This window comes from Pelobates fuscus, chromosome 1, assembly GCF_036172605.1.
Source record: "Pelobates fuscus isolate aPelFus1 chromosome 1, aPelFus1.pri, whole genome shotgun sequence".
NCBI classification, from domain to species: Eukaryota; Metazoa; Chordata; class Amphibia; order Anura; family Pelobatidae; genus Pelobates; species Pelobates fuscus.
In genome coordinates this window covers 476,915,649-477,059,827 of record NC_086317.1, presented here as the reverse complement: position 1 = coordinate 477,059,827, position 144,179 = coordinate 476,915,649, and the positions used below count along the sequence as shown (strand labels likewise).

The 144,179-nt window shown below is 43.2% G+C and overlaps 1 protein-coding gene across 2 annotated transcripts; it reads left to right on the top strand.

The window, feature by feature from the left end:
• The first annotated feature begins 43,265 nt into the window (after positions 1 to 43,265).
• MAP6 (microtubule associated protein 6) lies at positions 43,266 to 92,203 on the top strand. Of its 2 annotated transcripts, none has more exons than XM_063432280.1 (3): positions 43,266 to 44,637; positions 72,239 to 72,452; positions 88,498 to 92,203. In XM_063432280.1, the coding sequence occupies exons 1-3, from the start codon at positions 43,868 to 43,870 to the stop codon at positions 88,696 to 88,698; spliced, it is 1,185 nt and encodes a 394-aa protein (XP_063288350.1). In that variant the 5' UTR covers positions 43,266 to 43,867; the 3' UTR covers positions 88,699 to 92,203. The 2 variants fall into 2 exon arrangements, with proteins under 2 accessions (XP_063288350.1, XP_063288358.1); XM_063432288.1 differs by lacking the exon at positions 43,266 to 44,637 and adding an exon at positions 46,425 to 47,664.
• Positions 92,204 to 144,179: the final 51,976 nt, after the last annotated feature.

Sequence of the window (144,179 nt, the reverse complement as noted above, 5' to 3'; positions counted from 1 at the left end):
AGCGTACCCCAGCAAGCTCTCCTTGCCTGTCCAAGACTGCTTACCTGGGGGATACAATGAGTCCCTTTCTTGCAGTCCATCCCTCGGCCTTGTCCATCACTATAATACAAGCTGCATCCTAACATGAGGACTTTTTTATATAAATTTTTATTAAGAGTCAAAATATACAGGGAGTGCAGAATTATTAGGCAAGTTGTATTTTTGAGGATTAATTTTATTATTGAACAACAACCATGTTCTCAATGAACCCAAAAAACTCATTAATATCAAAGCTGAATATTTTTGGAAGTAGTTTTTAGTTTGTTTTTAGTTTTAGCTATTTTAGGGGGATATCTGTGTGTGCAGGTGACTATTACTGTGCATAATTATTAGGCAACTTAACAAAAAACAAATATATACCCATTTCAATTATTTATTTTTACCAGTGAAACCAATATAACATCTCAACATTCACAAATATACATTTCTGACATTCAAAAACAAAACAAAAACAAATCAGTGACCAATATAGCCACCTTTCTTTGCAAGGACACTCAAAAGCCTGCCATCCATGGATTCTGTCAGTGTTTTAATCTGTTCACCATCAACATTGCGTGCAGCAGCAACCACAGCCTCCCAGACACTGTTCAGAGAGGTGTACTGTTTTCCCTCCTTGTAAATCTCACATTTGATGATGGACCACAGGTTCTCAATGGGGTTCAGATCAGGTGAACAAGGAGGCCATGCCATTATATTTTCTTCTTTTATACCCTTTCTTGCCAGCCACGCTGTGGAGTACTTGGACGCGTGTGATGGAGCATTGTCCTGCATGAAAATCATGTTTTTCTTGAAGGATGCAGACTTCTTCCTGTACCACTGCTTGAAGAAGGTGTCTTCCAGAAACTGGCAGTAGGACTGGGAGTTGAGCTTGACTCCATCCTCAACCCGAAAAGGCCCCACAAGCTCATCTTTGATGATACCAGCCCAAACCAGTACTCCACCTCCACCTTGCTGGCGTCTGAGTCGGACTGGAGCTCTCTGCCCTTTACCAATCCAGCCATGGGCCCATCCATCTGGCCCATCAAGACTCACTCTCATTTCATCAGTCCATAAAACCTTAGAAAAATCAGTCTTGAGATATTTCTTGGCCCAGTCTTGACGTTTCAGCTTGTGTGTCTTGTTCAGTGGTGGTCGTCTTTCAGCCTTTCTTACCTTGGCCATGTCTCTGAGTATTGCACACCTTGTGCTTTTGGGCACTCCAGTGATGTTGCAGCTCTGAAATATGGCCAAATCTTGGCAGCTGCACGCTTGACTTTTCTCAGTTCATGGGCAGTTATTTTGCGCCTTGGTTTCTCCACACGCTTCTTGAGACCCTGTTGACTATTTTGAATGAAACTCTTGATTGTTCGATGATCACGCTTCAGAAGCTTTGCAGTTTTAAGAGTGCTGCATCCCTCTGCAAGATATCTCACTATTTTTGACTTTTCTGAGCCTGTCAAGTCCTTCTTTTGACCCATTTTGCCAAAGGAAAGGAAGTTGCCTAATAATTATGCACACCTGATATAGGGTGTTGATGTCATTAGACCACACCCCTTCTCATTACAGAGATGCACATCACCTAATATGCTTAATTGGTAGTAGGATTTCGAGCCTATACAGCTTGGAGTAAGACAACATGCATAAAGAGGATGATGTGGTCAAAATACTAATTTGCCTAATAATTCTGCACTCCCTATATTACAAAGTATCACAAATCAGGAATCATATGGAGTAACAGTAGGGCAGAGACACAGATTAGTATATGAACAGGCACAAACAGTAACAAGTCCTGAGCCAAAGAATCATAATAATAGAGAATTATAATTAATTAAGAAACAATAAAATAATACAAGGAAATAATTGAAGATGTGGATAATAAACATTGTGAAGCTGGAGATGTTATAGGGAGTTGGAGATGTTATAGGGAGTTGGAGATGTTATGGGAAGCTGTATATGTTATAGGGAGATGGAGATATTATGGGAAGCTGTATATGTTATAGGGAGATGGAGATGTTCTGGGAAGCTGGAGATGTCATGAGGGGATGAAGATGTTATGGGAAGCTGGAGATGTTATGGGAAGCTGGGGCTGTTATAGGGAGATGGAGATGTTATGGGATGCTGGAGATGTTATAGGGAGATGGAGATGTTATGGGAAGCTGGAGATGTCATGGAGATGTTATGGGAAGCTGTATATGTTATGAGAAGCTGTATATGTTATAGGGAGATGGAGATGTTATGGGAAGCTGGAAATGTTATGGGGAGCTGGATATGTTATGGGGAGCTGGAGATGTTATGGGGAGCTGGAGATGTTATGGGGAGCTGGAGATGTTATAGGGAGATGGAGATGTTATAGGGAGTTGGAGATGTCATGGGGGGATGGAGATGTTATAGGAAGCTGGAGCCGTTATAGGGAGATGGAATTGTTATCGGAAGCTGTATATGTTATGGGAAGCTGGAGATGTTATAGGGAGCTAGAGATGTTATGGGAAGCTGGATATGTTATAGGGAGATGGAGATGTTATGGGAAACTGGAGATTTCATGGGAAGCTGGAGATATTATGGGGAGCTGGAGATGTTATGGGGAGCTGGAGATGTTATAGGGAGATGGAGATGTTATAGGGAGTTGGAGATGTCATGGGGGGATGGAGATGTTATAGGAAGCTGGAGCCGTTATAGGGAGGTGGAGATGTTATCGGAAGCTGTATATGTTATGGGAAGCTGGAGATGTTATAGGGAGCTAGAGATGTTATGGGAAGCTGGATATGTTATGGGAAGCTGGCGATGTTATTGGAAATGGAGATGTTATGGGAAGTTAGACATGTTATGGTAAGCTGGAGATATTATGGGGGGATGGAGATGTTATGGGAAGCTGGAGATGTTATGGGAAGCTGGAGATGTTATGGGAAGCTGTATATGTTATAGGGAGATGGAGATGTTATGGGAAGCTGGAGATTTCATGGGAAGCTGGAGATATTATGGGAAGCTGGAGATGTTATGGGGAGCTGGAGATGTTATGGGGAGCTGGAGATGTCATGGGGGGATGGAGATGTTATAGGAAGCTGGAGCCGTTATAGGGAGATGGAGATGTTATCGGAAGCTGTATATGTTATGGGAAGCTGGAGATGTTATAGGGAGCTAGAGATGTTATGGGAAGCTGGATATGTTATGGGAAGCTGGCGATGTTATTGGAAATGGAGATGTTATGGGAAGTTAGACATGTTATGGGAAGCTGGAGATATTATGGGGAGATGGAGATGTTATGGGGGGATGGAGATGTTATGGGAAGCTGGAGATGTTATGGGAAGCTGGAGATGTTATGGGAAGCTGTATATGTTATAGGGAGATAGAGATGTTATGGGAAGCTGGAGATTTCATGGGAAGCTGGAGATATTATGGGGAGATGGAGATGTTATGGGGGATGGAGATGTTATGGGGGATGCAGATGTTATGGGGGGATGGAGATGTTATGGGGATGGAGATGTTATGGGAAGCTGGAGATGTTATGGGAAGCTGGAGATGTTATAGGGAGATGGAGATGTTATGGGAAGCTGGAGATGTTATGGGAAGCTGGAGATGTTATGGGAAGCTGGAGATGTTATGGGAAGCTGGAGATGTTATAGGGAGATGGAGATGTTATGGGAATCTGGAGATGTTATAGGGAGATGGAGATGTAATGGGAAGCTGGAGATGTTATGGGGAGCTGGAGATGTTATAGGGAGATGGAGATGTTATATGGAGATGTTATGGGAATCTGGAGATGTTATAGGGAGATGGAGATGTTATGGGAAGCTGGAGATGTTATGGGGAGCTGGGGATGTTATAGGGAGTTGGAGATGTTATGGGAAGCTGGAGATGTTATTGGAAGATGGAGATGTTATGGGAAGCTGTATATGTTATAGGGAGATGGAGATGTTTTGGGAAGCTGTATATGTTATGGGAAGCTGGAGATGTTATAGGGAGCTAGATATGTTATGGGAAGCTGGAGATGTTATAGGGAGTTGGAGATGTTATGGGGAGATGGAGATGTTATGGGGAGATGGAGATGTTATTGGGAGCTAGAGATGTTATTGGGTGCTGGAGATGTTATGGGGAGCTAGGGATGTTATGGGGTGTCTTGATGATGACAAATCTAACACATTAAAGTTGTCTGTATAATTCTAGAGAAGTGTCATACTCAAAGAAAGTTAGACTCCCTCCATATCATGGAGTATAGATGCACTAGGGCCATCAAAGTGATATCAAACTAGGGACAAGAAATGTGTAATTGAGACTCAACAGTTTTCATGTCTGCTGATACTGATTCCAATTATGAGAACCTTTTTACTGACTTCATATTCAGTTGATATTTGTTTATTTTAACTACATGTTGCTAATCCAGACCAGATTTGGTCCTTGGTGAATAACCTGTAAAGATCAAAAAACCCAATTAATAATTACAAGTGGTTGTCAAAATGTAGTCATTGTGGTTTGATTCTGCAATGAGTTTTGGAGGCAGTACCCAAAAAGATCAACTGTAAACAGTGGCGTACTAAAAATCTGCTTTTCCAAGTACCTATCCCACACAACACACACTGCATCCACTAGACTAGACAAACACAAACTGTATCCACTACACACACTATATGCACTACACAAACACATACTGCATCCACTACACAAACACACTGCATCGGCTACACAAAAAACATACACTACATGTGTGAGTATGTATCTGTGTGTGTGTAGCTGTGTGTCTGTGTATCTTCATGTGTGTCAGTGTGTGTCTGTGTATCTGTCAGTGTGCATCTGTATGTCTATATATCTGCAAGTGTATCAGTGTGTGTATATGTGAGTATGTATGTGCATACATCTCAGCATCTTGCCAACACTCCACACAAATACACCCCTGTATTCAAAACTCAAACACACCTAAGTATTAGAACACCACCATTATATATAAACACACCACTGTATTAAAAAAAAAAAAAAAAAACTACACACAGATGCACGCCTGCATTCAAATTATGTAATAAAATGTAACGTGTTTTCTGGCTATGGTATATATTGTGCATTAAAACAATGTTTTTTCTGGATATTGTACATATTCTGTAATAAAACACAACACGTTTCTGGATATGGTACATATTGGGTATTGTAACAATGTGTTTTCTGGTTATTGTGTGTGTATCCTGTCTTTGTTTTCCTGTACTGTGTTCCAGATAAAAGTTAAGAGCATCCACCTAAGGCTTTTTATTTCCAAACTCAGCTGTTTACATGAAAAGTTCATTCGTGTGTAAAAAGTTATTAATAATTCACCTTTTGTATCTTGCTGGGACAGAAGTATTTTATTCGCAGATAATAACCAATCTCACGTGCAGTCAGCACCAGCTGCCAAGACAATAGCATATACTCAATAGACTGCATGTTATAGTACATAGCTCACAATAGAAATATGTACATGTGCCAATCATCTCCACGTGTGAATAATATGGATCATATATATATCTGATGTTGGTAAAAGAGATGCATTCTCACCTTACATACACTTAATATAGATAAAATGGCTGTATATATGCGGCGTGCTTGCTCGTTTTATCTTTGCATTTTTAATGATGTGTCTGGTGAGGTTATGTATTTGTGAAGCTATTGAACTGTGAAGGTCAAACCAAGGGCATGCTGACTGCAACCATAAGATGGACCTCGGTGCATGTAGGCATGTAGTATATTATGATAACTTTTACAATTCCCACATTACTATAACTACCAACAGCTGGACAGGTAAAGCTTCTCAACCCGGGTTGAAGGCCTGTAATAAAATGCTAAAGAAGGGACCTAGAGCAGCCCCCAAAACATGCATTTCTTAACAGTTTTGCTGCGGTAAAGAAAATTTACATTAAGGGAAGAGTGTGCACACATGCAATAAATTAGTTCCAGATCTTGCATTAGTCCTTTGTGAAATGTGACTACAAAAAAAAAACAATTTGAGTAGATCGTCTTGAAGTAGTTTTTACAGTAAGTATTTTAGTTAGCACGTTTATCGCCCATAAGATTAGTGTAGGACCAGGGCCGCCATCAAGGGGTGACAACCATAATGGTTGTCACGGGCCCGGTGGCCCTGGGGGGCCCGGCCGCCCGGACCCCACATGTAGCGCATGCTAATGGGGCCCATCGGGTGCCCCACTCACTTAGGGCCACCCGATGGGCCCTGTATATTCAGGGGCCCGGTCAGCGCTGCGGCCGTGCAATAGCGCGACCGGGCCCTTTTAAAAAAATATCAGCCGCAAAGTACTGCTGGGAGGAAGTGGCCGTCACAACCGCCGCTGGAGCCACGCCGACTCCCATCAGCCACAGCCGTCCACCTGCAAAAAAAGGTAAGAGAAATTTGCTGTATTTGTTTATGTTAGTATGTATCTATGTCAGAATGTCTGTATGTCAGTATGTCTGTATGTATGTCAGAATGTCTGTGTATGTCAGAATGTCTGTGTGTATGTCAGTATGTCTGTGTTTATGTCAATATGTCTGTGTGTATGTCAGTATGTCTGTATGTATGTCAGAATGTCTATGTGTATGTCAGTGTGTCTGTGTTTATGTCAGTATGTCTGTGTGTATGTCAGAATGTCTGTGCGTATGTCAGAATGTCTGTGTGTATGTCAGTATGTCTGTGTGTATGTCTGTGTGTATGTCAGTATGTCTGTGTTTATGTCAGTATGCCTGTGTTTATGTCAGTATGTCTGTATGTATGTCAGCATGTCTGTGTGTATGTCAGTATGTCTGTATGTATGTCAGAATGTATGTGTGTATGTCAGTATGTCTGTGTGTATGTCAGTATGTCTGTGTTTATGTCAGTATGTCTGTGTGTATGTCAGTATGTCTGTATGCATGTCAGTATGTCTGTGTGTATGTCAGAATGTCTGTGTGTATGTCAGAATGTCTGTATGTATGTCAGTATGTCTGTATGTATGTCAGTATGTATGTCAGAATGTCTGTGTATGCCAGTATGTCTGTGTGTATGTCAGTATGTCTGTATGTCTGTATGCATGTCAGTATGTCTGTGTGTATGTCAGAATGTCTGTGTGTATGTGTATGTCAGTATGTCTGTGTGTATGTCAGTATGTCTGTGTGTATGTCAGTATGTCTGTGTGTATGTCAGAATGTCTGTGTGTATGTCAGAATGTCTGTGTGTATGTCAGTATGTCTGTATGTCTGTATGCATGTCAGAATGTCTGTGTGTATGTCAGAATGTCTGTGTGTATGTCAGTATGTCTGTGTGTATGTCAGTATGTCTGTATGCATGTCAGTATGTCTGTGTGTATGTCAGAATGTCTGTGTGTATGTCAGAATGTCTGTATGTATGTCAGTATGTCTGTATGTATGTCAGAATGTATGTGTGTATGTCAGTATGTATGTGTGTATGTCAGTATGTCTGTGTTTATGTCAGTATGTCTGTGTGTATGTCAGTATGTCTGTATGCATGTCAGTATGTCTGTGTGTATGTCAGAATGTCTGTGTGTATGTCAGAATGTCTGTATGTATGTCAGAATGTCTGTATGTATGTCAGTATGTCTGTATGTATGTCAGTATGTATGTCAGAATGTCTGTGTATGCCAGTATGTCTGTGTGTATGTCAGTATGTCTGTATGTCTGTATGCATGTCAGTATGTCTGTCTGTATGTCAGAATGTCTGTGTGTATGTCAGAATGTCTGTATGTATGTCAGTATGTCTGTATGCATGTCAGTATGTCTGTGTGTATGTCAGAATGTCTGTGTGTATGTCAGAATGTCTGTGTGTATGTCAGAATGTCTGTGTGTATGTCAGAATGTCTGTATGTATGTCAGAATGTATGTGTGTATGTCAGTATGTCTGTGTGTATGTCAGTATGTCTGTGTTTATGTCAGTATGTCTGTGTGTATGTCAGTATGTCTGTATGCATGTCAGTATGTCTGTGTGTATGTCAGAATGTCTGTGTGTATGTCAGAATGTCTGTGTGTATGTCAGAATGTCTGTGTGTATGTCAGAATGTCTGTATGTATGTCAGAATGTATGTGTGTATGTCAGTATGTCTGTGTGTATGTCAGTATGTCTGTGTTTATGTCAGTATGTCTGTGTGTATGTCAGTATGTCTGTATGCATGTCAGTATGTCTGTGTGTATGTCAGAATGTCTGTGTGTATGTCAGTATGTCTGTATGTATGTCAGTATGTATGTCAGAATGTCTGTGTATGCCAGTATGTCTGTGTGTATGTCAGTATGTCTGTATGTCTGTATGCATGTCAGTATGTCTGTCTGTATGTCAGAATGTCTGTATGTCAGAATGTCTGTGTGTATGTCAGAATGTCTGTGTGTATGTCAGTATGTCTGTATGTATGTCAGTATGTCTGTGTGTATGTCAGTATGTCTGTGTGTATGTCAGAATGTCTGTGTGTATGTCAGTATGTCTGTATGTCTGTGTGTATGTCAGTATGTCTGTGTGTATGTCAGTATGTCTGTGTGTATGTCAGTATGTCTGTGTGTATGTCAGTATGTCAGTATGTCTGTGTGTATGTGTGTATGTCTGTGTGTATGTGTGTATGTATGTCTGTGTGTATGTCAGTATGTCTTTATGTATGCCAGTATGAATGAATGTATGTCTGCGTGTATGTATGTAATGTCGGTGTGTGTATGTATGTGTAAGTTCTCATGCATGTGTGTCTGTATGTATGTTAGTATGTGTCTATCTGTCACTATGTATGCCTGTGTGTCTGTATATGTGTGTATGTCTCAGTATGTGTGTGTCAGTACGTATGCCTATATGCGTTGTGATAAAGTGAAGGCAGAGAGGCCTTTTAACCCCAGGGGAAGTACGTATAGTTTGTGTGTTGCACAACACAAAGCTTTGTTTAGTTATGGGCCCCTGGGGTGGAGCATTTGGAGAGAAGGGTGGGCCAATGCTCCACTCCACAGTTTAGTGGTTTTCTTGGGAGACAAAGATCCAGGCCAGGTTTTTTTGGACTGTCTCCAACTCACTGCTCAGCTGCAGATAATCAGCTGTAGCAGTGGGAATAAACCACTCCCTGCTAGGCAGGTACAGGGGGATTGCTGGCTTCCTCCCAGGAAGCAGGTAGGAGAGAGGCTGTTCTCTTCAGTGTGAGAGAGAGTCAAGGAGACTGTGTGCACTGGGAGTGCAGAAAGTGAAGCAGTCAAGGCTGGCTTGGAGCACTGGGAGTGCAGAAAGGGAAGCAGTCAAGGCTGGCTTGGAGCACTGGGAGTGCAGAAAGTGAAGCAGTCAAGGCTGTCTTGGAGCACTGGGAGTGCTGAGAGCAGACAAAGAACTAGGTTGGTGAAACCAATATGGTTTTGTTCCAGTTTAAACCCTGAGAGATAGGGAACCTGAAGTGAGTCAGTGCTCAGACGAGCTAGGTTTTTGTTTAAAGGGGAAACCTGTTATATTTATGTTTTCATTTGCTGCTGTCTCCTGTGTGGACTTACAAATAAAGTGCCTGAATTATATGAAAATACAAGGACTGTGCATGTTTTTGCCCTAGAGGACCGTGCTATCTACTAACAAGGATCACAACGTATATTTCTGTTTCAGTATGTGTGTCTGTTAGTATGTATCTTTGTGTGTGTCTGTGTCCTTTTGTATCAGTGTGTGTTTTTGTGTCTGTGTGTGTATTCCTGTGGGCGGGATTTGGAGGTGGACCCTGTGGGTGGGATTAGAAGCGGGCCCCAGGGGGCCGAGTCCCTGACCTGGTAGGACCCACCAACATCGGACTACTTTGTCAGCATTGTTAGACTTAAACATGATGAGGCCATACAGTGTGACCATATCCCGATGTTCATTTGTTTAAGATAGATTATTTTAAGTATCCTTGTAAGATTTGAAACTGTATTTTTGAGTGTGCTCTATTTGTGTTTTTATTTTATTTAATGGCAAACATGTCTATCAAGTAGGTGGACTTGAGGAGTAGGTTGTCTTATGGTTGACTGTTTTGAGGTCCCGAACAATGCTGGATTCATACTGCCACCCCCTTTGCCTTCATGATCATTATCACACACTTTAATAGCAGAGATTTTATTCCACTCTTCTACTGAACACCAAATCAGTTACATCTATTGCTATCAGGAAACAGGTTTCTTCGCTCCTTGTCTACTCCCATTTTATGGGGTACAAACCTGTCATGTTGTTTTGGAAGCAAAGTTTTTTCTGCACATCTTGCGTGATGTACATTACTGTTTTTTGTTCTGTGTCTTGACATCTATTATGTTTTTATTTATGATTTTTCTTCTATAATATGAAAAGAAATACAGTATAATCGATCAGTTGTCTGTGTTGGTATTTGAAACCGTTACTCATACAAAGCGATCACTCCTACAGCCAAGCACAGTTACGAAAATACGTCAATGATGACATTGAAAATTGGACGCCGAGGAGATGTTCTGGAAGTTTACAGATCACACAACTCAGCATAATTTATCTGTCATAAAGAAAATGTTAATTGTGTCCGATATGGGACATGTAGGCTGTGACAATGATGGAACAATTACAATTGGTTGAAGCATGGGGAGGGTCTCTCCTAATGGAAGTAACGGGGAACTATACAGGTGAGGGAATATATTGGGGGAAGAGGGGATTAACAAAAAAGGAATATAATGGGGTGAGATAATGAAAGCAGAATGATTTAAGCAATATATTGAGAGTAAATGCAGAGGAGATAAATTCACTTTTATTTATCACTGAAGTATTACGACGGCACGTATACATTGTATACTTAACATTATCTGTACACTGTACTAGTTACTGAGCCATCAGAAAATTAGTTCGTCAGTACTTTGCATTGAAATATTGCTATGACTCAGGACAGCAGATAATTAATAAATTTGTCATCTGATTAAAGGATATTATCAGGTCAGGTAGCTGCTATAGATTGCATTACTGAAGCTACAGTGGGAGGAACAAGTATGTGGATATTTTGCAATTAACTTTATTATGGCATAAACTGGTTTTAAAATTGATGTGATCTCCAACAACAACTAATAACAACAACAGACAAATAACACATAAACAATGCAAGTTGGAAAACATAACTGAACCCTTGGATTTAGTAGCTGGTTATTAACCAGCAATAGCCCAGACACGACCATCACAACGTGAGATACTCGAGAATCACCAAATGAACCAGCACCTACTGCAGTCTGTCCTTATATGGTTTGAGAGGACCTACAACAAAAGTGAATTGATGCTTAGATACATGGGATGACTTGCAAGCCTCGCCAACTCACAACTCCCATCTGCACATTATATGACCATGTCTACAAGTGGGGTGTAGGCCACAAAGAAAAATGAGATCCATTGGTTTCAGCTGGTAATCATTCATGCAGATGGATAAAGGATAAGTAAAGGCCAATTAAAGTCCCAGGTCCCAGGTGCACTCTTTCACCACCTCGTGTGTATCTCTCCATCAACCATTCTCCCCGGGCTCCCTTTATGGTGACATTTCTATTCAAACTGACCATTAAACCATCTGTGCCTTCCCTCCCAAAATGACTTATACATTCCTATTATTTATGCTTGGCTTTAACCGTGTGACCCTGCGGATAAGCAATGCATTCATTTATGCAATGTTGGCATTGACGAGGTTAACACAGAAAACCTTGTCCTTAATTTTAATATGATTTAGTGCTGATTCCTTTAACCTAATTTTCTGCAATCACTGCTGAGTCACTGTGAGCAGGCGGGCTGAGCGCTGCTACATCTTTTGAGCTAACTACATAGAGATTTTCTTCGACACAGAATTTTGTGCAACAAAAAAAAGAAAAAAAAAACAAAAAACGAAATCTAAGTAAACTTATGCTAAACAGAAAATAAAATTTTTGGCTATCAGTCAGAATTTTGTCTGGATCTCATTTTAGATTTTTTTAAATCTGGACCAATATTTTAAAAAGCTGAATTATTTAGCTCTACGACAGTGCAAATAGTTCCAAAAAATGTTTTTTCCCTCTTGCCAATGATTCAAATTCTAATGAAGGATTAAGGAGGACTTTCTTAGACCCCAATGCCCAATGTCCCTAACGTTTCTCCTCCGTAAGCGGTGGGATGGGGTCTATAAAATACTGGGGTGGGACCTGTCACTGTCTGTGTGAACTTCTGGGACCATACAACGCTGTACATACCAACTGACCAGTGTACCCACTAAACATTAACGATGATGATCTGCCAGAGGTTTCCCTGTAATGTTTGGACACTATTAGTGTGCGGAGAGAGTTTACATTCTGTTTCCATGGGCCAGCATGTATCACCGCTATAACTTTAACGTTATGTTTATATAACTGTACTGTCTGCCAGGCATCACACACCGGAGATCAAGTAACACGTTATCATAAAACCGGTTTCAGATTGCAAATGTAGCTGTTACCGTAAACGTTCACAATTCAAATACTAATTGGTAATTTTTTTTTGTGAATTTGCAATCGCATTTGTTTTAAATATGTTTATTGGTTTCACATCATATATTCCAATGCAAACTTATTTGTATTCAAGCATGTAATTGCCTGCGCAGAGGCGTAGTTATCAATACACGTGTGAGCATGCGAGCTGTTGCCTACGCAGAGGCATATTAATTAAGTCATTGATTTTACAGCAGGTTAATTCTAATTTGGTCATATGCGTTGTGACTCTTGCTATGCTAGTTTCTTGTATTATGTTCGTGTAGTTATCTTGTGTTGACTGGTGTATGCGGTTGCTTTGCGTTAGTCGGTATGTGCAGTTGTTCTGCGTAATTACATTAAGTTTGCTGGTTTGTATAAGTGTTTTATGTCAGTTAAGTTGTGTACGTGCTTTGTGTTAACTGGTTGTGTAGTTACTTCGTGTTAATCGTTCGGATAATTACCTTGTGTTAGCTGGTTTATGCAGGTGTTTCAAGTTAACTAGTCTGTGTAGTTGCTGTGAGGTGGCTGGTATGTGTAGGTGCTGTACGCTAGCTGGTTTGTGATTGCTTAAGCGTAGTATTATGCAGTAAGTAGGCAATTAAGCAGGCATTATTGAAGCATGAAAAGCTTTTGGCATTATCTACAGACATAAGTAAATGCAAATGTGGACATTAAGTATGTGAACTAAACTGTTAAATTAAGGCTCATTTCAGAGGCCTGGTGCAGACAGGTCATATAGTTTAACATTTTTGCAGCAGCTAGGCAATGACAACTTAGGTATGCCATAAAATGAGTATGCAATCATTTATGAAGACACGGATGCAGTTTATGTGCTTAACTGGCCAGCTAACGTTCCCTGAATTCTTAAAGGGCCTGTATAATGATGCTACCTGTGTAAAAATTAAATGCATGCGTGAAAATAATAAAGTAAAGAAAAATAAATAAATACGAGCTGTAGAACGGCCGGGTGGCCCTGTCGGGCCGTAATGCCGTCTAATTAGGTCAGCTCAATATGTATACTGGAGTCACTTCACTGGAGGAGGCGTTTTATCGCCCAGCATGCGGGGGCCATCCCGCCCGGAATCATCAGCCTCCCGACCTCTCCCACAGACTTCCTAGTGATATGGCTTCTGCTTGCGGTGAGGCAATATATGCATTTGTATGCTGCTCTTCGATGTAGCCTCACCACTAGTCTACACAAGGTATGCACGGTCATGCTGGGCAAGTTACCCACATCCAAGTCCCCCAGACACCCCCAATATGGCGTACCCTCAGTCCGTCCCCCCCCCAAGGCATGCCCCCAAATCAGCAGAAAGCTCCGTCACGCTGTGGGCACTCAGATACCGTAGCAGTCCGGCGGTCTCCCCCCCGTAGAGTCCGCAGGACCCCCATCTCCTGCACCTCCCCAGCTGCATCGGAGCCCCCCTGGAGCTCCAGCTCCGGTATGCCTCACCCGCCTCCGGTCTCATGCTTGGTGCCGGCGCGCGCCCACCCGGTCACCGGTCCGCCGGGGGGCCCGCGCATCTCAGCTCCACAGGGCTCACAAAGGTAGGGGCATGTTCTCCCAGACCACCACCTAATCCAGGGACCGGGGCCGGCTCCATGCCGATCAGTTTGCCACCCGGGGGAGTTCAGTCGCGGGGCTCACCACCTCGGGGGTCGAGGTGTCTCAGCGTGGTACTTTGGCAGTTGTAAGCGTGGCACACCGTGTGGCTGTGTCGGTGTGAGTAGTCCGGCGGCCATTTTAAACCCGCACGGGCAAGTTCCACGCGCCGGGTAATCCTCCAGTTTTTGAAGCTTGGACTCCTGGGCCGGGATCTCCCTCCCGGCCAGGGGGGGGGAGCAGGGCCAGGCCGGGACCCCATCCTTCGTTCTTTTATTGCGTGTTACGGTCGCCGTTTGTCCCAGGCTTCAGGGGTTTTCTCCGCCCGGTTTGGGCTGCCAACATGGCAATTGGCATGTCCCTTTACTCCTGGGCAGGTCCCCACATAGTTATCCATCTTTTCACCAGGTTCTGGTGGGTTCTCTATTTTCATTTATTAATGTTTTAATCAGCTAGTAGCCGGAGCTCGTGTAGATGGCTGCCGCTCGGCTCGGCGGCCCGGCCCCGCCCCCCTGCAATCACATTTGGAGTCAATTTAATATAGTAATTTGGTTATTCATTTAAAGGCCGATGTACCTGTCACAGAAAACACGCCAGTCTGACAGCACCCGATTTATTTGTTAGAATGAAAAGTGTGACTTTTACGCCTGTTTTTTTTTATACATTGGAAACCACAAATTTGTAAATGAATAAAAGAACATTAATTAAAATGAAGCTTAATAAAAAGACAGAAGAGGCAGTGCAAGACATATTTTGGCACAAAGAAGAAAATAAAAGTTATAAAGGCACCAGAAAATCTGTACAGAGAACACAACCTATTTTTATACAAAAGCCTCAAATGTGCTTACTTGCCAGCGTCTAGAAGCCCAGTGTCAGGGAGGGGGCGACGCTGTGACATCATAAAACATCTCCTGCCGGCAAAGATTTCTGGGGTTTTCCTAAAGATATACAGTGTGGCTCCAACTATAACACCTGCTAGAGGGAACTTCTGAAAAGCCCCAAGCCCCCACGGCATCTTGTTGTCTCACGGAGAGATAACCTGGCAGCGGAATAAACCTCAGAAAGTCAAAGGTGCCATCGCCAAGTGCCACTTACCTTCACCTGACTTATCTGGATTCCTATAGAGCCGACACTGACCTGACAGCTCCAACGTTTATGTGATATAACGGTCTAAAAATTTTAAGCTACTCTGCATGGTTTTATTGTTTGACCTTTTTTGTATTTGAAACTGTATTTTTTTGTATTTTAAAACATAAATAAATAAAAGGTCAACCCTGGCATCCAAGTACAACAATGCATTAATTGCATTATTTAAATTTACTTCATCAGATTATCTCCATAGTCTTAAAGGAGGTGGGAAACAAGTGACAAGTAATGATCTGCTGTATGTTTCATAGAACCCCATTATAGAAACCATACTAGTGTACGGCAGAAACATTTGGTTTGTCAATTCTTCTCACCCAAAAATATTGTTTAGGTGATTAAGGTTTCGTTCATAAGACGTTTTGATTGGGAAGAACTTTGTCCATGCGATCGTTTCAGGAAAAACAATTCAGACAAACTAACATGGCACGAATATGCTCCTATCAGTGTACCGCAAAATAAATACATAATGTAAATATATGTGAATTTGATCCAAAGGTCAAGTGATAAGAAGTAACCTGTAGAGGGAGCTGTAAAATAATCTATATTTAAATAGTATATATATTTTAAGAACATAATACATAAATATAGATTTCATTTTCCCTCTATTGGTCACTTCTCAGTTGATGCATGAATTAAATAAACACTTACTAGCTGTCACCAACCCATCAATCATCTTTTTTTGGTGCCCAGGACAGAACCACAAATCACGAAACAAATAAAACTCTTCGTTCATTCGTCATTTTATTTCTTTGTGCTTCGGTCAAATGGCGATTTTAGAGAGTCGGATAACTCACCAATCGCCCAAAATTCAGACAAGTCGCGATTTGTTTGAAACCAAATGCACAAGTCTAAAAGAAACCATTGGCAGCTGTGTTCGTGCACAATCCATCCACAAGCATTATTTCATCCATTGAAAATATTAGTGGGAGCCACATGTTTGTATAAATTGTCGTCATTTTCATGCTCGCAGTGTGCACGGGGTGACTAAACTAGAATATCTTCCAGTGCTCACTAGGTTATGATCACTAATTCAACCACTGAAACAATGAGACCAGGAATTGGCTGTGAGATCTAAGCCTGATCCTGGTTACAGCATATGTACAGCACAGTACCAATGCCATCGTTTGCATTCCTTTTCTAATTCATTTTTACTATTTTACCTGTGTATTATGATCATTACAATCTTCCATATAGCATCAGTGCTTTACAATTATACAGAGGGGATAGCATTTTTATTATTATTTGTAAAATGCCGACTCATTCCGTAGTGCTGTACAATGGGTGGACTAACAAACAAGTGTCTATAACAAGACGAGCTGGACGTGCAGGGACAGAGGGGGTTGATGGCCCTGGTCAAACGAACTTACATTCCTGGCCTAATGTGTTCTATACCCCACCTCCTATAGACTGTAGGCTTGTGTGAGCTGGGTCCTCTTCAACCTCTTATAATATTGTAAAGCGCTACGGAATCTGTTGGCGCTATATAATAATAGAGGGAGTGGGGTAAAGTTACACAAGAGGTGAAGGAGGAATGTGTTTCATGTTTGGGGAATACGGAAAATTTTATCATACTTACCGTAATTTTCTTTTCCTGGCTATTATTCATGGCAGCATCACTTATGGGTAGCTCCGCCCCAATCAGGAACAGGACAGGATAAAATCAATTAATCAGACCAGGCTGGGTATAAAAGGTCCCTCCTCCTTCCATCCCACAGTCTAGTCCTAAAGCAAAAAACAAAAACAAGGGGGGGGTTCGTTGATGCTGCCATGAATAATAGCCAGGAAAAGAAAATTACGGTAAGTATGATAAAATTTTCCGTATTCCTGGCTAATCATGGCAGCATCACTTATGGGTAATACCCAAGCTTCACCATAGGGTGGGAAAAAACAAGACAAACACATTCACCAGATGATGCTGAAATTTTTTTTTTAATCTATATAGATTCAACAGAGGACAGAACACCTCTACCAAAGGACGTAGAGGCAGAAGCCAAATCCAGTTTATAGTGTTTGATGAAAGTGAGAGGAGAAGACCACGTAGCTGCCTTACAGATGTCTTCAGATGGAACCTCTGCCCAGTTAGCCCATGATGTTGCTAAGGCCCTCGTAGAGTGTGATTTGATCCTACTAGGAGGAACCAGGTCTTTTAACTGGTAAGCCTTGACTATGGTATTGGAAATCCAACGTCTCAAGGTGGAGGTAGAGGCTGCCTCCCCTCTCCTGGATCCAATCGGTAGAACAAAAAGCTGTTGAGACCTCAGAAACTGACTAGAAGCTTCTATGTATTTAAGCAGGCACTGCCTGACATCCAATTCATGAAGTTTCACTTCCTCTGGCGTAGAAGGAGAAGGATAAAAGGAAGGAATAACAATTTCCTGTAGGATGTGGAAATTCGAGACGACTTTAGGTAGAAACTCTTGTCTAGGTCTCAAGATCACCCTGTCGTGAAACACTTGAAAGTGATTTTCATCGCAGGAAAATGCATGAATTTCAGACATGCGCTTTGCCGTAGTGACAGCTACCAGAAACAATGTCTTATATGTTAATAAGACCAGACCCAGCTCATCTAATGGAGCAAAGGGTTTTTCAGCCAATGCCTCCAGAACCATAGGTAAATTCCACGGAGGAGAGTAGTTCCTATTTGGAGGCCTTATGCGGATGGTAGCTTTAAAGAATCTGGCAATTAGAGGATCAGATGCCCAGGACTTGTAGCAGAGAGCAGATAAAGCCGAAGCTTGGACTTTAAGAGTGCTAAGACTCAGTCCTTTATCCAGACCTGTATGGAGAAAGTGTAGAATATCAATGTTAGACGGCTGAAGAAAATCCACACTATTTAGTTGAGACCAGGAACGGAATACTTCCCATATCCTATGGTAGCAGGAAGAGGTTGATACCTTTCTGGATTTTAGGAGCGTAGATGCCACAGCTTCAGAGATCCCTTGAGCTAGAAGTCTCTCCTTTTCAAGAGCCATGCCCCCAATTTCAGCTGGCTGGGGTTGGGATGAACTGCTGGTCCCTGAGTCAGGATGTTTGGGCTGAGAGGGAGAGGCCAAGGAGGTTCCAGGCTCATCTTGTTTAGAAGGGGAAACCAAGGTCTGCGAGGCCAGATAGGGATAATGGCAATGACCTTGAGGCCTTCCTTCCATACTTTCCTCAGTAGCCGGTAAATCATAGGTAGTGGAGGGAACGCGTACCCCAGATCGAATTCCCATGGAAGAGACAGGGCATCCTGTCCTACAGCTCGGTGATCTGCATGAAGGGAGTAATACCTCCTCACCTGAGTATTCCGGTATGAAGCCATCAGGTCGATCTGGGGTACACCCCACCTTAGGGTGATTAAGTGAAACAAATCCGGGTGCAGTTTCCATTCTCCTTGGAGAATCCTCGTTCTGCTGAGGTAATCCGCCAAAAGATTCTCTGGTCCTGGAAGATATACCGCTTTTAGGCCTTGTAACCGTAGTTGGGCAAACTTCATTATCGGGGATAATTCCATCAGAAGAGAATAGCTTCGAGTGCCTCCCTGATGATTTATGTAGGATGCCACAGCTCTGTTGTCTGTATGTATCCTTACCCAGGCATGCCTTATAAGAGGACGGAACCCTATTAATGCCTTGAGAACAGCTCTCATTTCTCTTAAGTTTGAGTGAAGTTTTGACTCCTTCCATGACCAAGCTCCTTGAATCCAAGAGTCGTTCAAGTGTGCTCCCCATCCCAGGAGGCTGACGTCTGTAGTTATGGTCATCCAGACCGGCTCTTCCAGGGGAAACCCATGGAGAAGGTGTTCTTCTCTTGTCCACCAGTGTAGTTCTTTTGAAATCCTCGGGAGAGAATGAATCTTCTGATCCCAATTCTCTGAGCTTTTCTTGAACTGTAGGAGGAAGTGTCTTTGAATGGGTCGCATCCTCCATTGGGCCCATTTTACTAGACCAATCGTGGACGTAAGGGACCCTAAGAGGCTCATGAATTCCCTTGCTGTGACAAAGGACTTTTGGCGCATGCTTCTGATCTTTTTTATTATACGATCTTTCCTGTCTGAAGACAGAGATACCAGGCCATTCACTGAGTCTATATTTGCTCCCAGGAATATCATCTTCTGAGAAGGCACCAACGAGCTCTTCTTGGGGTTTATCAGCCAGCCATGATCTTGAAGGCATTTGATGGTCATTTCCGTATGGACCTCTACTATCTGGCTGGAAGGACCTACGATTAAGAAATCGTCTAGATAATGAAAAATCTCGATGTTCTTCGTTCTTATAAAGGCCACCAGAGAGACTAGAATTTTTGTGAACGTTCTGGGAGCCAGGCTTAATCCGAAAGGAAGACCCTTGAACTGGAAATGATTGCCCGATATCCAAAACCTCAGAAACCGGCGATGACTGATGTGAATCGGAATCTGATAGTAGGCGTCCTTGAGATCGATGGAAGTCATCCAGGTCCCTATCTTGATGTTGGGCAGGATCGTGGAAATGGACTCCATCTTGAACGTTCTTGGAACTAAATAAGTGTCCAGAACTTTTAGGTCCAAGATCAGCCGCCACTTCCCTTGAGGTTTAGGGGCCAAGAATATAGTAGAGTAGAGGCCTCTGTAAAGTTCTTCGTAAGGTACTTCCTCTATGACCTGATTCCGCAGTAGTTGTAAGATGATGTAGTTCAGAGCAACTTCTTTTCTTCCTTTTGCCACTCTTGAACGGACAAAGGAGGTTAGAGATGGAAATTCTTTGAATTCTATCTTGTATCCTTCTTTGAGGATAGAAAGAACCCAAGAATCTTGAATACTTCTGGCCCAAACCGGATAAAAGAAGCGAAGTCTGCCTCCTATAACATCTGGCTGGGCCAGCAAACGTTCAGAAGCTTTTATTAGCTGGTCTAGATCCTCTTCCTCTGGCCGGTTTAGATGAAGTTGACTGATAGTTTCTCCAATTAGAGTTCCTGGAGTATTCTCTTCCGGGCCTGTATGCTCTGACGTCTCGAAAGGATCGGTCTCTGAATTTTTTATCCTTCCCGTAGGAAGCCCCATATCTTCTTTTCCCTTGAGGTAGAAAAGCTTTTCGTCCATCTGCTGCTTTATGGATAGCATCTTCCAGTACTTTGCCAAAAAGAAGGTCGCCTTGAAAAGGGAGCGCACATAGAGAGGCCTTAGAGGCGTAATCTGCCCCCCAAGAGTGAAGCCATAATGCTCTCCTGGAGGCTACAGACAGCGCCATACTTTTAGCTACCATTTTGGTGAGATCCAGGGAAGCTTCCGAACAGAATTCTGTGGCCAGTTTAAAATCATTAAGACCTTCCAATAGGCGTTCTCTACGCACTCCCCCAGAGATGTCTTCTTCTAGATTATTCACCCATATCTTAAGAGCTCTGGACAAGGTGGTAAGGGCAATTGCTGGGTGTAAAGCTGATCCCAATGCCAGGTATGCCTTATTCAGGTCGGCGTCTAATCGCTTTTCCATTGGCTCCCTTAAATATGCCATTGAGTCTATAGGAAGAGTCGTTCTTTTTGCCATGTGAATGACCGCTGCGTCAATTTTCGGAATCGACATCCATGGCTTGCAATCCTCAGGAGCATACGGGTATAGTCTAGGAATTTTGTTCTTTAGAGTTACCTTCCTCTCGGGTCTATTCCATTCTTCAGCAATGACTTCCTTGATGGCCGAATGCACTGGAAAAGAGGGTCTGTTAGGCTTCAGATCTTCAAAGTATCTGTCGGACTCCTTCTTCTCCTTGCTCTCTTCAGGGATTCTTAACGTGTCTCTGATAAGACAAACCAGTTTATCTACCGACCTTGAATCCAGTGATTTTGAGTCATATTCATCCTCCTCTTCCTCAGAATAGTCTTCCATCATATCAGACTCTTCTTCAGATTCCACATAATTCTCTACTCTGGGACGTTTAGAGATAGACATCTTATTAGAGGCTTTAAACCCTTCAGCAATAGCTTCCGATATCCATTTCTTTAAGTCCGTCTGAGGGGAACTGTCTTTCGCTGCTTCCGTCAGGCAAGATCTGCACAATTATTCCCTGGAGGAGCCACTTGGTTGCAGTTTGTACATCGGTTAGATTTTTCTCGATATTTTCTGGGAGATAATTCTTGAGATTTTTCTGGGCTGAAATAGAGGCCAATATGAAACATATTATAGGCCTGTAGTGGCACTCTTTTCCCCCCTATTATAGAAGAATATATGTGGCTCACCTATGTCTTCTAGAGCGAGATCTTGAGGCAGAGGGAGAAGCCATCTAGAAAATAAAACACTTATTGCAGAACCAAATTAAAATAAACTGAAAAATTTAAAGATTAAACAAAAAATTTAAAGTAGGATTTTACCTTAAAAACCAGATTCTGGAGGAAAAAGGCAGCTTTCCTTGTTACCAGATGCTCAGGGAAGATACAAGGATCAATTTTGAGCGATTTCAGAATTTTCGTTTTTTTGGCGCGATATACCTTTAAGCGCGCAACTATCCCGCGCATGCGCAGTACCGTCGGCGTCCGTCGGCTGCTTTGCGCATGCGCCAGCAATCCGAACACAGAAGAGCAGGATCGGAGGATACACAGACCCTGCCAGTCAGTCAGAATGAAGGTAAGGACCAACTGACCGAGGAAACAGATAGATGATCCGCTTTTAGAGCAAGAGATATCTTGTTCTCTCCATAAGAATACAAGAAAGAATATACAGGTAAAAGAAAAGAAAACTTACCCTGACCTCAGATCGGGGGGGGGGGGTGGATGTCATAAGGGGAAATTTTTAAGGCAACAGCCGACCCCACATCATAATCTCCTAATATAGATCTCTCCCATATAGTACAGATACTAATCTGTACTAAACTCAGTTAGTCCTGCCCGTGCAGGCTGTTTACTGAGTTCTTCAGATGAAGAGAGGCTGAACTTCATCTGGAGGCCCATGGTACACATGGGAAGGTGGCCCAAAATAAAACATCCTGTGTGTCCTGAAAGGACAGGAAAAAAGACTGTGGGATAGAAGGAGGAGGGACCTTTTATACCCAGCCTGGTCTGATTAATTGATTTTATCCTGTCCTGTTCCTGATTGGGGCGGAGCTACCCATAAGTGATGCTGCCATGAATAATAGCCAGGAAAGTAGGTTACTGGAATAATATATCAAATAAAGCAGGTCACTGGAATTTACAGTAAAGGGCTAGTGTTTGGATGACACCGTTGCAGGAGAGGAAGCAGGGTGGGTTACCAAGGTGCCAGGAGAGAAAGCTAATACCAGTTTAATTGATATGTGTTCTTAATGAAGTCACTATTTAATGACTGAGTTTTCAAGGACTGGAGACTGAATGAGAGTCCAATGGAGCTGTTTTACTACACTAAAAGCAATAACATATTTAATATTTTGTATTCACTGACATAAATGCATCTCCCAGGGAAAATGGATGTAGCTGTTCTCCATCGGTACATTACAGCTGCTGCGGTCACCATGGTAACAGAAACCACGGCAACACTACATCAAGCAGGTAGTTTAACTCTCGCAGCTCCAGAAAGACAGACAATGCAATATTCAAACAATGAAAAGTTTAAGACAGGAGTATTTATAAGTAATTCATTGATTTACCCAGGAAAAATGGGACATTGTTATTGTATTAACATGTTTCCTTGGAATTCAGTACTGTTACAATGTTACAATAACACATTAAATAACTAGTGAAACGTTGTAATATTTTGTTAGAGAATTGATTGTGGGTTGGATGTGACTGACAGCTCATAGGGGATGTTAACGCTGCCTGTAACATGCATTGTTGTTGTGCAGTCAGCATACACTTACCTCCCAGCGTCATGCTGTCTCCCACAAACCTCAGCCAACCTTAACTCTGCCTGTGCTGTGCATATCATGCATCTTGGGAGCAGTGTGGTGCGGTGTATGGGGATGCCGTCCCATGGCCCCAGTGCAATAATCACTGGTACACATACAACTGACATACGCTCACTGACAGTCATGCATTATTGGCAAAAACACTTTCAATTACACGCTCTGATACACATACACTGTCAGTGAGTGTGTGTGTCACTGACTGTATGTCAGACACACAGTCATAAACAATGTCTATGGCTGTTCACTGACAGACAAACACACTCACTGACAGATACACACTCTCAGATATACATACACTGATGTGCACACACTGACAGACACACATACTCACTGACAGACAAACACACACTCTTAATGATAGATACACTGATATACACACACTCTCACTGATTTGACACACACTGACAGACACTCACTTACTGGCAGACAGATACACTCACTTATTTGATACAAACTGACAGACACACACACACACTCACTGGCAGACACATACACTCACACACACACTCACTAACTAACAGACACATGCTCACTGACAGACACACACACTTGCTGACAGACACATACTCATTGATAGACACACTCACTGACAGACACACACACTCTGAGATACACATACACTAGCATACACACACCACCAGATACACACACTCACTGCCAGACACACACTGACATAAACACAATCTCACTGACATATATACATGTTCACTGACAGACACATTCACTGACAGACACACTCACTGAAAGACACACACACGCACTGAGAGACACATTCAGTGAAAGACACTCACTGACTGACACACTCACAGACACACACTCATTTAAATACACACACTCTCAATGACAGACTCACTGACAGACACACACTCACTGATTTGACACTATCACACATACACATTCTCTCACACACACTAACAAATTAATTTTATTTAGCCTTTTTTTTTTTAGGCCCATCCAGCCTCCCTACCTTTGGGAGAGCTAGTGTGGGTTCTCCACCTGGGGACCAGTAGGTCCTGTCCCTGGGGCCTAGTGTGGGTCTGCTTGAATCTTCTTTACATGTTACATAACAGTAGATGGAGGTACAGTTAGTGCAGTAGGTATACAGTGTATGTATATTTTATTTATATAGCACTAACAGGTGTACTCAGCACTTTACAGGTTACATTACAGTAGAGGGAGGTACAGTAAGTACAGTAGATATACAGTGTATGTATATTTTATTTATATAGTACTAACAGGTGTACTCAGCACTTTACAGGTTACATTACAGTAGAGGGAGGTACAGTAAGTGCAGTAGGTATACAGTGTATGTATATTTTATTTATATAGCGCTAACAGGTGCAGTGGCGTACACACAACCCATGGGGCCCCGGTGCGAAAACTGATCCGTGGGCCCCCCCGCGCTTACTCTGCGCGGGCTGGGGCCGCAACACATGGCGGCGGGCACCTGGTCGCAGGGCTGCGAACCGTGCGACCGCGGTATGTACGCCAGTGCATGCATAAACACATACACTTAAAGGACCACTACAGACACCCAGATCAAATCAGCTCAATGAAGTGGTCTGGGTGCCAGGTCTCTAGTTTTAACCCTGCAGCTGAAAACATAGCAGTTTCAGAGAAACTATGTTTCACTGAGGGTTAATCCAGCCTCTAGTGGCTGTCTCATTGACAGCCGCTAGAGGATTTTCTGTGATTCTCACTGTGAAAATCACAGTGAGAAGACGCTGAACGTCCATAGGAAAGCATTGAGTAATGCTTTCCTATGGGCGGTTTGAATGCGCGCGTGGCTCTTGCCACGCATGTGCATTCGGAGCTGAGAGGCGGATCGGGACGGAGAGATCCCCAGCGCCAAGGGAGCCCGGCGCTGGAGAAAGGTAAGTGCTTTAGACACACACACACTCTCATGAACAGACGCACACATTTACTGACAGACACACACTCAGTTGCAGACACACACACTCACTAACACACTCACACACACTCACTAACACTAACGCACTCACTAACACTCGCACTCACTAACACTCGCACTCACTAACACTCACACACACTAACACTAACACACTCACTAACACACTAACACTCACTAACACAATCACTCACACTAACACAATCACTCACACTAACACAATCACTCACACTAACACAATCACTCACACTAACACACTAACACTAACACACTCACTCACACTAACACACTCACTCACACACTCACTCACACTAACACACTCACACACTCACACACTCACTAACACACTCACTCACACTAACACAATCACTCACACTAACACAATCACTCACACTAACACAATCACTCACACTAACACACTAACACTAACACACTCACTAACACACACACACTAACACACTCACTCACACTAACACACTCACTCACACACTCACTCACACTAACACACTCACACACTCACTAACACACTCACTCACACTAACACACTCACTCACACTAACACAATCACTCACACTAACACAATCACTCACACTAACACAATCACTCACACTAACACAATCACTCAAACTAACACACTCACTAACACACTAACACTAACACACTCACTAACACACACACACTAACACTAACACACTCACTAACACACTCACTAACACACTCACTCACACACTCACTCACACACTCACACACACACTCACTCACACACTCACTCACACACTCACTCACACTAACACACACACTAACACACACACTCACACACACACTCACTCACACACTCACTCACACACTCACTCACACTAACACACTCACACGTTTTTTTTTTTTTTAATTTAATTTAATCCCCCCAGCCTCCTTACCTGTGGGAGAGCTGGGGGGATTCCCTGGGGTCCAGTGGTGTTGCTGGCCAGGCTGTCACCCGGCTGGCTGGCGGGCGCGCGAGGGAGCACTGTCCCCTGGGTGCTCCCTCTTCAGCTCCCTCGCGCGCCGCGTACTGATGCCGGAGCCGGAAGATGACGTCATCTTCCGGCTCCGGTTTCAGTGCGGTGCGCGAGGGAGCTGAAGAAGGAGCACTCAGGGGACAGTGCTCCCTCGCGCGCCCGCCAGCCGGGTGACAGCAGGGCCAGCCTCGGGGGGCCCGGAGGTGGCCGGCTCTTGGGCCCCCCAGCAGAAGAGGCTGGCTCTGTGGGTACATACCTGGGTCGCAGGGCGGCCGGGCCCCCTGGTGGGCCGGGCCCGGTCGCAGCCGCGACCCCTGCGACCCCGGTATGTACGCCACTGAACAGGTGTACTCAGCACTTTACAGGTTATATTACTATAGAGGAAGGTACAGTAAGTGCGGTAGGTATACAGTGTATGTATATTATATTTATATAGCGCTAACAGGTGTACTCAGCACTTTACAGGTTACTTTACTGTAGAGGGAGGTACAGTAAGTACAGTAGGTATCCAGTGTAAGTATATTGTATTTATATAGCACTAACAGGTGTACTCAGCACTTTACAGGTTTCATTACAGTAGAGGGAGGTACAGTAAACGCAGTAGGTATACAGTGTATGTATATTTTATTTAAATAGCGCTAACAGGTGTACTCAGCACTTTACAGGTTACATTACAGCAGAGGGAGGTACAGTAAGTGCAATAGGTATACAGTGTATGTATATTTTACTTATATAGCACTAGCAGGTGTACTCAGCACTTTACAGGTTACATTACAGTAGAGGGAGGTACAGTAAGTGCAGTAGGTATACAGTGTATGTATATTTTATTTATATAGCGCTAACAGGTGTACTCAGCACTTTACAGGTTACATTACAGTAGAGGGAAGTACAGTAAGTGCAGTAGGTATACAGTGTATGTATATTACATTTATATAGCGCTAACAGGTGTACTCAACACTTTACAGGTTACATTACATTAGAGGGAGGTACAGTAAGTGCAGTAGGTATACAGTGTATGTATATTTTATTTATATAGCGCTAACAGGTGTACTCAGCACTTTACAGGTTACATTACAGTAGAGGGAGGTACAGTAAGTGCAGTAGGTATACAGTGTATGTATATTTTATTTATATAGCGCTAACAGGTGTACTCAGCACTCTACAGGTTACATTACAGTAGAGGGAGGTACAGTAAGTGCAGTAGGTATACAGTGTATGTATATTTTATTTATATAGTGCGAACAGGTGTACTCAGCACTTACAGGTTACATTACAGAAGAGGGAGGTACAGTAAGTGCAGTAGGTATACCGAGTATGTATATTTTATTAATATAGCGCTAACAGGTGTACTCGGCACTTTAAAGGTTACATTACAGTAGAGGGAGGTACAGTAAGTGCAGTAGGTATACCAAGTATGTATATTTTATTTATATAGCGCTAACAGGTGTACTCAGCACTTTACAGGTTACATTACAGAAGAGGGAGGTACAGTAAGTGCAGTAGGTATACAGTGTATGTATATTTTATATATAGCACTAACAGGTGTACTCAGTACTTTACACGTTACATTATAGTAGAGGGAGGTACAGTAAGTGCAGTAGGTATACAGTGTATGTATATTTTATTTATATAGTGCTGACAGGTGTACTCAGCACTTTACAGGTTACATTATAGTAGAGGGAGGTACAGTAAGTGCAGTAGGTATACAGTGTATGCATATTGTATTTATATAGCGCTAACAGGTGTACTCAGTACTTTACAGGTTACATTAGAGTAGAGGGAGGTACAGTAAGTGCAGTAGGTATACAGTGTATGTATATTTTATTTATATAGCGCTAACAGGTGTACTCAGCACTTTACAGGTTATATTACTATAGAGGAAGGTACAGTAATTGCGGTAGGTATACAGTGTATGTATATTATATTTATATAGCGCTAACAGGTGTACTCAGCACTTTACAGGTTACATTACTGTAGAGGGAGGTACAGTAAGTACAGTAGGTATCCAGTGTAAGTATATTGTATTTATATAGCACTAACAGGTGTACTCAGCACTTTACAGGTTACATTACAGTAGAGGGAGGTACAGTAAACGCAGTAGGTATACAGTGTATGTATATTTTATTTAAATAGCGCTAACAGGTGTACTCAGCACTTTACAGGTTACATTACAGCAGAGGGAGGTACAGTAAGTGCAATAGGTATACAGTGTATGTATATTTTACTTATATAGCACTAGCAGGTGTACTCAGCACTTTACAGGTTACATTACAGTAGAGGGAGGTACAGTAAGTGCAGTAGGTATACAGTGTATGTATATTTTATTTATATAGCGCTAACAGGTGTACTCAGCACTTTACAGGTTACATTACAGTAGAGGGAGGTACAGTAAGTGCAGTAGGTATACAGTGTATGTATATTTTATTTATATAGCGCTAACAGGTGTACTCAGCACTCTACAGGTTACATTACAGTAGAGGGAGGTACAGTAAGTGCAGTAGGTATACAGTGTATGTATATTTTATTTATATAGTGCGAACAGGTGTACTCAGCACTTACAGGTTACATTACAGTAGAGGGAGGTACAGTAAGTGCAGTAGGTATACCGAGTATGTATATTTTATTAATATAGCACTAACAGGTGTACTCGGCACTTTAAAGGTTACATTACAGTAGAGGGAGGTACAGTAAGTGCAGTAGGTATACCGAGTATGTATATTTTATTTATATAGCGCTAACAGGTGTACTCAGCACTTTACAGGTTACATTACAGTAGAGGGAGGTACAGTAAGTGCAGTAGGTATACAGTGTATGTATATTTTATATATAGCACTAACAGGTGTACTCAGCACTTTACACGTTACATTATAGTAGAGGGAGGTACAGTAAGTGCAGTAGGTATACAGTGTATGTATATTTTATTTATATAGTGCTGACAGGTGTACTCAGCACTTTACAGGTTACATTATAGTAGAGGGAGGTACAGTAAGTGCAGTAGGTATACAGTGTATGTATATTTTATTTATATAGCGCTAACAGGTGTACTAAGCACTCTACAGGTTACATTACAGTAGAGGGAGGTACAGTAAGTGCAGTAGGTATAGAGTGTATGTATATTTTATTTATATAGTGCGAACAGGTGTACTCAGCACTTACAGGTTACATTACAGTAGAGGGAGGTACAGTAAGTGCAGTAGGTATACCGAGTATGTATATTTTATTAATATAGCGCTAACAGGTGTACTCGGCACTTTAAAGGTTACATTACAGTAGAGGGAGGTACAGTAAGTGCAGTAGGTATACCGAGTATGTATATTTTATTTATATAGCGCTAACAGGTGTACTCAGCACTTTACAGGTTACATTACAGTAGAGGGAGGTACAGTAAGTGCAGTAGGTATACAGTGTATGTATATTTTATATATAGCACTAACAGGTGTACTCAGCACTTTACACGTTACATTATAGTAGAGGGAGGTACAGTAAGTGCAGTAGGTATACAGTGTATGTATATTTTATTTATATAGCACTAACAGGTGTACTCAGCACTTTACAGGTTACATTACAGTAGAGGGAGATACAGTAAGTGCAGTAGGTATACAGTGTATGTATATTTTATTTATATAGTGCTGACAGGTGTACTCAGCACTTTACAGGTTACATTATAGTAGAGGGAGGTACAGTAAGTGCAGTAGGTATACAGTGTATGCATATTGTATTTATATAGCGCTAACAGGTGTACTCAGTACTTTACAGGTTACATTACAGTAGAGGGAGGTACAGTAAGTGCAGTAGGTATACAGTGTATGTATATTTTATATATAGCACTAACAGGTGTACTCAGCACTCTACACGTTACATTATAGTAGAGGGAGGTACAGTAAGTGCAGTAGGTATACAGTGTATGTATATTTTATTTATATAGTGCTGACAGGTGTACTCAGCACTTTACAGGTTACATTATAGTAGAGGGAGGTACAGTAAGTGCAGTAGGTATACAGTGTATGCATATTGTATTTATATAGCGCTAACAGGTGTACTCAGTACTTTACAGGTTACATTACAGTAGAGGGAGGTACAGCAAGTGCAGTAGGTATACAGTGTATGTATATATTTTGTTATATAGCGCTAACAGGTGTACTCAGCACTTTACAGGTTACATTACAGTAGAGGGAGGTACAGTAAGTGCAGTAGGTATACAGTGTATGTATATTATATTTATATAGCGCTAACAGGTGTACTCAGCACTTTACAGGTTACATTACAGTAGAGGGAGGTATAGTAAGTGCAGTAGGTATACAGTGTATGTATATTATATTTATATAGTGCTGACAGGTGTACTCAGCACTTTACAGGTTACATTACAGTAGAGGGAGGTACAGTAAGAGCAGTAGGTATACAGTGTATGTATATTATATTTATATAGTGCTGACAGGTGTACTCAGCACTTTACAGGTTACATTATAGTAGAGGGAGGTACAGTAAGTGCAGTAGGTATACAGTGTATGCATATTTTATTTATATAGCGCTAACAGGTGTACTCAGCACTTTACAGGTTACATTATAGTAGAGGGAGGTACAGTAAGTGCAGTAGGTATACAGTGTATGTATATTATATTTATATAGTGCTGACAGGTGTACTCAGCACTTTACAGGTTACATTATAGTAGAGGGAGGTACAGTAAGTGCAGTAGGTATACAGTGTATGTATATTTTATTTAAATAGCGCTAACAGGTGTACTCAGCACTTTACAGGTTACATTACAGCAGAGGGAGGTATAGTAAGTGTCGTAGGTATACAGTGTATGTATATTATATTTATATAGTGCTGACAGGTGTACTCAGTACTTTACAGGTTACATTACAGTAGAGGGAGGTACAGTAAGTGCAGTAGGTATACAGTGTATGTATATTTTATTTATATAGCGCTAACAGGTGTACTCAGCACTCTACAGGTTATATTACAGTAGAGGGAGGTACAGTAAGTGCAGTAGGTATACAGTGTATGTATATTTTATTTATATAGTGCGAACAGGTGTACTCAGCACTTACAGGTTACATTACAGTAGAGGGAGGTACAGTAAGTGCAGTAGGTATACCGAGTATGTATATTTTATTAAAGGGACACTATAGTCACCTGAACAACTTCAGCTTAATGAAGCAGTTTTGGTGTATAGAACATGCCCCTGCAGCCTCACTGCTCAATCCTCTGCCATTTAGGAGTTAAATCCCTTTGTTTATGAACCCTAGTCACACCTCCCTGCATGTGACTTGCACAGCCTTCCATAAACACTTCCTGTATAGAGAGCCCTATTTAGGCTTTCTTTATTGCAAGTTCTGTTTAATTAAGATTTTCTTATCCCCTGCTATGTTAATAGCTTGCTAGACCCTACAAGAGCCTCCTGTATGTGATTAAAGTTCAATTTAGAGCTTGAGATACAATTATTTAAGGTAAATTACATCTGTTTGAAAGTGAAACCAGTTTTTTTTTTTCATGCAGGCTCTGTCAATCATAGTCAGGGGAGGTGTGGCTAGGGCTGCGTAAACAGAAACAAAGTGATTTAACTCCTAAATGACAGTGAATAGAGCAGTGAAATTGCAGGGGAATGATCTATACACTAAAACAGCTTTATTTAGCTAAAGTAATTTAGGTGACTATAGTGTTCCTTTAATATAGCACTAACAGGTGTACTCGGCACTTTAAAGGTTACATTACAGTAGAGGGAGGTACAGTAAGTGCAGTAGGTATACCGAGTATGTATATTTTATTTATATAGCGCTAACAGGTGTACTCAGCACTTTACAGGTTACATTACAGTAGAGGGAGGTACAGTAAGTGCAGTAGGTATACAGTGTATGTATATTTTATATATAGCACTAACAGGTGTACTCAGCACTTTACACGTTACATTATAGTAGAGGGAGGTACAGTAAATGCAGTAGGTATACAGTGTATGTATATTTTATTTATATAGCACTAACAGGTGTACTCAGCACTTTACAGGTTACATTACAGTAGAGGGAGATACAGTAAGTGCAGTAGGTATACAGTGTATGTATATTTTATTTATATAGTGCTGACAGGTGTACTCAGCACTTTACAGGTTACATTATAGTAGAGGGAGGTACAGTAAGTGCAGTAGGTATACAGTGTATGCATATTGTATTTATATAGCGCTAACAGGTGTACTCAGTACTTTACAGGTTACATTACAGTAGAGGGAGGTACAGTAAGTGCAGTAGGTATACAGTGTATGTATATTTTATATATAGCACTAACAGGTGTACTCAGCACTCTACACGTTACATTATAGTAGAGGGAGGTACAGTAAGTGCAGTAGGTATACAGTGTATGTATATTTTATTTATATAGTGCTGACAGGTGTACTCAGCACTTTACAGGTTACATTATAGTAGAGGGAGGTACAGTAAGTGCAGTAGGTATACAGTGTATGCATATTGTATTTATATAGCGCTAACAGGTGTACTCAGTACTTTACAGGTTACATTACAGTAGAGGGAGGTACAGCAAGTGCAGTAGGTATACAGTGTATGTATATATTTTGTTATATAGCGCTAACAGGTGTACTCAGCACTTTACAGGTTACATTACAGTAGAGGGAGGTACAGTAAGTGCAGTAGGTATACAGTGTATGTATATTATATTTATATAGCGCTAACAGGTGTACTCAGCACTTTACAGGTTACATTACAGTAGAGGGAGGTATAGTAAGTGCAGTAGGTATACAGTGTATGTATATTATATTTATATAGTGCTGACAGGTGTACTCAGCACTTTACAGGTTACATTACAGTAGAGGGAGGTACAGTAAGAGCAGTAGGTATACAGTGTATGTATATTATATTTATATAGTGCTGACAGGTGTACTCAGCACTTTACAGGTTACATTATAGTAGAGGGAGGTACAGTAAGTGCAGTAGGTATACAGTGTATGCATATTTTATTTATATAGCGCTAACAGGTGTACTCAGCACTTTACAGGTTACATTATAGTAGAGGGAGGTACAGTAAGTGCAGTAGGTATACAGTGTATGTATATTATATTTATATAGTGCTGACAGGTGTACTCAGCACTTTACAGGTTACATTATAGTAGAGGGAGGTACAGTAAGTGCAGTAGGTATACAGTGTATGTATATTTTATTTAAATAGCGCTAACAGGTGTACTCAGCACTTTACAGGTTACATTACAGCAGAGGGAGGTATAGTAAGTGCCGTAGGTATACAGTGTATGTATATTATATTTATATAGTGCTGACAGGTGTACTCAGTACTTTACAGGTTACATTACAGTAGAGGGAGGTACAGTAAGTGCAGTAGGTATACAGTGTATGTATATTTTATTTATATAGCGCTAACAGGTGTACTCAGCACTCTACAGGTTATATTACAGTAGAGGGAGGTACAGTAAGTGCAGTAGGTATACAGTGTATGTATATTTTATTTATATAGTGCGAACAGGTGTACTCAGCACTTACAGGTTACATTACAGTAGAGGGAGGTACAGTAAGTGCAGTAGGTATACCGAGTATGTATATTTTATTAAAGGGACACTATAGTCACCTGAACAACTTCAGCTTAATGAAGCAGTTTTGTTGTATAGAACATGCCCCTGCAGCCTCACTGCTCAATCCTCTGCCATTTAGGAGTTAAATCCCTTTGTTTATGAACCCTAGTCACACCTCCCTGCATGTGACTTGCACAGCCTTCCATAAACACTTCCTGTATAGAGAGCCCTATTTAGGCTTTCTTTATTGCAAGTTCTGTTTAATTAAGATTTTCTTATCCCCTGCTATGTTAATAGCTTGCTAGACCCTACAAGAGCCTCCTGTATGTGATTAAAGTTCAATTTAGAGCTTGAGATACAATTATTTAAGGTAAATTACATCTGTTTGAAAGTGAAACCAGTTTTTTTTTTCATGCAGGCTCTGTCAATCATAGTCAGGGGAGGTGTGGCTAGGGCTGCGTAAACAGAAACAAAGTGATTTAACTCCTAAATGACAGTGAATTGAGCAGTGAAATTGCAGGGGAATGATCTATACACTAAAACAGCTTTATTTAGCTAAAGTAATTTAGGTGACTATAGTGTTCCTTTAATATAGCACTAACAGGTGTACTCGGCACTTTAAAGGTTACATTACAGTAGAGGGAGGTACAGTAAGTGCAGTAGGTATACCGAGTATGTATATTTTATTTATATAGCGCTAACAGGTGTACTCAGCACTTTACAGGTTACATTACAGTAGAGGGAGGTACAGTAAGTGCAGTAGGTATACAGTGTATGTATATTTTATATATAGCACTAACAGGTGTACTCAGCACTTTACACGTTACATTATAGTAGAGGGAGGTACAGTAAGTGCAGTAGGTATACAGTGTATGTATATTTTATTTATATAGCACTAACAGGTGTACTCAGCACTTTACAGGTTACATTACAGTAGAGGGAGATACAGTAAGTGCAGTAGGTATACAGTGTATGTATATTTTATTTATATAGTGCTGACAGGTGTACTCAGCACTTTACAGGTTACATTATAGTAGAGGGAGGTACAGTAAGTGCAGTAGGTATACAGTGTATGCATATTGTATTTATATAGCGCTAACAGGTGTACTCAGTACTTTACAGGTTACATTACAGTAGAGGGAGGTACAGTAAGTGCAGTAGGTATACAGTGTATGTATATTTTATATATAGCACTAACAGGTGTACTCAGCACTCTACACGTTACATTATAGTAGAGGGAGGTACAGTAAGTGCAGTAGGTATACAGTGTATGTATATTTTATTTATATAGTGCTGACAGGTGTACTCAGCACTTTACAGGTTACATTATAGTAGAGGGAGGTACAGTAAGTGCAGTAGGTATACAGTGTATGCATATTGTATTTATATAGCGCTAACAGGTGTACTCAGTACTTTACAGGTTACATTACAGTAGAGGGAGGTACAGCAAGTGCAGTAGGTATACAGTGTATGTATATATTTTGTTATATAGCGCTAACAGGTGTACTCAGCACTTTACAGGTTACATTACAGTAGAGGGAGGTACAGTAAGTGCAGTAGGTATACAGTGTATGTATATTATATTTATATAGCGCTAACAGGTGTACTCAGCACTTTACAGGTTACATTACAGTAGAGGGAGGTATAGTAAGTGCAGTAGGTATACAGTGTATGTATATTATATTTATATAGTGCTGACAGGTGTACTCAGCACTTTACAGGTTACATTACAGTAGAGGGAGGTACAGTAAGAGCAGTAGGTATACAGTGTATGTATATTATATTTATATAGTGCTGACAGGTGTACTCAGCACTTTACAGGTTACATTATAGTAGAGGGAGGTACAGTAAGTGCAGTAGGTATACAGTGTATGCATATTTTATTTATATAGCGCTAACAGGTGTACTCAGCACTTTACAGGTTACATTATAGTAGAGGGAGGTACAGTAAGTGCAGTAGGTATACAGTGTATGTATATTATATTTATATAGTGCTGACAGGTGTACTCAGCACTTTACAGGTTACATTATAGTAGAGGGAGGTACAGTAAGTGCAGTAGGTATACAGTGTATGTATATTTTATTTAAATAGCGCTAACAGGTGTACTCAGCACTTTACAGGTTACATTACAGCAGAGGGAGGTATAGTAAGTGCCGTAGGTATACAGTGTATGTATATTATATTTATATAGCGCTAACAGGTGTACTCAACACTTTACAGGTTACATTACAGTAGAGGGCGGTACAGTAAGTGCAGTAGGTATACAGTGTATGTATATTTTATTTATATAGCGCTAACAGGTGTACTCAGCACTTTACAGGTTACATTACAGTAGAGGGAGGTACAGTAAGTGCAGTAGGTATACAGTGTATGTATATTTTATTTATATAGCGCTAACAGGTGTACTCAGCACTCTACAGGTTACATTACAGTAGAGGGAGGTACAGTAAGTGCAGTAGGTATACAGTGTATGTATATTTTATTTATATAGTGCGAACAGGTGTACTCAGCACTTACGGGTTACATTACAGTAGAGGGAGGTACAGTAAGTGCAGTAGGTATACCGAGTATGTATATTGTATTTATATAGCGCTAACAGGTGTACTCAGTACTTTACAGGTTACATTACAGTAGAGGGAGGTACAGTAAGTGCAGTAGGTATACAGTGTATGTATATTATATTTATATAGCGCTAACAGGTGTACTCAGCACTTTACAGGTTACATTACAGTAGAGGGGGATACAGTAAGTGCAGTAGGTATACAGTGTATGTATATTTTATATATAGCACTAACAGGTGTACTCAGCACTCTACACGTTACATTATAGTAGAGGGAGGTACAGTAAGTGCAGTAGGTATACAGTGTATGTATATTTTATTTATATAGCACTAACAGGTGTACTCAGCACTTTACAGGTTACATTACAGTAGAGGGAGATACAGTAAGTGCAGTAGGTATACAGTGTATGTATATTTTATTTATATAGTGCTGACAGGTGTACTCAGCACTTTACAGGTTACATTATAGTAGAGGGAGGAACAGTAAGTGCAGTAGGTATACAGTGTATGCATATTGTATTTATATAGCGCTAACAGGTGTACTCAGTACTTTACAGGTTACATTACAGTAGAGGGAGGTACAGCAAGTGCAGTAGGTATACAGTGTATGTATATATTTTGTTATATAGCGCTAACAGGTGTACTCAGCACTTTACAGGTTACATTACAGTAGAGGGAGGTACAGTAAGTGCAGTAGGTATACAGTGTATGTATATTATATTTATATAGCGCTAACAGGTGTACTCAGCACTTTACAGGTTACATTACAGTAGAGGGAGGTATAGTAAGTGCAGTAGGTATACAGTGTATGTATATTATATTTATATAGTGCTGACAGGTGTACTCAGTACTTTACAGGTTACATTACAGTAGAGGGAGGTATAGTAAGTGCAGTAGGTATACAGTGTATGTATATTATATTTATATAGCGCTAACAGGTGTACTCAGTACTTTACAGGTTACATTACAGTAGAGGGAGGTACAGTAAGTACAGTAGGCAGTGGCGGACTGGGTCTAAAAATATTCGTTTTGCACCCCTCCCTGTCACAAGTGCCTCATTCCAGGACCCTATTTGGCCTTGACTTGCAGAGAGTCCCAGTAAGGAAGTATCTCCCTAGTAAGTGGATTGATCTCATAAGAGCAGGCATTAGGCTGCTAGAGTAGGACCTGACAAGAATGGGGTACATTGACTTTGTGGCAGGCTTATGCAATATATGATCATATACTGTAACTAAACCCCCATTATTTTTTGCCTAGGTGAGGTGTTTTTAAATAAAACTTACAATCTGTAAGAATTCAAATCATTGTTTAGTGAATAGGCGAGTGCGCTGGATTCTGTATTTTGTGTATTTTGGCCCCAGCAGCACCCTATAATGTATGCATGTTAATGCGAGTGCAGCCCTCTTGGTTTCATCGAAAAATATTGGTTGCCAGGAGGCGAAGGGGGCCCACCCACAACTATATGGCTAAATAACATTTTCTAAAAACATACAAGTGGAAAAAAAATTACCATTAAAATTTTTGTGAAAAAAACTAAATTGTTTAGTTGTTACAGTGTACATATATTGTACTTATTACATATCTTTTAAACATACACTTTCAGCAGAGAGAGTATACAGCTCCCCCAATCTTATTTTATTATTATTATTATTATTATTATTATACGAATCATTATACAGCAGCCCTATCCAGGTATTTAGGAGCCCCCAGCCATATAATTGTATTATTTTTTATGAAAATCTTCAGGTGTTCAGCTGGTGGGCACTGTATGATGATTTGTAGAACCATAATATGTTTATATGGCTGGGGGGGGGGGGGGCCTGGGTGGGGGCACTGTATATGTGGCTGCACATTTTGAGGCTGAGATGTGGCTTGTGGGGACAGCTGAAGTGAGAGAGAGACCTCCACAATTACCCACCTTCCAAACTAAAACTTTGCCGCAGCTTGTGACTGACCTGCACCGGCTGCACGGACCCCCATCATTGCCCTTACAGTAAAGTGTATCTGTGATAGCTGGAATGAAGGAGCAGTGAACACATTGTGTCAGATATTGTCGTTATCTGAGGAATGTAATTGTTTGTGGACCGTTGATATAGTTCCTGTGATTTTCTTTGCTTACCATGGAGTTCTGATTTCAGGAGCATGAGTGCTGGACAGTTACTGACTAGCAGAGACACTAATGTAACTTGCTACTGCCTAAAGGGGGGATTCAATGTGAATAGCTATGTCCCCTAGAATATGAAATTCCCATTGAATTCTCTGTTTAGTGAATGGCCCTTACAGGCAGGGCCGCCATCAGAAATTTTGGGGCCCCTGACAAAGCACAAGGTCTGGGGCCCCCGGGCCCGCCCACGCCCTACCCAGTCCGCTGACAATGATGCGGGACTGAATGTGGTGTGTATAGTGGAAGTGAAATGTGTGTAATGGGTGTAGTGTTTGTGTGTATTAGATACTGTTTGTGCAGTGAATGCAGAGTGTGTGTTTGTGTAGCGGATGCAGTGTGTATACGGAATGCAGAGTGTGTTTGAGTAGTGGATGTAGTGTGTGTACAGTGATGTAGTGGATGTGTTTGTGTGTACTAGATGCATTGTGTTTAGGTGATGCAGTGTCTGTAGTGGATGTAGGGTGTGTATTAGACGCAGTGTCTGTGTATAGTGAATGCAGAGTGTTTCAATGTGTGGTGGATGTAGTGTGTGTACTGTGAATACAGGATGTTTGTGTAGTGGGTGCTGTGTGTATAGTTAATGCAGAGTGTGTGTCAGTGTAGTGAATGTAGTGTGTGTAATAAATGCAGTATGTGTTAGTGTAGTGAATTCAGTGTGTGTTAGTGTGTAATGAATGCAGAGTGTGTGTGTGTTAGTGCAGTGAATGCAGAGTGTGTGCCAAAGTGTAGTGAATGCAGAGTGTGTGTGTTGTACTAGTGAATGCAGAGAGTGTGTTAGTGTGTAGTCAATGCAGTGTGTGTGTCAGTGTAGTGGATGCAGTGTGTGTCAGTGTAGTGGATGCCGTGTGTGTCAGTGTAGTGAATGCAGTGTGTGTCAGTGTAGTGGATGCAGTGTGTGTCAGTGTAGTGAATGCAGTGTGTGTCAGTGTAGTGGATGCAGTGTGTGTCAGCGTAGTGGATGCAGTGTGTATCAGTGTAGTGGATGCAGTGTGTGTCAGTGTAGTGGATGCAGTGTGTGTCAGTGTAGTGGATGCAGTGTGTGTGTCAGTGTAGTGGATGCAGTGTGTGTGTGTCAGTGTAGTGGATGCAGTGTGTGTCAGTGTAGTGAATGCAGTGTGTGTCAGTGTAGTTGATGCAGTGTGTGTCAGTGTAGTGGATGCAGTGTGGGTCAGTGTAGTGGATGCAGTGTGCGTCAGTGTAGTGAATGCAGTGTGCGTCAGTGTAGTGAATGCAGTGTGCGTCAGTGTAGTGAATGCAGTGTGCGTCAGTGTAGTGGATGCAGTGTGTGTCAGTGTAGTGGATGCAGTATGTGTCAGTGTAGTGGATGCAGTGTGTGTCAGTGTAGTGGATGCAGTGTGTGTCAGTGTAGTTGATGCAGTGTGTGTCAGTGTAGTGGATGCAGTGTGGGTCAGTGTAGTGTAAGCAGTGTGGGTCAGTGTAGTGTAAGCAGTGTGGGTCAGTGTAGTGGATGCAGTGTGTGTCAGTGTAGTGGATGCAGTGTGTGTCAGTGTAGTGTAAGCAGTGTGTGTGTGTAAATGTGCAATCTGTGGAGGGGGAGGGGTGGGGAAAGTGGCATTTTTACATTAATTTTATAATTGTATATTAAATTAATTAAATGTTTCTCCCCCCTCCCTGCTTCTTACCTGTGTCCAGGGAGGGGGGAGATTCCATCCTTGGTGGTCCGGTGGCATGAAGGGGCCCCCGGCCCCCAGTTACCGCAGAGGGGGCCCAGCACACAGCTTCTTCACATTCAGCTTATTGCCTCCAATAACTCTCGCGAGACCCGCGGAGCGTTGCCATGGCAACCGGGTCTCGCGAGAGTTAATAGAAGCGAGAAGAGGAGAAGCTGTGTGCTGGGCCCCCTCTGCGGTAACAGGGAGCCGGGGGGCCCGCGGCTGCACACATAGATAGCGATATTCGCTATCTATGTGTGCAGAGAATGAAAGAGGGGCTAGAGCAGTCCGGGCCCCCCAGGGCCGCCGGGCCCGTGACAACCGTCATGGTTGTCACCCCCTGATGGCGGCCCTGCTTACAGGAGTCAAGGTAAATGTTAAATGTAAGGCCGGGGTAGCCAAACTGGAAGTACAGCTGACTTTTTTCAAGTTTGACAATCGATATAAAACTCACATTGAATTCTCAGTCTGAGCTCTCTTCAGGGCTGGCGCTTCCTATAGGCCAACTAGGCAGCCTCCTAGGGCGCTGCTAAAGAGGGGGCGCTGGCCCTGGCTCTCTTCACGTGCTGATCCTGTATGTCAATCATGTTTTGTTAGAATTTAGTGTTTGTTTTTTTACCTATAGTACAGCGCTGCGGAATATGTTGGTGCTATATAAATAATTGCAATTACACATTAACTACTACAGTACTCGTTTACTAAGCTTTAACCCCTACACATTGCACTGCACATTAACCCCTCCTTAACGCATTACACTTTACTACACATTAACCTCTATACTACCACTTAATATTAACTCCTACACTAACCATTAACTCCTACACTGCATACCTACTAAACATTAACCCCTACATTACCGTATCGCTAGCTATTAACCCTCACACTGCACGTCTACTACATTACCTTAACTCTAACCATTAACTCCTACACTGCATACCTACTAAACATTAACCCCTACATGGCTCTATCTCTAGTTATTAACCCTTACACTGCACGTCTACTAAACATTAACCCCTACATTACCCTAACTCTAACCATTAGCTCCTACACTGCATACCTACTAAACATTAACCCCTAAATGGCTCTATCTCTAGCTATTAACCCTTACACTGCACGTCTACTAAACATTAACCCCTACATTACCCTAACTCTAACCATTAGCTCCTACACTGCATACCTACTAAACATTAACCCCTACATTACTCTATCTCTAGCTATTAACCCTTACACTGCACGTCTGCTAAACATTAACCCTTACATTACCCTAACTCTAACCATTAACTCCTACACTGCATACCTACTAAAGATTAACCCCTACATTACCCTATCTCTAACCATTAACTTCTAGACTGCACGTCTACTAAACATTAACCCTTACATTATCCTATCCCTAACCATTAACTCTTACACTGCACGTCTACTAAACATTAACCCCTACATTACCCTAACCCTAACCATTAACTCTTACACTGTACGTCTTCTAAACATTAACCCAAACATTACCCTTTATCTAACCATTAACCCTTACACTGCATGTCTACTAAACGTTAACCCCTACATTACCCTAACCCTAACCATTAACTCCTACACTGCATGTCTACTAAACATTAACCCCTACATTATCCTATCCCTAACCATTAACTCCTACACTGCACGTCTACTAAACATTAACCCCATACATTATCCTATCCCTAACCATTAACTCCTACACTGCATGTCTACTAAACATTAACCCCTACATTATCCTATCCCTAACCATTAACTCCTACACTGCACGTCTACTAAACATTAACCCCATACATTACCCTAACTCTAACCATTAATTCTTACACTGCACGTCTACTAAACATTAACCCCTTCATTATCCCATCCCTAACCATTAACTCCTACACTGCATGTCTACTAAACATTAACCCCTACATTTCCCTAACTCTAACCATTAATTCCTACACTGCACGTCTACTAAACATTAACCCCTACATTACCCTAACTCTAACCATTAACCCTTACACTGCACGTCTACTAAACATTAACCCCCATACATTACCCTAACTCTAACCATTTACTCCTACACTGCATACCTACTAAACATTAACCCCTACATTACCCTAACTCTAACCATTAATTCCTACACTGCATACCTACTAAACATTAACCCCATACATTACCCTAACTCTAACCATTAACTCTGACACTGCACGTCTACTAAACATTAACCCCTACATTACCCTAACTCTAACCATTAACCCTTACACTGCACGTCTACTAAACATTAACCTCATACATTACCCTAACTCTAACCATTAATTCCTACACTGCACGTCTACTAAACATTAACCCCTACATTACCCTAACTCTAACCATTAACCCTTACACTGCACGTCTACTAAACATTAACCCCATACATTACCCTAACTCTAAGCATTAATTCCTACACTGCACGTCTACTAAACATTAACCCCATACATTACCCTAACTCTAACCATTAACCCTTACACTGCACGTCTACTAAACATTAACCCCTACATTACCCTAACTCTAACCATTAACTCCTATTAACACTGTTTTAACACAAGCCGAAACCTAAACGTATCATCTAATATAAACAATACATACGTGCGTAATATGTAATAGTGACAAATAATGCCTCTGAAGAGTTCTGACCATGTTTTTAAACCTTTACAACCCATTTATTATGAATTGTCTAGAACCCCTTGATGGTATTTTCCTACAAAACACGGTTCACGTATGTGTATATATCTCTGGATGTGCATTATATATCAAACATATACATTTTAAACAATGTTTATCTTCATACCATTCCACCCTCTATTTTTGTAGTTTCACAATTGTTATTAATTTAAGAATGTATTTCTTTTTTTTAAATTCTAAAATGATTTTCTTACTTTTGATGGTAAAGAGGGATTATGGCAAGTTACAAAGTAAAAAAGATAAAATAATGTTTTTCTTTATTTATATATACATAAATTATATGATTATGACAATTTTTTTTAAAAATAAGTGACATAATATTATTTATATAAATATATATTTTTTACTATTTTTAAAAAGTAATAGCAATGGAGGCAGCTTTCTGTCCCTCTTACTTCCAAACACTTCTAGTGACAAATAAATATCCCACTTGATTTAAAATATTGCTTATTTTGTGGACGATCACTATGTTACAAGCTATAAAATCAATCAAAAGGGAGGGGGGAAAAAATCAATCCTTGCGTGTAGCTCAGGCTAATAATACTATGTAATGACACCAATTTATGGCATTGTCTGACCTCTCCAGACCACAAAGTGTTAACATCTCCCCACCCCTATTGATTTCTGACGCTGCGTGCTGACGAAAGTAAATGATCAGGCTGCCCTGCCAACAGCATCTCACCCCCCCCCCCTCTCTAGCCCTCCTCATCTCCTCATCATCAGCATCTGTGGATACAGAGCAGAGTGGGTGGGATCACTTCCTGCAGAGATGCTTCCCTGTTGCCTCCTCATTGTGGCTGGCTGCTGTTGACAGGATTGCTAGGGAAACATCAGCTTCACAGAGGAGAGAGAGGGTGTGAAGGGACCGTTCTACGCTCGTCCTCTCCCAGCATCATGGCATAGGCTTGCTGCAAAGTCCCGGCGCTCGCCGCACCAAGGAAAGGTGTCTCAGCCTGCGGGTAATGTGCTGAGGGCTCTCCTTTTTTTTCTTTTTGTTTTGCAGACTCTATCTTTGCAGCACTGGGATCATCATACGACAGTAGTGGAAGCCTTGCAGTTACATTACAGTGAGGGAAGGGGGAGCAGAAGGATAATCACGAAAAGGATCTGCAAAATGACTTCAAAAAACAGTATAGCAGATCCCATGGAATTGTCCTCTGTCTAGTTTTATACCTCGTTTTCTTAATTGGACTTCAATAGAATCCAGCACTTTATTTACTCTGGCATAAGTACAAGTCTTGTTTGTGTTTATCGAGTTTTGGTTGTGTATCGCAGAGGGTGGAAGGGAGGAAGGGTGGGTTGGAGGGGAAGTAAAACTTTCACCTCCTTGTTTATCACAGGAGATCATGGCATGGCCCTGTATTACCAGAGCCTGCTGCATAGCACGCTTCTGGAACCAACTCGATAAGGGTGACATTGCAGTGCCTCTAGTTTTCAGCAAGTACTCAGAGGTTACAGACGGCATTCAACAGCATCAAACATACCTGCAACAACCTCAGGCTCGTCCAAGTTCAACTGCCATTGAAGTACAACTATCATTAGTAGAGGCAGATCATGGGGGACACGCCGGGTCCACCAGAGACTTACCCCAACAGCATGGGCCTTCTCATGTCAAGGAGCAGTCAGGCTCCATAATGCGCCAGGATTATAAACCCTGGAACATCAAACCAGAGCCTAGCTGCAAACCCAAAAGTGAGTACCATCCTTCTGAAACCCCCTTTGAGCAGGAGACTCAATACAAAAAGGATTTCAAACCTTGGCCCATCCCTCGTCGTGGAGACCATCCTTGGATCCATAAACCCTCGCCGGGCCTCACTGCCCCAACAGCCTCCAGTCAGGCCAAGAGGAAGAAGGAACCGGTCGCACAACCAGAGAAACGGCTAGCGGAGCCGGCAAATGTGGAAGACACAGAAAAAATGGTGCAAAAAGTCAAAGCGTCAGTGTCGTTTAGCAAAGAAAAAGATAAAGTATCGAGCGCTAAAGATACCCCAGAAAAGAAGGTGAGAGAGAAGTCTCCCGCTGGAAAGCCTACTGTGGATGGAATGAGACATAGAGATGCATCGGACATATTCAACAGGCAGATTAAAGAAGACTTGGGAACCAGCTCTTCATACAGGTCAGAAAGAAACAAACTAACAATTGACCATATTCTCTAGAATTGTATGATCTGTTTGAAATGTTTATGGCTGGAAAAAAAACCTACAACATAAATATCAAATATTATATAAACAGCGTGTTTAATAACACTTTATTACCCGTGTTTAATTAGTAATACCTCAGAGGCCACACACAGTGCCTAGATTCTGTGGTTATCCTTGATAAAACAAATAAAATACATATTTATCTTATCTGTGTTTACACGGATAAACCCAGGACAGACAGTAGGCCTGCGTGGGGCCTGTCTGGAGTAAACTCCCCGATACAGCTATTAGCATTGGCCAGGCTGAATCCAATGCTGACATAAAACACATCTGACGATATTGTAGAAATGGACAGTTTTCAGGTGTAGTGACATTGATGAATCATGCAGTAAGGATCCCTGTGGTTTTATCTGGTAAACAGATAGCTGTGGTATTGGTAATGTATTCTACTCGCTGGGGAAACTAGGAGTTTGCAACGATCTGAAAACATTATTGGACATAAGTTTCTGCTTTCATTAGCAATTTTTTTATGTATGGGAAAATAAAACCTACTGGATCTTTTTCACCCTCTCCCCCCCCACCCGCCCCATTTATGTCATGGTATTCGATATATGCAACACATGTGCGGTATATGGTGGGGGCAGGTGTGTGAATGCACCATATGTATTTCTGAATTAGTTGTGAAACTTGCAGAGATGCAGCGGGTAGAACTTGCAGGAGTCCACAATTATAACGGGCCTCTGCTCTAGGCCGTGCAGGAAATCTTGCAATATCCCATTACCAGGTCCTCATAATTCCTTGTTTTGACGCTAATAATGATCTTTTGTGTTAGATACTTTGTAACACATTTGTAGGGACACGCTATGTAAATTTCATGTTACGACCAACCTTGGACCTTCATCAGGTCTCCAGGAACAGTATGCACCAGGCATTGACATAAGCTCACATGAAAAGTCTTTGATTGTTGCATGCACTGGTTTAAGTTTCATGATTTGCAGTTTCCCTGTTGTTTCTTTACACCCGATATCTGCTCTTGGAAAAGCTCCTAATCTTGTGAAGTCCTCAGATAGATGTCAGAATGTTGTTGATGCCAGATTAAGAAAGGATTGTTAGTAAATCTATAACTGCCTGAACCAAATCATAATACATAGCACTGAGATGCAAAGCAGATTGCCTGAGACCGTACTGTGTCATTTTCTAATAAAATAATGGATTGTAGCCTAATTTCTCTAAATTGACTATATCCGCGTATTCTGATTGTACAAAATGATATTGAACATTGTACGTGACACACCCACGGGGGGATAAGTGGTTTCAAAATAAATCTCGAATTTACTAACAGACTTTGAAATGAAAAATGACAGCCTAGATTTCTGTTTTTTGTAACCCATTGAGTTATCCCTTATCACTGGTTAAAATGCTTTCTTGTTACCAAGCTGTGATAGCATGCTTCGTAAATCGTAATGATCCTTAGTCCTTTATACGGCAGCTCAGTTACCAGTGATTTGACAGATATAGTGAATACCTAATGCTTTGATGCAGTTTGCAAGATGTGGTGCATCCAGTGAATGAATCAGCTTTTCTAAGAGAAAATGTATATATGTTTTTTTTTTTTTTTTTAATTATGACTATGGCCACTAGGAGTAGAGAAATGTCACTCCCTTGCAGTTAGAGACTAGGCAAGCCATTGGTTCTCTGAGTCGGAGCTTCCTCTGCGTGGATACGGTGGGTTAAACTGAACACCCACCCTTCCCCCTTTGATTTTTATTACATTTTAGGTACTGCATAGTAGTGATCTCTTGCCAGCATTAAATTCTCCTCCCCTAACACACTCCTCTTCTCCTCCTTGGCATCTGGGGATGCAGAGAGCAGGTGGGTGGGGTCCGGTCCTTGCAGAAATGCTTTACATTGCCCTTCAGATGAAGGCTGGATACTGGTGGCCACATTATTAACAGAAATTTGCATTTATATAGAAGATACGAGGCATGGGAAGACAGATGTAATCACACCGAGCATCACATTCTAGCTACTTGTGGAATCCACTGATGCTGCTGGAAAATCGATCACAAGAGAGAATACGATACTCCTTGTGGATGTAAGGAGGCAGCAAACCTCTCTGCTGAAACGAGACTAGCGTTTTTTCAAAGATTGGGAATCAGAGATTTCTGCACTCATTAAGTCTGTCTTACAGAAAGGTGGGTATACCCATTCCTTTCATCCTTCTCAAGAAACCCAGACACAACATTACAGCTGGAGAAAATGGCTTGGCCTTGTGTAACAAGAGCATGTTGTATCGCCCGATTTGGGAATCAGCTAGATAAGAGTGATATTTCTGTCCCTTTGATGTACACAAAATTTTCAGAGGCAACAGATGGGGCACAGATGAGCCAGCAGCAACATGCACATCAGCAGCCACCACGCCCTGGGTCTGCTACCATAGAAACACAACCATCGCTGGTGAACGGATATTATGGAGGCCAGCCAAGGTTGACCAGGGAAGGCTCAGTCATGCAACAGGATTACAAGCGCTGGAAGTACACCCCTGAACCTAGCTGCAAGCCAAAAATTGAGTACCAACCTTCAGAGGCACCGCTGGAAAGAGAGACGCAGTACAAGAAAGATTACAGGTCTTGGCCAATTCCTCGCCAAGGAGACCACCCATGGATCCCAAAGCCCATCCCTGGACCATCAGTTCCAACTCATTCCAGTGAAGATAAAAAGAAGGATGTGACTGGAATCAACTTACCTCCACCTGAGAAGAAGACAAGTAAAGCCGAGCCTACTGACAGCTTAGAGCCAAAAGCAACAAAAGAAAAAGCCTCCGTTGCATTCAATGTGGCCCCCGAAATCCTAATATCTGTTGTAGATGAGAAAAAAGCGACGCAGAAGGATGAAACATTAATGGTCACACAGCATCCCAAGAAAGCTTTAAAGGCTAAGGAGACCGTTAGTTCTCTTCAAAATCAAGTCAATGGAGGAAAACCAGCCGGATCTTCATACAGGTCAGATAAGGGGTTAAATCATGTTAAAAACAAGGATTTGGGGTTATATTTTTAAACAGCAAATTGGAAACTGTATTTCAGGAACATGCTGAGTAGGAGAATCTCTGCATCTTAATTCTTCCTGCAAAAATGTGGAATAGTCAATTCATAAATGTTTGCTCTGCATTCATAATGCACATATGCTTGCTGAAATGTTTTATGTGTGAAGGGTGTGTCTTCTTTTTTATTTTACACACAGTGCAGATTTTTAAAAACATTGGCACTTTTACAATTTATCCTTGGTACATCCCCCCTGGCTGTCAATCAGACAACTGCTCCAGTTACTTCCTGGTTTGGTTAGCTCAGTGAAGATAAACTCAAGAGATCTGCAACTTTTGCAAGCTGTTGCATGTGTTTATGATATATATATATATATATTTGTATTTTGGAATTAGACTGTCCACTTAATTCATCCTCTATTTATCTTTCAGTAAATCAAAACTTTTTTTATATGGAATTTCTCTTTTTGGTGAATGGCTGGAATTATGAGTCGGGGTGGGCAGAACTATTCCAAAATATTAGAGGCGAGGGACTCTTGGGAGGAGTATTGCCGCTACTCTAAACATTTTAAAAACATTTTCCAAGTCTTTCTTTTTCAAATCTTCATTTTGCAAAGCTCTAAAGAAAAATGTCCATAATCCTGAGAATAGTTTGACAACTGGAGAATTTTTCTGTAAATGTGTTAAACCTTGGGTGATTAGACCCCAATCACAGAGTAATGTACCAATATTTCTCAAAATCTTAAAATCAAATATTTAAACATTTTGCAAGTTGGGGAGAAAAAAAAGGCTTAATATTCATTTTTATATGGATTTGCATGTTGGCATCACAAAACAAGGGGAGCTTTTTTAACATTTCAATGCTACAAGAATAATATATTCCTTAAAACTGTAAATGACATTCTACTCATTGATACTGGTATGGTCTTGTGTTTTCTAATCTACGTATTGAAGGAGGAACACCCATCTCTTTATACATGTTTAACCTTTTGGACCAATGGCGGCGTATGCCACTGATGTTGAACCTTTGCCCTAAATGTTTCTGAAGACTTACCAAGCATTGTGGGAAATATAATTTAAAACGCATTAGACTTGCCAAGGTGAACCAAGACTGGTCCATGTCTTCTTTACAATCTGGTCCTTAAAATAACCATATATTAGTCTCCACGTTGTGCAGTACGACAGATTCCATGCCTGTGCACTGGCCCCTGAGCTCAGTACAGTGTCTAAGATTAGTGGGAGTTACAGTCCAGGGCACAGCTGCTGTTTGCAGTTACTGCTTTTAATTTGGCATCCATGGTATGCTGGGAGAGGAGCTGAGGAGACATAGGTGATGAGATACTGTCTCTCTTGGTTCTCTCCAGACATGTCACTTCTGAAACAGGGGGCTAGATTAAGCACAGAAGCTGCAAATAATTGCTGCTGTTTAGGTATAAAACGGTAGATAGCATCAAGTATATACTTCTCTATTATCAAACGATATATTACGTAATGCTGGAACACGTGCTTGGTAAAATAATGTCTGCTTGGGGTTCTGTAGACATTTATCGACCCCTAAGTACAATTCAGTTATCTATGCAACCACTGTAAATACATGTGTGTATTATGTGTCCCTACCTCCACACTTTTTTATCTCTTCCTGATCCCCAGTTGTCTCTTCCTACCCCAGGTCGCCTGCCTCTTTGTTCACTATTTCTATTTGACCTCCCCAGTTATCTTTACCTCCCCCCCTGCTATCCCACTCATCCCCAGTTAACATATAGCTCCAATACCTCTCCAATTACCTCTCCATAGCTGGATGGGTGTAAAGCCAGGGGGGTGAACGTGAACGGCAAGGTAGTTCACATACTGTTCGCAGGTAAGGTATTCTGGCCCTCTAAGTTCCTGATTCCTGGCTTTGTAATATGTTTCGGAGGTTACATTTATGTGTACCGGTGACAGGCTAGTGGCCTCCTGTTTAATTGGCTTTCTGTATGCTAAAAGGATGAATTCAAAACCATTCAAAGACCTTCTTATAAAACAAGATGACCTGGCTGTCTTTATCAGTTTTGTGGATGTTAGAACAAGGAAGAAGAAAACCAAAAGACATGAGGGCCTTTAACGCACCTTGTTCCCGAGTTTAACTGATTCTCCACTCGCTGGAGAACCTGGATCCTATAGGGTGAGGGCCTAGGTTACCTGTGACTCCTTAGACACATGACAAAGCAGGATGATTTACCTGTTGCTCCAGGGATGCAGGGCTGTAAGCTCTACATTTACAATGACTGTCTCCAGAGCAGCAAGATGCTTTATTGACTCAGAGTTTGCCCATGATAATAACAAATTGTTATGCATTCATTCTGTCCCCCTGGCTACAGAGACAACTGATGATGATGGGCCACAATACCAAACAAAGACATAATAAATAACCGTTTTTGTAGAAATGCTACAAACAGGTTCCATAAAGATTAACGTTTCCACTCACCTACCTGTCCTGGATTGGTTACGGCATATTATATTTATCCACACACCCTTGTTGTCCACCTTGTCCACACACATACTCGTGTCTTATGAGTGAATTGAGGACATGTTTGACAAAATACTACCACTCCACAGAGCCAATATTGGTCCCATTGAACTGCCACCCAGAACCATGCTACATGACCAGGGTATTCTGCATGGATGCATGGATGTCCTCTCGCCCTGCATGAGGACATCCAACATCAGTGAAAATGAGGCAATGCTTTCCTATGGGTAAGGGTCTAATGCGCTTGCAGTGCACGCCACGCATGCGCATTAGGTCTCCCTGTCGGATGACGTCGGAGGAGACACGGTGCCAACCTAGCACTGAGGAACATTGGTGCTGGAATCAGGTAAGTAAATAATAGGTTGTTAGCCCTTTATATGCCATGGTGGGTCACAAGGGAGGGGGGTCCAGCAGGCACTTTAGTGTTAGGAATACAGATTTGTAGAATTCCTTTCATTTAAACCATTGTGGTGATTGAAAGGATGAGGTCTAGAAGCCAGGTGTTGTTTTGTGCATCTGAAGTGGTTACATTTTTTTTGCGCCCGCTAAACATGTCTTCAGGTCTCGCACAGTGGAGCTGTCATTATAAATACCGCATTTTAACAAATATCTACCCTCCCCCCATTCAGGTCTCCATTTAATGAGCACGGCAGATAACCAGATTTAATTTATGGCAGAAGCTGTGTGTTTAAACGAGGAGGGGCTTCGAGAACAAAGGACGAGGAGACATAAAGCAGCAGGGAAGGGTGGTAGGCTGATGGAGATACAGTGATGTAGGATCTCAAGCTGTTTGACAGACACCATGTCCTACTGATACCTCCATGGGGCAGGTGTGTCAGGGGGTTTGGTAATGGCGTTTCTGTGTCTGGAGAGAAAGGCTTTGGCTAATCTGAGCGAAGCTGAGAGCCTGCAGCTCCAAGCCTTGCTGAGAAGCCTATTTCCCACCAGAGACTGATGCTGCAGGCATTGCGGCTCTGAGGGACTGCTTGGCCAATCACTCTTCTGTGTTTATAGAGGGTTAGTAAATAATCTCCCAATTGCAGTGAATTGAAATTCATACAAAATATCGTTTAAAATAGCTGTGTTCAGTCGTAACTATAACCTAGCTGGGAATTTTGTAGGAATAGTGACATCAGCTTCTCTTTGTAAGACAACCTCAGGCAGTTTCATTAGCAACCATTCAAGTCGTCTTCAAGAGAGCTGGCACCCCACAACCTAGAGAACTAAGGGGGTCATAGGAATAAATCCTTGCCCTCCTGGATAGTGGATATATCATGGACTCTAACTCTCATCACTCATGATGGTCAAGATTGATGGGAGTTACAGCACCGAGCATCTTGCGTTAAGGTAACCCTTAAGCCCAGGTGCACCCCAACCTTTCATAGTCCCGCTTAAAGAGAAACTGTCACTTACTGTATTTTAGCATAACCTAATAACTATAAATAAGCCAATGAATGTGCTATTTTCTTTTCTTATTCTTCAAAGTTTAGTTTATTTTAAGTTACAAACTCCAGCAAACCTGAGATGCAAAACATAGTCCCTGATATCTGTTTGGTCTCAAGTTCTTATAATTCAAAGTCTAACAGGGAATTTTGCGAGCTGTAGTCATGGAAAAAAGAGAAGGATGATAATTTAACTAGTTTCAAACCTTATAATTGATCTAATAAATTCTTTAAAAACAAAAAACAAACATGATAACGTGCAATCCAACAGAGAACCTGCACGTTTCAGATTGTGTTAGAGACACACACACTAGATATTGCAGTTGTAAGCAGTTTAATGACACATACAAAGTATCTCTGCTCTATATATAGCAAGACCATTCATTAAAATGCAATGAACAGCTAAAATAAAGAGAATGTAGCATGACCACGCAGGATAGATAAATGAGATTGCCCCAATTAAACTAACGTGAGAAATGTCAGATATTCCAAGTGAATTTTAAATTCAAGGCCAAATGTAGCAGGTAGCAAAGCTCTGCAATTTTGGCCTTAAACATGAAAATCACTTGGAATTCCCCAAAAATCTAATGTTAGAGATGAACCTTGCTACGTTACCTCCTGATTAACAGGGAGCAACGTGTCATTGGAAATGTCATTGTAACCACATCACATCCTGTGATAGTATGTCTCCTGGCATCACCTGCACACGGGTACACATGTAGGCCTCTCAACCTCCACGATTTTGTCAGAACAGACCCTATTTTAGGATCCGTCCTCCCAACTTTGTTTCTTGGTGTCCCATTTTTGGGGACACAAGGGAACTGTCCACAGAAAGCGTACCGTAATATCGTGATATGCTAAGGGCTAAGGGCTGAAGCTTCATTCCCTGCATGGTCTGCCCTCAGTGTGCCTGGATAATTGTCAGTAAGTCTGGGTAATTCACACCAGGTTGATCTGCCACAGTTTGCCACTTCACGGGATGCCAATGTGAGGATACGCACATACATCATAGTTAAGAACAGATAACACGTACAACCTTCCTGCATGCGCGTGGTGCTGTGTCTGCTGATCAGTTCCATGTTATCATTGTCTGGCTTGGTAATACCACGGCCGGGCAAACAGCAGATCACTAGATATTGTAGAACATCAGCTGCCTTTTTGCTTTGCGAGCCTTTTGAATTGTAAAGTGTGACGAGACCAATCTCACCACTGTGTTTTGGAGGAGCCTGGTTGCCCGCCTGCTGCCTTTAGACTATGGCCCTATGTTGAAACACTTGATTTTCCCCTGCAAAGACATGAAAGCCGGGTCAATTGGTGCTTGCCCTGTTTGAGCGGTAAAACCCCAGATAGCTATGCCATGGAGCCCATTCGTATAATGATAGACTATGGGAAAGACTTTGGCTCCATGGCAATTGAACTGTATGTGTGTGGTCTGAGCGCCATTCAGTAATAATGTGTGCTCAGACCTAAGCTATCTGGGGATATGTTGCATGTCTGTATTTTATGTAATAAATGTAACCTTGTGTATTTTATTGTATTTTACTGCCATGTGTTCAATGGAGTTTTGCTTCTGTCCTTGGAGATACTTGGATTACTTCCCAATTATCTCAAGGATAGAAGACTCTTTGAACTGGTTTTGGGCAGAAAAGCCATGCTTCATTTGGTCACAAAGGACTACGATCTATCTTTTGAACCACTGGACCAATTTGTATGATTTTGACGTATGTTTGGAGTATGCTGATTCTGAAAATGTAAGTTTTATGTGAATGTGATGCATACTTTTAAAGTTATGAATAATGTGGAAAAACTGTATTTCTCTGCCTGTTATAATTACATTACCCATTGTGTAAGGTAATTGTATCACAGGCAGAGGGGAGGATTTTGTGTGGGATTGTCTGAGCGTATTGTACGTGTTTATTGGTTGTTTTCCAAAACCCTGTGGGTGGTACGAATGTGTAAGAATGTGTTTATAAGAACAATAAACCCACAGCTCTGTCTGTTCACTGCTTGACCCTCAACACGGAGCTTTGTCTCGTTCTTGGGGGGATTTACTGTATGCTGTTCCAGTTTGACTGCTAGGAGTGTAAACCTATTTGTATGGTTTTTCCTATTCGGCTGTTTACAGCTTTCGTATGGTTCCGGTTCGGTGGATTGGTGTCTGCAGTAGCTGTGCCTGTGTCTCTGGAAGGGAAGATCTACTAAACGGCTGTTAACCCCTTTTATGCCTGGGGTGCCGTTACGTAAAGCATTGTGGAATTTGCAGTATCCACAGTTTTGCCAGTTTAGTTATAGACATCCACATTTCTGATTCCCTGTGTTTGGTTTCCCCATTCTGGTATCCTTGATTGTAATTAATTGTAATTAATGCTATTTATCTATTTAGGGGGAATATCTCTCTACCTGGAGGTATTCTCCGTTAAGCCTAGCCAGCTATTAAAGGGAGTAGAAAGGTACATACCTTTCTATTAGATTGTTCTCAAAAGGTGACGAAGAACGAAGAGCATCAGCTGACGCTCTCAGCCAATCACCAGCGCCCAATCCAAGGCTCCTGCAGGGAAGGCTGTGGCTGCATGAGAATACATAGACACCTGGAGGACGGGCTCCATCTGAAGCACTTTGTGGTTAATCTGTTCTTAACCAATTTAACCCCTTAATGGGACATTATAGGCATCTAGACCACTTCATCTCATTGAAGCAGTCTGGGTGCAGTGTCATCCTTAGCCTTGCAGCTGTAAACATTGCAGGGTATACTCCACCTCTAGTCGGTATCTCTCAGACCGCCACAAGAGGTGCTTCCTGCTGTTTCACTGAGTTTAACTTCATGAATAGACGCTGAACATCCTCATACTTTGCATGAAGACTTTCATCATAATGCAAACCCCCATGTAACATATCCCTATACAGTACTCCGACTGAGTATATCCATTGTAATTCTCCCAATTCCCAAAGTGAAGCAGTGATTACAACGCTGGCATGCCCAACCATCATCCATGACTTGATGAAGGGTACAAGGCTGATTTATTATGGCCCAGTGGCCTGCTAATATACAAAGACCCCCAGCATGGGGTCTCCCCCAAAAACATAGTAAAATGCTCCTACAACACACCCAGGAGTCTCTGTGTCTGGGAGATAATTAACAGTGGCGTCTCCAGGATTCATACTTGGGGGGGGGGGGGGCTACATAAGGGGCCAGGGACAAAAGTAGGGGGGCAGTTATAAAAGGTGTATATATGTGTGTGTCCAGTGAAACAGCAGGAAGCACCTCTTGTGGCGGTCTGAGAGATACCCACTAGAGGTGGAGTAAACCAGAGCTTGGTTCGTGTGAACAATCCTATCAAACATCGCTCTCCTGGCTTGTCGGGAATTGAAGCAGGTGTTCGTATGAAGTTACCGGTGTTCGCGAGGTTGAGTGTCCAATTTAGTGTTGCAGACACTCGACGACCAAGTCCCGCTGCCTGCGTTTGGTAGACAAGATGGCCGCCTTTTTCTTATGCACGTGTTGAGTTCGGTTATAGGAACTGCAGCCACACAGAGAGAGCACTTAAGTTAATGGTTTCTTTGAAATACAAAAAGGCAGAGGGGTGGTCAGTGTTCGGTAGATCACAGCTCCTGAACTGAGGAAACATATTTGTGTTCCGGGAATCTTTTGACACGAACAAGGAGGGAACTGTCCTTAGAATAAGAGAAAATGTGAGTTTGTCCTATTATATATGGCCCATAGTCGGTGGGCAGAAGGCCAGCTTCCACACTGCTCCAGGAGTTCGTGGCAAACATCCAGAGTGAGACGCGTTTGTCACACCCCATAAGAAAGCATTGATTCAATGCTTTCCTATGGTGAAGGCCTAATGCATGCACGGCACTCACTGCACATGCAATGACAATGCAGGAGGCTGAGGAGGAGCCAGCATGAGGGACTACGGTGCTGGGATAAGGTAAGTGTTTAAAGGGTTAGTTAATACTTTGAGTGCTGAGGGGGCAAAATAACTCTATAGCATTATGAATAAAGTTTGTTTTCCTGACATATAGTGTTCCTTTAAGGTAAGACGGTAACAATGACCCCCTGGAAATCATAAAAACGTAATTGAAATGAAGTTGTTATGGTGCCGAAGGCTGTGCCATTGTTACACATATGTTGAGACAGTCTACAGAGATTTGTGCTGCAGGGTCAGTGCCATTTGGTGTACTTACCTTTTACAATCTCGGCTTACTGCATACCAATGTTTTCCCTCAGGTTAGGTGTTTTTAATTGTCAGTAATTTGCAGTAGTATCTACACTATCTAATACTATTCATTATTGTAAAATTTCTTGTAAATCATGGGTGTGGTGTCTGCGCCAGTCTCATGTCCTATAAACACCAATCAGCAATAATTGAATGTCTCGTCCTTGACACTAGCTGCAGTCCAATGATATATAAAATCCATCTCTGATTATACACCCATCTATTTATTTATTTATTATTTATTGGTTATCGTTGGATGGTACTGGTTACCGAGTGGGTGGCCACCTTCTCCAATTGCAGTAAGTATTTTGATTCCTAGTTCCCAAGCTTTGCTGCTGTTAATGCTGTTTGTAAAAGAGAGTGTTTGTGTTTCTCTCTGTGTGTGTACATGAACGCATCATTGCAAGGCACACATCTTCTTAATGACATGCACTGATGCACATTCCGGCCCTTTGGGAGTTTGGAATCCATCGGGCTTTCTCAGTCTGTCAGGTATAATTAGCAGTGCTATGACAGATGGTAGACCCCTATTAAACCCTCTGTGTGGGATTATCACCTGGAATCTCTGCACGCGTTGAACACTTCCCTTAGAAACCTCGCTGAGCTGTAGACTGTGGGTAAAGGTGACATTTGATTGCAAGCTCTTAGAACAGGGCCCTTACTACCTCTTACTACCTTTTTTGTTAAATTAACTTATTTGTATGTTTCATATATTCATTGTGCAGAAATTATTAATAATAGTAATATATATATATATATAACCCCCCCTTGTTTCATATATATATATATATAACTATTAGAGAAGTTCTGGAGAACATTTAGATATTGAAAATGGGAAAATGTCCCTATCAGTATACTGAAAAATGCACATATTTTATATATATATTGCAGTACTCTAATTGGTCCGTGTTCATTCCATTTTTAGTTCAACTGAATTGTTTCTAAATTAGGTTTTCGGTACCAGGGCCGGACTGGGGAAAAAATTCGGCCCGGGCATTTTTTATTCACAGCGGCCCACTGAAAAGGGGGCGGGGCACGATAGGGTGTGTTTTGTCATCCCCAATGACAAGCACGCCCCATATCAAAGTGAGCATGTTGGTTCAATGCTCTTCCAGGGCATGAGAAAAGGGCCCTGTATTTGTTCTGCACAGCGCAAGCAAATGTAATAACATGCTTGCACTGTGTTTGCTTGAAACTTGTCTCAGGGGTTTCCATAATTGGGATACTCACTGTATCCCATTTATGGAGACACGATGTGTTTGCTTACATGGAATCTAGTGTGGGCATGTCAGAAATGTAGTGTGTGTAGGTGGTGCAGTGTCTGTGTGTAGGGGATCTAGTGTGTGTGAAGGACTCAGGAGTGCGTATGGGAGATCTAGTGAGTGTGTGTGTGTGAGTGGTGCAGCGTGTTTGGGGGCTGCTGTGTGTGTGAGGGGTGTAGTGTGCATTTGTGAGGAGTATAGTGTGTCGGAAGGTGCTGTGTGTGTGGGAGGGTGCTATGTGTGTGGGGGGGTGCAGTATGTGTGTGGTGTGGTGCAGTATGTGTGTGTGAGGGTGCAGCATGCGTGTGTGTGAGGGTGCTGTGTCTGAGGGCGCTGTGTTTGTGGGAGCTGTGTGTGGGTGCTACGTGTTAGGGTGCTACGTGTTAGGGTGCTACGTGTTAGGGTGCTATGTGTTAGGGTGCTGTGCGAGGGTGATGTGTGTGTGTTAGGGTGCTGTGTGAGGGTTCTGTGTGAGTGAGGGAGCTGTGTGAGTGAGGGTGCTGTATGAGTGAGGGTGCTGTGTGAGTATTAGGGTGCTGTGTGTGTTAGGGTGCTGTGTGAGTTAGGGTTCTGTATGAGTTAGGGTGCTGTGTAAGTGTTAGGGTGCTGTGTGAGTGTTAGGGTGCTGTGTGTGTTAGGGTGCTGTGTGTGTTAGGGTGCTGTGTGAGTGTTAGGGTGCTGTGTGAGTGTTACATAGAAACATAGAAACATAGAATGTGACGGCAGATAAGAACCATTCGGCCCATCTAGTCTGCCCAATACTTTCATTAGTCCCTGGCCTTATCTTATAGTTAGGATAGCCTTATGCCTATCCCACGCATGCTTAAACTCCTTTACTGTGTTAACCTCTACCACTCCAGCTGGAAGGCTATTCCATGCATCCACTACCCTCTCAGTAAAGTAATACTTCCTGGTATTATTTTTAAACCTTTGTCCCTCTAATTTAAGACTATGTCCTCTTGTTGTGGTAGTTTTTCTTCTTTTCAATATAATCTCCTCCTTTACTGTGTTGATTCCCTTTATGTATTTAAATGTTTTTATCAGTACTGAAATTCTGCAGATTCAAACCGCCATATATCGGCCTAAAAATATTCCTATTTTCAGGGGAATTAGTAATACAAATCAAATGTTCTCACCAAAAACAAACATGTCATTGTGAGCTAGCAATGTGTCCAGTTATACAATATGTTAATCTTGGAACGTCTCACTGGTCTCTCAAGACAAGCAATAGTGATATTATTTTCCGTGTCTGTTAGTCCACCCATTGTACAGCGCTACGGAATTTGCTGGCGCTATATAATTAATAAAATAATAAATAATAAGAGAAGAAAATCTCTTCCAATGTTGCAAGATTTGAAGATTGAAACCTCTATATCTGCATGTTTACAACAGCTCAGTGCATGGAGAGCTGGATGCGGTACAGGTGTACACCGGATACATTTAGTATCAGAGGAATCTTCAGACATGAAAGGTGAGCTGCATTCTGTGCAGAAAGTCAAAGTATTGTGCTAAATGTAAAGACACTGTTACTTGATAAGGCCAACGGAAAACACCACCGAGCCTTCACCTGGAACTGATCCAGTCTATAAATATCAAAACCAAACATGTCAGAATAGCAATGATGCATGAGGTACAACATGTACAGAATTCATAATATGATATCACAAAGATTCCAGATATGTCCTCAATCTACTGAGATATAAATAAGACAGCCATGTTTATTACAATGAAACCCAGCACAGTGTTTTTCAAAAGGGGATTTTACAACGGAAAGGAGATTATGGAGCTCATTAATACAGCGAGTTGTGAAGCGTTCAGAGTGGAACTTTTTTTTTTAAATGAAGTTTGTTGTGTTTTTGGCTTCATATTCTGTTGTGTTAAATCATGGGGTCTTTGTCATAACTATAGATTTTCAGGAGCATTGGAAGGCTCAACATTGAGAGCCATTTTGCATTTCTGCACAGGAATAACAATACAAAAGTGATGGATCTCACAGCAAACAAGACTTCAAGGAGAAGCTGGCTGCATCAATAAGACGTGTAACTAATAGTATAGGTAACTTTTATTTCTGCTAACTGCTTATGAGGGAGTTTAAATGGTATTCAATAGATTTTCCATTTTGTCTACCTCTTTGCTAAAAAAAAGGAATATACAAACAAGCGACAGGGCAAAAATTGTGCAAATTTAAAGCACGTGATTAATAATGTTTTATAAAAATATCAACACTATTTACTTCCAAGAAGTGAGAACCACTACATCATAAAGGAACACCACAGTGTTAGAAATAAAAATGTGTATTCCTAATGCTGTAGGACTCTAGTCCCCATTTAGGCGACCGGTCCCCTGTTGCCAGAGTTATTAAGGTGAGTTCACTTAGCTTTTCTCGACGATCTCCTCTGGGAAGCTCATCGAGATCCTTCCCATGGGAAAGCATTAGGACACTAGGGTGCGTGCACTCTATGAGACCAACTGATAGATGGAATAGAGTTTCACTCCACTACTTTGGCCATTGCACCTATAGTGCCTATCAGCGTGACCGCCAATAGAAGCGGGTTAACCCTTCAATGAAAACACTGCTGTTCCTGCAGAATGGGGGGGTTAAAACGAGAAGGTCTCCTAGAAATGATAGATAAGATGGACAGAGGGATTTGGTGCCAAAATAGGGACTGTCCCTCCTAAATAGGGACACTTGGTACATATGGCTCCCTTTCCCATGCACAATGAAAGCTTCCCCAAACAGAGTTGAATTTGTTAACAAATTTAACAAAGAGATACCGTCTTGGTATCTCTTGGTATTGCTCGTTCCAGGGGAGGAAGTTGTATGTGAGCCCATGTTGGTAGCAGAATTGTCTGACATTTTGAACTTAAAAATAAATTTGAAGGATCGACAGCAAAAAACAAATGTGAGGAAGGCTGAACTTGTTGGACGCAAGTCTCTTTTCAGCCGCTGTAACTATGTAACTATGTAAGTAACCGCATGAAGTGGGCAGCAAGGATTTGTAAAATGTAAAGCTCTGAAATCATTTCAGTATACGGCTGAACTCCATCTAAGTGGAAGAGTATTGTTAAGAAAGCAGAGTTCCTTGGCTACAAAGAGAAGGATACATTGGTAATACACCGTTTGTGGGACAGAATATAAGTGAGGTCTAAGGGCCCGTTCTCGTTTACCAAGGACAGGGGGAATGCAGGGAAAAAAATACGAAGAGGGAAGAGAAAATAGAAAAAGAAGAAGGAGAGGACAGATAGGAAAATAAAGAAGGAAGATAACTTAAAAAAAAAGAGTCTGATTGAAAAATGAAGTTAAACTTAAGGGAAGTGTAATTATAATTACTATATGAAATATAGATAAATAACCAATATTACCGATATAACTATCACTGGATCAATACACAGTCAAGCTGCTATTTCCCCATAAGATGAGCTGCATATTTTGGAGCAGGTCGATGAAATAAGAAGTGTTTTTCCACCTGGAGATTCAATTAAAGCAGATACTGGGGTCCACTCTGGGGATTTGTCATACGGGCGGACGGCTGAAGCTAGGGATTGATGATGTGAATTAATGTCCTGATCTCAGAATTTGCGTTACATCTAGCTGCTTTCAATGTATGCTCTTTGATGTGATAATAGTGTATTTAGCAGTCCTATCCCTCAGCATATGTGATGCAAGATGTTTGGGTCTTCACATTCTGTGTAAGAGATCTACAATGAGCAGATGGGCATGGTTGATTGGAAGAAGCTCAGCAAACAGATATAGGTAAGTACACAAGTTGCTAGAGGACCAATTCCAGTTTGCCATAAAGCCATATATTGCCCCACCTGAATTGGCCCCCCAAAATCAATAAGTTTAAGTTTATATGCCTCCAATTGGTCATCCATGTCTTACAGCTTGTCCGCTAGACTATTGTTCCCCATATATGAAGCTCTTTGAGTTAAGTTGGAGAATTGTGTGTCCAACATCCGCTGCTTGTATGGTGAATGGGGCATTCTCCTTATCTTTGTCTACTTCTGGCCTTGCCAACCACAATTCTTGCATGAGAAAAGAGACTTTATGAATCTTGTCAGCCTTTGTTTTGATGACATCCTCAACAAATCAACAGCGATTAAAAAGAGAAAATCAGCTAAATGGGGGTTCATTCAGTCACAACTAGGTCTGTATGGATTAGAGATCGGCAGCGTGTGTCCATCCAGCTCATCAGTCAGGCCATGTCCCCATGATGGGAATTTTGGGGAATTTCATAAACCTAAAATTTGGTCTAACAACCTGGGAAGCAACGTGGATTGTTTGCAAAGTGTTTGCGGATATCAATTATCACCGTTTTTGTTGTTGTAACCTTTCCTGTGCTAATGTTTGATTCTCATACGCAGCTGACTGATATTTACTAGAAGATTCCGCAGTTCTTATTGAGGGTAACAGGAGTTGGTATCTGCTCTGTCAGAAGGATTGGGGACAAGACTCACTGTCAATGGTGCCACGTCTTCCTATTCCCAGCATTAGACAGTCTGACTCCTCACCAATTCCCCAGCCACTCTGAGTACATGGGTAGCACCTGCTCCTGAGCCATTAGTTCTGAATTTAAAGTAGTGACCCCTCCTGGGACAGGATCCACAGCTCTCATATTTACATGTCTATCTATTTCTATCCAATAATTGCTCCTTCACTTTCCTGCTGTGACCATTTCTATCTCCATAAACACTTTTACCGATGAATGCCAGCGTCCGTCGCGTAGACTGGTGTGAGCCATTAGTGTTTGTGGATTATTGTCATAAAGTGTAAATTGTTTTGTATAATATACTGATGGCTCTGGGTCAGAACCTTCAACTCTGAAAGAGTCCATTTAGCAAGGGCGCCTGAGATATCTCACTTGTGAGATCATAAGCTTCTGTACACTCAGTAACTGCCGACACAGAGATAGATCTCACTTATATTCAATAAGATATCACATTCCAAATGCCGGTTTCACCATTTGCAAAGTTCAGGAAGTTTTCTAAACGTTATATGTTACTTTGAGTTGAATTAAATGTTACTTAAAGAATGAAATTATTGAAATCATTCAATATAATAACTAAACGAGCCATGGATTGAATGTAAATGGATGTATTGCGGTATTTCAGAGTACGGGGTCATTTAACTTGGCCTGAGTAGGGACAAGCTGAGATCTCATTACAAGTCACTGAGAGGAATCCTAGCAGCAAGACGACAGTTCCTAGTGGATGATATTCTTGGTGATTACCATAATGCTGAAATTGGCATTCAGCGGATTAGCTTGTAATCCATTTAAATCCATTCCATAGGACTATATTAACCGGGATCAATGTCACAATGAGAAATGTATCAGTTATTAATCCTGCGCTTCCCGACGGCTCTCTGTGGATTACTTTGTAATTCTTCCATAACTATATCAAAGTTACTGAGTAACTAATATAAAAGCACGGATGTGGAATTGATATCGCCTGAGACCTGGGACAGGAAGTTTTATTATTATTATTATTATTATTCTTTTAGTCCTGCTGTGGGCAAGGGCAGGGCTGACTTGGGGGTCGCTGGTGACAGGCAGGAAGTATACCTCCGGCAGCTGTACTGAGATGCCATAACGGAGGCCGGGTGCAGCTCATAATGCTCCTCACACTGCTCAGGACTAACAGCCAAGGTGATTCAGCGTGATGTCATATCCCGCAGGGCAGAGACAGCATAGGATAGGCTGCTGCTGGTTATTTGTGCTGTCTGTGTGTGAGTGTCAGAGAATGTGTAGTTTGTGTGTGTGTGGGTCAGTGTGTGTGTCAATGTGCTCTGTGTTTGTGTATGGGTCAGTATTCAGTGTGTGAGTGTCAGAGAAGGTGTAGTTTGCGTGTGTGTGGGTCAGTGTCAGTGTGCTGCGTGTTTGCAAATGGGTCAGTGTGTCAGTGTTTGTGTGTATAAATGTATCACAACCATATAATCACAAAAACATACACAAGCGCATTCACATCACAATCAGCGAGAGCACACATATGACAAATAGCCAGTGTACACACATCACAAACAGTCACCACACAGAAATCACATACACATCAAATACAGCCATAACACATAACATACAGCCAGTGCACATATCACATTCAACCAGGACATCTGTCATGCAGTTAGCACACACCACACTTGCACCAAGCATCACAAACAGCCAGCACACACTACACACTCACATGACATACAGCCAGCACACACTACACACTCACATGACATACAGCCAGCACGCACTGCACAAACAGGACACACAGCAAGCACACACTATGAAAAAGGGAAGACTCTGGGATGGCAGAGGGTAAAACACTCAGGGTAATTCGCAAAACAAATTTTTGCAAAATAAATCCAAGTGGCAAAACTGAGGCAAAAAAAGTTGTGTTGTGACTCTAGCAGAGTTAGAGAATCTTTCCTCATTAGCTTTTTTTTTACTCCATTTCTCCTTTCAGATTTATTTTGTCAGTATTCCGAGTTCAGCAAATAGCCATGTCCATGTCCATTGGTCTCAGAAGGGGCCCCCCACTTTTTAATTTAATTTATTTCGCATCAGGACAAGTAGATAATCCAAAAAGTCCAAATGTATATGCGAACGGCATGGCCAGTCAATGATCTATCATTATGTGACCACTTAAAAAAATACTGAAATGTTAATGATTAACGGAAAACGTAATGCGTCCTAGCATTGGGCGCTGCACAATGGATGGACTAACAGACACGTAATTGTAACAAGACGAGTTGGACACACAGTAACAGAGGGATTGAGGGCACTGCTCAGTGAGTTTACATGTATGTACGTAGTGGGCATTGGATAGCATTCCTTTCATCCCCCATAAAACCATAATTTACCCCTTCAAATAACGACAGACAACTTCTTGGAGAAAACAGGCCACAGCATTTATTAACACAACCAAATACTGTATAACTCCTTTTAACATATAATGAAATAATAATTATCATAAATTAACATAAACAATTTGCATATAGTCATACAGTAACCAAAGAAACCGTCCTTGCCAATCTAACTTCCCCAAGGCTCTCACCTCCCCCCCTCGGCATAATAAAAACATCTTCCTTTTCAGGGCTCCCCACCCACTCGGTGGGGCCCAACCATAATGCTCCCCACTGGTCGACTTACAACCCAGTGGGGACACGTCCAACCTGGTACCTCCTCCAGGTTCACCATAAGAGACAGGGGGAGGATGAGACCCGGCCATTATCCCCCTTTTTCATCTAATCTACCAAACCATCCCTTATTTGGCAAGGACACACTCCCGCCTCGCTGTGACAACCCCCCGGGCCCAAAGCAGCAAAGGGAGGGTGGGCGGGAAACTTGTTGCTGGCCCGGCTCCTAAGTGGCACTGAGGTCAGTCTAATCTGTCACCACCCACTTCCTCACATCTCACACTCCCACATGTAGCATATAGCCAATCATGCTTTATCCATCCCACACTCATACATGTGCCCCTGTCCGCTAAGCTGCGCACTCTCCCTGGGGCCTTGTTAGAGGGAGTGGGGTATAGTGACACAGTAACAGAGGGATTGAGGGCCCTACTCAGTGAGCTTACATGTTAGAGGGAGTGGGGTATAGTGACACAGTAACAGAGGGTTTGAGGGCCCTGGTCAGTGAGCTTACATGATAGAGGGAGTGGGGTATAGTGACACAGTAACAGAGGGATTGAGGGCCCTGCTCAGTGAGTTTACATGCTAGAGGGAGTGGGGTATAGTGACAGTAACAGAGGGGTTGAGGGTCCTGCTCAGTGAGTTTACATGTTAGAGGGAGTGAAGTATAGTGACACAGTAACAGAGGGATTGAGGCCCCTGCTCAGTGAGTTTACATGTTAGAGGCAGTGGGATATAGTGACACAGTAACAGAGGGATTAAGGGCCTGCTCAGTGAGTTTACATGTTAGAGGGAGTGGGGTATAGTGACACTAACAGAGAGATTGAGGCCCTGCTCAGTGAGTTTACATGTTAGAGGGAGTGGGGTATAGTGACAGTAACAGAGGGATTGAGGCCCTGCTCAGTGAGTTTACATGTTGGAGGGAGTGGGGTATAGTGACAGTAACAGAGGGATTGAGGATCCTGCTCAGCGAGTTTACATGTTAAAGGGAGTGGGGTATAGTGACAGTAACAGAGGGATTGAGGGCCTGCTCAGTGAGTTTACATGTTAGAGGCAGTGGGGTATAGTGACACAGTAACAGAGGGATTGTGGGCCTGCTCAATGAGCTTACATGCTAGAGGGAGTGGGGTACAGTGACACAGTAACAGAGGGATTGAGGCCCTGCTCAGTGAGTTTACATGTTAGAGGGAGTGGGATATAGTGACACAGTAACAGAGGGATAGAGGGCCCTGCTCAGTGACTTTACATGCTAAAGGAAGTGGGGTACAGTGACACAGCAACAGAGGGATTGAGGCCCTGCTCAGTGAGTTTTCATGTTAGAGGGAGTGGGGTATAGTGACACAGTAACAGAGGGATTGATGCCCTGCTCAGTGAGTTTACATGTTAGAGGGAGTGGGGTATAGTGACACATTAACAGAGGGATTGAGGGCCTGCTCAGTGAGTTTACATGTTAGAGGCAGTGGGGTATAGTGACACAGTAACAGAGGGATTGAGGGCCTGATTAATGAGCTTACATGCTAGAGGGAGTGGGGTATAGTGACAAAGTAATAGAGGGATTGAGGGCCTGCTCAATGAGCTTACATGCTAGAGGGAGTGGGGTATAGTGACACAGTAACAGAGGGATTGAGGGCCCTTCTCAGTGAGTTTATATGCTAGAGGGAGTGGGGTATAGTGACAGTAACAGAGGGGTTGAGAGCCCTGCTCAGTGAGCTTACATGTTAGAGGGAGTGGGGTATTGTGACACAGTAACAGAGGGATTGAGGGCCCTGCTCAGTGAGCTTACATGTTAGAGGGAGTGGGGTATAGTGACAGTAACAGAGGGATTGAGGGCCCTGCTCAGTGAGCTTACATGTTAGAGGGAGTGGGGTATAGTGACAGTAACAGAGAGATTGAGGCCCTGCTCAGTGAGTTTACATGTTAGAGGGAGTGGGGTATAGTGACAGTAACAGAGGGATTGAGGCCCTGCTCAGTGAGTTTACATGTTTGAGGGAGTGGGGTATAGTGACAGTAACAGAGGGATTGAGGATCCTGCTCAGCAAGTTTACATGTTAGAGGGAGTGGGGTATAGTGACACAGTAACAGAGGGATTGATTGCCCTGCTCAGTGAGTTTACATGTTAGAGGCAGTGGGGTATAGTGACACAGTAACAGAGGGATTGAGGGCCTGCTCAGTGAGTTTCCATGTTAGAGGGAGTGGGGTATAGTGACACAGTAACAGAGGGATTGAGGGCCCTGCTCAGTGAGTTTCCATGTTAGAGGGAGTGGGGTATAGTGACACCGTAAAAGAGGGATTAAGGGCCCTGCTCAGTGAGTTTACATGTTAGAGGGAGTGGGGTATAGTGACACCGTAAAAGAGGGATTGAGGGCCCTGCTCAGTGAGTTTACATGCTAGAGGGAGTGGGGTACAGTGACACAGTAACAGAGGGATTGGGGGCCCTGCTCAGTGAGGTTACATGTTAGAGGGAGTGGGGTACAGTGACACAGTAACAGAGGGATTGAGGGCCCTGCTCAGTGAGTTTACATGCTAGAGGGAGTGGGGTATAGTGACACAGTAACAGAGGGATTGAGGCCCTGCTCAGTGAGTTTACATGCTAGAGGGAGTGGGGTATAGTGACACAGTAACAGAGGGATTGAGGGCCCTGCTCAGTGAGTTTACATGCTAGAGGGAGTGGGGTATAGTGACACAGTAACAGAGGGATTGAGGGCACTGCTCAATGAGCTTACATGCTAGAGGGAGTGGGGTATAGTGACACAGTAACAGAGGGATTGAGGGCCCTGCTCAGTGAGTTTACATGCTAGAGGGAGTGGGGTATAGTGACACAGTAACAGAGGGATTGAGGGCCCTGCTCAGTGCGTTTACATGTTAGAGGGAGTGGGGTATAGTGACACAGTAACAGAGGGATTGAGGGCCCTGCTCAGTGAGTTTACATGTTAGAGGGAGTTGGGTATAGTGACACAGTAACAGAGTGATTGAGGGCCCTGCTCAGTGAGTTTACATGCTAGAGGGAGTGGAGTATAGTGACACAGTAACAGAGGGATTGAGGGCCCTGCTCAGTGAGTTTACATGTTAGAGGGAGTGGGGTATAGTGACAGTAACAGAGGGGTTGAGAGCCCTGCTCAGTGAGCTTACATGTTAGATGGAGTGGGGTATAGTGACTCAGTAACAGAGGGTTTGAGGGCCCTGGTCAGTGAGCTTACATGATAGAGGGAGTGGGGTATAGTGACACAGTAACAGAGGGATTGAGGGCCCTGCTCAGTGAGTTTACATGCTAGAGGGAGTGGGGTATAGTGACAGTAACAGAGGGGTTGAGGGTCCTGCTCAGTGAGTTTACATGTTAGAGGGAGTGAAGTATAGTGACACAGTAACAGAGGGATTGAGGCCCCTGCTCAGTGAGTTTACATGTTAGAGGCAGTGGGATATAGTGACACAGTAACAGAGGGATTAAGGGCCTGCTCAGTGAGTTTACATGTTAGAGGGAGTGGGGTATAGTGACACTAACAGAGAGATTGAGGCCCTGCTCAGTGAGTTTACATGTTAGAGGGAGTGGGGTATAGTGACAGTAACAGAGGGATTGAGGCCCTGCTCAGTGAGTTTACATGTTGGAGGGAGTGGGGTATAGTGACAGTAACAGAGGGATTGAGGATCCTGCTCAGCGAGTTTACATGTTAAAGGGAGTGGGGTATAGTGACAGTAACAGAGGGATTGAGGGCCTGCTCAGTGAGTTTACATGTTAGAGGCAGTGGGGTATAGTGACACAGTAACAGAGGGATTGTGGGCCTGCTCAATGAGCTTACATGCTAGAGGGAGTGGGGTACAGTGACACAGTAACAGAGGGATTGAGGCCCTGCTCAGTGAGTTTACATGTTAGAGGGAGTGGGATATAGTGACACAGCAACAGAGGGATTGAGGCCCTGCTCAGTGAGTTTTCATGTTAGAGGGAGTGGGGTATAGTGACACAGTAACAGAGGGATTGATGCCCTGCTCAGTGAGTTTACATGTTAGAGGGAGTGGGGTATAGTGACACATTAACAGAGGGATTGAGGGCCTGCTCAGTGAGTTTACATGTTAGAGGCAGTGGGGTATAGTGACACAGTAACAGAGGGATTGAGGGCCCTGCTCAGTGAGTTTACATGCTAGAGGGAGTGGGGTATAGTGACAAAGTAATAGAGGGATTGAGGGCCTGCTCAATGAGCTTACATGCTAGAGGGAGTGGGGTATAGTGACACAGTAACAGAGGGATTGAGGGCCCTTCTCAGTGAGTTTACATGCTAGAGGGAGTGGGGTATAGTGACAGTAACAGAGGGGTTGAGAGCCCTGCTCAGTGAGCTTACATGTTAGAGGGAGTGGGGTATTGTGACACAGTAACAGAGGGATTGAGGGCCCTGCTCAGTGAGCTTACATGTTAGAGGGAGTGGGGTATAGTGACAGTAACAGAGGGATTGAGGGCCCTGCTCAGTGAGCTTACATGTTAGAGGGAGTGGGGTATAGTGACAGTAACAGAGAGATTGAGGCCCTGCTCAGTGAGTTTACATGTTAGAGGGAGTGGGTTATAGTGACAGTAACAGAGGGATTGAGGCCCTGCTCAGTGAGTTTACATGTTTGAGGGAGTGGGGTATAGTGACAGTAACAGAGGGATTGAGGATCCTGCTCAGCAAGTTTACATGTTAGAGGGAGTGGGGTATAGTGACACAGTAACAGAGGGATTGATTGCCCTGCTCAGTGAGTTTACATGTTAGAGGCAGTGGGGTATAGTGACACAGTAACAGAGGGATTGAGGGCCTGCTCAGTGAGTTTCCATGTTAGAGGGAGTGGGGTATAGTGACACATTAACAGAGGGATTGAGGGCCTTCTCAGTGAGTTTACATGTTAGAGGGAGTGGGGTATAGTGACACAGTAACAGAGGGATTGAGGGCCTGCTCAATGAGCTTACATGCTAGAGGGAGTGGGGTATAGTGACACAGTAACAGAGGGATTGAGGGCCTGCTCAGTGAGTTTACATGTTAGAGGGAGTGGGGTATAGTGACACATTAACAGAGGGATTGAGGGCCTGCTCAGTGAGTTTACATGTTAGAGGCAGTGGGGTATAGTGACACAGTAACAGAGGGATTGTGGGTCTGCTCAATGAGCTTATATGCTAGAGGGAGTGGGGTACAGTGACACAGTAACAGAGGGATTGAGGCCCTGCTCAGTGAGTTTACATGTTAGAGGGAGTGGGATATAGTGACACAGTAACAGAGGGATAGAGGGCCCTGCTCAGTGAGTTTACATGCTAAAGGAAGTGGGGTACAGTGACACAGTAACAGAGGGATTGAGTCTCTGCTCAGTGAGTTTACATGTTAGAGGGAGTGGGGTATAGTGACACAGCAACAGAGGGATTGAGGCCCTGCTCAGTGAGTTTACATGTTAGAGGGAGTGGGGTATAGTGACACAGTAACAGAGGGATAGAGGGCCCTGATCAATGAGCTTACATGCTAGAGGGAGTGGGGTAAAATGACACAAAAAGGTAAGGTTAGTATTAGACTAGTGACAGTTGCAGAAGAGGAACCAGTCAGGAGCTATTAACAGTTTAATTGATACGCTTTTATGAAGAAGTGGGTTTTTAACGATTTTTTGAAGGAGTGGAGACTGGGTGAGCATCTAACGGAGGAGGGAAGCGAGTTCCACAGGAACGGTGCAGCCCTCGAGAAATCTTGAAGGCGAGCATCAGAGGTGGGAGTACGGACAGAAGATAGACGTAAGTCTTCAGCAGAGCGTCAGGGCCTAGACGGGACATACTTGAGTATATGGGAGGATAGATAGGTGGGAGCAGCATTATGTAGAGATTTGAAAGCAAGAACCAGAATTTTAAATTGAGCTCTATATTTTATTAAAGCTTACTGTATTATTACAGTTTATTGTATGATTACATCCTTTTTTTGCAATCAATTTTTTTTATTGAGGTTATGCAAGACACAATCAATAAAACACATGAGAGCTAGTTGAGCATTGACATATCAGAACAACGGGAAATATGATGGAAATACCTCGTTTTGATTATTTGTTATATAAAAGATGAGTAAAAGAATTTTAATACAAAGACTGAGAGGCACTGGGACAGAGTACACCGTGGTATAAAATAATAAAATAAAAATTCAAAAGAAATGCAAAATAATCTTAGTTAAATTGCTAAATGGCAAGTTTTAAAAGGCAAATGGATTAATTCAAGGTGATTAAGCTTTGCTGCCAGTTCCCAAATCCAGGCTCATCCGAAACCCATTGGGGGAAGAACACAGCTCTGTGGTACCACCTTCCAGAGAGACACAATCCAATTCTCACCATGGTATGGATTCTGTTTGATGCATGCTTGCAATGAGGACGGCTTCTTATAAATAGCCTGAGCGAGTAGTTCTCCAGTGTAAGATAGGGGCTCCTTCTTAAGAGATGCAGTAAAAGACTTCCGCTGCGTTGGACAAGGAGATAAGATGGGGTTCTGTCGCTGGTGCATGGACTGCTGCATCCGACGTCAGGAAAGAGCTGGTCCATTTGAGCCATGGTGTGTAGGAGCAAGCCATGATATTTAGGAGTAGGCTACGGTATTTAGGAGCAGGGCAGGCCATGTTATGTAGGAGCAGGTCATGTTAATTTTAAGCAGGCCATGGTATTTAGGAGCAGGTTGCATTATTTAGGAGCAGGGCAGGCCTTGGTATTTATGAGCATGACTGTCAAGCTCCCCCCCAGTACATATTATTGTATGATCATATGGGCTGCCTGATCACACTTGCTGGAGCTGTGCACACACACCGAATATTCTATAATATTATTGAGTAATATCAGATCTCAGCCATGTCCATATTGCTGTATGCATTATCCATATTGATTGTATTTATTTATGTTACAGCATTGCTAACTGCACACTATAGTATCCCCTGTATAATATCTACTGCACTCTGTTACCTGACATTGGCAGATGAGTCCCATTGGGAGTGCTACATTTCTATGTGTACTATTAGCTCCCTTATATATATTTTATTTATCATGTATATTACTTGTCATTCAGTTATTATCTGGGAGATCTAACATGCTGTATCTATACACACCCCCATGTATGTGCTATTGCTGTTTGTCGTGACTTGCTAACCTTTGTAGCATATTATAATGATGCCTGTCTGTATACTATACTTGAAAATGGTAATTCCAGATCCAAACATTATCTATACGAATTAAGATTGCACAGGGCCCTACACACGGTGCCTGATTGGGGCCCCCTCCAGGAGCCCAGAGCTCTGTTACGCACAGGTCCCCCAACAACTCTGATTTCAGCGTTAGCTTCACGATTTCAGGTTCCTGCCCTATTGTAATCAGAGCTGTTGGGGGCCTGTGGATCTGAGAATCCCACATCCAATGACTGCCTTATATTAGCCTGTCAAGTCGTTTAATTTACATTTTTCTGTTTATGAATGAAACTATAGAAGGAAGAATTGGGGTAAGTGAAATGGAGGGCCAGGATTATGTAATATTAAACTAGAATCCTACAGTATAAATTTCTATCTGAAGTACAGACCTCTCCTTCCTCCTTCTCCAGCCCTCATGAATTAGCACCAGTAAACTAAGCACAATGACTTCTCAAAGAGGCAAGTGCCCATTATTACTCTTCCCTTCCAGATACACAAATGAGTAAGACCCATTCCTCTCTGCAACTCGTCCTACGTAAGGATACAGGTGTTTTGTATAGAATTTTATTGTCAGCAAAAATGTAAAGAAAAATATGTATAAACCCCCAAGGATTGCCAGAAACACTAATAATTAAGCCGTGTTCTCAGATTTAGTTTTACATATAACCCAATCTCTTCACAATATTGCAATAATTGATTGGCACTGCAGGGACTCAATTGGGTGTAAAATCAATACATGTAGTAATTATAAAATGTTTCGTTCAGGCTCGCTGCATTGAATTAAAACACAAAGTGCGACACGGTTTGATTTTCTAAATCTGTGTGCTGTGTTTTACAGGAATGAGTTTAAGCCGTGGACTGATGTGCGGCCCATGAGGTCTCTCAGGACCAGATCTTTGTACAAACCCCCAGAGGAGAAAGTTTCCCATGAAACCAGCTACAACACAACATTTAAAGGCGAATGCAACCAGCCCGCAACCGGAGATAACAAACTGACAGAGCGCAGGAGGATACGCAGCCTCTACAGTGAACCGCATAAAGAATCCTCAAAGGTGGGGCGCATGTTACAGTATCTCCTACATGGGACGGGGAGATGTATCAATGCAAAACAGCTGCTAGTCTGGGGGAAAGCGCTAAACATGGAGCTATCACCATGGAAACCAATGTCTCCCAATGTTTAGCACGTTGCCCCCACAATAAGCCCCTGTTGTGTCTTGATAAATTTACTCCACAATATATACGGGTTCATGTCAATTTTAGGAAGCTTTTAAATGGAATGAATAATGCAATTTCTTTAATACGTTTAAGAGCAGGACAGTGTTAACTAAGATGTCAGCTGAGTATTTGCTTTTTCTTTAAATTATCCAACAAACATCCATTGCTAAGAGAACCCTTTACATCACTGGGAGTCCTTGGGATCAGTTTCCTGATCGGTATTCGCTAACGTGCGAATTGGTATTTAAAGTAAATGTAAAATGTAAAGGGAACCTGTTAACGTACCTGCCCCTCCAATCCAGCTGACGTTATGTCCTCACAGAGGAAGGTGTTTCACTTGTGTAACACTTACCTCTGATCTGCCTGATCTCCGCTTGGTCTCTTCCCCAAGCAGGGAAATCTCCTCTGCAATGCCAGCACACTGGCTTCATTATCAGCATGCTGCATCTGAATGTAGTGATGTCATCTTAAAGAGCATTAAAAAAGACGATTTTCTAGAAATGTATAGAAAGGAATAAAAAAAACTTAGTAAAAATGGATTCTATGCGGAAGAATTCATTGGGAGAGCAGGAAAGACCTCCCATAGGCGGTAATTATGATCGTCACCCATACTGTACTCTCTACCCAGCACAAGCAATGTTGGTTAGAGAGTTACTATAGCAACCACAGCTCTATGTGTGACCACCATAATTACCACCTATCCTGCTCTCCTAATTAATTCTTCATCATAGAATTAATTCTTCATCGTTTTTTGTTGTTGTTATTATTCCTTTCTATACATTTTCTAGCAAATCTGCTTTTTAATGCTCTTTAAAATGAGCATCAGTTGTACGTAGCAAGTCAGCTATCCTTCAAGTCAAAATAGTTGGACTAAAAACATAGCTGACTGAATTTAGCTATCATGGCAAAAAACTCTATTAGCTATTATGGCAAAATTCACATTTGATTCCATTTTTAGACCTCATAATTTGTACTTGCTTGGCATTAGTTTACCTTGGGAGTGGAAAGTTAAAAAGACACACCAGACTGAATCCATTGTCCACTTTTATATAAATTCTTGAGATTGTGCTTAAAAATAAAAAGAACAAATAAAGAAATCAATACTAACTGTCCCCAGCAACCAAGGGGACAGCAAATAATCTTCTTCTGTCTTGAGAAGGGGGTAGCCGTTAACCAAAACATTTCTGAATTTTTTGTTCTGTCGGTCAGAGCTGGTCCTACAAGTGGCCAAAGTGGATTTATTTAACTCAAAAAGTCTACTCTAAAATTGTCAACTAAAAAGGCTTTGAGTTTCCATTGGTCAGATCACACTCTGCATTGGATAACGGCCCCCGAAACTGGCTACTAACTAACACTCATTCTGGCGTGAGATACAAATATACATTAAAACAGCAGGATAATACCAACATTAGAAGACGCGGTTTCGCTGACCAGGTGGCAGGATCTAGCGGTGTTTGTGGAGGACAAACAAACAAGGTCTCTTCAGGCATCATGGGGCCTTGCTAAAGAGACAACATGGGGGAAAGAATGGAGAGAGAAATAGATAGGGGAATACACTAGGAGAGAAACAGAAAGAATTATGGGAACGGAATTGGGAGAGGAAAAGAGAAGATACAGGGGAGTGAGTAAGGAGACAAGCAGAGAGAGCACAGATAGGGAATGGGGAGAGCTGAAAAGCTGGAGTTTGGGACATCAAAAGACTGGAGGCATAGGGAGAGAACAAAAGGATAGGCGTAAGGATAGACGTAAAGAGAGACATGGGGTAGGGGAGAAAGGACACAAAGAGAGGTAAAGCAGTCAATGAGCAAGGAGAGAGAGACACAGGAAGCATTGCAGGAGCATGACGGTTGAGTGATATAGGGTATATGAAACTTCCATTTTAGCTCTGGAGCTTTGGATTTGGGATATTTGCTGTTGGAGGCTGCAGAGAAACCAAATATTAAAAATGGAAGGCAGAGGAGGTTCATTTTATATTGCTGTAATGCTTTTAGTGGTTGAGGAGGGGCACCTATTTAGTCTTTGGACTCAGTCATCACAATGTATTTTTGCTGAATAGGTTATTTTCCTGCAGTGATATGGGATCAGCCAATCCAAGGTTCTGAGAGCTGTAATGGTCCTATAAAATACGTCTACCTCCACATGTTCCCATAAACTCCCTCTGTGTCTCTCATTCACTTCAATGCTACCTGCTAGATGTTTCATATCTTCCTATTGGGGCGGAGAGGCAGTGTGGTGGAGCTACTGCAAAAAAAAAATTGCTTTTGCAAATCCTCAAAAATAAAAACAACCTATAAATTAAAATAATATGCGATTGACATCATGGGGCATATTCAGGCCAATTCTCTACAGGAAGCTTTATTGAAATATCGTTGCTCGTTTTGTAAAAACCTCTTTGGCCGCTTTAATAAAGCTGCAAGGTTGAGTGTGGTTGGAACGTGATAGAAAGTTACAGTTATAAATTAATAAGAATAATAAATGCGGATTGTAATTCTACATGTTATATGGACAGGAGAGGCATTTGCCAAGATGGATCTTGCAAGTTTTATTGAGTTTCTTTTTGGGTTCTGCTGATTTATAGAATTTACCACTCTGCGTATAGACTCCTTAGATCAGAGGCTTTTAACCTTGTTGTGCATTACTCAAGTTAGGAATATGGTAGTAGCTTGTTGATCTAGTCTTCAAAGAAAATATGTATTGTTTTTCCATTCTTTATTTTTGAAGTGCAGGGGTACACACAAATATTGGCCCTTGACATTTGAGTGAGAAACATGATAGGATAAAACACATTTATAACAAGGGCAGTACATGCCATGAGAAACTGCACATTTTTAACTTCAAACACACAGTCACACACACACACACAAGCAGACAGTCTCACACACACACACACACACACAGGCAGACAGTCACACACAGTCAGACAGTCACTCACACACACACACACACACACAGGCAGACAGTCACACACACAGAGTCAAACATACAGCCACACACAGTCACACACACAGACACACACACACACAGTCACACACAGACAGTCACACACACAGACAGTCAAATACACACAGTCACACACACAGACAGACAGTCAAATACACACAGTCACACACACAGACAGACAGTCAAATACACACACAGTCACACACACAGACACACACACACACACAGTCACACACACAGCCACACACACAGTCACACACACAGACACACACAGTCACACACACAAGCAGACAATCACAAAGTTACCTCTGTTGCTTGTGGAGGCAGTGCAGGTCCTGGATTCTGGTTGTTGGGGGAATCAGGGACTCCTTCCTGCTTCCCCTGCAGCAGTTACACTGCATTTTAGCTCTACCCCCGCCGCACAGTAAGCCCCGCCCCCACCGCACGGTAAGCCCTGCCCCGCCTCAATTTTTTTATTTTTTATTTAATTTTTAATTTTTTCAGGCCGGCCCGTGTGAGCTGTGTCCCCTGCTCCATGGCGCCCTGTGTGGCCGCACAGCTCGCACACCCCTAAGGCCGGCCCTGAGAGGCCCTCCCTGGCAAGAATTAGGTATAGCATTGCTACCTAAAGCTAGACATTACAGAGTAGATTAAGAGAAAAGAGGACATACTCAATAGGAAAAAAAATTGGCTTAGCTAAGGCATCTTAGGAGTAGTTATGGCAGCAAGCTGGAGTCCCAGGGAAGGTCATCCTATGCCTCTTAGGGGCGTGTTGTGAACCTGGATCAGCACAGTACTCAGCAAATGGAAGGCCCCAGGTATAGGTCTCATGAGCCTCGAAGGGGTGTGCTGGAAGGAACTCAGCCCTGGCCTCAAGGTTCTCTTCTGTGAGGCAGTCACATGGGGCTTGGCAGGATAAGATCGCTGCTGTGGAGGTGATTTATGCACAGTCAGCTGGATGTTGCACTGGCTCCGGCATATCCACCACGTGTGAACGCGTCTCGGTCTAGATGTGAATATCCCTCGGTAAATGTACAGCGGGAAGTCTCGAGATGGTGTGGTCTCAGGCCCCTGAGGGTCACTGCTTAGCTGTGGTGCTCTGCTGCAGCGCTCCAGTCGTTTCCAGAATTTGGCAACGATTTTATTCAGCCGGGCTTCTACATCGAGTAGCGCACCATCGAGGTGAGGGAGACACGAGGCATCTGCCATGTTGATCCCGCCTGAGCAGCTGCGTTCCTCTTCTCTGCTAGGTCTCGGGAGCCTCTCAAGTGTGGACCAGGGTCATCCCTACTGGTCCAAGGGGCAGGGTTACGGGGCTCATTCACAAGAGTATTAGCTTTTTGGCACCCGCAGGCCAGGAGATCGGCCACCACTTCTGCCAGGTGCGCACTACACCCCATCTGTCACGGCAAGGTGCGCTCACTCCCAACATGTCGCCAGCCATTACTTGGTTTGTCTGGTCGGTCAGTGTGCTGGCACTTCACTCAGTCTGACTCGATTGGGCCATATTGTGGCCCAGATTTGTGCCATATTGTGGAGGAGCTCTCCTGAAATGCAGCCCTCCACCATGACAGTCAGCCCCCTCCCCCCAAATATATTTAATATTTATACTTGAGGAACGTCTAATTTTTCGTCATGTAGATTGGGCTAGTTTTGAAAATCCAATAATATTCTGCACTGCATCCTGTAATAGTCCTGTATTTTAGCATTTAAACTTATTTTGTAAAACACATTTAAATAGATACTTCCACATTGTCAGGGCTCCGGGGGCAGCGGTGAGGGGAGGCTGCAATCCTCTCGCAGCACTCACCCTCGGTCCGTCACTGCCCGCGGTCCCCCCTCCTCTTACCGGTTGGCGAGCGGTGTCCTCTCCCCTTGACACGCCGCTCACGTCCTCTTCTCCTCCTCCTAGCGGCAGCATGTCTAATGCTGCACGCTGGGAGCCGGCACTGATATCAGTGCACCGGGGTTGCTCACGTGACCCGGCGTTAAAGCGACAGTGCAACAATCACAGTGGGGGGTATAGATATCCCCCACGTGTGTTTGTTAATTCTGATTGGAAGTTATCCAATCAGAATTAAGGCAAGGATATATATACTTACCTTCCCTGTCTCTCAGTGCCCTGTTGTGGTCTTTGCTTTATAGTATTGATACTGAACGTGTGCTTTCTGGTTACGTACTCTCTGGCTTGTTATACTGACTTTGTGACTTTCTCCTACCCTTTGACCTCGGCTTGTTTCTCGTTATTCTGTTTTCTGGTTCCCCTTACTCGGATTGTCTCCTGACTATTCTGTGTGTGCTTAGCCCGGCCACTCTAAGGACCGGTACTGCACACTTTCTGTGTGTGTGTCTGTGTGTGTGTTAGCGTGTTGGGTTCCCCGAATCGTGACACACATATCATACAGGTTTCAACTGCTCTGGTGCTGTGGGGAAAGTACTGAAATGTAAGCAATGTATCGTGGACTAATGCTTATGTGCCCCCCTCCTACCACTCTCCAGTAAATGAAGCATCTGGTCACATTTTGAGTTCGTCCCAACTACTGCCATAGACCGTAACAGTGAGCAAACCAAGCTAATGCCATTTATCTCGCATTGTCGTCTTTCGCAAAGTTCAATCCCAAGACAGGTTTCATTTTCAAAAGACGTGTGCATTCATTTTCAATTGAATCACAATTTGTCAGAATTTTAAATGTCATATGAACGAATCTTGAAAACAAACAATAAACAATCAGTTCTGTTTGTTTCGTGATTCAGACTTACGTCCATGGATAAATTGATGATTGATGGTTAGGGGTTAGACACTAATGTTTGACTGGGTACCTCCGTCAAACGCTGTTTCCAAGTATCTGTGAGTACCATAAGCACTGTACTGGAACACCATGACCACTGTAAACACCACGAACCGCTGCAGCTTCGTTGGGGTTTCGCCGTACTCCACCCACCCTGGACACAAGACCAGGATCCAGCTTCCAGTGGGTAGACCTCTCCTAGTCCAGAGCGCGTAGCAGGAACAGCTCTTATCAGAGCTAGTGATTATACTCAGTGGAGTATTGTGATATAGCAATCCCCAGAGTGAATGTAGTTCTCCAATCCCTCAAACATGAGCCAAGAGTTCATGAAGGGGTGTGGCGGAACCGGCCTCGCCACTGGGCATTGGGGAAGACTGATTGCCAGCCTCCTGCCATGTGACTATGGCCCCTGGGATGTATTGCCCTTTAAGAAACTGATTTGGGGCTTATGGACTTGTATTGGACTGTGTAAGGCCCTTTAAGAACTGTATTAGGGCATAATGGATTTTTATTGTGCTGTTTCTGGCCCATAAAATGACAGTTTGAGTTGTCTTTGGAGTTGCTCTGTACTGTCTGTCTCATTCCTTTGTTCAGCAACCGAACCACCCTCTGTTCGGTATTCTGCCATTACTTCAGCGATAAGTGTTGCCTTTGTTTTGTTGCTGGCTGGAATACCTCTTGCTTCAAGAAGGTCTTTCAGTGTGGATTGCTTTAATGTAGAGTAATCAATCTCCATTAATCCTTGTTCCTCTGTGAGTCTGGATCCCAGCGCTGCCAACCAATGTAGCGGAGAGCTGATATTTCACAGCTATTCTCCACTTAAGATCCCAGTGAGGCTCAGGAACAAGTATTATAGATCCATAGAGTAGTAATTCCAGCAGGCAAAATAATCCAACAATATCCCAACAGCACTCCCAATAACTGGACGACACACAGCATCAGGAGCAGAACTGAACTTTTATTCCCACAGTCTCCTTTTAAGAGTTTCTCCCATGCAAGGGAGGGATTTACACACATTAGGACATCAGCCAATACAGTAATAGTTAACTCCCACGCATCTCCTCCTCTCAAGGTGACTCATAATCCTATTATTCCCCAAAACCTGGATGTACCCCTAAACCAGTAGATAGCATAATTCTTAGGACATCGCCAGGTAGCCCTGATCTGGGTGAATAATATATCCAAAATTCACCCAGATCGGACCAGGAGTTCGGGAGTTAGGTGGAGGGTGAAGTTTGACCGACCGCACACGAGGTGGTATCCGAAAAGGGTTCCATGTGTTTGGGCCCTGCAGTCGGTCTCCGTTCGACAGTAAAAACATATAACAATCCTTGCCATCCACACTTAATATTACCTGCATTTTAGTTCCCTTGTTCGGTACCCTGTTTCTACCGAACGGGGGGGGGGGGTAGTCTGGTCCCCCCGTTCGGTAGTTACGGAACTCTGGAGGTCTCAGCGGTGTTCGGTTGTCTGAGTGTCCGATTTGAGTTTCAGACACTTGACGACCAAACACCGATAAGATTTTTATGCGTAAGATGGCCGCCGCGCGTGGTTTGTATACCAAACAGCGGCCACCCAGGCATTTACCAATTACCCATTAAGCGGACTAGTGTGAACGCTTAACTATGCGCACACTTCTTACTGCGGTGGTCTGATGGTTCGGTAGTTTCATTCATATGAGACTACCGAACCCACATACGAAAATACACATTTATTACATATATACACGGATACAATAAAACAAATGCAGTCTTATCTGAATATTACAGGACAGGCTTGATACAATCCGCTACACTGTTTTAACCCAATTATCTCCAGGCAGAAAAAAACACACATTTCTATAAAGTCCCAAAAGTACCCCAAAACACATAATATTCCCACAAATGTTACATCCCCCGATAGCCCTGATCTAGATGACCAACATATCCCAAAATCACCCAGATAAGTTCAGGGGTTCAGGAATTTTATGGAAGTCACTTATTTTACCGACCGCAGGCATGGTCCCATGCCCAAAACAGTTCCACAAAATCAGGGCTTAGGGTCGATATAGTTCGGTAGTTTGAAAACGAACAAACTACCGAACAGAGTCAATAGTCTTACCCTGGAGATTGTTCCCTTAATCCAGACGAATGATCTCACCGAACAGTTCCCTTCTAAGTTGAATAGAAACAAACGCACGCAATGATTGTGGCCAGTCTAAGGCACACCTCTGCAATAATCATGCTGTCTAATCAGCATATTGATATGCCACACCTGTGAGGTGGATGGATTATCTCGGCAAAGGAGAAGTACTCACTAACACACATTTAGACAGATTTGTGAACAATATTTGAGAGAAATAGGCCTTTTGTGTACATAGAAAAAGTCTTAGATCTTTGAGTTCAGCTCATGAAAAATGGGGGCAAAAACAAAAGTGTTGTGTTTATAATTTTGTTCAATGTAGGTGCCATTTTTGTTTTTCTGAATCATTTTTCCCACATGGATGAAATTTACCCAAACCGAAACATTATGTGGATGAAACCAGATTCACCCAAAATTAAAAAAGAACTCTGGATGAATTGTTTTGGACAAACTGATTTTTTTTCTCCATGTACAAATCTACATTTCAATATGACATGTCGTGCTTTGTGTGTATTGCTTGTTAACAGCATTCTTTTTGTGGATTTTCCATTTATGTTAAAAATGAGAAGTCCATTCTGATTGCAGAACAGTCAAAAATACATTTTATGTAAACAGATACCAACATGAAACAATAGTACACTATGTATTCCCCTGCTGTGTAATGTACAGGTAAATACAGAGTTAAAGAGCTTTCCGCAGATCTCCACCAGTCACATGTTCAGACTTTGGAGATGGCCATCATGCAGAGCTACAGACTGAGGTGTCTCACGATCACCAGCCAATCAGAGTGTTGTTGCGGGTTACCACAGCAATGCTCTGACTGGGGATCGCAAGACTTACCAGAGAACCGAACCACTAGAAAGAGAGAGCGCCCACCGGACAACCAAGGGAATCCACAGGATCACCGGGGATAGACTGAGACCATCGGACCACCAGGGAATAGTTTTAATTTAAAAAAAGATATTTATGAACCCCTCTACCCCCTATCACAGCCCCTCCACCCCCCCTCTACCGCCTGCCACAGCCCCTCCACCCCCCCTCTACCACCTGCCACAGCCCCTCCACTTCCCCACTCCCTGTCAAAGCCCGCCCACCCCTTTTACCCCGTCACAGCCCCTCCACCCCCTGTCACAGTCACTCCAACCCCCCTCTACCTCCTGTCACAACCCCTCCAACCCCCTCCAATTCTGACAAATTGTGATTCAATTGAAAATGAATGCACACGTCTTTTGAAAATGAAACCCCCTGTCACAGCCACTCCACCCCTACCCTGTCACAGCCCATCCACCCCCTGTCACAGTCACTCCAACCCCCCTTTACCTCCTGTCACAACTCCTCCAACCCCCATCTACCCCCTGTCAAAGCCACTCCACCCCCAACCCGGTCACAGCCACTCCACCCCGCACCCCATCACAGCCTCTGAAGCACGCCTACCCTGTTAAAGCCCCCCTACCATGTCACAGCCACCCACAGCCCCCCTAACCTGTCACAGCCCCCCACAGACCCTCCACCCCTTCTTCCCTCTGTCACAGCCATTCCACCCCCTACCCTGTCACAGCCACTCCACCCCCACCCCATCACAGTCTCTCAAACACCTCTACCCCCTGTCACAGCCACTTTACCCTCCAGCCTGTCACCCTGACCACCATGTCACTACCTCTCCAGTCCCCTTACCCTCTCACAGCCACTCCACCCCCTACCCTGTCACAGACCCCCTACCCTCTCACAGCCCCCCAATTGGTCACAGTCCACCCAACCTTTCACAGCCCTTCCAGCCTTTCACAGCCCACACAACCTGTTACAGCCCCGCCAACCTATCACACCCCCAGCCTGTCATCCTACAACCACCCACACACCCTGTAACACCTCCATACACACACACACACAGCCTGTCACCCCTCCACACACACCTTGTCAAAGCCCCTCCACACACCCTGTCACTGTCACCCACACCCTATCATCCTCACGTACACACTGTCACCCTCACATGCACACACCGTCACCACCACCCACACACATTGTCACCCCATACACATACACTATCACCATTCCCAAACACTTTCAGCCCCCACACACTGTCACCCCCTTCTGTCTAGGTAAATGGATTAATTTATTCTATGAAAAAATGGAAATGGTCTTCTACAAAATGGAAGGTTATATGTTTGCGCACTTAAGGCGAACCTATCAAATTATGTAGCGTTCTTCCTATTTTTGCTTCCAGAGATGTACAGAACAGTTGGATCCACAGCCCCCCAAATGCTCCTGGCAGTCCGTTCTTTGGAATGATAAGGCAAAAGGGAGTTTCTCTTCTGTATCTTCTGGTGGGCAAGAAACCTTTATTACTCGAGATGCAATGCCCCATAAGATGGGTTTAATGGACATTCGAGGACTCTGTGTTGGGCACTTGGATCTAACGCTGGAGTATTGTCAAAGATCTTGTATATTGGATACATTGTGTCCCCTTAGCCCTAGGAAATCTCATGCTTGTGTAGTCATGAATCTAGTGCTAGTTTTATAAAACGAGTCAGAGCGACTAGCACGTTATTAGACATCTGACCTGAGCTATAAAGACAGCGTTGACCAGCTGCTTGACAACCTGTTACCAAAACTTAATTAACGCAAACTGCAGTTCAAAGTCAGACAATTAATTATCAGGGTAATTTTTGTCTGGACTTGATTTTTCCAGATTTTATTTTGAATGTCCATGCATTATGTAGATAATACATTAAAAATATGCAAAAATAAATATATAAATAATATGATGCTTCTCAGCTCTGCAGAAACCAGGAAGCAAATACAAATTTTCATCCAATCAGTGGTCTCCCGTACAAACCTATGTAGATAGTCCATTGTGTTCAGTATTCCTGTAACCTTCATCTATAAACTAGAAGGTCTAAAATATATAATATATAATATCATTATAGCGAGTAAAGATCAATCACTATCTGAAGTGTTGAGGATTCTTAATTGGCTCGGGGAACTATAAAGTTAAAGGAAACAAATCTTCCACTTTGTGGCCACCAGTAGTCAAAACATGCATGAGCCCAGCTCTCTATACAATATGTACATTGGGTTTCAAATGCTGGGATACAGGGAAAATCCTGATACACTTGGATACTGTGATCCGTAGACTATTTTAACATCGAGGACAGCATGATCATTCTATTTATATAACCAGACTGAGGTCGTTGTGTGACTTTGGAAATTGAGCTATTTTAGGAGAGACAATACCAATAACAGTATCTTGTTCAGATTCACCAGTTCGATCAATGGCAGGAATATTGCCAGCCTTTAATTGGAAATCTCTTCTAAAAATAACATGATTTGATATTTATGGCACCTGCATATTTATTTATCTAGGGTCAGTGATCTTTTTAGATCTTATGGGGGAATTGGAACAGTTTCTGTTTTTACCTTATTTGGGAATATTACTTTTACAATCTGGTGTCATTTTCGGAAGCCACAATTCCAAATAAAATGCAAATGGTTCTTCGCTAATATCCATAAACAGAGAATGTGACCGATTCTATTCATCGATTTTTATCACAAGTACTAAAGTAAGAAAAATTGTATTTCCGCTCCTTGGATAATATTTCATGTTGAATAGTATAATAATATATTGCAGGTTGTATATTAAAGGCATGGTCCAATTGGCACAGTAAACAGGGTCACATTTTTTTTCTCACAATGCTTAGTTATATTGATAAAAAATAGAATTTACTACTATTGTATATATAACACTGCCAGAAAAAAATAGCCCCCAGAGTTAAACTGCTCCACAGGAAGCACAGAAACGACAATGCCATTACCCATTTATTAGATTGTGTTGAGGTTTTCCAGGTAAAATAGCTAACTTTTCTGGTGTAAGGCCCCACTAAGAGTACACATCAGTCAGTCAGATTGCCCAGCAAAGCCTGAGTTGGCATGCCTACCGCAATTAAAATATATCCATTTAATGCCCAACAGAGGAATGCTCAATGTACTTCTCTTGTTCATGGTGCTGATAAGGCAAAATTAGTTTCTAGTAATACCCTTTTTATTTAACAGACTTTTAGAATGACAAGCTTTCAGGAGAACCTCCCTTTCTCAAGTCTGAAGAATTTCATGAGAAAGGACAGTTCTCCTGAAAGTTTGTCATCTTGTCATTCACAAATTCTGTTAGTCCAATAAAAAATATATCTATTATTTTACATCTGCATCACTGGACCAATAAGGCTACAATCTCTACTCTCTATATATAATGGCTTGTTAGGGGCCTATGAATTGGGCCTTTATACCTTTTTCTAGGAGAATCATTAATAAGGATAAACAGGGCTATACAATGGACACGAGGTCACGCATTTAGGCTGGAAGAAAGGAAATTTCATCTAAGGCAAAGAAAAGGTTGTTTTTACAGTAAGTTCACTAAGGATATGTAATTATCTGCCTGAAGAGGTGGTTTTATCAGAGTCACTACAGATGTTTAAACTGCAATTGGATAAATACTTGCAAAAACATAACATACAGGGACATAATTTCGAATTAGTGGGGTAATAGCTGCTTGATCCAAGGAGACATCTGACTGCCATTTTGGGGTCAAGAAGGAATTTATTTCTAGTTTGTTGCAAAATTGGAAGCGCTTCAGACTGGGTTTTTTGCCTTCTTTTGGATTAACAGCAAAAACATATGTGAGGAAGGCTGAACTTGATGGACGCAAGTCTCTTTTCAGCTATGTAACAATGAAACTAAGGATAAAAAAATGACCATGTACAAAAAATACTCTACGGGGAAAAAAATTGCCATGAAACCAATTTAGGTTCTCCAGCCAACAGGTTGAACAATGAAAAAGCTTGTTAGTCAACAAAACTAATAATATATGTCCTTGTCATCAAGAGCTTTCACCGCACTGTGATTGGTTTGTTTGCAAAGCCAGCACTTACACCAGATAAATAAAACGTAAGCTAGAAGTGGTGAATTAAGATATGGAAGGCAATCTTTGAGCTCTAATAGTAAATAGTAAAGTTCTGTAAAAATTTGTTGTGGACAGCTTATCCAAATCAAATCCACAACTGAACAGAATGATCCATCCGGAATTTACCTGTGAAGTCTTATTCAATGAATACAACTCCCACGGGTACATCCAAACTGCATAGATTCGTCCGGTCTAACAAATAGCCGGATAAAGTCTAGTTAATAGAACATTAGAACATACTTGAATTTTTTACTTCCTGACGTCAAGGATGAAATCAAACCACTTCTTGACATTCCTGCCAGGTCATCTGTGATGATGTTATTTTAGGAAAAGAAGTCCAGAAAAAAAAGATTGGATCATCCCCTGGCAAAAAAAGAGTGTATGCTGTGTACGCATAATATCATTTCTCTCCATGTCCTCCATTTATGGAAAGAGAGCTCTGGGAATCACACAGGCAGTTATTGGTCACGGACCAATTGATCAACCATGACCCTTTTTCATGTACATGTATGATAGCTTTAAAGGACTGATGTTACTTGCATACTCCTCTCTGAAATGACAGATACACTAAGATGCATCAGATTCCCTAACAACCTCTACGATAGATAATATAGTCATCGGCAGAGACCATGTATTTAAACCCTTAACACATATGGGAATTTAAACTAGTAAGCTTTGTAAATACAAATTTAAAGATTAGGATGTATAGTGTTGTCATTACCTAGCCATCTTTAGCTAAATGAAAGTGGATTAGATTAACGATCTAGTAAACACAAGATGCGTTCGTTGAGACTCTTTCTTGACTGAGTTAAGTTGAGCGATGGTTTTATTAGACAGTAATGTTTAGATTTCTTTTCTCAGATCCATTCTAAATGTATTATGTTTCCTTGGGAAAAATGTAAACGGATCAGTGCAAGTAGTGTAATTCAATCTCGGCTAAAACCTCCATTAATGCAGCAATGGTCTCCTAAATGTTACAGTAAGTGTCTCTCGGGGAATCTAAAGGAGTCACATCCCTTTCATTAACCAGAGAGACAACTCAGAGGAGTCTCATGTCGAGCACTTTAACCAGAGCATCTAGTCTAATGTCGATGCTATAAATATAGACGATATTGGACGTTGCCTATAGCGCTGCTGGTCAACTGGATTCCACATACAACCTGTTTGGAAAGCGTACAGTTATTCTACATTATATATATTATTACACAGGATACAACTGCTCCCCCATCTCCTTTTGTGGCTGATATTTACCAGTGAGCAGGTCCCGTTTGTTTATCGGCTGTGGACACAATGAGCAGGTCCCGTTCGTATCTCGGCTGTGGACACAGGATGCTGTGCCATTTATACTGCCCTCCCCCCCAAAACATTGAGTTTTCTATTGCTTGCTGCATAATTTGGAAGATGTGTTAGAGAACTTGTAAGTACATTCTCCACCCTGCACAAATTAATAATTAAATACAAATTAAGCAAAGCTAAACTCTTGATAAAATATCCTATTTGTAGTGAGGGTAGGCTTCGCTAGTAGACAGGTGCCTGTAGGTGATACCCACTCTGCCTATGGGCAAACCAGGCCCTGGCAATGGGTATGCATGCGTTTGGTAGATTGTTTAACTGCACAGTGAGTTCCAATACTCCAGTGATCTTTAATAAAATTATCTTTTTCAAGCCTGATAAATCTAGACAACAATCTTAAACATTGTCCTTCCCTGGCATTAAACAAAGATCAATTGTACTTACTGTCTGGTTATTCACTAAAATTTGATTTTTTTTTTTTTTTTTTTAAATCAAAGTGATTTTAAAGTAGATTTCAAATTTTAGGCCAAAACAGAAAATATAGCTGACTTTCTCCAATTCTGCAACTGCAACCAGACAGACAACTTGGAGGGGCTCCATGCCAAGGATTGACACATCAGCCAGATAGACTAGTTTACTATTGACAAGGTAGAATGACGTTAGACATTGTCTACAAGACATTTAGTCATCCGGGTCCCAGGTCCTATATGTCCTCTTTGTATGATCCTAATGTATCTAGGAAATTACAGGTTATTTTTTTTTTTTTTTAATCACATCGATCATTTATCAGAATACAGCTATTCACGTTTCTAACATTTAGTATGGCAGACACCGAGGCTGGTAAGGGGGCATGTGGGTGGTTGCCCCCTGGTCCACTGCTATGGAGAAGATTATGGGCTGCTACCTCATAGCACAATATTAAACATCATTAAATATCATGTATCCATATTATTTCATTAGTATAGTATAGTATAAAGCTTGTATTTTAAATGTATTAAAGGTAGTTGAATTTGCTGGTTTGGGCTCAATGGGGGCTATTCATTTGTAGTCACATTCCAGGTCACATTTAGCCAGCCCTCCCCTGATGGCAGATTAAAAAGCAGAAGAACAGCTGCCTATATAACATGCAGACATCTAAACCTTGATTAAAGACCATTATTCTACGACAGAATCCATGATATCTAAGCTGTATTAGCTGTCATCCATTGTAACATGATTGAGAATACCTAGACATCATGAATAGGACATCACTTACAGAAGGAGTTCTTAATTGGTCCTTTAAGTGGAATAGTTTGAACTATGTATTTTTTTCAGATCTCTGTCATTTAAAAGGTTAGCATATAATGTAAATATGTAAATAAAAGTCATTTTTACATAGATAATTAAAATTGTATGTCACAGAACCTCAAGATAACAAAGAGCTAAGTGCACCTAAATAGAAAATAGAAGATTTTTATAGCTAGCCCCTCTTTGGATACGATTTTTAAAATGATCTAAAATGATGATAAAAAAAGCTAACTGTAATATCCCCCCACTTATGTAGTAATTATAAATGCCAGTAATATTAATATATTTTTGGGAAGATGTTACTTAGACTCCACCATTCCTGTAAGGGATTGATGTCCAAGAATTTACCATTTTTACATTTGCTATGCAAAGAGTGATTTGTGGATTTAGTTAAAACTGAATTACTCCAGCATTTTCCCTGGTCATGTTATTCTAAACTATATTTTTCCTCCTCTTCGTATATGTTCTCTCTGTCTGTGGTTCGTACGTATATATGTACAGGTGGAGAAGCCAAGTGTTCAAACATCCAGACCAAAAAAGACGCCCACAAGCCATAAACCCGTGAAAAAGGCCAAAGAAAAGCAGATCGTATCTGGCCGGGCTTCCAAGAAGAAGACCTCTGAGACAACTCCAACCACAAAACCTGAGGACAAGGAGAAGAGTAAAGAGATAAACAATAAACTGGCCGAAGCTAAAGAGTAAATTTCACAGCACTTATTATTGTTATTTTCAACGAAGGCCACAAAATACATTAGAGACTTTTGAATCTGCTCATGCTTTGATTTTATTGTAGATTAATATTTATTTATCCCTTAAACTAGATACCATCACTTAGATATCTACACTATTGTTTTCAAACATAAAAAACAGATGCAAACTATGGTCCAAGGCTCTTTATAAAATGTTTTTATTTGCTTCTGAAATAGGAAAGGAACCTGAGAAATTATAAAGAACCAGATAAATGTTCTAGGTGCTACAAACCAGAATGTATCGCTCTATATGCCAAACTTGCCTCTTCTGATGTTTTTATAATTTCACGTGTGATAGCCAGTTTGGTGTATAATGTCCTAAGAATCGATTCGCAGTGAGGCGTGTTGTCAGTCTAGGTATTGTGAGACTTGATTCGAGAGATTCTCCCCAGCATGTATCAGATAAACAATCCCCCATATTAACACTCTAACTTCTCAAAAAAACCTCAGTGACCTCGGCACTGTAATGTGCTAAACTCTGACGAGGAGGTCTTTAGAATCAGACTAAGTGTTGAAAAAAGACAGAGAATAACAGTCGATGAAAAAGAAAATTTCCCCCAAAAAATTCTCCACTCTCCATGTCCAATGTATGACTTAATATTACTCTCTTAATAAAAAGAAGAATTTCGACTGTTGGACCAGAAGGATTAAATAAAATAAAAATTGTAGATTAGTATCATTCGATTTTACCTTAATTATATATTCATAGGAAGTCCAACCATTCCAATAAAGATCCAATAACATTCCAATAATTTTATAACTGCACTTCTTAGTCAACCATCAAGCCTTCTATTACTCAACTGTACAAATACTTTGATCTTAGGTACGATACATTTTATTGCATAAAACAAAATAAACCAGTACTGGCCTTGCTCATTCTTTATGAGCTTATTTCTGACTTTAAGCAAGCTTTCTTCTAAAATAAATTAATATTCTTAGCTCATGGCAGCACATTGTGGAATTTCTCGTTCCAAAACATATGGGGATCCACAAGTTCTCCACATAAAGCAGTCAGTAGAAACATTCCTCCAGTTTCCATGGTGATTGCTATACTTGTGCTATAAGTTTGCCCCGAAATTGTCCTCTATGTGTAACATCTATAGTGATGGATAAAGGCATGATTTATAAGAGAGCCATCTTGACTTCACTCTTCTGTAGGTTTTAGGCATCTTTGTCCTCAATATTTGAGTAAATGCAACACAGATTGTAAAGGGAAACTATATTTATGCATCTTATCTCCATTTTCTTTTGCTTCACACAATGACCTAAATGCAAAGATTTCGGCAAAAACTTTCCAAACTATCGCAATCTGTTAGGAAAACTTTTCAAATTACTCATCATCAAAAAATCCCATAAACTTTAACATTGACTTATGTAGGTAAATCATTTGAAGAGGTTTTTTGTAACAGATTGTGATAATTTGAAAAAAACTTTTCCGAAAGAACTGAAATTGAGGCCATTATCAGCTGACAAATCTAATAATGAACCTAAAGAAATTAAGGAAATATATTTCATGAGCTCCGTAGCCACATGTGGGAAGTGATCATGATATCTGATGGAAATGTATCATGTTAGGGGAAATAGCCTTTGGATTTCCTCAGCTCAAAATACATTTGCACCCGATCTAGTCTATTAACAGAGAAATAGTGGCCAGTGTGTTTAAAGACGACTTACCTTGCCTCTGTGTAAAGATCCAGAATCTGTTCAATCTCATAGACAGGTTCCACTCCCACTAGGGTCAACTCAGCGGTTAATCCTTCTGAAGTTAATAAAATTAGTACATTTGCGTTTGGTAATAATATTTTTCCTGGGCATACGTTAAGCCAAGAGAAAAGCTAAATGTGCCCTTCTGTTTAAACACTTTAATTACAAATATTATAACCATGGGGGCTTTAACTCAACAACAGCTGCTGCTTAGAGGAGTACAAACATGTATTCCTGACACTATAGTGTTTAACTATCTAGTTAGGTGACCGTCTCCCCACAGATCGCATTGGAAAGGTGATTTTATTGCAGGGACAGGCTACAGACACCAGAACCACCGCATTACTCTGTAGTGGTTTTGGTGATTATGGTGTCCCTTTAAACGTTTGCTATTACATCTGTAGGTCATTTGACAGCACACACTGCCCTTAATACCCATGATAAAAATGAGCAAACACACAGTATCCCTTTGAAACCATCACTAAAACAAATTTTAGTCTCTGGCAAGTGATTTAATAATGATAAATGATCACCGATAAGATGTAGGCAGTAGTAGTGCACAATTCAGAAAAGGTAAAAAAATCCAACATAGAAAACACAATATTTATAAGATAAAACACAGATATTAATAACTATGTTTGTATGTGTTGTGCAGCGGCGTAATCATTTGACTCATTATATCCACGGTGCGGTGCTGCGGTGCTGCGGCAGGCAGTGCCACATGGACTTACTTACCTCCATGAAACACTAGGGTTATGTATAAAGAGCAATTTGGGAGCAAAGATCTAGAAGTGGAGCAGTCACCATGGAAACACCAACCGCATATTGCTCCATTTTTAGATGTCTTGGAGAGCTGCTCTTTACAATGACCCTCCTAATACATTAAACCAGAAAAATATTACTTTATTTAAAAAAAAGTTTTAGGTAGAAATATTTATTTATAAAATTAGTTAACAAATACATTAATTTAAGCCAGATTTAAAAAATATATATATATTACAAAAATATGAACAAAAACACAAATGTGCGTCTTTATTCAGTAAACGGTAAATTTGGGGTGAATTGGCAGCTGAAGTTTCAAACAACGGCCTCGATTTCATCATTTTTAGATACGTTGTTTAAATTATTTATCTACAAAAAAAGTCTCATAGATTTAAATGACGAGTTCTGTTAAATAATTTGAAACGTTTTTTCTAAAAAATATTAAATCATTTGTAAAGCTTATGCAAAAATATTAAATCAACGCCATTTGCCTGAGGTCAACTGTTTTTGCAATCCAATTGCTTTACTGGTCAATAAAGTTGTAAACTGACCCAAATTCACTGTTTAGTGAATGAACTTCTGACAATAGAACAATGGGAGAATTCTAAGATTCCCGTCACCAAGGGACGTACTGTGAAAACGCCCCTCAGTTGGCATAGCAACTATTGTACATGGGGAAAAGTAATCCGTAGGGAACACTCTCTATTGTGTGGCGTGTATTGTTCAACCCGGCAAAAGCAGATTTGTGTTTAAGTCTTAAGCTGAGAATGTGGCAGTGTATTTCTAAGCTTAGTTGTATGAAAATGATGTGCGTTAGTACCTAGAAATACCTCTGTAGCTTGAATCTATTGGGACACCTTCGAGTATGTTAAAATGTGAAATATTGTAACGAGTATGCTTATGTGTTCTGTATTCTTTGTATCTAAAATGCATGTTACACATGGCAGACCTGTTCGTCTCTTGACAATAAATATTGCTGTCTGGAGCACACATTTCTCTTAGAAATTATATTTTCATCCATTCCTCATCGATTCAGTTGGACATGTACTCTCTTAGCATTTCAGTGTTAACGAGCATGTTTATCTGATATTCTTTGTTGAAACGCGTTGTTAAACGTACACTACGTAATTCTATGTAGACTCTGAATTTCACCCACCCACTTATGCCCCACAAACAGAGAGGCTCACTGCTCAAACCAGAGAAAGTGCTTTTGCGAATGAATACACTGAGTGAGATTTATATATTATATAAAAAAATAGAAGGTTAATTTACTAAATAGCATTTCTGTCAGACATCCCCAAAAAATCACTGAAAAACTCCCCCCCAAAAATGGAAATGTCTGTCAATGTTCCCCTATACATACAGTAACAGTGATAGTGCTTATATTATATCAACCTATCGTTCCTGTAAGTTTTCTTGTAATTGTCCTATTTATAGTTAAATACCTCTCTCATAATATTGTAAAGCGATACAGAATATGTTGGCGCCATATAAATGGCGATAATAATAATAATAATATCACTATTTCTATTATTTGGCTTTTTTTGCCAGTTAACACTGTCAGACATTAATTCACTCAAAAAAAATTTCACAGTTGTTTTTTTATTACAATATACAATATATATATATATATATATATATATATACACACAACAATATAGTGAGATAATTAGTGAGAAGGAAACTGGAGCCTCAGTTATCCTTGCGCCACACGGGACTCATCCAGTCTCTTACCCGTCTGTCTCTGATTGTCTTTGTTCTCTGTTACCTTTCATACATTGCGTCTCTCTCTCTCCCTGCTTCCTTTCTCCACCTTCCTGCCCACTACTTTTTTTTGCCATCATCTCCTCACACTTTATGTCATAAATGATCTGTTCCTTTTTGCTGTTCCCATCCATTATTTGAAAATGCAAAGTTTTCCTTTAAATTACCCTTTTCCTTCAGTGTCTCTTACAGTTATCGCTATGTCACCTGGCGTTGTGGCGCTGATCCAGAATCACTTGCTATTGATTTGCGCCACCCTCCTCTGTCGGTCTGTTTGTCCGTCTGTATGTTGACAGAAAATGTGCTACTTCATAAATTTCCATTATTTCCTGTATTAGAGGGGCACCATAACCTTATCGCAGTTGTTATGCTGCAAAGATTCTTCAGGAACAATCTCTCCATCTAGTGTCAAATGTTTTTGAGCAGTTTGACAAAAAGCAGCACTCATCCCTGCTATTGTGTTTGCCGCCCAGCTACCTATGATGGGAGTGAATTAGTTTACTAACATGATAAAGGGTGTTTCAGGTATTGGGAATGCCCCAGGCCCTTCGCACCATAACCACTACAATGAACCATAATGATACTCTGAGTGGCCCTTTAAGAACGTGAAACAAAGGGTAACTAAAAGAGTAACTTTTTCTCTTTTACAAAATGATAATATTAGAATTAGGGAAATATTACAACTAAATAAGAAATGTACCAGTTATGTGCATTATCAAATTACAAACTGAATGTTATAATTCAATTATAACACTGTGACTATGTGGAAATGTCAGAGGGATTGGGACCATGGTCCCATGCAGATTTGGTGAGGTCGATGACTTTACGGACCGAGACCTCGGTGTTCAACATCCATGTCTAAGACATTTGTCCAAGCTTGTCACTGGACTTATAGAGTGCAATGTTAAAGTATATGAATTTGCATTGTCAGGTCACTCAAAGCAGATCAGAGCTTACCTGGAATATTCTCGTTTTATCGTAGAAAGGTTTGACTCCCACCAATAGCAGGTCAGGTAATAAGGCAGGACGTTTGGACCTAGAAGGTCAATGTTCAACTTGAGAAGAATGTTCTCCTTATCCAAGGCTAGGCTTGCATGGGACATTGCAGTTTTGAGTCGTTGATGTCTAACTTCAGTGTATTCCTTTCACGTTGTAAAGAAACACTCAGTTTAGGATAGGGATAGGCAATGATCAGCACTCCAGATGTTGTGGACTACATCTCCTTTAATGCACTTACAGCCATAACGGCGGCAAAGCATTAGGGGAGATGTAGTTCACAACACCTGGAAGGTCGTCTACACCCAGTTTAGAATATGAACCGCATATTATACTATTTCACAAGAGTCAGTGATTCCAGGGTGACACTTCCTTACATAAACATTGGAGTCGCAGTTTCAAATAATCACAAATATATAAATAATGATAATTCCAGATATTTCATCTCTGCTCGTAAATATATGGCGCTACATCAGCAAACGAAAATAGAAGGTTTTCCAATAGAGCACTAGTAGACTTACGGGTTACATGTCGTGGAAAAACAACAACCTCCTTCAACCCAACAAAAGATTGGACTTTAGTTATTATTATTATTATTATTATGGTATTTATATAGCGCCATCAAATTCCGCAGCGCTTTACAATGGGTGGACGGACAGACATGTAGTTGTACCCAGACAAGTTGGACACACAGGAACAGAGGGTTTGAGGGCCCTGCTCAAAGTTAGCAACGGTCTTATGAATCCAGATGGCACGCAGCCCTGTGCTATTGGCCGGCATAAAAAGAGAGCAGCCTATGCTGTGATTGTACATATTTTATTCTACAGGGACGCGGTTTGTATCTCGTCAGCTGGCGATGCGCTAGCTGTATATACCCAGGACATACTTGAAAACAAGAGAAATCTCAATGTATCCATCCTGGTAACATATTTTATTAATAAATAAATAAATAAATATTAGAACCACGCTCCGCAATGTATTATGGGAGATGTAGACCAAAACAGCTGTGGAGGGGGTGCATCAGGATATTGTGATAATTGCAGTATCTTTGAGAGGTTTCATGCTAGGCATTTATTGGAGTTGTTGACCAAACAGCTGGGAGGGGAGAGGGTTCCAGGTGTAACAGGATGTCATAGTAACTCCCGGACCACATTAGTGGAATGGTAACTTTTACCAGATCTCTACTCTAGCCGCTTAGTGGCCACAAGTTACCTGAGCCACACCAGCGGTAGACTAGTACTAATAAACTAGTAGCAAGTAGGCAAGCTTTATGATAACAGCACCTTAACCAACATACTGTTATTTAAAAAGCACCAACATATTCTGTAGCACAGTACAATAACAAACTTTCATTTTTCAAAGCTGCGAGATTTGCAGCTCCCACTAGCCTGAGCCAGCAGTGAGGATGCCAATGGCGAGTCTCTGATCTATATATGAATTGACTGATTTAACTGCAGATACAGAAGGCAGCTAATTCCTATTTTGTGGCCTCTATTTGTTTCGTATCACAGACTGTCTTGTAACTCGGTGCTATTGATTCTTGCTGTAGTATCAGAATGATTCCACTTTTATTGTATAACCAAAAGCTAGTGATGTGCTCGATATATTTGCTTGCTCAAAGTACAATGAATTATAATAAAGTTCAAGAGAACTGCATTCCGCTATGTTTATTCTTAGACATTAAAAAAAGCATGTTAAAAATAAAATAAAACTACTACCACATACAAAAAGTAAACAGATATATTATTATATATCTTTTTATTTAATGATTTCATTATGTGAACAAGTTATATTTATCAAGTTTTGAAAACAAGTGTGCAGTAAATTATGCATGGCTACATTTTCAATAAGCACTTAAAGGAACACTGTATAGTTAAGGAGGAATACAAATCTATTCCCAACGCTATAGTGTCCCTCTCCCTAGAGCAGTGATAGCGAACCTTTTTGAGCCCGAGAGCCCAAACCGCAATAACATGGCAACTTTTTTCCCCCTCAAAGTGCCAACACAGCAATTAAACCTGAATACTGAGGTTTAAGTTTAGAAAGAACAACTCATGCAGTTGTTAGAACTAATTCTGCTCTTCTCTCCCCCAGCATCTTCCCTTCTCTACCCACAGCATATCCCCCTCTTCCTCTCCCCTTCTCCCCGCAGCATTTCATTCTCATCTTCCTCTCCCCAGATTCTCCTCTTCCTTTCCCTTTCCCCCCAGCATCTCCTTCTCCTCTCCCCCAACATGTCCTCCTCTCCCTTTCTCCCCCAGCATCTCCTCCTCTCCCTTTCTCCCCAGCATCTTCTCCTCTCCCCCAGCATCTCCTCCACCTCCTCTCCAACCAGATTCTCCTCCTTTTCCTCGTCTCCACAGATTCTCCTCCCAGCATATCCTCCTCCTCTTTCCCAGATTGTCATCTTCCCCCAGCATCTCCTCCTCCTCCTCTCCCCCCCAGCATCTCCTCCTCTCCCCCCAGCATCTCCTCCACCTCCTCTCCCCCAGATTTTCCTCCTCCTCCTCTCCCCCAGATTCTCCTCCTCTCCCCCAGCATCTCCTCCACCTCCCCTCCCACCAGATTCTCCTCCTTTTCCTCGTCTCCCCAGATTCTCTTCCCAGCATCTCCTCCTCCTCTTTCCCAGAATCTCCTCTTCCTCTCCCCTTCTCCTCTTTCCCAGATTCTCCTCTTCCTCTCCCCTTCTCCCCAGCATCTCCTCCTCCTCCTCTCCCCACAGATTCTCCTCCCCAGATTCTTCTCCTCCTCCTCTCTCCCAGATTCTCTCTTCTCTCCCACATCATCTCCTCTTCTCTCCCCCCCAGCTTCTCCTCTTCTCTCCCCCCAGCTTCTTCTCTTCTCTAGCCCCAGCTTCTCCTCTTCTATCCCCCTGCTTCTTCTCTTCTCTCCCCCCAGCTTCTCCTCTTCTATCCCCCCTGCTTCTCCTCTTCTCTCCCCCCAGCTTCTTCTCTTCTCTCCCCACAGCTTCTCCTCTTCTCCTCCACCTCCCCTCCCACCAGATTCTCCTCCTTTTCCTCATCTCCCCAGATTATCTTCCCAGCATCTCCTCCTCCTCTTTCCCAGATTCTCCTCTTCCTCTCCCCTTCTCCTCTTTCCCAATTCTCCTCTTCCTCTCCCCTTCTCCCCAGCATCTCCTCCTCCTCCTCTCCCCACAGATTCTCCTCCCCAGATTCTTCTCCTCCTCCTCTCTCCCAGATTCTCTCTTCTCTCACACATCATCTCCTCTTCTCTCCCCCCAGCTTCTCCTCTTCTCTCCCCCAGCTTCTTCTCTTCTCTAGCCCCAGCTTCTCCTATTCTATCCCCCTGCTTCTTCTCTTCTCTAGCCCCAGCTTCTTCTCTTCTCTCCCCCAGCTTCTCCTCTTCTATCCCCCCTGCTTCTCCTCTTCTATCCCCCCAGCTTCTTCTCTTCTCTCCCCACAGCTTCTCCTCTTCTCTCCCCCCCAGCTTCTCCTCTTCTCTCCCAACCAGCTTCTTCTCTTCTCTCCCCACAGCATCTCCTCTTCTCTCCCCCAGCTTCTCCTCTTCTCTCCCCCAAGATTCTCCTCTTCTCTCCCCCCAGCTTCTCCTCTTCTCTCCCCCAGCATCTCCCCTTGTCTCCCCCCGCTTCTCCTCTTCTCTCCACCAGCTTCTCCTCTTCTCTCCCCACAGCTTCTCATCTTCTCTCCCCGCAGCTTCTCCTGTTCTCTCCTCGCAGCTTCTCCTCTTCTCTCCCCCAGCTTCTCCTCTTCCCTCCCACAGCATCTCCTCTTCTCTCCCCAGCATCTCCTCTTCTCTCCCCCCAGCATCTCCTCTTCTCTTCCCCAGATTTTCCTCTTCTCTCCCCCAGCGTCTCCTCTTCTCTCCCCCAAGATTATCCTCTTCTCTCCCCCAAGATTCTCCTCTTCTCTCCCCAAAGCATCTCCTCTTCTCTCCCCCAGATTTTCCTCTTCTCTCCCCTCAGTATCTTCCCCTCACTACCCCAGCAAACACCCCTTCCCCCCAGTATATCCCCCTCTCCCTCCCAGCACATAAATAATGTATCCCTCTCCCTAGTCCCTGAGGGTCCAAACTAATGTTTCATTAAGCTCCACTTTTTAACTGTAGGCTCCTGGTAGGTGTGGCTTAATGTTAGCTGCTACACCAATTTTTGACCATAAACACACCTCTAAAAATCTATGATATAAATCTTGCCAATGAAAATATACCATATGAATAAGATATAATTTTACATTTAACAAAAACAGAGAATATGATAACTTAGAGAACGGGCAAAATCTCAGAAAAAACCTTCATAGTTTGCCTTTCAGTTAGTCCCCACTCGAGTCTGAAAATATTTTTTGCTCACTTGTGCCATTACAGAGTGAACATTTAAATGTTAAACTGATCTCACCCATAACGGCAGTCCAACACTGAAATGCTGACACGTTCTCTCTGCACGAGAGATGCAGCAAACCAGGACCATCGTTTCTGCCTCCTTTGGGCATCATCGGCTAGGTGTAGGTGATGCCCCTCTGGGCACATCAACATTTAACAAATGTTTTATAATTTTTTATAACCAGGTTAATAAAATAGTATTAATATGTATCTTTGGCAAGATATAATACACAGATTGACGATTTCTTTCGTCAAGTCAAGTATTAATGTTTTATTATTAATTAATTGTTATTTCAAGTGTGACCTAGTTTTAGGAGATAAAATAAAATAGGTCCAGGCACTCAGGATTGCTGCAGGAATGCAGGTTTATTCAAACAAAAACAGCAATGTTTCAAACTGCATAGAGTTTTTCATCAAGGTAGGTGTGGGTCAAAACGTTGCAGTTTTTGTTTCAATAATACTGCCTTCCTGCAGCCATCCTGAGTGCCTGGACCTAATTTATTTTATCTACTAAAATGGGTTTTGCCAACCCCGGCCCTGATAAGCACCCGGATTCCTAAGTGTGAATTACTGGATAGTTTTAAGTCAACAAGATTCTAAAGAAATGAATTATGCCTAAATGAAATGATCTCTATATAATACTCCCAGTAATGTGTCTGAGTGTATAAAAGAGCCACACAGTATTAATACTCCCAGTAACGTGTCTGAGTGTATAACAGAGCTCCACAGCAATAATACTCCTAGTTATGTGTCTGAGTGTATAACAGAGCTCCACCGCAGTAATACTCCCAGTAATGTGTCTGGGTGTATAACAGAGCTCCACCACAATAATACTCCCAGTAACGTGTCTGAGTGTATAACAGAGCTCCACAGCAATAACACTCCCAGTAATGTTTCTGAGTGTATAACAGCTCCACAGTAGTGATGTCGCGAACATAAAACTTTCCGTTCGCAAATGGCGAACGCAAACTTCCGCAAATGTTCGCGAACGGGCGAACCGGGCGAACCGCCATAGACTTCAATAGGAAGGCGAATTTCAAAACCCACAGGGACTCTTTCTGGCCACAATAGTGATGGAAAAGTTGTTCCTAGGGGACTAACACCTGGACTGTGGCATGCCGGAGAGGGATCCATGGCAAAACTCCCATGGAAAATTACATAGTTGATGCAGAGTCTAGTTTAAATCCATAAAGGGCATAAATCACCTAACATTCCTAAATTGTTTGGAATAACGTGCTTTAAAACATCAGGTATGATGTTGTATCGATCAGGTAGTGTAAGGGTTACGCCCGCTTCAGTGACAGACCAAACTCCCCGTTTAACGCATCGCAAACAACCGCAAACAGTCCATTTGCACAACCGCAAACTCCCCATTTGCACAAGGTTGGATACCAAGCTAGCCATGTCCCGTTCCTTGTCCTCACTGATGTCATTGAAGTTCTCTTCTTCCACCCAGCCACGTACAACACCAAGGGTCCCCGAAAGGTGACAACAAGCCCCCTGTATTTTTTTTTTTTAAATGCACACTACTGTTACACCAGATATGAGTTGCACTGGTGTGACACTGTGCCCTGGCAGGCCCTGAAACGCACACGTGTGAAGGAAACTAACTGCTATTATTTCACAGTCAAATTTCTAGTTTTTTTTTTTTTTTTTTTAATGTACACTACTGTTACACCAGATATGAGTTGCACTGGTGTGACACTGTGCCCTGGCAGGCCCTGAAACGCACACGTGTGAAGGAAACTGACTGCTATTATATTACAGTCCAAAAAGTTTTTGTTTTTTTTTAAATGCAAGCTATTGTGACACCAGATATGAGTGGTGGCACTGGGCAAGTGGGCACAGTATACGCTGTGAGCCTGTCACACACGCTGGCAGGCAACTGCAATTAGATTACACAGAAAAAAAAGCAGACTGATGTTCTAGCCCTAAAAAGGGCTTTTTGGGGTGCTGTCCTTACAGCAGAGATCAAATGAGTCCTTCAGGACTGTAGAGGACACTGAATACACTAGCCTAGCTATCGATTTCCCTATTAAATCAGCAGAGGCTACACTGTCAATCCTCTCACTAAGAATGCAGCTTCCGGGGGGTGGGGCCTAGTTGTCATGGAGGAAAGACGCACTTCGTGTGAGCTCCCTCAATATCTCACTTTAAGCAGCTATCAACAAGCGAATTTCACCCCAGAATGGGATGACCCAGCAATGTTGCTCCTACCTGACCGACCCGACATGCTTAATAGCGGTCAGCAACTCGACCGAGTCTTACTTACCTCCGCATGGCAAGTGTGGCTTGGTGCTCACCGGGCAGGAGAGGCGGCCGATCTCCCGATCCTGGGAGCTCCGTTACCCCTCCCCCCCCCCCTCAGACCAGTGGGGGTTATCCCGGTCCACCCCTGAGAGGCTGTCTGGAGCTAATGGACGCACAGAGCACAGCCGCCCAGGCTGACATACTCATCTGCGACTCTCCCAATATGGCGGCAGCCGCGTGTCCTCCTGGTACCAGCAAAGCATGGCAGGATATTGAGTCTAAGCTGGACAGACTCTTTAATCAATTTTGGAAGCAAATAACAAGCAGGAAGCCCCAACAAGCTCCACCACAGCCCCAACAAGCTCCACCACAGCTAAGCGAAGCAGTCCCCATTAAAATCCACCAACGCAAAAGGTGTTGAAGACGGGACCGGAGGCACAAACAGAAATGCAGAGCCTGCCCCACGTCAAGCACTCGCCTCCACCTTAAGCCACCACAATCCCGCACCGGACGTGAAGCACCACCGGGACAGATCCGACCACCCAACAAAACAAGCTTCCACCACCTCAAGCTGCGAACCCGGCACTCAGCCAGAGACTTGCCTTTGTTGTTCCAGGTATCAAGGACTCCCAGGGTCTGCACCTGGTGCCCAGAAGGGATCGGATGAGCACAAGCAGTAAACAGCAGCCTGCCAAGCATGTCCCACTATAGCCGATCCTCCACACCATGCCTTTTATCACATGAACTGCTCTCTGCACATTAACTAATCGTAAAGTAGCAAGCGTTTAAACATGTCATTATTTCACCTCCTAAAGAGTTTATTGTCGTAGTTCCTTACATGCCTTTACCTTAACCGTTCATGTATTATGTTATTCACTAGTCTCATCTCATGGGGCGACTCACACTTGTTTTATAACTAGTGGTGGAGCTGCTGATATAAATACACAGTTGATAACGTGCAACAGAGGCGGCTCTAGACTTTATGAGGCCTTAGGCGAAACTCAAACATGAGGCCCCACTAACACAAAAGTGTCACATATACACATTGATGCACAGTTTACCTGTGTATGTGCCTGAGAGTGTGCCTGACATGGAGTATCCTTGTGTGCGAGAATGTATGTCTCTGTGAGCATGTTTGCGTTTTTGTCTGAGACTGAAGTGTGTTGTGTGTATGGCGGGTGATGGTGTGAGGGGGGTGATGGTGAGAGGGAAAGGGGGGTGATGGTGAGAGGGAGAGCGGAGTGATGGTGTGAGTGAGCGGAGGTGATGTGAGAAGGAGGGGGGGTGATGTGAGAGTTAGGGGGGGTTGATGTGAGAGTGAGGGGGTTGATGTGAGAGTGAGGGGGGTTGATGTGAGAGTGAGGGGGGTTGATGTGAGAGTGAGGGTGGGTTGATGTGAGAGTGAGGGGGGTGATGTGAGAGTGAGGGGGGTGATGTGAGAGTGAGGGGGGTGATGTGAGAGTGAGGGGGGTGATGTGAGAAGGAGGGGTGTGATGTGAGAAGGAGGGGGGTTGATGGTGAGGGTGGTGAGGGGGTGAAGTGGAGGGTGGTGAGGGGGTGAGGCTGAGGGGGGTGAGGCTGAGGGTGGTGAGGAGTGAGGCTGAGGGGGGTTGGGGTTGAGCCTGAGGATGGTGAGGGAGTGATGCTGCGGGTGGTTGGGGTGGGGGGGGGGTGATGCTGAGGGTGGTGAGGATGGTGAGGGGGTTATGCTGAGGGTGGTGGGGGGTGGTGAGGCTGAGGGTGGTGGTGAGGCTGAGGGTGCTGAGGCTTAGGGTGGTGGGGGTGCTGAGGTTGAGGGTGGTGGGGGTGCTGAGGATGGTGGGGTGGTGGGGGTGAGGGTGGTGAGGGGGTGAGGCTGAGGGTGGTGGGGAGGGTGGGGAGGCTGAGGGTATTGGGGAGGGTGGGGAGGCTGAGGGTGGTAGGGAGGCTGAGGGTGGTGGGAAGGGTGGTGAAGCTGAGGGTGGTAGGGAGGGTGAGGAGGCTGAGGGTGGTAGGGAGGGTGATGAGGCTGAGGGTGGTGGGGAGGGTGGTGAGGCTGAGGGTGGTGGGGAGGGTGGTGAGGCTGGCTAAGGGTGGTAGGGAGGCTGATGAGGCTGAGGGTGGATCAAACACAGGTACAGACATTGACTCTGCAATCATTGCACCAAACACAGGTACAGACACTGACTCTACAATCACTGCATCAAGCACAGGTAAAGACACTGACTCTACAACAACTGCATCAAACACGGGTACAGACATTGACTCTACAACAACTGCATCAAACACAGGTACAGACACTGACTCTACAATCACTGCATCAAACACAGGTACAGACACTGACTCTACAATCACTGCATCAAACACGGGTACAGACATTGACTCTACAATCACTGCATCAAACACATGTACAGACATTGACTCTACAATCACTGCATCAAACACAGGTACAGACATTGACTCTACAATCACTGCATCAAGCACAGGTACAGACATTGACTCTACAATCACTGCATCAAACACAGGTACAGACACTGACTCTACAATCACTGCATCAAACACGGGTACAGGGACTGACTCTACAATCACTGCATCAAACACAGGTACAGACACTGACTCTACAATCACTGCATCAAACACGGGTACAGACATTGACTCTACAATCACTGCATCAAACACAGGTACAGACACTGACTCTACAATCACTGCATCAAGCACAGGTACAGACATTGACTCTACAATCACTGCATCAAGCACAGGTACAGAAATTGACTCTTTAGTCACTGCATCAAACACAGGTACAGAGATCAATTCTACAATCACTGCAGCAAACACAGGTACAAACACTGACTCTACAATCACTGCATCAAACACAGGTACAGACACTGACTCTACAACCACTGCATTAACCCCTTAAAGACCAAACTTCTGGAATAAAAGGGAATCATGACATGTTACACATGTCATGTGTCCTTAAGGGGTTAAACGCAGGTACAGACACTGACTCTACAACCACTGCATCAAACACAGGTACAGACATTGACTCTACAATCATTGCATCAAACACAGGTACAGACATTGACTCTACAATCACTGCATCAAACACAGGTACAGACATTGACTCTACAATCATTGCATCAAACACAGGTACAGACATTGACTCTACAATCATTGCATCAAACACGGGTACAGACATTGACTCTACAATCACTGCATCAAACACAGGTACAGACATTGACTCTTTAGTCACTGCATCAAACACAGGTACAGACATTGACTCTACAATCACTGCATCAAACACAGGTACAGACATTGACTCTACAATCACTGTATCAAACACGGGTACAGACATTGACTCTTCAATCACTGCATCAAACACAGGTACAGACATTGACTCTACAATCACTGCATCAAACACAGGTACAGACATTGACTCTACAATCACTGCATCAAACACAGGTACAGACATTGACTCTACAATCATTGCATCAAACATGGGTACAGACATTGACTCTACAATCACTGCATCAAACACAGGTACAGACATTGACTCTTTAGTCACTGCATCAAACACAGGTACAGACATTGACTCTACAATCATTGCATCAAACACAGGTACAGACATTGACTCTACAATCACTGCATCAAACACATGTACAGACATTGACTCTACAATCACTGCATCAAACACAGGTACAGACATTGACTCTACAATCACTGCATCAAACACGGGTACAGACATTGACTCTACAATCACTGCATCAAGCACAGGTACAGACACTGACTCTACAATCATTGCATCAAACACATGTACAGACATTGACTCTACAATCACTGCATCAAACACAGGTACAGACATTGACTCTACAATCACTGCATCAAGCACAGGTACAGACATTGACTCTACAATCACTGCATCAAACACAGGTACAGACACTGACTCTACAATCACTACATCAAACACGGGTACAGACATTGACTCTACAATCACTGCATCAAACACAGGTACAGACACTGACTCTTTAGTCACTGCATCAAACACAGGTACAGAGATCAATTCTACAATCACTGCAGCAAACACAGGTACAAACACTGACTCTACAATCACTGCATCAAACACAGGTACAGACACTGACTCTACAACCACTGCATTAAACGCAGGTACAGACACTGACTCTACAACCACTGCATCAAACACAGGTACAGACATTGACTCTACAATCATTGCATCAAACACAGGTACAGACATTGACTCTACAATCACTGCATCAAACACAGGTACAGACATTGACTCTACAATCATTGCATCAAACACGGGTACAGACATTGACTCTACAATCACTGCATCAAACACAGGTACAGACATTGACTCTACAATCACTGCATCAAACACAGGTACAGACATTGACTCTACAATCACTGTATCAAACACGGGTACAGACATTGACTCTTCAATCACTGCATCAAACACAGGTACAGACATTGACTCTACAATCACTGCATCAAACACAGGTACAGACATTGACTCTACAATCACTGCATCAAACACAGGTACAGACATTGACACTACAATCATTGCATCAAACACGGGTACAGACATTGACTCTACAATCACTGCATCAAACACAGGTACAGACATTGACTCTTTAGTCACTGCATCAAACACAGGTACAGACATTGACTCTACAATCATTGCATCAAACACAGGTACAGACATTGACTCTACAATCACTGCATCAAACACATGTACAGACATTGACTCTACAATCACTGCATCAAACACAGGTACAGACATTGACTCTACAATCACTGCATCAAATACAGGTACAGACATTGACTCTACAATCCCTGCATCAAACACATGTACAGACACTGACTCTACAATCACTGCATCAAACACAGGTACAGACATTGACTCTACAATCACTGCATCAAACACAGGTACAGACATTGACTCTACAATCACTGCATCAAACACAGGTACAGACATTGACTCTAGAATCACTGCATCAAACACAGGTACAGACACTGACTCTACAATCACTGCATCAAACACAGGTACAGACATTGACTCTACAATCACTGCATCAAACACAGGTACAGACATTGACTCTACAATCATTGCATCAAACACAGGTACAGAGATCAATTCTACAATTACTGCAGCAAACACAGGTACAAACACTGACTCTACAATCACTGCATCAAACACAGGTACAGACACTGACTCTACAACCACTGCATTAACCCCTTAAGGACCAAACTTCTGGAATAAAAGGGAATCATGACATGTTACACATGTCATGTGTCCTTAAGGGGTTAAACGCAGGTACAGACACTGACTCTACAACCACTGCATCAAACACAGGTACAGACATTGACTCTACAATCATTGCATCAAACACGGGTACAGACACTGACTCTACAACCACTGCATCAAACACAGGTACAGACATTGACTCTACAATCACTGCATCAAACACAGGTACAGACATTGACTCTACAATCACTGCATCAAACACAGGTACAGACATTGACTCTACAATCACTGCATCAAACACAGGTACAGACATTGACTCTACAATCACTGCATCAAACACAGGTACAGACATTGACTCTACAATCATTGCATCAAACACGGGTACAGACATTGACTCTACAATCACTGCATCAAACACGGGTACAGACATTGACTCTACAATCACTGCATCAAACACAGGTACAGACATTGACTCTACAATCACTGCATCAAACACAGGTACAGACATTGACTCTACAATCATTGCATCAAACACAGGTACAGACATTGACTCTACAATCCCTGCATCAAACACAGGTACAGACATTGACTCTACAATCACTGCATCAAACACAGGTACAGACATTGACTCTACAATCATTGCATCAAACATGGGTACAGACACTGACTCTACAATCACTGCATCAAACACAGGTACAGACATTGACTCTACAATCACTGCATCAAACACAGGTACAGACATTGACTCTACAATCACTGCATCAAACACAGGTACAGACATTGACTCTACAATCATTGCATCAAACACAGGTACAGACATCGACTCTACAATCCCTGCATCAAACACAGGTACAGACATTGACTCTACAATCACTGCATCAAACACAGGTACAGACATTGACTCTACAATCATTGCATCAAACACGGGTACAGACACTGACTCTACAATCACTGCATCAAACACAGGTACAGACATTGACTCTACAATCACTGCATCAAACACGGGTACAGACATTGACTCTACAATCACTGCATCAAACACAGGTACAGAGATCAATTCTACAATCACTGCATCAAACACAGGTACAGACATTGACTCTACAATCACTGCATCAAACACAGGTACAAACACTGACTCTACAATCACTGCGTCAAACACAGGTACAGACATTGACTCTACAATCACTGCATCAAACACAGGTACAGACATTGACTCTACAATCATTGCATCAAACATGGGTACAGACACTGACTCTACAATCACTGCATCAAACACAGGTACAGACATTGACTCTACAATCACTGCATCAAACACAGGTACAGACATTGACTCTACAATCACTGCATCAAACACAGGTACAGACATTGACTCTACAATCACTGCATCAAACACAGGTACAGACATTGACTCTACAATCATTGCATCAAACACGGGTACAGACATTGACTCTACAATCACTGCATCAAACACGGGTACAGACATTGACTCTACAATCACTGCATCAAACACAGGTACAGACATTGACTCTACAATCACTGCATCAAACACAGGTACAGACATTGACTCTACAATCATTGCATCAAACACAGGTACAGACATTGACTCTACAATCATTGCATCAAACATGGGTACAGACACTGACTCTACAATCACTGCATCAAACACAGGTACAGACATTGACTCTACAATCACTGCATCAAACACAGGTACAGACATTGACTCTACAATCACTGCATCAAACACAGGTACACACATTGACTCTACAATCACTGCATCAAACACAGGTACAGACATTGACTCTACAATCATTGCATCAAACACGGGTACAGACATTGACTCTACAATCACTGCATCAAACACGGGTACAGACATTGACTCTACAATCACTGCATCAAACACAGGTACAGACATTGACTCTACAATCACTGCATCAAACACAGGTACAGACATTGACTCTACAATCATTGCATCAAACACAGGTACAGACATTGACTCTACAATCCCTGCATCAAACACAGGTACAGACATTGACTCTACAATCACTGCATCAAACACAGGTACAGACATTGACTCTACAATCATTGCATCAAACATGGGTACAGACACTGACTCTACAATCACTGCATCAAACACAGGTACAGACATTGACTCTACAATCACTGCATCAAACACAGGTACAGACATTGACTCTACAATCACTGCATCAAACACAGGTACAGACATTGACTCTACAATCATTGCATCAAACACAGGTACAGACATCGACTCTACAATCCCTGCATCAAACACAGGTACAGACATTGACTCTACAATCACTGCATCAAACACAGGTACAGACATTGACTCTACAATCATTGCATCAAACACGGGTACAGACACTGACTCTACAATCACTGCATCAAACACAGGTACAGACATTGACTCTACAATCACTGCATCAAACACGGGTACAGACATTGACTCTACAATCACAGCATCAAACACAGGTACAGAGATCAATTCTACAATCACTGCATCAAACACAGGTACAGACATTGACTCTACAATCACTGCATCAAACACAGGTACAAACACTGACTCTACAATCACTGCGTCAAACACAGGTACAGACATTGACTCTACAATCACTGCATCAAACACAGGTACAGACACTGACTCTACAACCACTGCATCAAACACAGGTACAGACACTGACTCTACAATCACTGCATCAAACACAGGTACAGACATTGACTCTACAATCACTGCATCAAACACAGGTACAGACATTGACTCTACAATCATTGCATCAAACACAGGTACAGACATCGACTCTACAATCCCTGCATCAAACACAGGTACAGACATTGACTCTACAATCACTGCATCAACACAGGTACAGACATTGACTCTACAATCATTGCATCAAACACGGGTACAGACACTGACTCTACAATCACTGCATCAAACACAGGTACAGACATTGACTCTACAATCACTGCATCAAACACGGGTACAGACATTGACTCTACAATCACTGCATCAAACACAGGTACAAACACTGACTCTACAATCACTGCATCAAACACAGGTACAAACACTGACTCTACAATCACTGCGTCAAACACAGGTACAGACATTGACTCTACAATCACTGCATCAAACACAGGTACAGACACTGACTCTACAACCACTGCATCAAACACAGGTACAGACACTGACTCTACAATCACTGCATCAAACACAGGTACAGACATTGGCTCTACAATCACTGCATCAAACACAGGTACAAACACTGACTCTACAATCACTGCGTCAAACACAGGTACAGACATTGACTCTACAATCACTGCATCAAACACAGGTACAGACACTGACTCTACAACCACTGCATCAAACACAGGTACAGACACTGACTCTACAATCACTGCATCAAACACAGGTACAGACATTGGCTCTACAATCATTGCATCAAACACAGGTACAGACATTGACTCTACAACCACTGCATCAAATACAGGTACAGACATTGACTCTACAATCACTGCATCAAACACAGGTACAGACACTGACTCTACAATCATTGCATCAAACACAGGTACAGACATTGACTCTACAATCATTGCATCAAACACAGGTACAGACACTGACTCTACAATCACTGCATCAAACACGGGTACAGACATTGACTCTACAATCACTGTATCAAACACGGGTACAGACACTGACTCTACAATCACTGCATCAAACACGGGTACAGACACTGACTCTACAATCACTGCATCAAACACAGGTACAGACATTGACTCTACAATCATTGCATCAAACACGGGTACAGACACTGACTCTACAATCACTGCATCAAACACAGGTACAGACATTGACTCTACAATAACTGCATCAAACACATGTACAGACATTGACTATACAATCACTGTATCAAACACGGGTACAGACACAATAGATGCACTGCATGCCCATACACACACTGGTTACACTACATCCATGTCCTTATGTTCACAATGCTTACACTTCATCCATGTCCCCATACACACGCTGGTTTCACTGCATCCATATCACCATATACACACTGCTTACTATACATCTCTGTCCTCATACACAAATTGGTTACATTGCATCCATCTCCATACACACACTTCTTACACTGCATCAATATCCCCATACACACATTGTGTCACCGGGGGAACCTCAACGACAATAGGTGCAATGATACCTGACACCGCAGAAGGAACACTAGTAGTGACACTAAGCACGAGCGAGGGGGACCCCATGCCTCTTTGTTCAGCCCTTGCGGCTGTTGAGCGGTGGACCAAACCGACCAAAGCTGACTATCTAAGGGGGAATCTCTGCCCGCTTGTGTCCCCTGCTCCCACTGATCCAAAAAAAAACTAAGACCCGTCAGGTACCCGCCTAGCAAAGGACCGAATGAAGGCACTGCAATGAAGAAACAGTGCCGAACTCACCAGCCGATGCCCGATGGTCCACCGCGGCAAAGGAATTGATGGAAGATCCAGGCAGGATTGAGGTAAATCCACTTTCACTATTATTCAGCCTTGCAGGAGTTCCAGGCGCCATCTGCTGGGCAGTCCCAGGAACAGCAGCCAGATTCTGTGAGAAGAGCAGCGGAGAGGAGGTAAGCTCACACCCCTCAGAGGAGGGCACCCGAGGTAAGTAACCAGGGGAGATAGAGGGACCAGCAGGCGACACAGAGGGAACAGGAGGGAGGGGGGCAGAAGGGAGGAGAGAGGGCTAGACAGGGGGACAGAGGCAAGGAGGGGAACCAGAACTAGGAGAGAAGGAACCAAATAGGCAGGAGGGGTGGGGCACAGAGTAAGAGGGCCTAACAAGAGAGGACAGGGAGGACACCAAAGGGGGGGATGAGAGGGGGGAAGGATGGACAGAAGCAGGGGGAGGAGAGGGGGACGCTCCAAGCTGACCCTGGTCTCCAGAGGACATACCAGAACCCGCGTGTCGAGCAGGATGACGGGAGCGTCGGCCCGTGCTCGTGCAGCCTACAGAGGTTGTGGCTGCATGGGAGGCCCCAGCAGAGGCTTGGTCACGGGGGGGACCCACACCGTTAGCCAAACCAGGCTGGAGGTGAGCAAATTTCTCATGGAAGCACCTGACACCATCCAAGGCAGCTGAAGCTCTGAGGGCAGACAGGATACCTTCCACATTCATCCTCAAGCAGAAAGTTTCCTAGGCCCAGGACAAACAGGAGCAACAGAGTAAGGGTACGTCTCCCAAGAGGCACTGAGGTAAGATGATCCCTACACCCCTCCCAAACACATAACCACTCCCATATACACATACAGCCAATCACAAGCATCCATCCCCACCCTCATACATGTGCCCTTGTCCGCTTAGCTGTGCTATCTCCCCAGGGCCTGGTTTCTCTATCAGTGTGCTCACACATAAATGCAGGAGCTCAGTTATCTTGTTATCTTGTGAAATGTTTCAAATAGCAAATCGGTTAACATGATAATGTAGGCAGCACATTCTCACGAACGTAAAGGGTTTAATCATTCCTTGCCCTTTTATTCTTGTCATAAAATTACCTTCTTAAAATCAGCACATAGGAACGGAAACCACATAATTGGCTGAGATTCCTTTCTGTATAAAACCTCTTCCATGTGGAGTAAGAATAATTCCTTGCTCTGTATGAGAGTTTAATAGAATGGCTTTGTGAGTAGAATGATTTATTTAACATGCACTGAATGGGACTTGGCTTGTGATTTATTGCATCCTGATTCAAGTGACTCCAGGTTATCCCAGGCGAGGGATTTGGCAGCGAGGTAGCTGTGTAAAGTAGGTCGCGCAGCCTTTTCTCCCAGTCCTGCCCGCGCATGTTAAGTAGAAATGAAGACAAACTTCGTAGCCGATCATTGATGGCAGGGATGGGGAACATTCGGCCCTCCAGATGTTCTGCACTACATTTCCCATAATGCTGTTATAGCCATAATGCTGGCAAAGCATCAAGGGAGATGTAGTCCAAAACATCTAGAGGGCTGTAGGTCCCCCCTACCCCCCGATTTGCAGAGACACAGAAACTGAGCACGTTAGTTACAAACAACACGACTCTGATTATTCTAGGATAGCCTTGAAATTCTACGCTTGACTTGTGATCCTTCAATGATTCATAGGGCACCTATACCCACCATGTTTTCCTACAGACATTTCACGTCTAAAATATGTGTTTAGTTGCCACCTTGTTTTCATTTTACAAAAAGTGCAAATTTCAATAAAAATTGGCACTTTTATTAATGAACCTTGTTACACCTTGCTGGCTGTCAGACTGTTACTTCCTGGTTTAGCTCAGTGACGCTAAACTCAAAAGGTGTCTCTTTGAGCTGCATTGGGAAATCTTTGATTGGACAGCCACAGAAAGTCTGGGCGGGGTTAGAAGGGGAGGGCTTGCAATGGCTGCAAACAGGAGTTTTGCAGGTACATAATTAAGTGCATGTTTTCATGGGAGGTAAATCGGGTAAACACAATTTTTATTGGATGTGAGAGGGGGTTGGAGTGTCTCGTTAATGACAGCTAAAATGGTTTACTTGCATTAACTGCTTTATTAAGAGGCTATTAAGGGGATTTCTTTGGGATCCTTCATTAAATACTTTTTTTCCCCCCCATAACATTTACTCCTGGATAATGATGATTACTATGTGTCCAGTTAAATATGGGTGATCTGACAACCATAAAGACCTTGAGTCACCAAAGATCCTCTTTCCATTGGTGGAAGATTGGAAAACAAATTTTCTGCTATGACCTAAATTTAGAGCAAACATGAATGGCGTGAATCAGTGGGTCTGTCATTAATATCATAGATTGGTTGTAATGGTATACTAATGGCAAGCTTCGGACACCTTAAAACCCATGTAGTGAATCTTATCATAAGCATCACTTTAAGTCACAGCCTACCAGGGCCGGTGCAATGATTTTTGGCTACACAGACGAAGACGCATTTTGACACCCTGCTTAAAGGGAAACTCCAGTGCCAGGAAAACGATCTGTTTTCCTGGCACTGGAGGGTCCCTCTCCCTCCCACCCCCCAATACCCGGTTACTGAAGGGGTGAACACCCCTTCAGTCACTTACCTGAGGCAGTGGCGATGTCCCTCGTCGCTGTCTCCTCCTCTGCGACGCTACTCCTGTCCATTGTGTCGGCCGGTGGGCGAGACTGATCCCGCCCACCGGCCGAGGAGACCTAATGTGCATGCGCGGCAATGCCACGCATGCGCATTACGTCTCCCCATAGGAAAGCATAGAAAAATAATTTCAATGCTTTCCTATGGGGTTTTGAGCGACGCTGGAGGTCCTCACACAGCGTGAGGACGTCCAGCGACGCTCTAGCACAGGGTTCCTGTGCTATGGACCAGGAAGTGACCACTAGAGGTGGAGTTAACCCCGCAAGGTCTGGGTGCCTGGAGTGTCCCATTAAAAAAATGCGTCTTCACCTGTGTGTCTTGTAACTCCCCTTTTGAATGTCTTACCCTCTTTAGTGTATTTTATCCCCCATTACTATGTCTTACAACCCCACTTGTGTATCTGTTACTTTCCCCAGCCCGTTTGTGTTTCTCTTTCTTACCCTCGGGGGCTGAGAGGGGTGGACATGGACACATGGGCTGTAGAGGGGGGACAGGAGCAGGAGAGGGGGTGGGCAGGAACTGGAGAGCTGGAGCTGGAGAGGGGGTGGCAGGAGCAGGAGATGGGGCGGAAAGGATCAGGAGAGGGGGTGGACCGGAGCATGAGAGGGGGGTGGACAGGAGCAGGAGAGGGGGTGGATAGGAGCAGGAGAGGGGACTTGAAAAAGTCACCAGACGAAATGCGTTGAGCAGTTTCTGAGCAACCCCAAGGACTGGAACCATAAGCTGCTACCTAGAAGTTACACAGGACATCACCAAGCTTCCCTTATTTCTACCTGAGGACTGGTGACTGAAAATTGGACTGGCATCCTGAGATACCATCGGCTGATTTCAACCAGATGAGGACTAAGCTCTTTTAGTGGCTAAAAAGCTATTTTGCACAAACAGATACATTTTTATTTGTTCCATTTTATTTGTGAGTTTATCTCTATTGTTTTTACATTCATTTTTTTGTCTATCATTAAATACTTCACTATGTATTATCTTCTAGTGAACCCTTATTGAGTGGCCAGCCTGCACTTTCCATTTGAACTTTTCCCCACTCACCGATTCCTTTTCTTCAGCTATGCTCTCAGTCTGGTTACACTGGCCCTTAAAGGGACACTCCAGGCACCCAAACCACTTCTGCCCATTGGAGTGGTCTGGGTGCCAACTCCCATCACCCTTAACCCTGCAAGTGTAATTATTGCAGTTTTTATTAACTGCACTAATTACCTCGCAGGGTTAAGTCCTCCTCTAGTGGCTGTCTATCAGGCTTCCAGCTTCATGTTTCAAATGACGCTGGACGTCCTCAAGTGATGCATGAGGACCTCCAGCGTCGCCGGAATCCCCATAGGAAAGCATTAAATAATGCTTTCCTATGGGGAGGTCTAATGCACGCGCGCTTCCTGGATTCAGGTAAGTCACGGAAGGGGTTTTAATCCCTTCACCAACATGGGATGGGGTGTGGGAGGGAGAGGGGGGCACTGCAGGGTCCTGCAGTGCCAGGAAAAGTGCCAGGTTTGTTTTCCTGGCACTGGAGAGTCTCTTTAAATTTGAAATTCACTTTGCATTCTCATTTTACTAAATGACATTGTAAATTCATAGTAGAAGGTTGGGCTCTCCAGGGATTGGAGAGGTAGTGACACAATAATCTCAATGTAGTTATTTTGGATAAGCTTCAAATGATCACAATCTGTTAGAAAAAACTCTTCAAATGATTTTTCTACAGGGCGCCAATAAAGTCTGTGGGACGTTTTGTATCAAAGTACTTCTAACAAACTATGATCATTAATCAAGGACAATGTGCATTATACGAAGGACATGTAAAATCAATGGGATGAGAGAAGGCTACGCCTGGCAGAGAAAGCAGTGTGAGATTTATAATTATTAGTATTTATATAGAGTCAACATATTCTACAGCGCATAACAATTGTAGAAAGCGGGTATTTAGAGGTGATGAAACCCCTGCTCAAGTGAGCTTACAATCTAAGAGTATTTGTGGTAGACCTAAATATCATTAGGTGTCTTCCCATGGACACTGTGCTAACCAGCCAATATGTGTTAGGGTAACATTGTACTATAATGGAAGCGTTTAATAAACTTGGTAACAGTTGTCAAGGATCAGGCCCATTTCATTCATTTCAGAGTTCTATCACAGCCTGATAGAACTCTTTGGCCAATAAAAACCAGGCACAGCAGCTTCGATATGAAAATCCCCTTGTATAGTTTTATATAGCACCCTCACACCTCTGTCTGAATGACAGGACACAGGAGAAAGGAGAAACTGCAAGCAGCTGTGAGTTTGGATTAGTCCATGGATTGTCCCACTGCTGCTGCATTGTTATTTGGTGCACACAGAATAGGAGATCAGTAAAGATCTGTGGTTAGAGCTGGTAGGGTGTGAAGCTTGCCAGGAAGGAAGTTCAAAGCATCTGGTGGTAGGAAGTGGTTCTACCTCGCACAGAACAGGCAACAAAAGTAAGACAAGGATAGAATAATATATTACTGGTCAAATGGAATGGCCAGCTTCAACTCAAGCTTGGTCAAACCAACACCGATAACAGGACGGATCCTAAGGTCACTGATGCCTGGGTGCAAGAACATTTTTGGCATGCCAGGTGTGACAGAAAAGAGAAGGGATAATCTGTTCCCACTGCCTATATTAGGAAAATACAAACGGTTAAAAATCTAGAAGATACTTTATTGATGGATAAGGAACACCTATCCGGAAAAACCCGAGCGGTGGCTGTTACCAGGTGTGTGGCTGTATTACTAACACCTCCCCTTCATAAAAAATAACACTTCTAACCACACCCATTTTCTATGGAAGCCACTCCACCTCTTTGAGCCCCACAACTTCAACAGTCACCCACTTCCTACAGTGCCAGCTTTGCTTCAAAAAGATTATCAGTGCCTTTGTGCCCAGCTACCCAGTGCCATCTCTGTACCCATACAGCTTCCCAGTGCCATCTTTGTGCCCAGCTACCCAGTGCCATCTCTGTACCCATACAGCTTCCCAGTGCTATCTTTGTGCCCAGCTACCAAGTGCCATCTCTGTACCCATACAGCTTCCCAGTGCCATCTTTATCCCAAAATAGCTAATCAGTGTCATCTTTGTGTCCAAATTGCTTACCAGTGCCAGGGGCGGATCCTGAACCTATCTCAGTAGGGGCACTGGTACTGGGTTGTAATGAGGTGTTGGGGGCTGTAGTGGGGAGCTATGGCTGTTGGGGTGGGAGAGAGACCGTAGTAGGATGGTTAGGAGCTGTAGCACAGGGTATATGTTGTAATAAGGGCTGCAACTGTGAGGATAGGGGCTAAATAAATACTAGTTTATTCTCCCCTTCCTGAAACTTACCTTGCGCCATGGAGGGGGTAATCCTGATTCCCGGTGGTCCCAGGCACTGACTGTGATAATCAGACCAGGGTATAATTAAACAGAAGGGCAACATCTGCCTTTACAGCCAAATAAAATTTTAACAATGTGCTGTCAGTTTGGGAATTCACATTCCCAATAAAGTAAATCCAGATTCTGTATACATACCCATACCATTACAGCTGTGTGATGCTAATGAGAGGTTCAGTTTAAAGGAGGAGAAAGAAACAGGGAGGGAGGGGGGAGAAAGAAACAGGGAGGGAGGGGGGGGGGGAAGAAACAGGGAGGGAGGGGGGGGAAGAAACAGGGAGGGAGGGAGGGGGGAGAAAGAAACAGGGAGGGAGGGGGAAAGAAAGAAACAGGGAGGGAGGGGGGAAGAAAGAAACTGACAGGGGGAGGGGGAAGAAAGAAACTAACAGGGGGGGAGAAATAAACTGACAGGGAGGGGGGAGAAAGAAACTGACAGGGAGGGGGGAGAAAGAAAACTGACAGGGGAGGGTGGGGGGAGTGACAGGGGAGGGAGGGGAAATGAGAGTAACAAGGGAGGGGGGAGAAGAGAGTGACAAGGCACGGGGGAGAGATTGACATTCATCACACACACACACAATCACAACCAATGCACCCCTTACACACAAATACAATGCACCCCTTGCACACAGAAAAACACACAATGCATTAAACACACAATGCATTACACACACACACACGCAATGCAACCCTTACACACAATGCATCCCTTACACACACAGAAACACACAATGCATTCCTTACACACACTCAATGCACCCCTTACACACACTCAAAGCACCCCTTACAGACTCACACACTTCATCCCTTACATACACAGAAACACACCTTGCAGCCCTTACACATACAAACACAAATTCACACAATGCATTCCTTACATACAAATTAGGACATCCCCTACACACTCCACCCCCTGTGAACAAACTCATTGGTGGACCCTGAGACCCAGACCTTGAGCTGTGTAAAGGGCCCCAAAAAAATGGAGCTGCTTCCCGTTCTCCCAGAATATTGATTTTTGTGACCACAGTTACAAACAGCCTCCATAGATCCTGTTCTACACCAGACCAGTGGAGCCAGACTGCAGCTAGAGCTCATCATCATCCTCATCTGGTTGTAAGTAGGCAATCTAGTATATTATTTGTGGCACTAATCTCTAATTTACCTTACATTAAAGAAACACTATAGTCCCCAGAACCACTGCAGCTTAATGTAGTGGTTCTGGTGTCTATAGCCTGTCCCTGCAGGCCTTTTAATGTAAACACGGCGGCACTGCAGCACTAGCGTTAGTTAACATGGCAGGTCATATGGGTGGGGCATTGTGATGTCACGGGGGGAGGGCAAACTTTATTTTTGCCTAGGGCGGCAAAAATCCGTGCACCGGCCCTGTATACAGACACACAGATACACAACCTGACACACATGCAGATATACAGACAGCCATACTGAAACACACATACACAAAGACATACTGAACCACACAGACACTGACAGACTCACACACACAGACATACAGATACACTGACAGACATACCGGCACATATACACACAGACAGATGGACATACTGAAACACACATACACTGACAGACATATTGACAAACACAGACATACAGAACCACACGGACACTGACAGACTCACACATAGACATACAGACATTCTGGCACACATACACACAGGCAGACAGACAGACATACTGAAACAAACATACAGACATACTGACACACTGACAGACTCACACACACACACACACAGACATACTGACACACTGACAGACTCACACACACAGACATACTGACACACTGACAGATTCTCTCACACACACACACACACAGACATACTGACACACTGACAGACATACACACATACACTGACAGACATGAACACATACTGAACCACACAGACACTGACAGACTCACACACACAGACATACAGATACACTGACAGACATACTGGCACACTAACACATACACACATATACATATATACTGACACTGACACACACACTCATGCAAAATTTGATAACCACCCTCCAGTTTCTTACCTTTTCCTGGAGGGTGGCTTCCCTGGGGTCCAGTGGGCTGGCTGGGGTGGCTGGGAGTTAAGCTCTCCCGGCCTGGCCTGGCCCGCCTCCTGTTTCTGTGGGAGGAAGTGACGCGCGGATGTCACTTCCTCCCAGTTGGCTGCCGTAAAGCAAGGGCCCGGTCGCGCTGTTAAAGCGCCACAGCGCCCGAACGGGCCCCTGCTGACACAGGCCCACCGGGTGGCCCTAAGTGCATGGGCCACCCGATGGACCCCCATAGTTTGCGGGCAGAGGGCAAACGGAGCAGCTGCCTTGGGCCCCCCAGCAGGGACAGGGCCCTGGGCAGCTGCCCCGTTTGCCCCACGTTAAAGACGGCCCTGGGGAGGGGGGCTGTTTCTGTGGTATTGATGGGGGCTGTCATTATGTCCACATCGTTTTTTTTTTTTTATTGCAATATTTTTAGGTATCTGTGTTCCTAGAAATGCTATCATGTTCCTTATGAAGATCCATTAGTATACTGACTATTTCTATCACTCCTTTATGGTGAATATTATTTATGTCTAAAACCTTTTAAGTCTGAAAAGATGAAATATTAAAGGAACACTATAGGGTCAGGAACACAAACATGCAAACATGTATTCCTGACCCTTTAGTGTTAAAATCACAATATACACCGTCACCCCCGCTTCCCCCTAGCCTCCCTAAATATAGTAACATCTTACTTGTATTCAAGTGTAAAGCTGCTGCCTCTGCCCCTGATCTTCCTGCTTCAGAAGTGGTGGTCTGAGCCAATCACAGTGCTTCCCCATAGGATTGGCTGAGACTGTCAAGCAGGCAGATCAGGGGCAGAGCCAGCACAAGTCAAACACAGCCCTGGCCAATCAGCATCTCCTCTTAGAGATACATTGAAAAGTTCAGTGTCTCCATGCAGAGGGTGAAGACTCTGAATGTCAGTACTGCTCACTGTGCTGCACTGCCCCATGAAGCACCTCTAGTCGCCATCTGAGGAGTGGCTAGTGGAGGTATCACTAGACTAATGTAAACACTGCATTTTGTCTCTTTACATAGTGTTTACTGCAAAAAGCCTGAAGGGAATGATTCTACTCACCAGAACAAACACAATAAGCTGTAGTTGATTTGGTTACTATGGTGTCCCTTTAACCCCTTAAGGACCAAACTTCTGGAATAAAAGGGAATCATGACGTGTCACACACGTCATGTGTCCTTAAGGGGTTAAGCTAACGTTGTTACTATAGTGTTCCTTTAACCCCTTAAGGACACATGACATGTGTGACATGTCATGACTCCCTTTTATTCCAGAAGTTTGGTCCTTAAGGGGTTAAATAAAAAACACTATATATTGTGTCCTGCTTTGCAGCTGGGGGTCAGTTTGATGTTTATTACACAAACCTGACCACGTGTGGTACTATAGTAAATCACAATTCGTTTTACTTCAGCACAATTCACTAAACTACAAACTGTGGAAGAATGATATGAATTGCAGTTTTAAGGCCCAAATATTTATCATTAAATTAGCAAAACCCACAATTTCCATTTAGGGAGTAAGCCTTTTTGCACAATTTATGTTTTCAATTATTTCCATGTGTTAATAAAATTTTCAATTATTTGAAAAACATCTGACCTGAGACGTTTTAGAAAATGAATTAGAACGCGCACAGTGTATATGCATCCAAAGGGTTTTTTTTTTTTTTTTAGAAGCTCCAATCATGAAGGAATACTATGGTGTAATAAAGTCTAATCGCTGCAGATAACCATTTGTTTTGTGCTTTTAGGACTCTGATGAAGTCGAAAGTTAACCAAGATGAGGAGAAAGTGGACTCTGTGGAATGATTTGGTGTGCGTTTCCTGGATACCATGTACTATGCATGCGACATTAAACCTTCATCCAGCTTACAATAAATAAAGTGCCCTTGCTACAATTTTCGATACAAGTGGTTCTTTGGCATTAACTGTAAATAACACTCATTACACAAAATACATTTTAAAAAAGGTACAATCATCTACAGCTTCTGCAGGTTGGCAGCACAACATGTATAATGTAAGTTTTTTGTTTTGTTTTCTATTTAAACAAGGGATCTGACGACTTCCAGCTAAACTGTGGAATACCACTCTCACCATTCTCAGACAACCTTTTAGAGTCTGATTATCCTCTTGAGAAGTGATTTCAAACCTTGGCACGTCAAGAAATATATGTCATATAAAGCGTGATAATGTGTAGATCACAAGCAATCCCAATGCACGGCTAGGCATCACCACACAAGCATACCTGCCAAGTGTCCTTATTTAGGACTGGTAGTCCTGTTTAAGACCCTAATCCCCATGCCCTGTTTTCCTCTCCATATTGTTGGTGTGTCTGAGTGTATCACAGCGCTAAACAGCGATGAAACTGTCCATAGTGTGCACGTTCCCATTACATACCATCCAATGTTGGGAGGAATGCTATAATGTCAGAACCCAAATCTACTGCAGTACAAATACAAGAGAGGTTATACACATTTGAGATCAATTTCTTCATTTTACCAGTTTGAACATCCCTGTTAAGAACCTCAGTGGTTATGGTACTGATTTCTTCTATTCCTTTCCCAAGAGCTGCGTATAAGTGATTATATTTGCAGTTAGGGTGCAGAGGAACAGTGTAGATGAATGCAGCTTCCAAGACGAATCTTCACAGCAAATAAAAGGTTACCCAAGCATGAGCCTAGACTTCATGAAGGTTACAACAGGAATAATGTTTTATTGATGCCACACTGGCTTTTATGGATATCCTTGTGCAAGAGGACCTCCCACAATAAACAAAAGGAACAACCAATCATAACACAGAATTACAGTAAAACCCTCCCTTCCTCTGTCTGGGAGATAATAAGATAAGTTAAGGAATAACCCAATTATCTCCAGGCAGAGAACACACAATTTCCCCAAAACTTGGAACACCCCTTTATACACAAGGTATCCCCACAAATGACATGTCCCCTGATAGCCCCGATCTGGGAGGCCAACATAATACAATTTCACCCAGATCGGTTCAGGGGTTCTCAAAAAGTATGGAAGTCTTAGTTCACCGACCGTACACGAGGCTCCTGCCCAAAACAGTTCCACAAATTCAGTGTGTGCGGTCGGTCAATTCAGAAAACAGCATAAAACGAATAAAAGCACGAATGGAGCCTCCTGGCTCATAGGAGCGACTGTTCCCCGTGTTCGTAGGAATCGAACTACCGAATGGCGCTCTCCTAGCTGTTCGGCAACAAAAGGAAGCAGGCATTCGTATGTTTCAGCGGTGTTCAGTAAGTCGAGTGTCCGATTTTAGTTCCAGACACTCGACGACCAAGTCCCGCTGCCTCCTTTCATGCAAACAAGCTGGCCAGAGAGCGCTTAATAGACGGTTCCTTTTGAAGATAATGAGCTAGGAGGGTGGTCGGTGTTCGGTAGTTTAATCTACCGAACCAATAAATCCAAAATAACGAAATACAGCAGAAAGTCACGAATTAAAGAAGAAAATACCGAACGTAAGTCTATTTTCTTCACAATCCTCATGAACCATTTTCCTGAGATTGCTGCTATGAAAAAATAATAATAATAATGAATCGTTGAAATTGTGTAAATGCACAGAGTTTGAATATTCATCTATGCTTGAAAATAACTCTGTACACAAAATGACACAAACAAGTATTTTATTCCTAATCGATCTCCCACACTGCAAATAAATATTGGCATCGAAAGAATTAAATAAAATAAATGTTTATATTAATAGTTAAATTAAAACAGCAATGTGGTTATCTTGTCGGTCTCTGTGACTTCCTTAGCATAAATTGAAAGTAGAATATTTTAATAAACAAAGTGTTTCAGACTCTCAGGATGACTGTCAGAGGCAGAATTGGATTTCAATAATATCTCAAACACTGTCAGGTAAGTATGGGTCAGTGAAGCAGGAGAGCTGCTTCACAGACCCATACTTACCACCACCGGACCACCAGGGTTGGCTGTGTCCCCCCCTAAGAAGAAGGGGGGGGATACAAATCTAATATACATACAGCACCCCTACCCCTCCCACACACACACAGCACCCCTACCCCCACCACACACATAGCACCCTTACCCCCTACTCACAGCACCCCTACCCACCACACACAGCACCCCTACACCCCCACAGCCACTCTACCCCCCACAAACAGCACCCTTACCCCCCTCACACAGCACACCTACCCCCACACACACACACACAGCACTCCTACCCCCCCCACACACACAGCACCCCTACCCCCCCCACACACACAGCACCCCTACCCCACACACACACAGCACCCCTACACCCCCACACACAGCACCCCTACACCCCCACAGCCACTCCCCCCCCCACAAACAGCACCCTTACCCCCCTCACACAGCACACCTACCCCCCCCCCCCACACACAGCACTCCTACCCCCCCACACACACACAGCACCCCTACCCCCCCCACACACACAGCACCCCTACCCCACACACACACAGCACCCCTACACCCCCACACACAGCACCCCTACACCCCCACAGCCACTCTCCCCCCCCACAAACAGCACCCTTACCCCCCTCACACAGCACACCTACCCCCCCCCCACACACAGCACTCCTACCCCCCCACACACAGCACCCCTACCCCCCCACACACACACAGCACCCCTACCCCCCCACACACACACAGCACCCCTACCCCCCCACACACACAGCACCCCTACCCCCCCACACACACAGCACCCCTACCCCCCACACACACAGCACCCCTACCCCCACACACACAGCACCCCTACCCCCCCACACACACAGCACCCCTACCGCCCACACACACAGCACTCCTACCCCCCACACAGAGCACCCTTACCCCACTCACAGAGCACACCTACCCCCCCAAACACACACAGCACACCTACCCCCCAAACAAACACACAGCACCCCTACCCCCCCCACACACAGCACCCCTACCCCCACACAGAGCACCCTTACCCCCTCACAGAGCACACCTACCCCCCAAACACACACAGCACACCTACCGCCCCAAACACACACACAGAACACCTACCCCCCCACACACACAGCACCCCTACCCCCCCACACACAGCACCCCTACCCCCCCAAAAACACAGCACCCCTACCCCCCCAAAAACACAGCACCCCTACACCCCCCACACACACACAGCACCCCTACATCCCCCACACACATAGCATCTCCCCCCCAACACAGCACCCCTCAAACACACACAGCACCCCACACACACACACATACACTACACCCCTCAATGCAGTATGTGTGTGTGTGTGTGTATTCAGCAGTCTGTATGTATTCAGAAGTCTGTGTGTATGTTTGTGTGCGTGTATTCAACGAACTGTGTGTGCGTGTTGTATTTATCAGTCTGTGTGTGTGTCGGTGTGTGAATGTGTTCAGCAGTCTGTGTGTATGTATAATGTGTATGTATTGCTTTTCTTGGAGACACTAATAAATATAAGCTTAATGTTATCTATTTATATCATTATTTAAAATTTGTATCTTTAAACTCTGTTTTTTTGTTCTTCTTTTAAAACAAAATATGTTAATTAGTTCGGACAACAGTACGAGTTGTTTTTTCTAAACTTAAACCTCAGTATTCAGGTTTAATTGCACTTTGAGGGAAAAAAAAGTTGGCATGTATTGTGTTTTGGGCACTCGGGCTCAAAAAGGTTCGCCATCACTGCTCTAGATTGTTTCACCTAGAATTGCAAGCAGGGTTTTCGATTCACACTTTAAATCCCAGCAGAGTGAGCAATATATTGCATAGGAAGGTGTTAGCGCTGGCACTCAAAGGGTTAAAACTGAATTAATTATAAGCAAATAGATCTTGAAAACAACAATTATGTCTCTTCAGTAAGCCATCAAATAACGTAAATTGGTTGATGCTGCTGAATTTTATCACATGACAGGAGGCTTCGTATTTTGCATAACTTTCTTTACTTTATGCCTCCAGCAGCACAAGTCAATCAGAAAACTTTAAACCAATCAGTAACAGGCATCACATCCATATATAAAGCCCTGACAGTCACATGATTTCCTCTTTCTTTGCTGCTTCCAGCCAAGGCACAGGTCAGAGTATTAAGCTCTCAACTGTTTTTCTATATATAATGCAAATTGATCTTGTGGTCCCTTTAACTTGTTTTGGTATTGTACCTTTTCTTTTCTTCCCCCTGTCTGGGGCATCCCTTTTCATCTGCCTCCTCTATTTCCCCTGCTAAATCCATCCTTCTCCCTGGACTGTTAGGTGGGTTTTTTTCCCACTGTGTTTCCCCTGCTGGGATCTGTTACTGTCTGCTTGCTTGCCTGTTTGTCCCTCGCGATTCGCGGCATTTTACCGCGATCGCGCAGGACCACCAGGCTCCTCTAAGGGTCCCAGGGTACCGAGGGGTGGGTAGAGGGGCGCGAGGGGGTGCAGACCGAGTCCGTCGGACCGCAATTGCGGGCCGCGGTCGCGGACTGCGTGGCAAATTTGCGCGCGAACGGCGGCCATCTTGGATCTCGCGATACCGCGAGATCCTCGGCGGCCATCTTAGTTTCGCCAGTTCGTGATTCCCACGAACTGGCACAGATTTTCTGCTTCTATTAACGTTTTTATGTGCCATTAAAGTATTACAGTATGTGTGCCATCACAGGTACACCACTTGATTGAAAGAGCAAAAAAATTATGATTGCTTTACACTGAAGCTGACAAAATATTCTGTCATGTACACTGAGAAGTTTTGTTGTTTATCCTATTATTTGAATTAATTCTTCATGCTCACATTATATAAGTGAGCTTACATGCTAGAGGGAGTGGGGTATAGTGACACAGTAATGGAGGGATTGAGGGCCCTGCTCAGTGAGTTTACATGCTAGAGGGTGTGGGGTATAGTGACACAGTAACAGAGGGATTGAGGGCCCTGCTCAGTGAGTTTACATGCTAGAGGGAGTGGGGTATAGTGACACAGTAACAGAGGGATTGAGGGCCTTGCTCAGTGAGTTTACATGTTAGAGGGAGTGGGGTATAGTGACACAGTAACAGAGGGATTGAGGGCCCTGCTCAGTGAGTTTACATGCTAGAGGGTGTGGGGTAAAGTGACAGTAACAGAGGGATTGAGGGCCTGCTCAGTGAGTTTACATGTTAGAGGGAGTGGGGTATAGTGACACAGTAACAGAGGGATTGAGGGCCCTGCTCAGTGAGTTTACATGCTAGAGGGAGTGGAGTATAGTGAAACAATAACAGAGGGATTGAGGGCCTGCTCAGTGAGCTTATATGCTAGAGGGAGTGGGGTATAGTGACATAGTAACAGAGGGATTGAGGGCCCTGCTCAGTGAGTTTACATGCTAGAGGGAGTGGGGTATAGTGACACAGTAACAGAGGGATTAAGGGCCCTGCTCAATGAGTTTACATGCTAGAGGGAGTGGGGTATAGTGACACAGTAACAGAGGGATTGAGGGCCCTGCTCAGTGAGTTTACATGTTAGAGGGAGTGGGGTATAGTGACACAGAAACAGAGGGATTGAGGGCCCTGCTCAGTGAGTTTACATGCTAGAGGGAGTGGGGTATAGTGACACAGTAACAGAGGATTGAGGGCCCTGCTCAGTGAGTTTACATGCTAGAGGGAGTGGGGTATAGTGACACAGTAACAGAGGGATTGAGGGCCTTGCTCAGTGAGTTTACATGCTAGAGGGAGTGGGGTATAGTGACACAGTAACAGGGGGATTGAGAGCCCTGCTTAGTGAGCTTACATGTTAGAGGGAGTGGAGTATAGTGACACAGTAACAGAGGGATTGAGGGCCCTTCTCAGTGAGTTTACATGCTAGAGGGAGTGGGGTATAGTGACACAGTAACAGAGGGATTGAGAGCCCTGCTTAGTGAGCTTACATGTTAGAGGGAGTGGAGTATAGTGACACAGTAACAGAGGGATTGAGGGCCCTTCTCAGTGAGTTTACATGCTAGAGGGAGTGGGGTATAGTGACACAGTAACAGAGGGATTGAGAGCCCTGCTTAGTGAGCTTACATGTTAGAGGGAGTGGAGTATAGTGACACAGTAACAGAGGGATTGAGGGCCCTTCTCAGTGAGTTTACATGCTAGAGGGAATGGGGATAGTGACACAGTAACAGAGGGATTGAGGGCTGTAACGGACCGTTTCAGCATACAAGAGGATAAAACCCAGTTTAGGCGATAATCCCCTTTCCTCAGAAAGGCACAGCTACTGCAGAACATCAGAACTCACGAACTGGATATAGGTGAATAAGGTAGCACTCCAGCTGGAACCTCACAAATAGCTGCTAGCAGATGAATAGGAAAAGCAGACATCAGCTTACACTCCTAGCAGTCAAATCTCCAACAGCATACAGTGAATCCCCCCCAAGAACGAGACAAGGCTCCGTGTTGAAGGTCAAGCAGTGGTCTGAGGTGCTGGGCACCCAGCCTGGTTTTTATTACATGAGTACACATACAGGCCACACCCAGGGGGAGGCATAAAATAACCAATAACATAGATGTTACCTCCCACACATCCCCTCCCCTTAGTGTGACACTTAATCCCATTATGTGTACAGTTCAAAATATACTTTTACACAACTTTCATAACTTTACAACCATACATCACATTCACATAAAAATACATATCCACAATCAATCCATTCAGGGGAACAACATATTAAAAAATGGCATGAATCCGACCAGGGGTTAAAAAGTTACTAAAAGTATCTTTTGTCCCTTCTGGCTCAAACAGTAAAAGTAAAACATCCCCACAATGCATCCTGGCTTCCTCCCTTCTGCCCTGGAGATAATTGGAGAGGAAATCTAATTATCCAGGACTAGAGGCAGACTCCATTAACCACATGGTTGCAAAACAACATAAAACTCTTTAAAATACATAAAGTCACTTTTTATACATTAAACACAGACATTTAACATATCCCCAGATAGCTCAGGTCTGCGTGCACATTATTAGGTGAATGGCACGCAGACCACACAAATACAGTTTAATTGCCATGGAGCCAAAGTCTTTCCCATAGTCTTTCATTATATGAATAGGCTCCATGGCATAGCTATCTGGGGGGTATCACTGCTCACACAGGGCAAGTACCGAATGGCCCCACTGTATTTAAAGGGCCAGAATGAGTGACATGCACTCTGTTAGGGCCGAATACTGTTTGTAAAGGGCCCAATCTCCCAGGGCCATAGTCCAAAGGCAGCAGGCGGGCAACCAGGCTTCTCCAGTTCTCAGTGGCGAGGTTGGTTTCGTCACATCTCTCCCCCTTTCCAAAAAGACTAACAGGGTACCTGACCTCCTGCCGGTCAGTGCCCTTGTTAGTCCAGCAACCCACCCACAAAGCAGAAACATCAGTACAGCCCACCCACAATAAATGGTTACTACACCTGGGTAGAGGAGAAAGTTGTCCATGTCCAGGTGCCTCACCCCGGCTGTGCAGGGGACTGGTAGGCTGCCTTGGTGGGTTGCTGAGTGGGCAGAGACCAGCGGTACTCTGTCCTGATGCCAGCACTACCACCGGAGTAGTCTGGTTGGAGCCTGGTTGCTGGAGACGGATTGTCTCCCCCTTCGTTGCATAGCTCTGCTGCTGAATGGGGAGACCGGTTGTCTCCCCCTTGGATACATAGTTCTGTCGTGGGGGGGTAGGACCGACCATCCCTACCCCCTGTGTGGTAAGTGCAGAGACCACGGTCCCATCTGCACCGGTGGGGGGCTTACAGTCTCCCCCTGGTACATTAAACTGCCGCTGGGGAGAGGGGGTAACAAGCTCCTCTCCCGATAGAACACTCTGCCCATTAATAATCCGCCGCTGGGGAGAGGTGGTAATAAGCTCCTCTCCCATGCATACTTCCATCATCTGCGGAGGGAGACCGACTGTCTCTTCTCCTAATACAGTGTCCTGCTGTTGGGGAAAGGAGACTGGGCTCCCAATTCCCAAAAAGTCACGCTGCTGCTGGGGGGTAGGACCAACTACCTCTGCCCCCTGTAACTCAGCCTGCCGCTGGGGAGGGAGGACGCTGCTCTCCTCTCCCTCTACTTCACACTGCCGCTGGGGAATGGAGACTGGGCTCCCAAATCCCAAAAAATCATGCTGCTGCTGGGGGGTAGGACCAACTACCTCTGCCCCCTGTAACCCAGCCTGCCGCTGGGGAGGGAGGACGCTGCTCTCCTCTCCCTGCATTTCACACTGCCTTCCCGGCATATCACTCTGCTGCTGGGGGGTAGGACCAACTACCTCTGCCCCCTGTAACTCAGCCTGCCGCTGGGGAGGGAGGACGCTGCTCTCCTCTCCCTGCACTTCACACTGCCTTCCCGGCATATCACTCTGCTGCTGGGGGGTGGGACCAACTACCTCTGCCCCCTGTAACTCAGCCTGCCGCTGGGGAATGGAGACTGGGCTCCCAATTCCCTGCAGGGCCGGTGGAGAGACCTCGGTCCCATCTCTACAGGCCACCTGGGGTTCTTCCCAGTAAATCTCTACAATATCTTCCCAGCGGAAGGGGTCTGGATCTGGGTCTGTCACCTTACTGTCCTGCTGAGCCTTCCCAATGAAGCGGAAGAGATCTTGGTAGTTTTGCTCCAGTTCCCACTCCAGGGCTGCTAGGTGAGCCAGGTCTTGCTCTACCTCATGGGGGTCATCCCACTCATGCCTAGCCTCCCTCTCATAGAAAATGTCCTGCAGTCTGGTTTGCGCAGGGCTCCCGAAGCCAGGCTCTGCAAAGGACTCCCATAACAAGCCAGGACCATCAAACTCCTCTCCCTCTGGCTTGTCATGTTCGGCTGTCCAGGGTATATACTGTGCCATATACCACCAGAGCGCCTGGTAGGCATCCTCCAGCCATAGCTCCTGCCATACCCGGTGCTCTAGTTCCTTCACCCATTCCTCCAGGGGCTGCTCTCCCAGGAAGGGCATCCGCAGGGCCACTTGCTTCTGCAACCGCTGCTCTTCACTGGGGAGACTCTCACCCCGCTGGTATTGTACATTATCCAGGGCCTGGTACCAGATGCCTTTCCTTATTGCATCCCGGTCATCCATGTCACCCTTATTGTACTCCACTGCTGGTTCCATCCTGGTGCTGTCAGGGTCGCTGTACTCAGACATGCGTTGCCCTCAAATTGTAAATCCAAAGAAATGGTGTTCTGTAGCTGTCCTTCTGGCTGTAGGAACGATCCCGCCGCTTGCCACCAATTGTAACGGACCGTTTCAGCATACAAGAGGATAAAACCCAGTTTAGGCGATAATCCCCTTTCCTCAGAAAGGCACAGCTACTGCAGAACATCAGAACTCACGAACTGGATATAGGTGAATAAGGTAGCACTCCAGCTGGAACCTCACAAATAGCTGCTAGCAGATGAATAGGAAAAGCAGACATCAGCTTACACTCCTAGCAGTCAAATCTCCAACAGCATACAGTGAATCCCCCCAAGAACGAGACAAGGCTCCGTGTTGAAGGTCAAGCAGTGGTCTGAGGTGCTGGGCACCCAGCCTGGTTTTTATTACATGAGTACACATACAGGCCACACCCAGGGGGAGGCATAAAATAACCAATAACATAGATGTTACCTCCCACACATCCCCTCCCCTTAGTGTGACACTTAATCCCATTATGTGTACAGTTCAAAATATACTTTTACACAACTTTCATAACTTTACAACCATACATCACATTCACATAAAAATACATATCCACAATCAATCCATTCAGGGGAACAACATATTAAAAAATGGCATGAATCCGACCAGGGGTTAAAAAGTTACTAAAAGTATCTTTTGTTCCTTCTGGCTCAAACAGTAAAAGTAAAACATCCCCACAATGCATCCTGGCTTCCTCCCTTCTGCCCTGGAGATAATTGGAGAGGAAATCTAATTATCCAGGACTAGAGGCAGACTCCATTAACCACATGGTTGCAAAACAACATAAAACTCTTTAAAATACATAAAGTCACTTTTTATACATTAAACACAGACATTTAACATATCCCCAGATAGCTCAGGTCTGCGTGCACATTATTAGGTGAATGGCACGCAGACCACACAAATACAGTTTAATTGCCATGGAGCCAAAGTCTTTCCCATAGTCTTTCATTATATGAATAGGCTCCATGGCATAGCTATCTGGGGGGTATCACTGCTCACACAGGGCAAGTACTGAATGGCCCCACTGTATTTAAAGGGCCAGAATGAGTGACATGCACTTTGTTAGGGCCGAATACTGTTTGTAAAGGGCCCAATCTCCCAGGGCCATAGTCCAAAGGCAGCAGGCGGGCAACCAGGCTTCTCCAGTTCTCAGTGGCGAGGTTGGTTTCGTCACAAGGGCCTTGCTCAGTGAGTTTACATGTTAGAGGGAGTGGGGTATAGTGACACAGTAACAGAGGGATTGAGGGCCCTGCTCAGTGAGTTTACATGCTAGAGGGAGTGGGGTATAGTGACACAGTAACAGAGGGATTGAGAGCCCTGCTTAGTGAGCTTACATGTTAGAGGGAGTGGAGTATAGTGACACAGTAACAGAGGGATTGAGGGCCTGCTCAGTGAGCTTATATGCTAGAGGGAGTGGGGTATAGTGACATAGTAACAGAGGGATTGAGGGCCCTGCTCAGTGAGTTTACATGCTAGAGGGAGTGGGGTATAGTGACACAGTAACAGAGGGATTGATGGCCTGCTCAGTTAGCTTACATGCTAGAGGGAGTGGGGTATACTGACACAGTAACAGAGGGATTGAGGGCCCTGCTCAATGAGTTTACATGCTAGAGGGAGTGGGGTATAGTGACACAGTAACAGAGGGATTGAGGGCCCTGCTCAGTGAGTTTACATGTTAGAGGGAGTGGGGTATAGTGACACAGTAACAGAGCGATTAAGGGCCCTGCTCAGTGAGTTTACATGCTAAAGGGAGTGGGGTATAGTGACACAGTAACAGAGGGATTGAGGCCCTGCTCAGTGAGTTTACATGTTAGAGGGAGTGGGGTATAGTGACACAGTAACAGAGGGATTGAGGGCCCTGCTCAGTGAGTTTACATGCTAGAGGGAGTGGGGTATAGTGACACAGTAACAGAGGGATTGAGAGCCCTGCTTAGTGAGCTTACATGTTAGAGGGAGTGGAGTATAGTGACACAGTAACAGAGGGATTGAGGGCCCTTCTCAGTGAGTTTACATGCTAGAGGGAGTGGGGATAGTGACACAGTAACAGAGGTGTTGAGGGCCCTGCTCAATGAGCTTACATGCTAGAGGGAGTGGGGTAAAGTGACACAAAAGTTAAGGATAGTTTTAGACTAGTGACAGTTGCAAGAGAGGAATCAGATGGGAGCTATTAACAGTTTAATTCATACACTTTTATGAAGAAGTGGGTTTTTAATGATTTTTTGAAGGAGTGGAGACTGGGTGAGCATCTAACAGAGGGGGGAAGTGAGCTCCACAGGAATGGTGCAGCCCTGGAGAGTCTTGAAGGCGCCCCACTAACTATTAGGATTCATTCTTACGGTTGGCCAACCATCTCTGGACATACCAAAGACTGGACATAACCCTATTTGCAACACCTTGGGTTTTCTACTATTGCAAATGGTATGCCATCATTGGGGTAATTCTCATTCCTGGGCTACCACACGGTCTCAAAGGCAACGTAACCAATCTGGCGAATTTCAATGTGAAAAAAAACTGAAAAATGTAATGTGCTATATTTGACCCTGTAACTTCCCAAAACACCATAAAACCTGTACATAGGTGGTACTGTTTTACATGTGAGATATCACTGAATACAAATATGTGTATTTTATTGCAGTAAAAGCAAACAGTATTATTTACATTCACAGTATTACATTCACAGTTGAAATGTCACGTAGAACTAAAAATGATTTTCTCACTTTTTAAAAAATTCTATTTATACATTTGATGTTAAATGAAAGCCCTGTTTCTCTTGAATAAAATGATATATAATAAGTGTAACGAACCGTTTTGCACACAAGAGGTTAAAAAACGTTTAGGCGATATTCCCCTTTCCAGGTGCACAGGCAGCTACTGTAAGCACCAATCTCCCGAACTGCAAACCACACGAATCCCCCAACTCCTGAACAGGAAACTCACAAACTCTGGAAACAGCCGAACAGGAAAAGCATACAATCAGCTTACACTCCTGGCAATCGGCATACAATCCAAATCCCCAATAACGAGACAACACTTCGTTTTGAGGGTCAAGCAGAATCTGGTTTACTGGGGCTAACTGCCTGGCTTTTATGCAGGTCTCCCACCTGGTGGACACTCCCCTAGGGGACCAGATGGGAGACTGGGACACAAAGGGTAAAAGAACCAATCGCAGATGTACACATTTCCACAATCCCACAATGCATCACAATCTCTCCTCTCTGCCCTGGAGATAATTGGGAAGTAATCCAATTATCTCCAAGGACAGAGGTAAAACTCCATTACACACATTTTCAGTAAAAAGACATAACATGACATACGGTTACATTTAACACATAAAACATACACATTCTACATATCTCCAGATAGCTTAGATCTGAGCGCACATTACTACCAAATGGCGCTCAGATCACATACATACAGTTCAATCGTTACATGAATAGGCTCCATGGCATGGCTATCTGGGGTGATGCTGTTCATACGGTCAAACTACCGAATGAACAGTCAGTCGGTTCCACTACCGAATGCAGAGGTAAGGAGGCTGGCGGCTCAGCGGTGTTCGCGCAATTAAGTGTCCGTTTTCAGTTCCATAGTTTGGGTGCTGAGCACCGCTGCCCGTTCGGGAGCTAAAATGGCTGCTGCCACGTGTTCGGCCAACGAACAAAGGCCACCTAGCGTTCGTCAATTAAGCTGCGGTTAACTGCAGCTTCTGGGCGGTCAAATGACGGCACACTCCAGTTCCCAGGGGTCCATCGATCACCCCGGCAGAAAGGCACGAATACGCCTTTCTGCAGGGAAAATAAAAGGTTTTAACTGCCGGGCCATAGTCTAAAGGGAGCAGGTGAGCAACCAGGCTTCTCCATTGCACAGTGGCGAGGTTGGTTCCGCCACAATAAGTGTGGGTGCACATAATATGAAAGAGGTGAAATACGCCTGAACAGACATATAGCGCAAATTCAAGGTTTTGTTTTGATCACAACTTGTGCATTTGGCTCAGTCCTTAAGGGGTTAATTTACAATATATTCTTATAGTTTGTTTGCAATTTCAACTTTAGCCTTGGTATATGAATATTATAATATTATGAGGCAGTGTACTCACATGTTGTGGCAGATGGTTACAGATGGGTTATCTGAGGTTATATGAGGGTATGTTCCTCGGCTAGATGTGACTAAACATATTTCATATTTGAACTTGAATGCATGTCATGTTTGTTTATTTGCTTGAAGAGTCTAATGGCTTCTTAACGTACAGATTGGCTGTATCAGGTGCACGATGTCTAATAAAAATAACAAAATCACACAAATCAAAGGGTTAATAACCTCCTATTCTTGGTGAATGACTGTAAGTTAAATATATTTTTTTTAAAATTCAAAGACAATCACTTCCCTGCTCTAATACACATTTCTATACTGCGTAATCCTAGTGTATTAACCCCTTAACGCCGTTACGGCGTTCTATGCCGTCCCGCTTTAATTGGGCTTTAAAGCAGTTGCGGCGGCATAGCACGCCGTAACGGCTGAAGCCCCTGGAGCGCCCGGGTTACTTACCTTCCCTGCGCTCCGCTTCGGGAGGACTGCCTCACAGCCCAGGCAGCCCTCCCACGGCAAAATAAGCCCCCGGGGGCCATGTAATCGCTCTCAAAGAGCGATCACATGGCCCCCTATAGCTGGCTGTGGATCTGCCATTAGGGGGACTGTCTGAAATGTCAGACAGTCCCCCAGCTGGTAGGTAGTGTAAAAAAAAATAATTAAACATGTTATAAAATAAAATAAATATATATATGTTATATATATGTAACATCATACAAAGTGTATTTTAATATTGATATAAGTACATATATCAGTATTAAAATACACTTAGAATGACGTTACATATATAATATATATATATATATATTATATATATAATAGATATATACACATATATTATATATATAAATACGTATAATTACAATAATAAATATATTAAATAATAAAATTAATAAATAAAATATTGAAGCAAAATTTAATATAAATTATATATTCATATGTAATTTCATTCTAACTGTATTTTGTTATTAATATATTTATATTGGTAACAAAATACACTTAAAATGACGTTCTATATATATCTATCTATATATAAAATGCAAATAACTGCAAATATATATATATATATAGATAAATACATATAATTACATAAAAGATTACATTAGTATACACGTAGAATTTAAATACCTATAAATGCATATATATTAACATTCTACGTGTATATTTAAGTAATCTTTTAACATAATTAGGTGATTTGATTAATTAAAATTTGATTGACATGCCTGACAACACAGGGAGAAAGTGCAGAGAATTTAATTTGCAAGCACTAGTGATGTCGCGAACATAAAATTTTTGGTTCTCGAACCGCAAACGCAAACTTCCGCAACTTCCGCAAATGTTCGCGAACTGGGCGAACCGCCATAGACTTCAATTGGCAGGCGAATTTTAAAACCCACAGGGACAACTACTCTCCTTCCCCCCCCCCCTGGCCCCCACCCCTGGGCGGCGGCTGGGGTCCATAAAGATAATGAGGGGGGGAACTACTGTCCTCCCTCTCTCCGGCCCCCACCCCTGGGCGGCGGGTGGGGGCCATAATGATAATGAGGGGGGGGACCTACTGTCCTCGACCCCCCGGCCCCCACTCCTGGGCGGTGGGTGGGGGCACTAAAATTAACAATAAGGGGGGGACCTATTGTCCCCCGCGGCCCCCACCCCTGAGCGGTGGGTGGGGGCCCTAAAATAACAATAAGGGGGGACCTATTGTCCCCCCCTGGCCCCCACCCCTGAGCGGTGGGTGGGGGCCCTAAAAATAACAATAAGGGGGACCTATTGTTCCCTCCGGCCCCCACCCCTGGGCGGTGGGTGGGGGCTCTAAAAATAACAATAAGGGGGGGACCTATTGTCCCCCCCGGCCCCCACCCCTGAGCGGTGGGTGGGGGCCCTAAATACAAAGGGGAGGGACCCTAGTAACCCCTCCCCCCCAAAAAAAAATATCTCCCTACCTACCCCCCTCACCCTAAAAATAATGAGGGGGGGACCTTTAACTAAAAATCTGTAAAAAAAAAATTAGATAAAAACTTACCATTCGATGTTTTCTTTCTTCTAAAATCTTCTTTTTTCAGCCCCAAAAAAGGGCAAATAAAAAACCATAATAACCGACGCAATAAACAAAAAAAACGAGCACACAAAAAAAAAATCCACGTTCACCCATGGAGGGCTCCGCGTAGACTGAGCTCGCAGGGCGGGGGAAGGCTTATAAAGCCTTGCCACGCCCTGCAATTAGGCTAAGAACACTCTGATTGGCTGGTTTAAGCCAATCAGAGTGCTCTTTGTCATTTTACACAGCGTGGGAAAATTCCAAAGAACTTCCCCACGCTGTGTAAAATGACACAGAGCACTATGATTGGATGGCTTGAAATACATCCAATCAGAGTGCTCTGTGTCATTTTACACAGCGTGGGGAAATTGAACTTTCCCACGCTGTGTAAAATGACACAGAGCACTGTAATTGGATTTCAAGCCATCCAATCACACTGCTCTGTGTCATTTTACACAGCATGGGGAAGTTCTTTGGAACCTCCCCACCATTCTCAGTACTCGCTTATCCTGGCACCCACTGATCTCTGGCTTACCCACGACTATTCTCCTGGTTTATCCGTTTCTGTACTGCGACTTGGAGCATTAACCTGCACAGCCCCCGTGCACAGACTCACAGGCCAGGTGAGTTCTTACCTGACCACCTTGGCCTGTGTTTAATTGCAAGGGTGAGCATATATCTGCGCTACAGACTCCCAACCAAGGTAAGACGTTACAGAATGAACTTACCATTATGGAATCCGCAGAGATATGTAAGATGCTCACCTCCCTTGCTCAGCAAGTGTCCAGTCTGACCCAGACTGTTTTGGAGCTGCAGCAAGAAGTTTTATTTCTTAAAGGCACAGTACGCCCAGTCCCAGAACCTGCTTATCCAGAGCAGTTTGTTGTGATGCCTGACAGATTTGATGGTTCCCGTTCCTTCTACACAGCGTTCAGACTGGATTGTGAACTCCTTTTTGCCCTGAAACCTAGAACCTACGCCACCGACCTTATCAAAGTCGGCTCCGCTATTAACCTGTGTACCGGGCGGATTAAGGTGTGGGCACACCAGAAGCTGCAGGAAAAAAGCACTGTCTTGGACAGCTGGGAGTCATTCATGACCGCAATGGACTCTCAGTGTGTTACCTCCAGGAAAGCTACTCCCAAGCCTGCTCCATATACCCGCAGATCTCGGTTACCTAAAGAGAAGGACTCCTACCAAGTCCCCATCATGTTGCAGCATGAACCCACCTTCAGGGACCCGCCTTGTAACCCTGTTTATACTCAAGCTAGCCATGAAACTCCAGTAGACATGGAGGAACCCATGGGGATCGGAGTTACCAGAACTAGATTGCCTCCTAAGGAAAAAGTCAGATGGAGAGCCCATGGCCTGTGTCTATACTGTGGGAAAAGAGGGCATTTCATCTCTCTCTGCCCAACTCATCCACCTAGGCCAAGATCCCTTCTGTCTGGTACCATATGGACTTATCCTGTCATCCCGGCAAGACAGCCTGGAAACTGCCAGCCCTGTCCCCGTCCTGTGACACAAAAGGGTACCCAAACTACTACAGTCAATGTTACCAGTGTCCCTCAAGAACCTGCAACCAGGGGGGGCGGAGCTTGACCATCAACCTGGAGAGACGCCATTCCTGAATGCTCCTCTGCAAACCTCGATAAATCCAGGGAAAATCAAGTTACAAGCGACCCCATCCAGCTACAAAAAGTGGGTACCAAGACCCCTTAACCCACCCTGAGGCGGTAGATGCCGTTCTTCGCGGCCACCCAGCAGCCCAAGCGGAGAAAAAAAACCGGGGCCTACCCCACGCTGTCATACGCAGGCCTGGAGGCGATCCTGAGCGGCACAGCGGCAAGGCAAGTGTGGGACAGGACAGCCCCTAACACGACAGACCTACCGGCACACATGCCAGCTATGGGACGCCGCTCCCAACAACCACAACACACCACAGACAACAGGGATATCGGGGCCATGCTTCAACGGCCCGTGCAGGCCAAAACCGCCCCTGCCGAATCCCTGCGCCCTGTAACCCACTCTTATCAAGCAGACCCAGAGGCCTCCACAGACACACAAGCAGAGAGCCCAAAACAGCTGGACGCCCCAGCTGACACGGCCCCAATCACCAGGCAGGACCTTAAAACTCTGCTAACGGACTTTCACAAAATCCTGGCGGCGGAACTTGCTCCCATTAAAAAAGACATCAAAGCAATTACCGAACGAGTGCAGGCATCTGAAAAAAACATCACAAGCCTGCAGGATCACCTGTCAGAGCTACAAGAATCAGTGCAGCAAATCTATACACACCAAAGAGACATGACTGCACAGCTCACTGCTCTGGAAGAAAGGCAAAGGCGCACTAACTTAAAAATAAGGGGCATCCCTGCGGAAATCTCACCAAACGAACTACCGCACTACTCCAGACGCCTCCTGGCCACAATCTTGCCTCCAGCTACAGCGAAAAAACTAGCCACAGCAGAGATCTATCGTATACCCTCATCCGCTAGAGCACCATCAAACTTAGCCCGAGACGTGATACTTAAATGTCCAACAGTACAGGACAAAATACAGCTCATGGCGGCTCTCAAAGGGAGAACACCACTGGCTTTCGAGGGAACTACACTGAATTTCTTCCAGGACCTCACGAGAGCCACCCTCGCCTGGAGAAAAACCTTCTCTTCTCTCACCAGTAGCTTGAGATCAGCAAGCATCGAATACAGGTGGGGGACCAATGGTTCACTGACAGTGAAACGCAATGGAACTCAACATACACTCACCTCAATGGAAGGCGCACCAGCGTTCCTGGAAACATTGGGACTGGACATTCCGATTGCTGCCAATCCACCTCGGAGATCAACCACAGATAACTGGGACCCAGAACGCATCACTCCCTTTGTCCCACGGGCCAGGAGCTCCCAGATCACGGAACAGCAACAGCCTCTGGAGACCGGTTTGACGCAGGGCACCTAATCCCCCCAGCGGAAGCACATCCAGGACTCAAGCATAATCTTTGCAAATCCTACTACCACCAAAAGTTTATTTATTTATTTTTCTTTTTTTTTGCCTATTTACCCTATCTAAAATTTAATGTTGAATGACTTGGCTTACATGTTGCCTCTAGGTTACTACTCTCCATGATAGAAACTGCAAATATTTAGCACCAACTGACACTGGATGCACTGCATAGCCCACCTCAAATAGACAGGGCACGGCAGTTCTCCCACATGTACACTCACACTTTGTAGCGGAACTCCAAGCACCCCTCCTACCCCCCCCCCCCCCCAGAACTCCCTTGGTCAGGAGTAATTACACCTAGGACCTAGAACACACCCACCAACAAGTAGCTGCACTACGGAGCATACACCCACACACGCCTGGCACCCCCAAGGATGTACTCCATGTACCCTGTACAACACCACCAGCACCGGGCCACTCAGGCAAATACTAGCACACATCACAGGGTAGTAGTAAGCACGCTCCAGCAGGGCGACACCTCTTGTAGTAAAGCAGCTGGGGCTAAATTCAACCCATAAGTCCCTCAACACACCATCTCCACCATATCTCGTAAAAACATACACTCTCTTAAGCCCACATGCACCGCACCAAGACGCCCAACCTGATAGATGAGGCTGGGAAACTCACACATAGCCCCACGCAAGCACTCAGAAAACACTACAGGTCCCTTGCCACAAACCTGATGAAACCAGAGAGTTACGATCGACACATGTAGTCAGCCTGTACACAGCTTGGCCTATAAAATATACTAAAAAGTGCTTATCCATGACTGTCACACAAATGTTGTAACTATGTCTGTTTTTCAAAATGCCTGTATCCGCTAATGTGGCATCGCAAGCCTGCACCAATCAATGCACAAAAAAAATAAAGAATTTAAAAAAAAAAAAAAGAACCTGCAACCAGTACCCTTGAGGAATCTCCACCTCCTGCTCCAGAAACATCTGTACCTCTTCCTGATGACACTTCTGTTCACGCAAGCACCATCACCACTTCCTGCCTTGCCACAAAAGGTATCATTGAGGCAAAGAAGCAAAATTATATTTTCATCCCGAGAATTTATGCCCCTATTTATACATGACAACATCTTACTGGCTTTAGCAACTGCAGATTGACATTGCATATTGCTGCCTAATTTATTGTCTATAACAATTCCCAAATCCTTCTCGTGTGTGGTTATCCCTAATTAATTACCATATAGTGTGTACGTTGCTTGTGCATTCTTAACCCTGAAGTGCATAACTTTGCATTTCTCTACGTTAAATTTCATCTGCCATTTTAGTGCCCAGTCCCCCAATATATCCAAATCCCTCTGCAGCAAAGCAATATCCTGCTCATATTTTATTACTTTACAAAGTTTTGTGTCATCTGCAAACACTGATACGTGGCTTTCAATGCCTATTTCAAGATCATTTATAAATATGTTAAATAGAAGTGGTCCCAAAACAGAACCCTGAGGGACACCACTTACCACTTTTGTCCAGCCTGAAAATGTACCATTAATTACAACTCGTTCTACCCAAGAACAAGAATATTCATCTAGACCAATTTCTTTTAGTTTGAAGACTAACCTATTGTGAGGAACCATATCAAATGCCTTGGCAAAATCCAAGTAGATCACATCCACTGCAATACCCTGATCTATATTTCTATTTACTTATTCGTAGAATGCAATTAGGTTAATTTGACATGACCTATGTTTCATAAAACCATGCTGATTATTGCTAATAACAAAGTTCTTCCCAATGAATTCCTGAATATTATCCCTTAATAGCCCTTCAAATATTTTCCCAGTTACAGAAGTTAAGCTGACAGGTCTATAATTTCCAGGCAAGGATTTTGAACCCTTTTTAAATATAGGAACAACATCTGCCTTCCTCCAATCCTCCGGTACAACACGTGAAACAAAAGAATCTTGAATAATTAAATACAGAGGTTCACTTATTTCCCCACTTAGCTCCTTAAGTACTCATGGGTGAATACCGTCAGGCCCCGGAGCTTTATTTACATTAATTTTCTTTAATAGCTGTAGCACCTTGTCTTGAGTTATCCAATCACAAGTTATTTGCAAGTTTTTTGCAGCAATCATGCATATCTCTTGCCATAGGATCCTCATTAATATATACTGAAGAAAAAGTTATTTAAAATGTCTGCCTTTTCCTGGTCTTCATTAGCTAATAAAACCAACTCTGTTTCCAGTGTACCTACAGTGTATTTTTAGAATTGATGTACTTGAGAACAATTTTGGGGTTGGTTTTACATTCTTTAGCTATCAATTTCTCATTTTCTAGTTTAGCCACTTTAATTGCCTTTTTGCAAGCATTATTGGCTTCCTTATATCTTAAATAGGATGCCTCTGATTTGTCTGCTTTAAACGCCCTTTTCTTATTTTTAATCTCTTGCTTTACTTCTCTACTAAGCCACATTGGTTTTAATTTGTTTATTTTATATTTATTACCCAATGGTACATACTGTGAAATGCACCTTTCTAATATTTGTTTGAATTGTTTCCATTTTTCCTCAGTGTTTTTATCACTAAGGAGTTTATGCCAGTCGATATGTTGTAGAGCTGCCCTAATCTTATTGAAATTGGCTTTTCTAAAATGATATGTTTTAATATACCCCACTTGCTTTTGCTTTTTTTAGTTTATTTCAAAAGTTACCATATTGTGATCACCATTTCCCAAATGCTCCCCTACTTGAATGTTGGTTGAAAGATTAACATTGTTTGTTATGACAAGATCCAGACAAGCATCCTTTCTAGTTGGTGCTTGTACCAGTTGTGACATGAAGGTGTAATTTAACACATTCAAAAACCTGATTCCCCTAGCTGAAGTACTAGTCCCTCTATCCCAATTTATGTCCGGGTAATTAAAATCTCCAATAATGAACGTGTTACCTCGATTTGTAGCTTTCCCAATTTGCTCTAACAGCTGTTCTTCCTCAATAATACTTACATTAGGTGGTTTATAACATATCCCAACCAATAATTGATTTCCCTTTGTTTGCCCCAGGCAGATATCTACCCATAAAGCTTCATGTGTGACATGTCCTGATTCCCTTTTATTCCAGAAGTTTGGTCCTTAAGGGGTTAAAGGAAAGGTGACGTATTAAAGGAAAGGTAAAACCAGAGCATGTTAATAGAAAAGCATGTTTCAGACTTTCAAGATGACTGTTAGAACCAGACATTGATTCCACTAATATCTCAAAAATTATTTGGTTTATCCAAACTTTTCTGATTAACTTCCACCTCTCTGATTTCTCCACTGATTTCAACATGTTACCGTGATTTAATATATACGAGTCAGCAATCTGAATTTCAGGAACAACTTGTAAACAGAAGTTTATGTTGCAGTCTAGCAATGTTTTTTATATTAAACAGCCTTTATTAGTGCCTTTGTTTTCACCACTGTTGCAACAACAGTTTCCGATGCACCCTTTGAGTCCCAGGGGAGTGAGCAATGTAAACAGGAAACGATCTATTAGACATTACATTACACGGGTTTCTATAGAAGCACATCCTGAATTTGTTAAAAAACAAAAACAAAAAAACCCATAGAAATGAGTGGCTAACTCTTCTGCGAAATCACTGAAACTCACCTACGACTTGTACTAACCTTTTTTCCATAGCTGCTTACATTTATTTTGCAAATGACGTCACAAACCCAGGCACAGCCAAGGCACACAATGCGAATTGGGACGTGAAAACCAAACATCTGCGGAGATTTATCAAGATGTTCTTAGAGGTGTCTATGGAAAACAAGTAGAACAAAAATCTGTTCAAATTGATTTTGCTTTGAAAAGTAGTTTCCTTTCTATATTCTAAATATTATTTGTGCCTCTGTGATTATGTCCCATTAACTAAGAATATGGTGTGAATATTGTGCACGTATCCTGCTTCACATTTGACCCCAAAATGAAAGTGATGTGAGAGAATGCCAGAGAGATTTTACTTTTTTGTTGCAAGAAGATTCATTAAGATTTATAAATGGAATGCACGACAAAACAACTAAACCAAAACAAAGAAAAAAAAAACAAAAGGAAAATACATGCCGGGAAAAATATACATACAAAGAAAAAAAAAATGTGTTAGACTGTACTTTGGTAAATCCTGTCATTAATTCAGTTCTTCCTTCCTCATTGTATCATTGTCTGCTTTCGCTGTGACAGAGCATCTAACAATGATTGACAGGGAGCATAAAGAAGAATTTTAAAAACCATCAGCCCCAGATATTATTTTGTCCAGACTTTTCTGTGAAAAAATACTGCAGGAATTTGTAAAAAAAGCTAAACATAATTTTTTTTAAAGGGCCGGATTAACATTGGGGCTGAGCGAGATACAGCTCCAGGTCCATAGAATAGGCTCATTCGCCGCTCTGTCAGTCCCTGCATTGGCTTCCAGTTAGATATAGTGCTCAATTTAAGATTCTGGTGCTTGCTTACAAGTCCCTACATAATGCTGCTCCAACCTACTTATCCTCCCTAATACACAAGTATGTCCCGTCTAGGCCCCTACGCTCTGCCGAAGACCTACATCTATCCTCTGTCCGTACTCCCACCTCTAACGCTCGCCTCCAAGATTCCTCCAGGGCTGCACTTCTTCTGTGGAACGCCCTTCCCTTCTCCATTAGACTTTCACACAGTCTCCACTCCTTCAAAAAATCATTGAGAACTCACTTCTTCAAGAAAGCATATCAATGAAACTGTTAGCAGGTTTTTATCCCCCACCCCCTATGACTCCTCTCCTGCAACTGTCAAAATTACCTACTAAGCCCTCAATGAATACTTTTCTAACAACTTACTTCATACCCCTACTTTTTCCCCTTTGTGTCACTGTACCCCACTCCCTCTAGAATGTAAGCTCATTGAGCAGGGCCCTCCACCTCTCTGTTCCTGTACGTCGAGTTGTCTGGTTACAATTACATGTCTGTTAGTCCACCCATTCTACAGCGCTACGGAATCTGATGGCGCTATATAAATAATAAAATAATAATATACAGTATATATATTTTCAGTTACAGACCTGCCATCTTTGAGCTTCATGCATATTATTCCTACCTTCACCTACCTACATCCTCCTCTCAGATTTGGCTCTTCAGTGATTTGTCCTGCATGGGCAAACCTCCTCAAGGACGTCGACACACTAGCTTCATTGCTTGGAGTAAAAAAAATAATATTTCTAAATAGGTTATTCTCCTAATCTACACATTTTCTAGCAATACTGCACAATGTATAAACAGAACTCTATGATCAATTTAATGAGAATAAGTTGTATGGGACTTGATAAAGTCACTTTAGGACAGAGGCAATTGGCTAAGATTTAAACTAAAAAAAAAACTAGAATTTGCGCTTTTTGTCCAACCGTAATATAAGGGTTTCTCTTTAAGTGCCCCTGTACATAGGTACGCAGTTACATGAAAATAGACATGTGTCCATAAAGTTTAGCCTTTCCCTGTTTTTGCTGTTGATCCAAAAGAAGACAAAAAACCCAGTTGGATGCACCTCAATTATGCAACAAACTACGAAAAAA

Coding starts and splice junctions, on each gene's coding strand:
- MAP6 (XM_063432280.1), top strand. CDS start 43,868: ATGGCATGGCCCTGTATTACCAGAGCCTGCTGCATAGCACGCTTCTGG. Junction 44,638..72,238: donor GGAACCAGCTCTTCATACAG/GTCAGAAAGAAA, acceptor TGTGTTTTACAG/GAATGAGTTTAAGCCGTGGA. Junction 72,453..88,497: donor CGCATAAAGAATCCTCAAAG/GTGGGGCGCATG, acceptor ATATATGTACAG/GTGGAGAAGCCAAGTGTTCA.